Source organism: Pelophylax lessonae (assembly GCF_965119305.1).
Source record: "Pelophylax lessonae genome assembly, chromosome: 9".
NCBI lineage: Eukaryota > Metazoa > Chordata > Amphibia > Anura > Ranidae > Pelophylax > Pelophylax lessonae.
Window position 1 is genome coordinate 193,626,992 of NC_138776.1, and position 144,179 is coordinate 193,771,170.

Sequence of the window (144,179 nt, forward strand, 5' to 3'; positions counted from 1 at the left end):
ATGGCTGCACCCTTCCTCCTCTGGGTGCATGGCAAGGCACGGCCCTTAAGGCCCTTCAAAATCCTCAGCACCAAGCCCATGATGCTGTTAATCCGGCCCTGGTCCTCCTCCACCGCCGCTTCCACCTACACCGCCCATAGGTGTGCGCAGCCTATTGCATTAAGGTGTGCACCCCAAAGTTGAAATACACATGCATGTGTTTGCCAGCAGGGAGAGTAATGTATCGGGGCCATGTACCTGTAGGCAAGGAGAAATAGAGCAGAGCAGGTCCCAGGGAGATCTTTCCCATCTCCTCACTGGCAATGCTATGTGCCCTAGGTGATTAGGGTGTGCCCAGGCACACCCAGCACACCCTGTGCGCACGCCTATGTCACCGCTAGGCTTGTGACGGTATCAGATTTTCATGCTGCGATTAATTGATTAAGGTTTTGCCACGGTATACGGTATTATCACGGTATTCTATTATTAAATTTAAATTATTAAATTTCCACCTCACTTCAATTTCATTGCTGAATTTAGGGGCTTTGGTTCACTTATGCACATTATTATATAGTCAGTCAGTACAGACTCTGTGAACCAGGCCTAAAATAGGTCATCAAGCAGTGTCTGGCCTAACTGGTGATAACTGGTTCTGGCGCTCGGCTCCGATCCGATGGCCTGGTCATTAAGAGGGCAAATCCTTGTGGTCAAGAAGTGGTTAAACCTGAAGGAGGTGTTGTTTATAAATTACTTTACTATTGCTTTAGGCCTGGTTCACATGTATGCGGGTTGGTGGTTCACATTTGCACAGGCATAGCAGCCCATTGATTTGAATGGGCTGCTATGCCCTCATTTTCCGCAGAAAAAAGGTGCATGCAGCATTTTTTTAAAATTCAGTGGCCTTGAAATCCATCCTGCTTTTGCACCATGCGACTAACCTGCAGTTCCTGCTCTGGCAAGCTTTCTGCATTTTTTGTATACGTGGGCACGGCATTTAAAAATAAACAGTTTGCGTGTGCAGCAACGGCAGGTAAGTCGCATGGTGCAAAAGAAGGATGGATTTCATGGCCACTGCATTTTTTTAAATTCTGCATGCACCTTTTTTCAGCTGAAAACGCAGGCATAGCAGCTCAAGCCCATTCACATCAATGGGCTGCTATGCCTGTGCAAATGTGGGCCCCCAACCCGCATACATGTGAACCAGGCCTAAAGCAATAGTAAAGTCATTAATTGGTTAAACCTGCAGGAGGACCGGTGTTTTTATCTATTAATGACTTTACTATTGCTTTAGGCCTGGTTCACATGTATGCGGGTTGGGGGCCCACATTTGCACAGGCATAGCAGCCCATTGATGTGAATGGGCTTGAGCTGCTATGCCTGCGTTTTCAGCTGAAAAAAGGTGCATGCAGAATTTAAAAAAATGCAGTGGCCATGAAATCCATCCTTCTTTTGCACCATGCGACTTACCTGCCGTTGCTGCACACGCAAACTGTTTATTTTTAAATGCCGTGCCCACGTATACAAAAAATGCAGAAAGCTTGCCAGAGCAGGAACTGCAGGTTAGTCGCATGGTGCAAAAGCAGGATGGATTTCAAGGCCACTGAATTTAAAAAAAATGCTGCATGCACCTTTTTTCTGCGGAAAATGAGGGCATAGCAGCCCGTTCAAATCAATGGGCTGCTATGCCTGTGCAAATGTGGGCCGCCAACCCGCATACATGTGAACCGCCAACCCGCATACATGTGAACCACCAACCCGCATACATGTGAACCAGGCCTAAAGCAATAGTAAAGTCATTAATAGATAAAAACACCGGTCCTCCTGCAGGTTTAACCACTTCTGGATCGCAAGGATTTGCCCCTTTAAAGACCAGGCCATCGGATCAGAGCGCCAGGACCAGTCATCACCAGGTAGGCCAGACACTGCTTGATGGCTATATAATAATGTAATGTGGGCTGCTAGGCGTGTGTGTGTGTATATATATATTTATTAGAGCTGCACGATTCTGGCCAAAATGAGAATCACGATTTTTTAGCTTGGAATAAAGATCACGATTCTCTCACGATTCTCTGTGTAACAAAAAAAAAAAAAATTGGGATAACTTTACTGTTACGTTTTTTTTTTTTTTTTTTATTCATTAAAGTCTAATCATTGCGTTTGAAAGACTGCTGCGCAAATACAGTGTGACATAAAATATTACAACAATCGCCATTTTATTCTGTAGGGTCTCTGCTAAAAAAATATATAAAATGTTTGGGGGTTCTAAGTACTTTTCTAGCAAAAAAAAAACTGATTTTAACTTGCAAACAGCAAGTGTCAGAAAAAGATCCAGTCTTTAAGAGGTTAAACTTCCTTTCTCCCTGGCAGAGGGAAGGAAAAGATACAAATGTAATCATTTTTGTTTATAGTTAGGAGACTTAATGCTGAAAGGTGTTAGCTGAGTGAGTGAATGAGTCATCCAGCTCACTGAAATGTATCAATTCACAAGTCAGGCAGACTTGACAGAGAAACTCGGTATTTTAAAAATGCCACAATAACAATACCGTGGCTATGCAATACCGCGATATATCGAATTACCGAAAACCGGCATATGTCTAGTCACCGCCACATCCACCACCACCTCAACCTCCCTCCTACTCCATATGGGCCTCGTCCTTCAGAGATGAAGAAGAACATTGTTTTATTTTTCTGTTTTTTTTTGTTGTTTTAAGTTATTTCCCTATCCACATTTGTTTGCAGAGCACTTGCCATGCTCTTAATTACGTTTTGCTGCCATTTGCAGCACTCTAGCCCTTTCCTTTGGTGTTTTAGAGCCATTTTAGTGCCTTAAAGTTCGGGTCCCCATTGACTTCAATGGGGTTCGGTGTCCGGGAAAAGTTCGGTAAAAGTCCGGGACACGGACCCGGACTTTTTTTTAAAGTTCGGCCGAACCCGTCGAACACGGACATCTAGGTGTTCGCTCAACCCTATTAGTGACCAAATGCAGTTATTTATACTAAAAAAAGGCTTTTTAGACACTTGGAGACAAAAATAGAGTCATTTTGACCAAAAAATGTTTTTCAGGCCATTGGAGCCAAATGTCTAAACTCTTGTCTAAAACCGGCTTTTTAAGGCTCTAAAAGACAAAAATATAGTCATTTTGGACTAAAAAAAATTCAGACCTTTGGTGACCAAATGCAGTTATTTTGACTAAAAAAGGCTTTTTAGACACTTGGAGACCAAAATAGAGTCATTTTGACCAAAAAAATGTTTTCAGGCCATTGGAGCCAAATGTCTAAAAATCTTGTCTAAAACCGGCTTTTTAACCACTTGCCGACCGCCGCACGACTATCTACGTTGGCGGTCAGCCCCTCACAGGCAAACTAACGTAGGTCTACGTCGCTTGCTTGTGAGGGTCTAGGGAGCGAGCGAACACGCACCCCCGGAGGCGCGCTCCCGCTCCCCGCGTGGTCACGGACCCCCCGGGCATGTGACCGGCGGACCCGTTGTCCGCCGGTCACTCTGCGATTGGCGGGGGAGAGGGAGAAAGTCAGGCGGCTTGTGTAAACAAGCTGCCTGTCATTCTCCCCTGTGTATGAATGATGATCATACGGTTCTACTATGTAGAACCGTTGATCACCGTTCATACATCTGAAGCCACAGCCAATCACAGTAGAAAGCACGCCCCTAGGGACACACATAGCCCCTTCCTTTCAAAAATAGTTAACCCCTTCACTGCCAGTGTATTTTTACAGTAACAGTGCATATGTATAGCACTGATTACTGTAGAAATGTCACTGGTAACCCCAAAAGTGTCAAAAATGTCAGTCAAGGATCCGATCTGTCCGCCGCAATGTTGCAGTACCGCAAAAAAATCGCAGATCGCCGCCATTACGCGTTAAAAAAACAACAACAAAAATGACAAAAATCTTTCCCTTTGTTAGTAAACGCGATAACTTTTGCGCAAACCAATCAAAATACGCTTTTTGCGATTTTTTTTACCAAACATAGGTAGCATAAAACAAATTGGCCCGAAAATGTTAAAAAATTTTGATTTTTACATTTTTTGGGGGGAATTTCATATAAAAAATGTGAAAAATATTGCCATTTTTGCAAAATTTATGCTCTTTTTTTGTTTATAGCGCATGATCAAAAAATCGCACAGGTGATCAAATACCACCAAAAGAAAGCTCTGTTTGTGGGAAAAAAAGGACGCCAAATCCGTTTAGATACAGCGTTGCACGACCGTGCAATTGTCCGTTAAAGTCACGCAGCGCCGAATCGCAAAATACCCCCTGGTCAGGAAGGGGGTAAAATCTTACGGGGCTTGAGTGGCTAAGGCTCTAAAAGACAAAAATATAGTAATTTGGACTAAAAAAATATTTCAGACCTTTGGTGACCAAATGCAGTTATTTTGACTATAAAATGTTTTCACGCCATTGGAGCCCAAATGGCCGGTTTTAGGCAAATCTTGTCTAAAACCGGCTTTTTAATACTCTAAAAGACAAAAATACATTCATTTTGACTTTGATTTGGAGACCAAAATAGAGTATTTTTGACCAATAAAAAATTTTCAGGCCATTGAAGCCAAATGTCTAAAATTTTGTCTAAAACCGGCTTTTTAAGGCTCCAAAAGACAACAATTTAGTCATTTGGATGACATTTTTTTTATCAGACCTTTGGTGGCCAAAATCAGTTATTTTGACTAAAAAAGGCTTTTTAGACACTTGGAGACCAAAATAGAGTCATTTTGACCAATATTGTTTTTAAGGCCAAAATTTAACCAAAAAAAATTTCCGGCCATTGGAGCCCAAATGGCCGGTTTTAGACAAATCTTGTCAAAAACCGGCTTTTTAAGGCTCTAAAAGACAAAAATTTAGTCATATGGACTACATTTTTTTTCAGACCTTTGGTTACCAAATGCAGTTATTTTGACTTAAAAAGGCTTTTTAGACACTTGGAGACCAAAATAGAGTCATTTTGACCAAAATTGTTTTTCAGGCCATTGGAGTCCAAATGGCCGATTTTAGACAAATCTTGTCTAAAACCAGCTTTTTAAGGCTTAACCACTTTACCACCGGAGGATTTTCCTGCTAAAAGACCAGGGGTTATTTTGCGATTTTTTACTGCGTGACTTTAACGGACAATCGCGCGGTCGTGCGACGCTGTACCTAAACGAATTTCACGTCCTTTTTTTCCCACAAACAGAGCTTTCTTTTGGTGGTATTTGATCACCTGTGCGATTTTTTGATCACGCGCTATAAACAAAAAAAGAGCGTAATTTTTGCAAAAACAACAATATTTTTCACTTTTTTTTATATGAAATTCCCCCAAAAAAAAATGTAAAAATCAAAATTTTTTAAAATTTTCGGCCAATTTGTTTTACGCTACCTATGTTTGGTAAAAAAAATCGCAAAAAGCGTATTTTGATTGGTTTGCGCAAAAGTTATCGCGTTTACTAACAAAGGGAAAGATTTTTGTCATTTTTGGTGTTTTTTTTTTTAACGAGTAATGGCGGCGATCTGCGATTTTTTTTGCGGTACTGCGACATTGCGGCGGACAGATCGGACCCTTGACTGACATTTTTGACACTTTTGGGGGTACCAGTGACATTACTGCAGTAATCAGTGCTATACATATGCACTGTTACTGCAAAAATGACACTGGCAGGGAAGGGGTTAACAGTATTGGACAGGGAGGGGTTAAGTGTGTCCTAGGGGCGTGATTCTAACTGTGTAGGGACAGGTCTACTAGTGTAAAAACAAAGATCAACAGTTCTACATAGTAGAACTGTTTGATCTTCACTTTTACACAGGGAGAACTGACAGGTGGCTTGTTTACACAAGCCGCTCTGTCTTTCTCCCGCTGTAGCGGCGATCGTAGTGTGACCGGCGGACATCGGGTCCACCAGTCACACTCCCGCACTCCTCCGTGAACGAGCCGAGGCGGGCGCGCGCCTCGGCGGGCGCGCGCCCGCCCGCTATTGGCTCTGGAAGGAGTGACAGGCGAGCGACGTAGACCTACGTCACTCTGCCTGGCCGGGGCCGACTGCCGCAGTAAATATACTGTGCGCAGTCGGCAAGCGGTTAAAAGACAAAAATATAGTCATTTTGACTAAATTTTTTTCAGACCTTTGGGGACCAAATGCAGTTATTTTGACTAAAAAAGGCTTTTTAAACACTTGGAGACCAAAATAGAGTCATTTTGACCAATAAAAAATTTTCAGGCCATTGGAGCCAAATGTCTAAAATGTTGTCTAAAACCGGCTTTTTAAGGCTCCAAAAATGTAGTCACTTGGACGAAATGTTTTTTATCAGACCTTTGGTGACCAAAATCAGTTATTTTGACTAAAAAAGGCTTTTTAGACACTTGGAGACCAAAATAGAGTCATTTTGACCAATATTGTTCTTCAGGCCAAAATTTAACCAAAAAAAATTTCAGGCCATTGGAGCCAAAATGGCCGGTTTTAGACAAATCTTGTCAAAAACCGGCTTTTTAAGGCTCTAAAAGACAAAAATACAGTCATTTTAACTAATTTTTTTTTCAGACCTTTGGTGACCAAATGCAGTTATTTTGACTAAAAAAGGCTTTTTAAACACTTGGAGTCCAAAATAGAGTAATTTTGACTAAAAAATCTTTTTCACACCATTGGAGCCCAAATGGCCGGTTTTAGACAAATCTTGTTTAAAAACGGCTTTTTAAGGCTCTAAAAGACAAAAATACAGTCATTTTGACTAATTATTTTTATCAGACCTTTGGTGACCAAATGCCGTTATTTTGACTAAAAAAGGCTTTTAAGACACTTGGAGACCAAAATAGAGAAATTTTGACCAAAAAAATGTTTTCAGGCAATTGGAGCCAAATGTCTAAAATCTTGTCTAAAACCGGCTATTTAAAGCTCTAAAAGACAAAAATATAGTCATTTGGACTAAAAAAAATTTCAGACCTTTGGTGACCAAATGCATTATTTTCACTAAAATAATTTTTCACACCATTGGAGCCCAAATGGCCGGTTTTAGACAAACCTTTTTCTAAAACCGGCTTTTTAAGGCTCTAAAAGACAAAAATACTTTCATTTTGACTTAATTTTTTTTCCAGACCTTTGGTGACCAAATGCAGTTATTCTGACTAAAAAAAGGCGTTTTAGACACTTGGAGACCAAAATAGAGTCATTTGACTAGAGTTGAGCGGACACCTGGATGTCCGTGTTCGGCAGGTGCGGCCGAACTTGAAAAAAAAGTCCGGGTCCGTATCCCGGACTTTTTCCGAACTTTACCCGGACACCGAACCCCATTGAAGTCAATGGGGACCCGAACTTTCAGGCACTAAAATGGCTCTAAAACACCAATGGAAAGGGCTAGAGTGCTGCAAATGGCAGCAAAACGTAGTTAAGAGCATGGCAAGTGCTCTGCAAACAAATGTGGATAGGGAAATAACTTAAAACAACAAAAAAAACTGAAAAATAAAACAATGTTCTTCATCTGTGAAGGACGAGGTCCATATGGAGTAGGAGGGAGGTTGAGGTGGTGGTGGATGTGGCGGTGTCATAGGCGTGCGCACAGGGTGTGCCGGGTGTGCCTGGGCACACCCTAATCATCTAGGGCACATTAGCATTGTCGCTCTGGTTGCCAGTGAGGAGATGGGAAAGATCTCCCTCGGACCTGCTCTGCCAAAAGAGAAGTGCCACACACTTCTATTTCACTTTGCCAGCAGGGAGAGTAATGTACCGGGGCCATGTACATGTAGGCAAACACATGCATGTGTATTTAAACTTTGGGGTGCACACCCTAATGCAATAGGCTGCGCACACCTATGGGCGGTGTAGGTGGAAGTGGCGGTGGAGGAGGACGAGGTAGCCAACACTGCTTTTTTTCAGTCATTTTAAATGAGGGTACACCCCAAAAGAGTGAGAAAAATCAAAAATAGAACAATAGCTGGGTAAGGTCAGTATCCATCTCTATTCTGCACAAGGTACGGAAACGTCCTGTGGGATCCATGCCTGGTTCATTTTAATGAACGTGAGCTTGTCCACATTGTCTCTGGACAGGCGGCTGCGCTTGTCTGTGATAACGCCCCCAGCCATGCTAAATACACGTTCAGATAATACACTGGCTGCAGGGCACGCCAGCACCTCCAAGGCGTAAAGGGCAAGCTCAGGCCATGTGCCCAATTTGGAGACCCAGGAGTTGAAGGGGGCAGACCCGTCATTCACTACATGTAGGCGTGTGCACACATACTGCTCCACCATGTTGGTGAAATGCTGCCTCCTGCTAAGACGTTCTATATGAGCTGCTGGTGCTGCTGTTTGTTGTGGCGTGCTGACAAAGCTTTTCCACATTTCGGCCATGCTAACCCTGCCTTCTGAGGTGCTGGCGGTGCCCTGGTTGCGTCGGCGACCTCTTCCTCCTCCTCCTCTGCCTTGGCCTTGTGCTTCCACTGTGGCCCAGCTGTCAGGTGGGAATGCCAGCAGCATTGCATCTACCAGTGCGCGCTTGTACTCGCGCATCTTGCGATCACGCTCCAGTGAGTGAATTAAGGATGGTACGTTGTCCTTGTAACGGGGATCCAGCAGCGTGGCCACCCAGTAATCAGCACAAGTTAGAATGTGGGCAACTCGGCGGTCATTGTGGAGACACTGCAGCATGTAATCGCTCATGTGTGCCAGGCTGTGGGAGGTGTATCGTCTATGTCCTCTGTATCCCCCCAGCCACGCACCAGTGATAACCATGAGCTGGCCTGGGTGCCACCCTGCTGTGAACATGCTTCCATCTCCTCCTCCATCTCCTCCTCCTCATCCTCCTCATCCACCAGAACTGTGCCCATGCTGGACAATTGTGTCCCTGGCGTTTGTGGGTGCAAGAACCCACCCTCGGAGCGACTTGCGAATGACTGCCCTGAAAGCCTTGGAAATGTTACCTCTTCATCCTCCTCCTCCTCCTCCTCCTCCTCCTCCTCATCCTGTGCCACATCCTCTTCCATCATCGCCCGAATCGTTTTTTGAAAGAGGCATTGAAGTGGGATAGTTAAGCTGACAACGGCGTCATCGGCACTGGCCATGTTGGTGGAGAACTCAAAACAGCGCAACAAGGCACACAGGTGTCGCATGGAGGCCCAGTTATTGGTGGTGAAGTGATGCTGTTCCGCAGAGTGACTCACGCGTGCGTGCTGCAGCTGAAACTCCACTATGGCCTACTGCTGCTCGCACAGTCTTTCCAGCATGTGCAAGGTGGAGTTCCACCTTGTGGGCACGTCACATATGAGGCGGGGAGCGGGAAGGCCGAAGTTACGCTGCAGCGCTGACAGGCAAGCAGTAGCAGGGTGGGAAGGCCCAAAGTGCGCACAGATGGCCCGCACTTTCTGCAGCAGCTCTGACACATCGGGGTAATTTTTAAGGAACCTCTGCACCACCAAATTCAGCACATGCGGCAGGCAAGGGATGTGCGTTTTTCTTGATGAGATTTCGCCCGTTATTGCACACCACCAGGCCGGCTTGAGGCTCGCTGGCAGCAACCACTCATTTGTCTGCTGTTCCATGCTCCTTCACAACTCCTGCGCGGTGTGTGGTTTTTCCCCCCAAACAGGCAAATTTTAAAACTGTCTGCTGTCGTTTACCCCTGGCGGTGCTGAAGTTGGTGGTGAAGGTGTTACGCTAAGGAGGTGGTAGAGGATGAGGAAGCGGAGTAGGAGGAGTTAGGAACAAGAGGCAAACTGATGCGCCCTGCAATCCTCGGTGGTGGAAGGACATGCGCCAAATTGCTATCCGCCTCAGGCCCATCCGCCACTGCATTTACCCAGTGTGCCGTTAGGGAGATATAACGCCCCTGACCGTGCTTACTGGTCCACGTATCGGTAGTGAGGTGGACCTTGGCACAGATGGCGTTGCGCAGTGCACACCTGATTTTTTCCCCCACTTGGTTGTGCAGGGAAGGGATGGCTTGCCTGGAAAAGTAGTGTCGGCTGGGCACGACGTACTGTGGGACAGCCACCGACATAAGGCTTTTAAAACTGTGCGTCTCCACCAGACGGAATGACAGCATTTCAAAGGCCAAGAATTTTTAAATGCTGGCATTCAGGGCCAGGGATCGCGGGTGGGTAGGGGGGTACTTCCTCTTCCTCTGAAGTGTTTGGGAGATGTAAAGCTGAACACTTCCACGGGACATTGTGGAGATGGTTGGTGACCCAGGTGGGGGTGCTGCTGACAGATCATCTGTTTGCGGGGTGGCAGGTGCCGGTATCACTACAGAGGTGGATGGAGAGGCCGAGACTGCAGCAGAAGAGGAAGCAGGAGGAGCCAGAGACCTTTCTTGGTTTTGAAGGTGTCTACTCCACTGCAGCTCGTGCTTTGCACTTAGATGTCTGATCATGCAGGTTGTGCTCAGGTTGAGAAGGTTTATGCCTCGCTTCAGGCTCTGATTGCACAGGGTGTAAACCACTCGTGTCCTGTCATCAGCACATTTTCTGAAGAACTTCCACGCTAGAGAACACCTTTGAGCTGGCTTTGGTGCGCTCGGTCCCTTGCTGCGTTGGGCAGTAGCAGGCGTAGTGTCTAGGGCACGGCCGCTCCGCTTCTGCACCCTGCTCCCTCTTCTGCTGTGCTGGTGGCTCTGTGCGACCACCGCCTCTTCTTCCAAACTACTCAGGTCACCTGCATGACCTTCATTCCATGTGGGGTCGAGGACCTCATCATCCTCCACATCATCTTCCACCCAGTCTTCACCCCTGCCCTCCTTGTCGGTCTCCACAATTCTGAGTGCCGCAGCAGTTGGCACCTGCGTTTCATCATCATCGGAGACGTGCTGCGATGGTACTTCCATGTACTCATCTTGAGAAATAAGTGGTTGGGCAATGCTGCACTCAATCTCTTACACTTCTGGGGCAGGGCTAGGTGGATGGGCCTGGGAAACCCTGCTGACAGAGTCATCAAACAGAAGAAGAGACTGCTGCATGACTTAGGGCTCAGACTGCTTGCCTGATTTGCAAGGGGCTGAGGTGAAAGACGGTTGGACATCGGCTGCAGGTGCCAACTCTGACCTTTCTGCAGTAGACTGGGTGGGAGACAATGTGAAGGAACTGGAGGCACTGTCAGCAACCCAATCTACTATCGCCTGTACTGCTTCTGGCCTCATCACTTCTAGAGGCGCACGATGCCCTACCAAATACTGCTGCAGGTTCTGTCGCCTACTCACACTTGAGGAAGGTGTTTCACTTGTGCGTGTAGCTGGCACAGATCGACCACGTCCTCTCCTTGCAACAGGAGCTCTACCAGCAGCACCACGACCCAGGCCACGGCCCCTATTTGATGGTCTCCTCATATTTCTGTAATTTATGATCTTGCCCTAGAAAGGTGTTTATTGAATAGCGGAACAAAACAACAACATTATCGCAAGGGTGTATCTCACAGTCAAATATGCAAACTATGCCGCAATTTAATTTTTTTTACCCCAAAAGGGTGTTTATTAAATAGCGGAATAGAAAAACAGTATACAAATACAACGGGTGTATCTCACAGGCAAATTTGCAAAGTATGACGCAAATTTAATTTTTTTCACCCCAAAAGGGTGTATATTGAATAGCGGAATAGATAAAAGGATATAAAATGGTGTATCTCACATGTACAAACACAGACTAGGCCCCGATTACAATTTTTTGTACCCTAAAGGCAGGATGAGGATGAAGAAGGAGTAGGAGGAGTTCGGAACAGGAGGCAAACTGAAGCGCCCTGCAATCCTCGACGGTGGAAGGAGATGCGCCAAACAAATTTAAAAAGGTGTATCTCACATGTACCGATACAGATTATACCATAATTTAATTTTTTACACTCCAAAAAGGTGTATATTGAATAGCGGAATAGGAAAAATTTTATAAAACGGTGTATCTCACACGTACAAACAGACTAGGCCCCGATTACAATTTTTTGTACCCTAAAGGCAGGATGAGGATGATGAGCAGGAGGAGTTCGGAACAGGAGGCAAACTGAAGCACCCTGCAATCCTCGGCGGTGGAAGATGCGCCCCAAAAGATTGGAAGGTGTATCTCACACGTACCGATACAGACTATGCCACAATTTAATTCTTTTCACCCCAAAGGGTGTAGATTGAATAGCAGAATAGAAAAATTTTTATAAAACGGTGTATCTCACACGTACAAACACAGACTAATCCCTGATTACAAGTTTTTTGTACCCTAAAGGCAGGATGAGGATGAGGAGTAGGAGGAGTTCGGAACAGGCAGGAGGCAAACTGAAACACCCTGCAATCCTCGGCGGTGTAAGATGAGCCCCAAAAATTGGAAAGGCGTATCTCACACGTACCGATACAGACTATCCCGCAATTTAATTCTTTTTACCCCAAGGGTGTAGATTGAATAGCGGAATAGAAAATATGATATCAAAAGGTGTATCTATCTCACACGTACAGACCCAGACTAGGCCCCGATTACTATTTTTTGTACCCTAAAGGCAGGATGAGGAGTAGGAGGAGTTCGGAAAAGGCAGGAGGCAAACTGAAGCACCCTGCAATCCTCGGCGGTGTAAGATGAGCCCCAAAAATTGGAAAGGTGTATCTCACACGTACCGATACAGACTATCCCGCAATTTAATTCTTTTTACCCCAAGGGTGTAGATTGAATAGCGGAATAGAAAATATGATATCAAAAGGTGTATCTATCTCACACGTACAGACCCAGACTAGGCCCTGATTACTATTTTTTGTACCCCAAAGGCAGGATGAGGAGTAGGAGGAGTTCGGAAAACAGACAGGAGGCAAACTGAAGCACCCTGCAATCCTCGGCAGTATAAGATGCGCCCCAAAAATTGGAAAGGTGTATCTCACACGTACCGATACAGACTATCCCGCAATTTAATTCTTTTTACCCCAATTGTGTAGATTGAATAGCGGAATAGAAAATATGATATCAAAAGGTGTATCTATCGCACACGTACAGACCCAGACTAGGCCCTGATTACTATTTTTTGTACCCCAAAGGCAGGATGAGGAATATGAGGAGTTCGGAACAGGCAGGAGGCAAACTGAAGCACCCTGCAATCCTCGGCGGTGTAAGATGCGCCCCAAAAATTGGAAAGGTGTATCTCACACGTACCGATACAGACTATCCCGCAATTTAATTCTTTTTACCCCAAAGGGTGTAGATTGAATAGCGGAATAGAAAATAGGATATAAAATTGGTGATTTTCAATAGCACATGTGAACACAGCAGCGTCTTATGTCAGTCAGCTCTGCTGCAGGCTATGAAGGGAAAAAAAAAAGAAAATTCCCCTTTAAGTATTGTAATTTTTAAATAGCTTAGTACAGACTATGCCACAATTTAATTTTTTTAACCCAAACCAAAAGGGTGTATATTGAATAGTGGAATAGAAAAAAGTGTATAAAATTGAAAATCACTAGCACATGTGAACACAGCGGTGTCTTATGTCAGTCAGCTCTGCTGCAGGCTATGAAGGGGGAAAAAAAAGAAAATTCCCCTTTAAGTTTGTAATTTTTAAATAGATTAGTACAGACTATGCCACAATTTAATTTTTTTAACCCAAAAGGGTGTATATTGATTAGTGGAATAGAAAAAAGTGTTTAAAATTTTAAATCACTCAATAATAGCACATGTGAACACAGCAGTGTTTTATCACAGTCAGCACTGAAGCAAAAACGCTGCACACAACTGATTGATAAATATAGATTTTTTTCTCCCTCCTCCTCAGCGGGCAAAAAGATTGTGTTCACTGCACCACCCCACACACAGCAAAATCGATGTAGAACACTGACCCTGCCTATTCTCCAGCCTCGCCCTAAAATGATCGATAAGATCGTTCACTGGCACTGCACAACCAACCCCCCACACAGCAAAATCGATGTAGAACACTGACCCTGCCTATTCTCCAGCCTCACCCTAAAATGCCCTAATAACTCGCCCTGCCTGCAGCACTCCGACCTGTCCCTGCATTCTTTTCGGACACAATACAATTTTTCACTGTCTGTACCTAATCAGCAGCCAGCACGTATGATGTGTGCTCTCTCCCTAAACTACAGCAGAATGAAGCAGCGCGCTGGGGCTCTCGAACTTATAAAGACATAGTCACATGCTTCAGATGGCCAATCACAGCTACTAATACATTAGTAGGCATGGCTGGGATGGCTTAAGGCACACCAGTTAAACGCTTGTTGATTGGCTGTTGAAAACCCGCCATTAAAAGCGCGCCATTACATACAAACCCGGAAATAAAATGACCAAACATGGATTTTAAACCCAAACATACAGTAAAGTTTTCAGGTCCGTGTTCGGGTAACAAAAATCCAATTATTCGGTACGAACCCGAATAATACAGTCCGTGTTCGCTCAACACTAGTCTGGGCCTCTCCACGAAAGCAACTCTGAATGTTCTGCGAATGTTCCGAATATTCTGCCTCAAAATAACTTTCTAGGGGCCACAAGTTCTAAAACCTTTTTTAATCTTCTTAAGGAGGGGTATGAGAATGACCCACTTCTTAATCATCCTCCTAGCAACATTAATCTCAAATACAAGAACAGCTTTTGGACTCAAGCACATCGCCTCTATGTACCTGAATCTGTTTGGGTAGAAGCCCTCAAATTGGTTCATGACTCTAAACTTGCTGGTCATTTTGGGGTTTCTAAAACAGAAGAACTCTTATCACGTACCTTTTGGTGGCCTGGGTACAAGAAGGATGTCAAGAGATATGTGGCCTCGTGTCTGACATGTGCTCGCAATAAGACACCCCGATCTTCTCCTCTGGGGTTACTTCAACCACTGCCTGTTCCATCAAGACCATGGGGGTCAATTTCTATGGATTTTGTGGTTGATCTTCCCCTTTCAAAAGGGATGACCACTATCCTGGTAGTTGTTGACCGTCTCACTAAAATGGCTCATTTCATACCAGTTAAAGGTGTACCCTCAGCGGAGCATACTGCAGAAGTAATGGTTCGAGAAGTTTTTAAACTACATGGAATTCCTGATGATGTAGTGTTCCGACAGGGGAGTACAGTTTACCTCAAAATTTTGGAGAAATTTTTGCTCAGTTTTGGGTGTAACAATTAATCTTTCCTCAGCTTTTCATCCTCAGTCTAATGGTCAGACCGAGAGGACCAACCAAACTTTGGAGCAATACCTTTTGTGACTTATCTGCAGGATGATTGGGTTGACTACCTTCCTACAGCAGAGTTTGCTTATAATTAGAGTTGAGCGGACACCTGGATGTCCGTGTTCGGCGGGTTCGGCTGTACTTGAAAGAAAAGTCCGGGTTCGTGACCCGGACTTTTTCCGAACTTTACCCAGACACCGAACACCATTGAAGTCAATGGGGACCGGAACTTTCAGGCACTAAAATGGCTCTAAAAAACCAATGGAAAGGGCTAGAGTGCTGAAAATGGCAGCAAAATGTAGAGCATGGCAAGTGCTCTGCAAACAAATGTGGATAGAGAAATAACTTAAAACAACAAAAAAAACAGAAAAATAAAACAATTTTCTTCATCTGTGAAGGACGAGGCCCATATGGAGTAGTAGGGAGGATGAGGTGGCGGTGGATGTAGTGGTGTAGGTGGAAGCGGCGGTGGAGGGGGACGAGGTAGCCAACACTGCTTTTTTTAGTCATTTTAAATTAGGGTACACCCCAAAAGAGTGAGAAAGATCAAAAATATAACAATGGCTGGGTAAGGTCAGTATCCATCTCTATTCTGCACAAGGTACAGAAAAGTCCTGTGGGATCAATGCCTGGTTCATTTTAATGAATGTGAGCTTGTCCACATTGTCTATGGACAGGCGGCTGCGCTTGTCTGTTATAACGCCCACAGCCATGCTAAATACACGTTCAGATAATACACTGGCTGCAGGGCACGCCAGCCCCTCCAAGGCATAAAGGGCAAGCTCAGGCCATGTGCCCAATTTGGAGACCCAGAAGTTGAAGGGGGCAGACCCATCATTCACTACATTTAGGCGTGTGCACACATACTGCTCCACCATGTTGGTGAAATGCTGCCTCCTGCTAAGACGTTCCATATGAGCTGCTGGTGCTGCTGTTTGTTGTGGCATGCTGACAAAGCTTTTCCACATTTTGGCCATGCTAACCCTGCCTTCTGAGGTGCTGGCGATGCCCTGGTTGCGTTGGCGACCTCTTCTTCCTCTGCCTTGGGCTTTGTGCTTCCACTGTGGCCCCGCTGTCAGGTGGGAATGCCAGCAGCATCGCGTCTACCAGCTTGCGCTTGTACTCGTGCATCTTGCGATCACGCTCCAGTGAGTGAATTAAGGACGGTACGTTGTCCTTGTAACGGGGATCCAGCAACGTGGCCACCCAGTAATCAGCACAAGTTAGAATGTGGGCAACTCGGCGGTCATTGTGGAGACACTGCAGCATGTAATCGCTCATGTGTGCCAGGCTGCCCAGAGGCAACGAAAGGCTGTCCTCTGTGGGAGGTGTATCGTCTGTGTCCTCTGTATCCCCCCAGCCACGCACCAGTGATGGCCATGAGCTGGCCTGGGTGCCACCCTGCTGTGAACATGGTTCCATCTCCTCCTCCATCTCCTCCTCCTCATCCTCCAGAACTGTGCCCCTGCTGGACAATTGTGTACCTGGCGTTTGTGGGTGCAGGAACCCACCCTCAGAGCCACTTGTGAATGACTGCCCTGAAAGCCTTTGAAATGATCCCTCTTCCTCCTCCTGTGCCACATCCTCTTCCATCATCGCCCGAATCGTTTTTTGAAGGAGGCATAGAAGTGGGATAGTTAAGCTGACAACGACATCATCGGCACTGGCCATGTTGGTAGAGTACTCAAAACAGCGCAACAAGGCACACAGGTCTCGCATGGAGGCCCAGTTTTTGATGGTGAAGTGGTGCTGTTCCGCAGAGCGAGGGAAGCGGTGAGCGGGAAGGCCGAAGTTACGCTGCAGCGCTGACGGGCGAGCAGCAGCAGGGTGAGAATGCTGAAAGTGCGCACAGATGGCCCGCACTTTCTGCAGCAGCTCTGACATATCGGGGTAAATTTTAAGGAACCTCTGCACCACCAAATTCAGCACATGCGCCAGGCAAGGGATGTTCGTCAAACCGGCTAGGCCCAGAGCTACTATTAGATTTCACCCGTTATCGCACACCACCAGGCCGGGCTTGATGCTCGCTGGCAGCAACCACTCATCGGTCTGCTGTTCCATGCTCCTCCACAACTCCTGCACGGTGTGTGTTTTTTCCCCCAAACAGGCAAGTTTTAAAACTGCCTGCTGTCGTTTACCCCTGGCTGTGCTAAAGTTGGTGGTGAAGGTGTGACGCTGACCAGATGAGGAGGCGGTAGAGGATGAGGAAGCGGAGTAGGAGGAGTTAGGAACAGGAGGCAAACTGAAGCGCCCTGCAATCCTCGGTGGTGGAAGGACATGCGCCAAATTGCTATCCGCCTCAGGCCCAGCCACCACTGCATTTACCCAGTGTGCGGTTAGGGAGATATAACGCCCCTGACCGTGCTTACTGGTCCACGTATCGGTAGTTAGGTGGACCTTGCCACAGATGGCGTTGCGCAGTGCACACCTGATTTTTTCCCCCACTTGGTTGTGCAGGGAAGGGATGGCTTGCCTGGAAAAGTAGTGGCGGCTGGGCACGACATACTGTGGGACAGCCACCGACATAAGGCTTTTAAAACTGTGCGTCTCCACCAGACGGAATGACAGCATTTCAAAGGCCAAGAATTTTGAAATGCTGGCATTCAGGGCCAGGGATCGCGGGTGGGTAGGGGGGTACTTCCTCTTCCTCTGAAGTGTTTGGGAGATGAAAAGGTGAACGCTTCCACGGGACATTGTGGAGATGGTTGGTGACCCAGGTGGTGGTGTTGCTGGCAGATCGTCTGTTTGCGGAGTGGCAGGTGCCGGTATCACTACAGAGGTGGATGAAGAGGACGAATATAAAATGGTGTATTTCACACGTACCGATACAGACTATGCCGCAATTTAATTTTTTTCACCCCAAAAGTCTTAAAACGCCGGTTTTAGCCTAGATAACTGCATTTGCTAAACTAATGGCCTGAAATATTTTTTTGGTCAAAATGTTTCTATTTTGGTCTCCAAGTGTCTAAAAAGCCTTTTTTAGTCAAAATAACTGCATTTGGTCACCAAAGGTCTGAAAATGTTTTTTAGTCAAAATGACTGTATTTTCGTCTTTTAGAGTCTTAACCACTTAAGCCCCGGAAGATTTAACCCCCTTCCTGACCAGGGGGTATTTTGCGATTCAGCACTGCGTGACTTTAACGGACAATTGCGCAGTCGTGCGATGCTGTACCTAAACGAATTTGATGTCCTTTTTTCCCCACAAACAGAGCTTTCTTTTAGTGGTATTTGATCACCTGTGCCAATTTTTGATCTTGCGCTATAAACAAAAAAAGAGCGTCAATTTTGCAAAAATAATATTTTTCACATTTTTTTAAATGAAATTCCCCCCAAACAAATGTAAAAATCAAAATGTATTAACATTTTCGGACAATTGGTTTTATGCTACATATGTTTGGTAAAAAAATCGCAAAAAGCGTATTTTGATTGGTTTGCGCAAAAGTTATCACGTTTACTAACAAAGGGAAAGATTTTTGTCATTTTTGTTTTTTTTTAACACGTAATGGCGGCGATCTGCGATTTTTTTTGCGGTACTGCGACATTGCGGTGGACAGATCGGACCCTGGACTGACATTTTTGACACTTTTGGGGTTACCAGCGACATTTCTACAGTAATCAGTGCTATACATATGCACTGTTACTGTAAAATTACACTGGCAGTGAAGGGGTTAACTTTATTTGAGAGGGCGGGGCTGTGTGTGTCCCTAGGGGGATGATTCTAACTGTGATTGGCTGTGGCTAGAGCTGTAGGAACAATGATCAACGGTCCTACATAGTAGAACCGTATGATCATTGTTTCTACACAGGGGAGAATGACAGCTGGTCACACGCACGGGGGGGTTCCGTGACCGCGCGGGGGCGCGAAGTCAGCAGCGCGCGCTCGCTCCCCAGAGCCTCACAGGCTAGTGACATATATATGACTTTATTTTCATCTTTTACAGTCTTAAAAAGCCGGTTATCTTGACTAAAAAATGGCTTTTTAGACACTTGGAGACCAACATAGAGTAATTTTGACCACAAAAAGAATTTTCAGGCCATTGGTTACGAAATGCAATTATCTTGTCTAAAACTGGCTTTTTAAGACTCTAAAAGATGAAAATACAGTCATTTTAGACCTTTGGTGACCAAATGCAGTTATTTTGACTAAAAAAGGCTATTTTGACACTTGAAAACCAAAATAGAGTCATTTTAACCAAAAAAAATTTTCAGGCCGTTGGAGACCAAATGCAGTTATCTTGTCTAAAACAAGCGCTTTAAGACTCTAAAAGACAAATATACAGTAATTTTGACAACATTTTTTTTTAGATCTTTGGTTATCAAATGCAGTTATTTTGACTAAAGAAGGCTTGTTAGACACTTAGAGACCAAAATAGAGCCATTTTGACCCAAAAAAATGTTTCAGGCAATTGGTTACCAAATGCAATTATCTTGTCCAAAAGCGGCTTTTTAAGACTCTAAAAGACGAAAATACAATCGTTTTGACTAAAAACTATTTTCAGACTTTTGGTGACCACATGCAGTTATTTTGACTAAAAAAGGATTTTTAGACACTTGGAGACCAAAATAGAGTAATTTTGACCAAAAAAAATTATTCGGGCCATTGGAGCCAAATGGCCGGTTTTAGACAAATCTTGTCTAAAACCGGCTTTTTAAGGCTCTAAAAGATAAAAAATACAGTTATTTTGACTAAAAAAAAAAACAATTTCAGACCTTTGGTGACCAAATGCCGTTATTTTGACTAAAAAGGGATTTTTAGACACTTGGAGACCAAAATAGTCATTTTGACCAAAAAAGAATTCAGGCCATTGGAGAGCAAAATGCAGTTATCTAGTCGGAAACCGGCTTTTTAAGACTCTAAAAGACAAAAATAGTCATTTTGACTAAAAAAATATTTTCAGACCTTTGGTGACCAAATGCCGTTATTTTGACTAAAAAGGATTTTTAGACACTTGGAGACCAAAATAGTCATTTTGACCAAAAAAATTTCAGGCCATTGGAGAGCAAAATGCAGTTTTCTTGTTTGAAACTGGCTTTTTAAGACTCTAAAAGACAAAAATACAGTAATTTTGACAAAAAAAATATCAGACCTTTGGTGACCAAATGCAGTTATTTTGACTAAAAAAGGCTTTTTAGACACTTGGAGACCAAAATAGAGTCATTTTGACCAAAAAAATGTTCAGGCCATTGGAGCCCAAATAAAGTTATCTTGTCTAAAACCGGCTTTTTAAGACATTAAAAGACAAAATACAGTCATTTTGGCAAAACAAATTTCAGACCTTTGGTGGAAAAATGCAGTTATCTCTAAAAAGGCTTTTTAGACACTGGGAGACCAATATAGAGTCATTTTTACCCAAAAAAAATTTTCAGGCCATTGGTTACGAAATGCCATTATCTTGTCTAAACCCGGCTTTTTAAGACATGAAAAGACAAAATACAGTCAAATTTGACTAAAAAAAATTTCAGACCTTTGGTGACCAAATGCAGATATCATGACTAAAAAAGGCTTTTTAGACACTTGGAGACCAATATAGAGTCATTTTGACCAACAAAATTTTTTCCGGACCTTTGGTTACGAAATGCAGTTATCTTGTCTAAAACCGGCTTTTTAAGACTCTAAAAGACGAAAATACAGTCATTTTGAATAAAAAAACTTTCAGACCTTTGGTGATCAAATACAGTTATCTTGACTAAAAAAGGCTTTTTAGACACTTGGAGACCAAAATAGAGTCATTTTGACCAAAAAAATGTTCAGGCCATTGGAGCCCAAATAAAGTTATCTTGTCTAAAACCGGCTTTTTAAGACATTAAAAGACAAAATACAGTCATTTTGGCTAAAAAAAATTTCAGACCTTTGGTGACCAAATGCAGTTATCTCTAAAAAGGCTTTTTAGACACTGGGAGACCAATATAGAGTCATTTTTACCCAAAACATTTTTTCAGGCCATTGGTTACGAAATGCAATTATCTTGTCTAAACCCGGCTTTTTAAGACATGAAAAGACAAAATACAGTCAAATTTGACTAAAAAAAATTTCAGACCTTTGGTGACCAAATGCAGATATCATGACTAAAAAAGGCTTTTTAGACACTTGGAGACCAATATAGAGTCATTTTGACCAACAAAATTTTTTCCGGACCTTCGGTTACGAAATGCAGTTATCTTGTCTAAAACCGGCTTTTTAAGACTCTAAAAGACGAAAATACAGTCATTTTGAATAAAAAAACTTTCAGACCTTTGGTGACCAAATACAGTTATCTTGACTAAAAAAGGATTTGTAGACACTTGGAGACCAACATAGAGTCATTTTGACCAAAAACAATTTTTCAGGCCATTGGTTACTAAATGCAATTATCTTGTCTAAAATCGGCTTTTTAAGACTCTAAAAGACGAAAATAGTCATTTTGACTAAAAAAACTTTCAGACCTTTGGTGGCCAAATGCAGTTATCATGACTAAAAAAGGCTTTTAAGACACTTGGAGACCAACATAGAGTCGTTTTGAACCAAGATTTGTCTAAAGCCGGCCATTTGGCTCCAATGGCCCGAATAATTTTTTTGGTCAAAATGACTCTATTTTGGTCTCCAAGTGTCTAAAAATCCTTTTTTAGTCAAAATAACTGCATGTGGTCACCAAAAGTCTGAAAATTGTTTTTAGTCAAAATTATTGTATTTTCGTCTTTTAGAGTCTTAAAAAGCCGGTTTTGGACAAGATAATTGCATTTGGTAACCAATTGCCTGAAACATTTTTTTGGGTCAAAAAGACTCTATTTTGGTCTCTAAGTGTCTAACAAGCCTTCTTTAGTCAAAATAACTGCACTTGATAACCAAAGATCTGAAAAAAAATGTAGTCAAAATTACTGTATATTTGTCTTTTAGAGTCTTAAAACGCTTGTTTTAGACAAGATAACTGCATTTGGTCTCCAATGGCCTGAAAAAATTTTTGGGTTAAAATGACTAATTTTGGTTTTCAAGTGTCAAAATAGCCTTTTTTAGTCAAAATAACTGCATTTGGTCACCAAAGGTCTGAAATTTTTTTTAGTCAAAATGACTGTATTTTCGTCTTTTAGAGTCTTAAAAAGCTGGGTTTAGACAAACATAATTGCATTTTGTAACCAATGAATGAAACATTTTTTTTAGGTCAAAATGACTCTATTTTGGTCTCCAAGTGTCTAACAAGCCTTTTTTTAGTCACAATAACTGTATTTGATCATCAAAGGTCTGAAATTTTTTAGGCAAAATTACTGTATTTTTATCTTTTAGAGTCTTAAAAAGCCGGATTTAGACAAACATAATTGCATTTTGTAACCAATGAATGAAACATTTTTTTTGGTCAAAATTACACTATTTTGGTCTAAAAGTGTCTGAACAGCCTTTTTTAGTCAAAATAACTGCATTTAGTCACCAAAGGTCTGAACATTTTTTTTAGTTCAAATGACTGTATGTTTCTCTTTTAGAGTCTTAAAAAGCCGTTTTTAGACAAGATAACTGCATTTGGTAAACCAATGGCCTGAAAAAATTTTTTTGATCAAAATGACTCTGTTTTGGTCTCTAAGTGTCTAAAAAGCCTTTTTTAGTCAAACTAACTGCATTTGGTCACCAACGGTCTGAAATTTGTTTTGTCAAAATGACTTAGATAACACACTCAATGTGGTGAATCTGTCCTCGCATGTGGTAACCAATATGACTCTATTTTGGTTTTCAGGTATCTAAAAGGCAATTTTTTTGTCAAAATAACTGCATTTGGTCACCAAAGGTCTGAAATTTTTTTTAGGCAAAATTACTGTATTTTTGTCTTTTTGAGTCTTAAAACGCCTCTTTTAGACAAGGTAGTCTTAAAAAGCCGGTTTTAGACAAGATAACATAATTTGGTAAACCAATGGCCTGAAAAATTTTTTGGGTCAAAATGACTCTATTTTGGTCTCCAAGTGTCTAAAAAGCCTTTTTATAGTCAAAACAACTGCATTTGGTCACCAAAGGTCTGAATTTTTTTAGGCAAAATGACCGTATTTTTGTCTTTTAGAGTCTTAAAACGTCGGTTTTAGACAAGATAACTGCATTTGGTAAACCAATGGCCTGAAAAAAAATTTTGGTCAAAATTACACTATTTTGGTCTCCAAATGTCTAAAAAGCCCTTTTTTAGTCATGACAACTGCATTTGGTCACCAAAGGTCTGAATTTTTTTAGTCAAAATGACTGTATTTTGTCTTTTCATGTTTTAAAAAGCCGGTTTTAGACAAGATAATTGCATTTCGTAACCAATGGCCTGAAAAAACTTTTTTTGGTTCAAAATGACTCTATGTTGGTCTCCAAGTGTCTTAAAAGCCTTTTTTAGTCATGATAACTGCATTTGGCCACCAAAGGTCTGAAAGTTTTTCTAGTCAAAATGACTATTTTCGTCTTTTAGAGTCTTAAAAAGCCGGTCTTAGACAAGATAATTGCATTTAGTAACCAATGGCCTGAAAAATTGTTTTTGGTCAAAATGACTCTATGTTGGTCTCCAAGTGTCTACAAATCCTTTTTTAGTCAAGATAACTGTATTTGATCACCAAAGGTCTGAAAGTTTTTTTATTCAAAATGACTGTATTTTCGTCTTTTAGAGTCTTAAAAAGCCGGTTTTAGACAAGATAACTACATTTCGTAACCAAAGGTCCGGAAAAAATTTTGTTGGTCAAAATGACTCTATATTGGTCTCCAAGTGTCTAAAAAGCCCTTTTTAGTCATGATAACTGCATTTGGTCACCAAAGGTCTGAAATTTTTTTTAGTCAAATTGACTGTATTTTGTCTTTTCATGTCTTAAAAAGCCGGGTTTCGACAAGATAATTGCATTTCGTAACCAATGGCCTAAAAATTTTTTTGGGTAAAAATGACTCTATATTGGTCTCCCAGTGTCTAAAAAGCCTTTTTAGAGATAACTGCATTTGGTCACCAAAGGTCTGAATTTTTTTTTAGCCAAAATGACTGTATTTTGTCTTTTAATGTCTTAAAAAGCCGGTTTTAGACAAGATAACTTTATTTTGGCTCCAATGGCCTGAACATTTTTTTGGTCAAAATGACTCTATTTTGGTCTCCAAGTGTCTAAAAAGCCTTTTTTAGTCAAAATAACTGCATTTGGTAACCAAAGGTCTGATATTTTTTTGTCAAAATTACTGTATTTTTGTCTTTTAGAGTCTTAAAAAGCCGGTTTCAAACAAGACAACTGCATTTTGCTCTCCAATGGCCTGAAATTTTTTTGGTCAAAATGACTATTTTGGTCTCTAAGTGTCTAAAAATCCTTTTTAGTCAAAATAACGGCATTTGGTCACCAAAGGTCTGAAAATATTTTTTTAGGCAAAATGACTATTTTTGTCTTTTAGAGTCTTAAAAAGCCGGTTTCCGACTAGATAACTGCATTTTGCTCTCCAATGGCCTGAATTCTTTTTTGGTCAAAATGACTATTTTGGTCTCCAAGTGTCTAAAAATCCCTTTTTAGTCAAAATAACGGCATTTGGTCACCAAAGGTCTGAAATTGTTTTTTTAGTCAAAATGACTGTATTTTTTATCTTTTAGAGCCTTAAAAAGCCGGTTTTAGACGAGATTTGTCTAAAACCGGCCATTTGGCTCCAATGGCCCGAATAATTTTTTTTGGTCAAAATTACTCTATTTTGGTCTCCAAGTGTCTAAAAATCCTTTTTTAGTCAAAATAACTGCATGTGGTCACCAAAAGTCTGAAAATAGTTTTTAGTCAAAACGATTGTATTTTCGTCTTTTAGAGTCTTAAAAAGCCGCTTTTGGACAAGATAATTGCATTTGGTAACCAATTGCCTGAAACATTTTTTTGGGTCAAAATGGCTCTATTTTGGTCTCTAAGTGTCTAACAAGCCTTCTTTAGTCAAAATAACTGCATTTGATAACCAAAGATCTGAAAAAAATTTTTGTCAAAATTACTGTATATTTGTCTTTTAGAGTCTTAAAGCGCTTGTTTTAGACAAGATAACTGCATTTGGTCTTCAACGGCCTGAAAATTTTTTTGGTTAAAATGACTCTATTTTGGTTTTCAAGTGTCAAAATAGCCTTTTTTAGTCAAAATAACTGCATTTGGTCACCAAAGGTCTAAAATGACTGTATTTTCGTCTTTTAGAGTCTTAAAAAACCGGTTTTAGACAACATAATTGCATTTCGTAACCAATGGCCTGAAAATTCTTTTTGTGGTCAAAATGACTCTATGTTGGTCTCCAAGTGTCTAAAAAGCCATTTTTTAGTCAAGATAACCGGCTTTTTAAGACTGTAAAAGATGAAAATAAAGTCATTTATTGTGAGGCTCTGGGGAGCGAGCGCGCGCTGCTGGCTGCGCACCCCCGCGCGGTCACAGAACCCCCCCGTGCGTGTGACCAGCTGTCATTCTCCCCTGTGTAGAAACAATGATCATACAGTTCTACTATGTAGGACCGTTGATCATTGTTCCTACAGCTCTAGCCACAGCCAATCACAGTTAGAATCATCCCCCTAGGGACACACACAGCCCCGCCCTCTCAAATAAAGTTAACCCCTTCACTTCCAGTGTAATTTTACAGTAACAGTGCATATGTATAGCACTGATTACTGTAGAAATGTCACTGGTAACCTCAAAAGTGTCAAAAATGTCAGTCCAGGGTCCGATCTGTCCACCACAATGTCGCAGTACCGCAAAAAAAATCGCAGATCGCCGCCATTACGCGTTAAAAAAAACAAAAATGACAAAAATCTTTCCCTTTGTTAGTAAACGTGATAACTTTTGCGCAAACCAATCAAAATACGCTTTTTGCGATTTTTTTACCAAACATATGTAGCATAAAACAAATTGTCCGAAAATGTTAATACATTTTGATTTTTACATTTGTTTGGGGGGGAATTTCATTTAAAAAAATGTGAAAAATATTATTTTTGCAAACTTGACGCTCTTTTTTGGTTTATAGCGCAAGATCAAAAAATCGCACAGGTGATCAAATACCACTAAAAGAAAGCTCTGTTTGTGAGGAAAAAAGGACATCAAATTCGTTTAGGTACAGCATCGCACGACTGCGCAATTGTCCGTTAAAGTCACGCAGTGCTGAATCGCAAAATACCCCCTGGTCAGGAAGGGGGTAAAATCTTCCGGGGCTTAAGTGGTTAAGACTCTAAAAGACGAAAATACAGTCATTTTGACTAAAAAACATTTTCAGACCTTTGGTGACCAAATGCAGTTATTTTGACTAAAAAAGGCTTTTTAGACACTTGGAGACCAAAATAGAAACATTTTGACCAAAAAAATATTTCAGGCCATTAGTTTAGCAAATGCAGTTATCTTGGCTAAAACCGGCGTTTTAAGACTTTTGGGGTGAAAAAGATCGCCGCCATTACGCGTTAAAAAAAACAAAAATGACAAAAATCTTTCCCTTTGTTAGTAAACGTGATAACTTTTGCGCAAACCAATCAAAATACACTTTTTGCGATTTTTTTACCAAACATATGTAGCATAAAACAAATTGTCCAAAAATGTTAATACATTTTGATTTTTACATTTGTTTGTGGGGAAAAAAGGACATCAAATTCGTTTAGGTACAGCATCGCACGACTGCGCAATTGTCCGTTAAAGTCACGCAGTGCTGAATCGCAAAATACCCCCTGGTCAGGAAGGGGGTGAAATCTTCCGGGGCTTAAGTGGTTAAGACTCTAAAAGACGAAAATACAGTCATTTTGACTAAAAAACATTTTCAGACCTTTGGTGACCAAATGCAGTTATTTTGACTAAAAAAGGCTTTTTAGACACTTGGAGACCAAAATAGAAACATTTTGACCAAAAAAATATTTCAGGCCATTAGTTTAGCAAATGCAGTTATCTAGGCTAAAACCGGCGTTTTAAGACTTTTGGGGTGAAAAAAATTAAATTGCGGCATAGTCTGTATCGGTACGTGTGAAATACACCATTTTATATTCGTCCTCTTCATCCACCTCTGTAGTGATACCGGCACCTGCCACACCGCAAACAGATGATCTGTCAGCAACACCACCACCTGGGTGTTATATCTCCCTAACCGCACACTGGGTAAATGCAGTGGCGGCTGGGCCTGAGGCGGATAGCAATTTGGCGCATGTCCTTCCACCACCGAGGATTGCAGGGCGCTTCAGTTTGCCTCCTGTTCCTAACTCCTCCTACTCCGCTTCCTCATCCTCTACCGCCTCCTCATCTGGTCAGCGTCACACCTTCACCACCAACTTTAGCACAGCCAGGGGTAAACGACAGCAGGCAGTTTTAAAACTTGCCTGTTTGGGGGAAAAACCACACACCATGCAGGAGTTGTGGAGGAGCATGGAAAAGCAGACCGATGAGTGGTTGCTGCCAGCGAGCATCAAGCCTGGCCTGGTGGTGTGCGATAACGGGTGAAATCTAATAGTAGCTCTGGGCCTAGCCGGTTTGACGAACATCCCTTGCCTGGCGCATGTGCTGAATTTGGTGGTGCAGAGGTTCCTTAAAAATTACCCCGATATGTCAGAGCTGCTGCAGAAAGTGCGGGCCGTCTGTGCGCACTTTCAGTATTCTCACCCTGCTGCTGCTCGCCCGTCAGCGCTGCAGCGTAACTTCGGCCTTCCCGCTCACCGCTTCCCTCGCTCTGCGGAACAGCACCACTTCACCATCAATAACTGGGCCTCCATGCGAGACCTGTGTGCCTTGTTGCGCTGTTTTGAGTACTCCACCAACATGGCCAGTGCCGATGATGTCGTTGTCAGCTTAACTATCCCACTTCTATGCCTCCTTCAAAAAATGATTCGGGCGATGATGGAAGAGGATGTGGCACAGGAGGAGGAAGAGGGATCATTTCCAAGGCTTTCAGGGCAGTCATTCACAAGTGGCTCTGAGGGTGGGTTCCTGCACCCACAAACGCCAGGTACACAATTGTCCAGCAGGGGCACAGTTCTGGAGGATGAGGAGGATGAGGAGGAGGAGATGGAGGAGGAGATGGAACCATGTTCACAGCAGGGTGGCACCCAGGCCAGCTCATGGCCATCACTGGTGCGTGGCTGGGGGGATACAGAGGACACAGACGATACACCTCCCACAGAGGACAGCCTTTCATTGCCTCTGGGCAGCCTGGCACACATGAGCGATTACATGCTGCAGTGTCTCCACAATGACCGCCGAGTTGCCCACATTCTAACTTGTGCTGATTACTGGGTGGCCACGTTGCTGGATCCCCGTTACAAGGACAACGTACCGTCCTTAATTCACTCACTGGAGCGTGATCGCAAGATGCACGAGTACAAGCGCACGCTGGTAGACGCGATGCTGCTGGCATTCCCACCTGACAGCGGGGCCACAGTGGAAGCACAAAGGCCAAGACAGAGGAGGAAGAGGTCGCCAACGCAACCAGGGCACCGCCAGCACCTCAGAAGGCAGGGTTAGCATGGCCGAAATGTGGAAAAGCTTTGTCAGCATGCCACAACAAACAGCAGCACCAGCAGCTCATATGGAATGTCTTAGCAGGAGGCAGCATTTCACCAACATGGCGGAGCAGTATGTGTGCACACGTCTAAATGTAGTGAATGATGGGTCTGCCCCCTTCAACTTCTGGGTCTCCAAATTGGGCACATGGCCTGAGCTTGCCCTTTACGCCTTGGAGGTGCTGGCGTGCCCTGCAGCCAGTGTATTATCTGAACGTGTATTTAGCATGGCTGTGGGCGTTATAACAGGCAAGCGCAGCCGCCTGTCCATAGACAATGTGGACAAGCTCACATTCATTAAAATGAACCAGGCATTGATCCCACAGGACTTTTCTGTACCTTGTGCAGAATAGAGATGGATACCGACCTTACCCAGCCATTGTTATATTTTTGATCTTTCTCACTCTTTTGGGGTGTACCCTAATTTAAAATGACTAAAAAAAAGCAGTGTTGGCTACCTCGTCCCCCTCCACCGCCGCTTCCACCTACACCACTACATCCACCGCCACCTCAACCTCCCTACTACTCCATATGGGCCTCGTCCTTCACAGATGAAGAAAATTGTTTTATTTTTCTGTTTTTTTGTTGTTTTAAGTTATTTCTCTATCCACATTTGTTTGCAGAGCACTTGCCATGCTCTACATTTTGCTGCCATTTGCAGCGCTCTAGCCCTTTCCATTGGTTTTTTAGAGCCATTTTAGTGCCTGAAAGTTCGGGTCCCCATTGACTTCAATGGTGTTCGGTGTCTGGGTAAAGTTCGGAAAAAGTCCGGGTCACGAACCCGGACTTTTCTTTCAAGTTCAGCCGAACCCGCCGAACACGGACATCCAGGTGTCCGCTCAACTCTAATTATAAGCAAACTCTGCTGTAGGAAGGTAGTCAACCCAATCATCCTGCAGATAAGTCACAACAGGTATTGCTCCAAAGTTTGGTTGGTCCTCTCGGTCTGACCATTAGACTGAGGATGAAAAGCTGAGGAAAGATTAATTATTACACCCAAAACTGAGCAAAAATTTCTCCAAAATTTTGAGGTAAACTGTACTCCCCTGTCGGAACACTACATCATCAGGAATTCCATGTAGTTTAAAAACTTCTCGAACCATTACTTCTGCAGTATGCTCCGCTGAGGGTACACCTTTAACTGGTATGAAATGAGCCATCTTAGTGAGACGGTCAACAACTACCAGGATAGTGGTCATCCCTTTTGAAAGGGGAAGATCAACCACAAAATCCATAGAAATTGACCCCCATGGTCTTGATGGAACAGGCAGTGGTTGAAGTAACCCCAGAGGAGAAGATCGGGGTGTCTTATTGCGAGCACATGTCAGACACGAGGCCACATATCTCTTGACATCCTTCTTGTACCCAGGCCACCAAAAGGTACGTGATAAGAGTTCTTCTGTTTTAGAAACCCCAAAATGACCAGCAAGTTTAGAGTCATGAACCAATTTGAGGGCTTCTACCCGAACAGATTCAGGTACATAGAGGCGATGCGCTTGAGTCCAAAAGCTGTTCTTGTATTTGAGATTAATGTTGCTAGGAGGATGATTAAGAAGTGGGTAATTCTCATACCCCTCCTTAAGAAGATTAAAAAAGGTTTTAGAACTTGTGGCCCCTAGAAAGTTATTTTGAGGCAGAATATTCGGAACATTCGCAGAACATTCAGAGTTGCTTTCGTGGAGAGGCCCAGACTAGTGTTGAGTGAACACGGACTGTATTATTCGGGTTCGTACCGAATAATTGGATTTTTGTTACCCAAACACGGACCTGAAAACTTTACTGTATGTTTGGGTTTAAAATCTGTGTTTGGTCATTTTATTTCCGGGTTTGTATGTAATGGCGTGCTTTTAATGGCGGGCTTTCAACAGCCAATCAACAAGCGTTTAACTGGTGTGCCTTAAGCCATCCCAGCCATGCCTACTAATGTATTAGTAGCTGTGATTGGCCATCTGAAGCATGTGACTATGTCTTTATAAGTTCGAGAGCCCCAGCGCGCTGCTTCATTCTGCTGTAGTTTAGGGAGAGAGCACACATCATACGTGCTGGCTGCTGATTAGGTACAGACAGTGAAAAATTGTATTGTGTCCAAAAAGAATGCAGGGACAGGTCGGAGTGCTGCAGGCAGGGCGAGTTATTAAGGCATTTTAGGGTGAGGCTGGAGAATAGGCAGGGTCAGTGTTCGACATCGATTTTGCTGTGTGGGGGGTTGGTTGTGCAGTGGTAGTGAACGATCTTATCGATCATTTTAGGGCGAGGCTGTAGAATAGGCAGGGTCAGTGTTCTACATCGATTTTGCTGTGTGTGGGGTGGTGCAGTGAACACAATCTTTTTGCCCGCTGAGGAGGAGGGAGAAAAAAATCTATATTTATCAATCAGTTGTGTGCAGCGTTTTTGCTTCAGTGCTGACTGTGATAAGACACTGCAGTGTTCACATGTGCTATTATTGAGTGATTTAAAATTTTAAACACTTTTTTCTATTCCACTAATCAATATACACCCTTTTGGGTTAAAAAAATTAAATTGTGGCATAGTCTGTACTAATCTATTTAAAAATTACAAACTTAAAGGGGAATTTTCTTTTTTTACCCCCTTCATAGCCTGCAGCAGAGCTGACTGACATAAGACACCGCTGTGTTCACATGTGCTAGTGATTTTCAATTTTATACACTTTTTTCTATTCCACTATTCAATATACACCCTTTTGGTTTGGGTTAAAAAAATTAAATTGTGGCATAGTCTGTACTAAGCTATTTAAAAATTACAATACTTAAAGGGGAATTTTCTTTTTTTTTCCCTTCATAGCCTGCAGCAGAGCTGACTGACATAAGACGCTGCTGTGTTCACATGTGCTATTGAAAAATCACCAATTTTATATCCTATTTTCTATTCCGCTATTCAATCTACACCCTTTGGGGTAAAAAGAATTAAATTGCGGGATAGTCTGTATCGGTACGTGTGAGATACACCTTTCCAATTTTTGGGGCGCATCTTACACCGCCGAGGATTGCAGGGTGCTTCAGTTTGCCTCCTGCCTGTTCCGAACTCCTCCTATTCCTCATCCTGCCTTTGGGGTACAAAAAATAGTAATCAGGGCCTAGTCTGGGTCTGTACGTGTGCGATAGATACACCTTTTGATATCATATTTTCTATTCCGCTATTCAATCTACACAATTGGGGTAAAAAGAATTAAATTGCGGGATAGTCTGTATCGGTACGTGTGAGATACACCTTTCCAATTTTTGGGGCGCATCTTATACCGCCGAGGATTGCAGGGTGCTTCAGTTTGCCTCCTGTCTGTTTTCCGAACTCCTCCTACTCCTCATCCTGCCTTTGGGGTACAAAAAATAGTAATCAGGGCCTAGTCTGGGTCTGTACGTGTGAGATAGATACACCTTTTGATATCATATTTTCTATTCCGCTATTCAATCTACACCCTTGGGGTAAAAAGAATTAAATTGCGGGATAGTCTGTATCGGTACGTGTGAGATACACTTTTCCAATTTTTGGGGCGCATCTTATACCGCCGAGGATTGCAGGGTGCTTCAGTTTGCCTCCTGCCTGTTCCGAACTCCTCCTACTCCTCATCCTGCCTTTGGGGTACAAAAAATGGTAATCGGGGCCTAGTCTGGGTCTGTACGTGTGAGATAGATACACCTTTTGATATCATATTTTCTATTCCGCTATTCAATCTACATCCTTGGGGTAAAAATAATTAAATTGCGGGATAGTCTGTATCGGTACCTGTGAGATACACCTTTCCAATTTTTGGGGCGCATCTTATACTGCTGAGGATTGCAGGGTGCTTCAGTTTGCCTCCTGCCGGTTCCGAACTCCTCCTACTCCTCATCCTGCCTTTAGGGTACAAAAAATAGTAATCGGGGCCTAGTCTGGGTCTGTACGTGTGAGATAGATACACCTTTTGATATCATATTTTCTATTCCGCTATTCAATCTACACCCTTGGGGTAAAAATAATTAAATTGCGGGATAGTCTGTATCGGTACGTGTGAGATACACCTTTCCAATTTTTAGGGCTCATCTTACACCGCCGAGGATTGCAGGGTGTTTCAGTTTGCCTCCTGCCTGTTCCGAACTCCTCCTACTCCTCATCCTCATCCTGCCTTTAGGGTACAAAAAACTTGTAATCGGGGCCTAGTCTGTGTTTGTACGTGTGAGATACACCGTTTTATAAAAATTTTTCTATTCTGCTATTCAATCTACACCCTTTGGGGTGAAAAGAATTAAATTGTGGCATAGTCTGTATCGGTACGTGTGAGATACACCTTCCAATCTTTTGGGGCGCATCTTCCACCGCCGAGGATTGCAGGGTGCTTCAGTTTGCCTCCTGTTCCAAACTCCTCCTGCTCATCATCCTCATCCTGCCTTTAGGGTACAAAAAATTGTAATCGGGGCCTAGTCTGTTTGTACGTGTGAGATACACCGTTTTATAAAATTTTTCCTATTCCGCTATTCAATATACCTACTTTTGGAGTGTAAAAAATTTAATTATGGCATAATCTGTATCGGTACATGTGAGATACACCTTTTTAAATTTGTTTGGCGCATCTCCTTCCACCGCCGAGGATTGCAGGGCGCTTCAGTTTGCCTCCTGTTCCGAACTCCTCCTACTCCTTCTTCATCCTCATCCTGCCTTTAGGGTACAAAAAATTGTAATCGGGGCCTAGTCTGTGTTTGTACATGTGAGATACACCATTTTATATCCTTTTATCTATTCCGCTATTCAATATACACCCTTTTGGGGTGAAAAAAATTAAATTTGCGTCATACTTTGCAAATTTGCCTGTGAGATACACCCGTTGTATTTGTATACTGTTTTTCTATTCCGCTATTTAATAAACACCCTTTTGGGGTAAAAAAAATTAAATTGCGGCATAGTTTGCATATTTGACTGTGAGATACACCCGTGCGATATTGTTGTTGTTTTGTTCCGCTATTCAATAAACACCTTTCTAGGGCAAAATCATAAATTACAGAAATATGAGGAGACCGTCAAATAGGGGCCGTGGCCTGGGTCGTGGTGCTGCTGGTAGAGCTCCTGTTGCAAGGAGAGGACGTGGTCGATCTGTGCCAGCTACACGCACAAGTGAAACACCTTCCTCAAGTGTGAGTAGGCGACAGAACCTGCAGCATTATTTGGTAGGGCATCGTGCGCCTCTAGAAGTGATGAGGCCAGAAGAAGTACAGGCGATAGTAGATTGGGTTGCTGACAGTGCCTCCAGTTCCTTCACATTGTCTCCCACCCAGTCTACTGCAGAAAGGTCAGAGTTGGCACCTGCAGCCGATGTCCAACCGTCTTTCACCTCAGCCCCTTGCAAATCAGGCAAGCAGTCTGAGCCCCAAGTCATGCAGCAGTCTCTTCTTCTGTTTGATGACTCTGTCAGCAGGGTTTCCCAGGCCCATCCACCTAGCCCTGCCCCAGAAGTGTAAGAGATTGAGTGCAGCGTTGCCCAACCACTTATTTCTCAAGATGAGTACATGGAAGTACCATCGCAGCACGTCTCCGATGATGATGAAACGCAGGTGCCAACTGCTGCGGCACTCAGAATTGTGGAGACCGACAAGGAGGGCAGGGGTGAAGACTGGGTGGAAGATGATGTGGAGGATGATGAGGTCCTCGACCCCACATGGAATGAAGGTCATGCAGGTGACCTGAGTAGTTTGGAAGAAGAGGCGGTGGTCGCACAGAGCCACCAGCACAGCAGAAGAGGGAGCAGGGTGCAGAAGCGGAGCGGAGCGGCCGTGCCCTAGACACTACGCCTGCTACTGCCCAACGCAGCAAGGGACCGAGCGCACCAAAGCCAGCTCAAAGGTGTTCTCTAGCGTGGAAGTTCTTCAGAAAATGTGCTGATGACATGACACGAGTGGTTTGCACCCTGTGCAATCAGAGAATGAAGCGAGGCATAAACCTTCTCAACCTGAGCACAACCTGCATGATCAGGCATCTAAGTGCAAAGCACGAGCTGCAGTGGAGTAGACACCTTCAAAACCAAGAAAGGTCTCTGGCTCCTCCTGCTTCCTCTTCTGCTGCAGTCTCGGCCTCTCCATCCACCTCTGTAGTGATACCGGCACCTGCCACTCCGCAAACAGATGATCTGTCAGCAGCACCCCCACCTGAGTCACCAACCATCTCCACAATGTCCCGTGGAAGTGTTCAGCTTTACATCTCCCAAACACTTCAGAGGAAGAGGAAGTACCCCCCTACCCACCCGCGATCCCTGGCCCTGAATGCCAGCATTTCAAAATTCTTGGCCTTTGAAATGCTGTCATTCCGTCTGGTGGAGACGCACAGTTTTAAAAGCCTTATGTCGGTGGCTGTCCCACAGTACGTCGTGCCCAGCCGCCACTACTTTTCCAGGCAAGCCATCCCTTCCCTGCACAACCAAGTGGGGGAAAAAATCAGGTGTGCACTGCGCAACGCCATCTGTGCCAAGGTCCACCTAACTACCGATACGTGGACCAGTAAGCACGGTCAGGGGCGTTATATCTCCCTAACGGCACACTGGGTAAATGCAGTGGCGGATGGGCCTGAGGCGGATAGCAATTTGGCGCATGTCCTTCCACCACCGAGGATTGCAGGGCGCATCAGTTTGCCTCTTGTTCCTAACTCCTCCTACTCTGCTTCCTCATCCTCTACCACCTCCTTAGCGTAACACCTTCACCACCAACTTCAGCACAGCCAGGGGTAAACGACAGCAGGCAGTTTTAAAACTTGCCTGTTTGGGGGGAAAAACCACACACCGCGCAGGAGTTGTGAAGGAGCATGGAACAGCAGACAAATGAGTGGTTGCTGCCAGCGAGCCTCAAGCCCGGCCTGGTGGTGTGCGATAACGGGCGAAATCTCATCCCGAAAAATGGACATCCCTTGCCTGCCGCATGTGCTGAATTTGGTGGTGCAGAGGTTCCTTAAAAATTACCCCGATGTGTCAGAGCTGCTGCAGAAAGTGCGGGCCATCTGTGCGCACTTTGGGCGTTCCCACCCTGCTGCTGGTTGCCTGTCAGCGCTGCATCGTAACTTCGGCCTTCCCGCTCACCGCCTCATATGTGACGTGCCCACAAGGTGGAACTCCACCTTGCACATGCTGGAAAGACTGTGCGAGCAGCAGCAGGCCATAGTGGAGTTTCAGCTGCAGCACGCACGCGTGAGTCGCACTGCGGAACAGCATCACTTCACCACCAATAACTGGGCCTCCATGCGACACCTGTGTGCCTTGTTGCGCTGTTTTGAGTACTCCACCAACATGGCCAGTGCCGATGACGCCGTTGTCAGCTTAACTATCCCACTTCTATGCCTCTTTCAAAAAACGATTCGGGTGATGATGGAAGAGGATGTGGCACAGGATGAGGAGGAGGAGGAGGAGGAGGAGGAGGAGGAGGAGGATGAAGAGGTAACATTTCCAAGGCTTTCAGGGCAGTCATTCGCAAGTGGCTCCGAGGGTGGGTTCCTGCACCCACAAACGCCAGGGACACAATTGTCCAGCATGGGCACAGTTCTGTAGGATGAGGAGGATGAGGAGGAGGAGATGGAGGAGGAGATGGAAGCATGTTCACAGCAGGGTGGCACCCAGGCCAGCTCATGGTTATCACTGGTGCGTGGCTGGGGGGATACAGAGGACATAGACGATACACCTCCCACAGCCTGGCACACATGAGCGATTACATGCTGCAGTGTCTCCACAATGACCACTGAGTTGCCCACATTCTAACTTGTGCTGATTACTGGGTGGCCACGCTGCTGGATCCCCGTTACAAGGACAACGTACCATCCTTAATTCACTCACTGGAGCGTGTTCGCAAGATGCGCGAGTACAAGCGCGCGCTGGTAGATGCAATGCTGCTGGCATTCCCACCTGACAGCTGGGCCACAGTGGAAGCACAAGGCCAAGGCAGAGGAGGAGGAGGAAGAGGTCGCCGACGCAACCAGGGCACCGCCAGCACCTCAGAAGGCAGGGTTAGCATGGCCGAAATGTGGAAAAGCTTTGTCAGCACGCCACAACAAACAGCAGCACCAGCAGCTCATATAGAACATCTTAGCAGGAGGCAGCATTTCACCAACATGGTGGAGCAGTATGTGTGCACACGCCTACATGAAGTGAATGACGGGTCTGCCCCCTTCAACTCCTGGGTCTCCAAATTGGGCACATGGCCTGAGCTTGCCCTTTACGCCTTGGAGGTGCTGGCGTGCCCTGCAGCCAGTGTATTATCTGAACGTGTATTTAGCATGGCTGGGGGCGTTATCACAGACAAGCGCAGCCGCCTGTCCAGAGACAATGTGGACAAGCTCACGTTCATTAAAATGAACCAGGCATGGATCCCACAGGACGTTTCCGTACCTTGTGCAGAATAGAGATGGATACTGACCTTACCCAGCTATTGTTCTATTTTTGATTTTTCTCACTCTTTTGGGGTGTACCCTCATTTAAAATGACTGAAAAAAAGCAGTGTTGGCTACCTCGTCCTCCTCCACCGCCACTTCCACCTACACCGCCCATAGGTGTGCGCAGCCTATTGCATTAGGGTGTGCACCCCAAAGTTTAAATACACATGCATGTGTTTGCCTACATGTACATGGCCCCGGTACATTACTCTCCCTGCTGGCAAAGTGAAATAGAAGTGTGTGGCACTTCTCTTTTGGCAGAGCAGGTCCGAGGGAGATCTTTCCCATCTCCTCACTGGCAACCAGAGCGACAATGCTAATGTGCCCTAGATGATTAGGGTGTGCCCAGGCACACCCGGCACACCCTGTGCGCACGCCTATGACACCGCCACATCCACCACCACCTCAACCTCCCTCCTACGCCATATGGACCTCGTCCTTCACAGATGAAGAACATTGTTTTATTTTTCAGTTTTTTTTGTTGTTTTAAGTTATTTCCCTATCCACATTTGTTTGCAGAGCACTTGCCATGCTCTTAACTACGTTTTGCTGCCATTTGCAGCACTCTAGCCCTTTCCATTGGTGTTTTAGAGCCATTTTAGTGCCTGAAAGTTCGGGTCCCCATTGACTTCAATGGGGTTCGGTGTCCGGGTAAAGTTCGGAAAAAGTCCGGGATACGGACCCGGACTTTTTTTTCAAGTTCGGCCGCACCTGCCGAACACGGACATCCAGGTGTCCGCTCAACTCTAGTCAAATGACTCTATTTTGGTCTCCAAGTGTCTAAAACGCCTTTTTTTAGTCAGAATAACTGCATTTGGTCACCAAAGGTCTGGAAAAAAAATTAAGTCAAAATGAAAGTATTTTTGTCTTTTAGAGCCTTAAAAAGCCGGTTTTAGAAAAAGGTTTGTCTAAAACCGGCCATTTGGGCTCCAATGGTGTGAAAAATTATTTTAGTGAAAATAACTGCATTTGGTCACCAAAGGTCTGAAATTTTTTTTAGTCCAAATGACTATATTTTTGTCTTTTAGAGCTTTAAATAGCCGGTTTTAGACAAGATTTTAGACATTTGGCTCCAATTGCCTGAAAACATTTTTTTGGTCAAAATTTCTCTATTTTGGTCTCCAAGTGTCTTAACCACTTTCCCACCGGAGGATTTTGCAGCTTAAAGACCAGACCCCTTTTTTCAACTTGGCACTTCGTGACTTTAACTGATAATTGCTCGGTCATGCAATGCTGTACCTAAACGAAATTTACGTCCTTTTTTTCTCACAAACAGAGCTTTCTTTTGGTGGTATTTGATCGCCTCTGCGCTTTTTATTTTTTGCGATATTAATAAAAAAAGAGCGAAAATTTTGCAAAAAAATGACATTTTCAACTTTGTCTTTTAAAAAATATCCAATATACTCAATTTATGTCATTTTTTTTTGCCAAAATATATTTAGCTACATGTCTTTGACAAAAAAAAAATCAATGAGCGTATTTTTATTGGTTTGCGCAAAAGTTATAGCGTCTACAAACTATGGTGTAAATAGTGAAATTTACGCAGCTTTAATTTCTGACTGCCAATCTCATTTCATGAAGTGCTAAAATGGCGGGGCAGTACAAAACCCCCCCAAACTACCACTTTTTGGAAAGTAGACATCCTAAGGAATGTCCTGACAGGCATGTTGAGCTCATTGAATATTTCATTTTTTTGTCACAGGTGTTTGAAAAATGACTAAAAAAAATTTTTTTTTTTTTTTTACACAAAGTTGTCATTGAAATGATATATTGCTCACACATGCCATGGGTATATGTGTAATTACACCCCAAAATATATTCTGCTGCTTCTCCTGAGTACAGGGATACCACATATGTGGGACTTTTTGGGAGCCTAGCTGTGTAGGGGTCCCCAAAAACAAATCACCACCATCAGAATTTCAAAGGGCGTACATTTTTCATTGCATTTTCTCACTACCTCTAACGGTTTAGGAGGCCCTGAAATGTCAAGATACCACAAAACCCCCCCAAATGACCCCATTTTGGAAAGTAGACACCCCAAGCTGTTTGCTGAGAGGCATGGTGAGTCCATGGAATATTTTATATTTTGCCACAAGTTTTGTGAAAATTACAATTTTTTTTTTTAATTTTTTTTTTTTACACAACGTTGTCACTAAAAGATAAATTTCTCACACATGACATGTGTATATGTGGAATGACACCCCAAAATACATTCTGCTGCTTCTCCTGAGTATGGGGATACCCCATGTGTGAGACTTTTTGGGAGCCTAGCTGTGTACAGGACCGCAAAAGCCAATCAACACTCTCAGGTTTTCTAATGGCGTAAATTGTTCATGTCATCTCTGCACTACCTGTCACAGTTTCGCAGGCCCTAAAATTCCAAGATAGCACAAAACCCCCCCAAATGACCCCATTTTGGAAAGTAGACACCCCAAGCTATTTGCTGAGAGGCATGGTGAGTCCATGGAATATTTTATATTTTGCCACAAGTTCCGGGAAATATATATATATATATATATATTTTTTTTTTTTACACAAAGTTGTCAGTAAATGATATATTGCTCACACATGCCATGGGTATATGTGAACTGACACCCCAAAATACATTCTGCTGCTTCTCCTGAGTACAGGGATACCCCATGTGTGAGACTTTTTTGCAGTCTAGCCGAGTACAGGACCCCGAAAACCAACCTCCACTTTCAGGCTTTCCAAGGGCGTAAATTGTTGATTTCACTCCTGACTACCTATCACAGTTTCGGAGGCCCTAAAATTCCAAGATAGCACAAAACCCCCCCAAATGACCCCATTTTGGAAAGTAGACACCCCAAGCTATTTGCTGAGAGGCATGGTGAGTCCATGGAATATTTTATATTTTGCAACAAGTTCCGGGAAATATATTATTATTATTTTTTTTTTGTTTTTTTTACACAAAGTTGTCAGTAAATGATATATTGCTCACACATGCCATGGGTATATGTGAAATGACACCCCAAAATACATTCTGCTGCTTCTCCTGAGTACAGGGATACCCCATGTGTGAGACTTTTTTGCCGTCTAGCCGAGTACAGGACCCCGAAAACCAACCTCCACTTTCAGGCTTTCCAAGGGCGTAAATTGTTGATTTCACTCCTGACTACCTATCACAGTTTCGGAGGCCCTAAAATTCCAAGATAGCACAAAACCCCCCCAAATGACCCCATTTTGGAAAGTAGACACCCCAAGCTATTTGCTGAGAGGCATGGTGAGTCCATGGAATATTTTATATTTTGCCACAAGTTCCGGGAAATATATTATTATTATTTTTTTTTTGTTTTTTTTACACAAAGTTGTCAGTAAATGATATATTGCTCACACATGCCATGGGTATATGTGAAATGACACCCCAAAATACATTCTGCTGCTTCTCCTGAGTACAGGGATACCCCATGTGTGAGACTTTTTTGCCGTCTAGCCGAGTACAGGACCCCGAAAACCAACCTCCACTTTCAGGCTTTCCAAGGGCGTAAATTGTTGATTTCACTCCTGACTACCTATCACAGTTTTGGAGGCCATGAAATGCCAAGACAGCACAACCCCCCCCCAAATGACCCCTTTTCGGAAAGTAGACAACCTGAGCTATTTGCAGAGAGGCATGTTGAGTATTTTGCAGATCTCACTTTTTGTCACAAAGCTTTGGAAATTGAAAAAAGAGGAAAAAAAATGCATTTTTCTGTTTTTTCTTCATTTTCCAAAAAAAATTAGAGCTGCAAAATACTCACCATGCCTCTCAGCAAATAGATTGGAGTGTCTACTTTGCAAAATGGGGTAATTTGGGGGGGTTTTGTGCCATCTTGGCTTTTTATGGACTTCAAAAGTGTGATAGGTAGTAAGGAGTGAGATCAACAATTTACGCCCTTGGAAAGCCAAAAGGTGCGCATTGGTTTTCCGGGTCCTGTACGCGGCTAGACTGGCAAAAAGTCTCACACATGGGGTATCATTGTACTCAGGAGAAGCAGCAGAATGTATTTTGGGGTGTCATTTCACATAAACCCATGGCATGTGTGAGCAATATATCATTTACTGACAACTTTGTGTAAAAAAAAATAAAAAAATAAAAAAAAATTTTTTTCCCGAAACTTGTGGCAAAATATAAACTATTCCATGGACTCACCATGCTTCTCAGCCAGTAGCTTGGAGTGTCTACTTTGCAAAATGGGGTCATTTGGGGGGGTTTTGTGCTATCTTGAAATTTCAGGGCCTCTGAAACTCTGACAGGTAGTCAGGGGTAAAATCAGCAATTTACGCCATTAGAAAACCTGAAGATGTGGACTGGTTGTCGGGGTCGCGTACACAGCTAGGCTCCCAAAAAGTCTCACACATGGGGTATCCCTGTACTCAGGAGAAGCAAAAGAATGTATTTTGGGGTGTCATTTCACATATTCCCATGGCATGCATGAGCAATATATCATTTAGTGACAACTTTCTGTAAAAAAACAACAACAAAAAAAATAATAATAATTTTCCCGAAACTTGTGGCAAAATATAAAATACTCCATGGACTCACCATGCCTCTCAGAAAAAAGCTTTGGGTGTCTACTTTTCAAAAAGGGGTCATTTGGGGGGTGTTTGAACTGTCCCGGCATTTTATGCTCAATCTTAGCCACACATCACCCACTCTTCTAACCACTTGAAAATCAAGCCTTTTCTGTGCCTTTTTGTTTACATGAAAAAATATTTTTTTTTTACTAGAAAATTACTTTGAACCCCCAAACATTATATATTTTTTTAAAGCAGAGGCCCTATAGAATAAAATGGTGGATGTTGCAAATTTTTTTGTCACACGGTATTTGCGCACAGATTTTCCAAACGCAATTTTTGTGAAAAAAATACATTTTTTTTTAATTTATTGCACAAATACACTATATAATTCCAATTTTTTTGGTAAAATTTAAAAGATGATCTTATGCCGAGTTCATAGACACCTAACATGACATGCTTTAAAAATTGCGCATGCCTGCGCAGCGGCAAAAACATACGTACATTTTTAAAAATCTTTAAAAGTCTCTACAGGTTACCACGTTAGACTTACAGAGGAGGTCTACTGCAAGAATTACTGCACTCGATCTGGCGATCGCGGCGATACCTCACATGCATGCTGCAATTGCGGTTTACATATGACACTAGACCACCGCTTGTGTGCGCCATTGCGCGCAAGCACCGGGGGAAAGGGGGGGGGCTCAATTTTTTTTTTTTTTTTTTCTTTTTTCTTTTGCTTTTTTATGTTATTTTGACACCTTTCCTTTCATTTTTTTTTTTTTAAATCATTTTTATTGTTATCACAGTGAATTTAAATATCCCCCATGATAGCAATCTGTGGTGACAGGTACTCTTTTTTAAAAAAATTGGGGTCTTTTAGACTCTAGATCTCTCCTCTGACCTTAACGCATCTGACCACACCAAAATTGGTGTGATAAAATACTTTCCCAATTTCCCAATGGCCCTGCTTATTTCTGGCGAAACAGAAGTCATGAAATGCTCGTAGCCTCCGGCATCTTAGGCCATAGAGATGATTGGAGCCATTCTCATCTCCAATTAGCTCTATGGTTAGACAATTGAACCACCGGCTGCACTCTCGGGTTAACCGGTGGGACAGGAGAGCCCGAGAAAAACCACGGAAGGCTGCGGAAGGCGGCGGTGGGGGGGGGAGGCCCCTCCCACTGCATGTAAAAGCAGTCTAGCGGCCAATTACCTGCTAGGATTGCTTTTACATGTAAGCCGACCGCTGGCTGTAAAAAACGATACCAAGATGATGCCTAAATCTGCAGGCATCATCCTGGTATAACCACTCAAAGTCCAGCAACGTACCAGTACATTGCTGGTCCTTGTTTGGCATATAGGTTTTTTTTTTTTTCATGCAGCCTGTGGGCTGAACGGAAAAAAAGAGAACCTATCAGAAATCAGCACAGGAATAATGCGTAGTATTACTCATCATTAACCGCCCAAACAACCACCCACTGAATTTAATGATGGGTATACACGACACTATCCACGTATACCAAAATAGGATTTTAACTGCAGTGCTGAAATCAGAAAATCACCACAGCTGCTATCAGCAAAGGTATCCATATATGCTGAGCGCAAACACTGTTTGTGTCAGAATATATAAAATCAATGCGTGGTAGCCGACGAGTACCTGCTAGAGAAACAGGTCACAAAAGAATGAAAAAACAAAGGACATTAAAAAAAAGTACAGTAGGAAGAGTAGGACATATAAAATGACTGACACAACAAAAGTTTTTGGATTCTCATCATTAACCGCCCAAACAACCACCCACTGAATTTAATGATGGGTATACACGGCGCTATCCACGTATACCAAAATAGGATTTTAACTGCAGTGCTGAAATCAGAAAATCACCACAGCTGCTATCAGCAAAGGTATCCATATATGCTGAGCGCAAACACTGTTTGTGTCAGAATATATAAAATCAATGCGTGGTAGCCGACGAGGGACCTGCAAGAGAAACAGGTCACAAAAGAATGAAAAAACAAAGGACATTAAAAAAAAGTACAGTAGGAAGAGTAGGACATATAAAATGACTGACACAACAAAAGTTTTTGGATTCTCATCATTAACCGCCCAAACAACCACCCACTGAATTTAATGATGGGTATACACGGCGCTATCCACGTATACCAAAATAGGATTTTAACTGCAGTGCTGAAATCAGAAAATCACCACAGCTGCTATCAGCAAAGGTATCCATATATGCTGAGCGCAAACGCTGTTTGTGTCAGAATATATAAAATCAATGCGTGGTAGCCGACGAGGGACCTGCAAGAGAAACAGGTCACAAAAGAATGAAAAAACAAACTAAGGACATTGAAAAAAGTACAGTAGGAAGGAGAAGGACATATAAAATTACTGACACAACAGTTTTTGGATCCTTTTATTTTTCTAACTGTTTCTTGATTTGGGACTGCGATCTTCTGCGATCTTCTCTTCCAGCTTGGGTCTCTCAAAATGTCGATGGACATCCAACATCTTTCGAGACCCTGTGTTTATGTGCCCTACACTGTGTCGTGCTGTACCCTACGCTAATACTCCACTAGTGTATGGTAGCGCTCGAAACATTCCCCGATGCAGAGACCAGGTTGGTCAGGACATTTGGGACAATAATAACGGGTGTCACGCCTAAATCCGCGCCTGCTACAGACACGACATCTTTTTTGGGGGTATCTTTGGGTAGGGGTACTCGGGAGGACATAAGGAAAATGCCTCTCATGCAGCCGGCTCACTGCATCTGGAAGGGGAAGTTGGGCAGGCATGCCTCCTGGGTACAGGTAGGCAAGGATGATCTCTTCCTGGAATTCCCGGAAAGATCCAGTTCGTCCTGACGCCCTGTATAGGACAAAGGCGTTCAGCATAGCCAATTGGTAAAGGTAAACAGACACTTTTTTGTACCAGCGTCTGGCTTTACGGGCAACTAAATACGGCGCCAAAAGCTGGTCGTTAAGGTCCACCCCTCCCATGTTAAGGTTATATTCGTGGACACAGAGGGGTTTCTCCACAACGCCAGTTGCCGTAGTGATTTGGATCGTCGTGTCTGCGTGAAGGGAGGACAGAACATAAACATCCCGTGTATCCTTCCACTTCACCGCAAGCAATTTGTCCGTTTTCAAGCAGGCTCTCGCCCCCCGACTAAGACGGGAATTTACAAGCCGTTGGGGGAAGCCCCGGCGATTAGGTCGCACGGTGCCACATGCGCCAATTTGTAAATCGAGAAGGTGACTAAATAGTGGCACGCTTGTATAAAAGTTGTCCACGTACAAATGGTACCCCTTTCCGGATAAGGGTGACACCAAGTCCCAAACGATCTTACCGCTGCTCCCTATGTAGTCTGGGCAGTTGGGGGGCTCCACACAGCTATCTTTTCCCTCATAGACCCGGAAACTAACTGTATAGCCTGTGGCCCTGTCACACAGTTTATACAGTTTGACCCCGTACTTGGCACGCTTGCTGGGGAGGTACTGTTTCATAGCAAGGCGGCCAGTAAATTTAATCAGGGACTCGTCAACGCAGACAACTTGTTCGGGGGTAAACAAGGCTGCAAACCGCTGATTGAAGTGGTCTATGAGGGGCCGAATTTTGTGGAGCCGATCGTATTCAGGGTCTCCCCGAGGACGACAGATTTCATTGTCGCTGAAATGCATGAATCGCAGAATTTGCTCGTATCTCCCCCTGGACATGGAGGCAGAGTACATGCGCATATGGTGAACTGGGCTAGTGGACCAATATAGCCGCAATTCACTCTGTTTAGTTATGCCCATGTGGAGGGAAAGGCCCAGAAAGATCTTAAATTCGGAAACCGTTATAGGTTTCCAGCCGAATTGTCTGGCAAGGTGTGAATTTGGGTTGGCGGCGATGAACTGTTGTGCATACAAATTTGATTGATCCACAATCGATCTGTAAAGATCTTCCGTGAAGAACAGCTCATAAAAGTTTAGGGGCGTAAAACCAGCTGTCTCCACGTGGATTCCAGGTTGGGCGGTGAATGGGGGAAGTACTGGCGCTGTAGTATCGGTGGGTTGCCAATTAGGATATGCCAGCGCATCAGGGAGGGCACTATGGGCTCTACGGGCCTGTCTACGAATACGCGGTGGCTGCGGGCCACTACTTGTGCTAGCCACCGCACCAGCTTCAACTGCACTTAGGGGACTCGCCACGTCACCAGGTCTTACTGCAGTGCTGGTTGTACTAGGTCCAGGTTGTACTAGGCCGCTGGCGCTTGCCAGGTCGCCAGAAAAATGAGCGGCACTAGTACCCACACTCTGCTCCATACGAGCACCCTGCGATTCCTGCATCTCAACAACTTCAGAATGGGGTCGGGTACGCCTGGGTCTAACAGGGACCCATCTGTCGTCGGAGCTATCTGTCAGGGAGCCGCTGCCGTCATCAGGTTCATATACTGACACTAATTCGGTCATTGTAGCTTCCCCTTCGCTATCAGATGACTCGGTCAGCATATAACTGAGAAGCTCTTCATCCCTGTACGAACGTTTGGTCATTTTGGCAACTAAATTTACTCGTACAGTGATGCGACTCACAGGTAATAAAAGCACCTGGTTGTCGAAGATTATTTCAAGCGCTACAAAAAAAACTGCTAATGCTAGCAGGGATCAGGCCTGACTCTGCTAACACAGCGGTTTTGTGTCTTGTGTTTTTTTGCAAGTGACAGTAATCTATTGATTACTACACTTGCCTGGGTGAAAGGGTTAAACGCAGGTGCTGGCCGGAATCAGTACTGATCGTGCAAACACCGCGTTTTGGGAACCCTAAACTATGGGGGCGCTAGTATAGTTCTGATCAGATCAGATATTGATCTGTTCAAACACTATACTAGAAAGGGAAGTGTAGGTGCGTGCGTGCGTGCGTGCGTGCGTGTGTGGCAATCAAGGGGTTACTTCTAAACTATGCGCTGGGGATCTGGGGGGGGTGGCGGGGACCCTAAACCTCCTTTGGGAAAGAAACTAGCTAGCTAGCGCAACCTCAAGTCACAATGACACCAATACAAAATACAGTAAAAACAGTATATTATGTGTGTATTAGTGCTAATGTGACAGAGGGTGTAGGGGTTAACGGGATGTGATCAGGGGGGGATCAGGGGTTTAAATCTTTATTGGAAGGGGCTGGCGGGTATCCTAAGGATAAAAGGAACGGTGGCAAGCGCTAAACCTGGTCACAAGTCACACTTATACAGGTATATAGAAAATGCTATATACTGTATACAGTGTGTGTTATGGCAGGGGGTGTAGGGGTGATCAGGGGGGGATCAGGGGATTAAATCTTTATTGGGCGGGTGGCGGGGACCCTAAACCTCCTTGGGACACAAACTTAGTCGCCTGCGCTAATTCTGATCACAATCACACTAATACAAAAATACAAAAACACTGTATATTACGTTTGTATTAGTGCTGATGTGACAGAGGGTGTAGGGGTTAACTAGCGGTGATCAGGAGGGGATCAGGGGGGATCAGGGGCTTAAATCTTTATTAGGGGGGGGTGGTGGGTAATTCAAGTGGAAAAAGGGGGGTCGCAAGCGCTAGACCTGACCACAAATCACACTTATACGGGTATATAGCAAAATGCTATATACTGTATACGGTGTGTGTTATGGCAGGGGGTGTAGGGGTGATCAGGGGGGGGTCAGGGGCTTAAATCTTTATTGGGCGGGTGGCGGGGACCCTAAACCTTCTTGGGACAGAAACTTAGTCGCCTGCGCTAATTCTGATCACAATCACACTAATACAAAAATACAATAACACCGTATATTGCGTTTGTATTAGTGCTGATGTGACAGAGGGTGTAGGGGTTAACTAGCGGTGATCAGGGGGGGGTCAGGGGAGATCAGGGGCTCAAATCTTTATTAGGGGGGGGTGGGGGGTAATTCAAGTGGAAAAGGGGGGGTCGCAAGTGTTACACCTGTTCACAAATCACACTTATACAGGTATATAGGTATATGCTATATGCTGTATATAGTGTGTGTTGTGTCAGGTGCTGTAGGGGTTAATCGGGGGGGCGATCGGGGGTGAAATGTGCCTATCTAACTGTGTGTGGGTGTGCTTGGTGCAGTACTCACAGTAAGATGTGCTCTCCTCTCACGCTGGATCCAAAAAGACCGTTGTGGGGGGAGGGCACATCTCCTCTAAGCCTGTGTTTACATTTCACAGGCTTAGAGGGAGATCTGATTGGGCAGGACCGATCAACAGGTCCAGACCAAAAATGATTGGCCTGGACCTGATGACTGATCGGTTCTGAACCCAATCGAGCCATCGGTGTCGGCGGGCACGCGCGGGAGCGCGCACAGGACCGGCAGGAAGTAGCGACGTAGACCTACGTCACTCTGCCTGGCCGGGGCCGACTGCCGCAGTAAATATACTGTGCGCAGTCGGCAAGTGGTTAAAAGCCTTTTTTAGTCAAAATAACGGCATTTGGTCACCAAAGGTCTGATAAAAATAATTAGTCAAAATGACTGTATTTTTGTCTTTTAGAGCCTTAAAAAGCCGTTTTTAAACAAGATTTGTCTAAAACCGGCCATTTGGGCTCCAATGGTGTGAAAAAGATTTTTTAGTCAAAATTACTCTATTTTGGACTCCAAGTGTTTAAAAAGCCTTTTTTAGTCAAAATAACTGCATTTGGTCACCAAAGGTCTGAAAAAAAATTAGTTAAAATGACTGTATTTTTGTCTTTTAGAGCCTTAAAAAGCCGGTTTTTGACAAGATTTGTCTAAAACCGGCCATTTTGGCTCCAATGGCCTGAAATTTTTTTTGGTTAAATTTTGGCCTGAAGAACAATATTGGTCAAAATGACTCTATTTTGGTCTCCAAGTGTCTAAAAAGCCTTTTTTAGTCAAAATAACTGATTTTGGTCACCAAAGGTCTGATAAAAAACATTTCGTCCAAGTGACTACATTTTTGGAGCCTTAAAAAGCCGGTTTTAGACAACATTTTAGACATTTGGCTCCAATGGCCTGAAAATTTTTTATTGGTCAAAATGACTCTATTTTGGTCTCCAAGTGTTTAAAAAGCCTTTTTTAGTCAAAATAACTGCATTTGGTCCCCAAAGGTCTGAAAAAAATTTAGTCAAAATGACTATATTTTTGTCTTTTAACCGCTTGCCGACTGCGCACAGTATATTTACTGCGGCAGTCGGCCCCGGCCAGGCAGAGTGACGTAGGTCTACGTCGCTCGCCTGTCACTCCTTCCAGAGCCAATAGCGGGCGGGCGCGCGCCCGCCGAGGCGCGCGCCCGCCTCGGCTCGTTCACGGAGGAGTGCGGGAGTGTGACTGGCGGACCCGATGTCCGCCGGTCACACTACGATCGCCGCTACAGCGGGAGAAAGACAGAGCGGCTTGTGTAAACAAGCCACCTGTCAGTTCTCCCTGTGTAAAAGTGAAGATCAAACAGTTCTACTATGTAGAACTGTTGATCTTTGTTTTTACACTAGTAGACCTGTCCCTACACAGTTAGAATCACGCCCCTAGGACACACTTAACCCCTCCCTGTCCAATACTGTTAACCCCTTCCCTGCCAGTGTCATTTTTGCAGTAACAGTGCATATGTATAGCACTGATTACTGCAGTAATGTCACTGGTACCCCCAAAAGTGTCAAAAATGTCAGTCAAGGGTCCGATCTGTCCGCCGCAATGTCGCAGTACCGCAAAAAAAATCGCAGATCGCCGCCATTACTCGTTAAAAAAAAAAACACCAAAAATGACAAAAATCTTTCCCTTTGTTAGTAAACGCGATAACTTTTGCGCAAACCAATCAAAATACGCTTTTTGCGATTTTTTTTACCAAACATAGGTAGCGTAAAACAAATTGGCCGAAAATTTTAAAAAATTTTGATTTTTACATTTTTTTTTGGGGGAATTTCATATAAAAAAAAGTGAAAAATATTGTTGTTTTTGCAAAAATTACGCTCTTTTTTTGTTTATAGCGCGTGATCAAAAAATCGCACAGGTGATCAAATACCACCAAAAGAAAGCTCTGTTTGTGGGAAAAAAAGGACGTGAAATTCGTTTAGGTACAGCGTCGCACGACCGCGCGATTGTCCGTTAAAGTCACGCAGTAAAAAATCGCAAAATAACCCCTGGTCTTTTAGCAGGAAAATCCTCCGGTGGTAAAGTGGTTAAGCCTTAAAAAGCTGGTTTTAGACAAGATTTGTCTAAAATCGGCCATTTGGACTCCAATGGCCTGAAAAACAATTTTGGTCAAAATGACTCTATTTTGGTCTCCAAGTGTCTAAAAAGCCTTTTTAAGTCAAAATAACTGCATTTGGTAACCAAAGGTCTGAAAAAAAATGTAGTCCATATGACTAAATTTTTGTCTTTTAGAGCCTTAAAAAGCCGGTTTTTGACAAGATTTGTCTAAAACCGGCCATTTGGGCTCCAATGGCCGGAAATTTTTTTTGGTTAAATTTTGGCCTTAAAAACAATATTGGTCAAAATGACTCTATTTTGGTCTCCAAGTGTCTAAAAAGCCTTTTTTAGTCAAAATAACTGATTTTGGCCACCAAAGGTCTGATAAAAAAAATGTCATCCAAATGACTAAATTGTTGTCTTTTGGAGCCTTAAAAAGCCGGTTTTAGACAAAATTTTAGACATTTGGCTTCAATGGCCTGAAAATTTTTTATTGGTCAAAAATACTCTATTTTGGTCTCCAAATCAAAGTCAAAATGAATGTATTTTTGTCTTTTAGAGTATTAAAAAGCCGGTTTTAGACAAGATTTGCCTAAAACCGGCCATTTGGGCTCCAATGGCGTGAAAACATTTTATAGTCAAAATAACTGCATTTGGTCACCAAAGGTCTGAAATATTTTTTTAGTCCAAATTACTATATTTTTGTCTTTTAGAGCCTTAGCCACTCAAGCCCCGTAAGATTTTACCCCCTTCCTGACCAGGGGGTATTTTGCGATTCGGCGCTGCGTGACTTTAACGGACAATTGCACGGTCGTGCAACGCTGTATCTAAACGGATTTGGCGTCCTTTTTTTCCCACAAACAGAGCTTTCTTTTGGTGGTATTTGATCACCTGTGCGATTTTTTGATCATGCGCTATAAACAAAAAAAGAGCATAAATTTTGCAAAAATGGCAATATTTTTCACATTTTTTATATGAAATTCCCCCCAAAAAATGTAAAAATCAAAATTTTTTAACATTTTCGGGCCAATTTGTTTTATGCTACCTATGTTTGGTAAAAAAAATCGCAAAAAGCGTATTTTGATTGGTTTGCGCAAAAGTTATCGCGTTTACTAACAAAGGGAAAGATTTTTGTCATTTTTGTTGTTGTTTTTTTAACGCGTAATGGCGGCGATCTGCGATTTTTTTGCGGTACTGCAACATTGCGGCGGACAGATCGGATCCTTGACTGACATTTTTGACACTTTTGGGGTTACCAGTGACATTTCTACAGTAATCAGTGCTATACATATGCACTGTTACTGTAAAAATACACTGGCAGTGAAGGGGTTAACTATTTTTGAAAGGAAGGGGCTATGTGTGTCCCTAGGGGCGTGCTTTCTACTGTGATTGGCTGTGGCTTCAGATGTATGAACGGTGATCAACGGTTCTACATAGTAGAACCGTATGATCATCATTCATACACAGGGGAGAATGACAGGCAGCTTGTTTACACAAGCCGCCTGACTTTCTCCCTCTCCCCCGCCAATCGCAGAGTGACCGGCGGACAACGGGTCCGCCGGTCACATGCCCGGGGGGTCCGTGACCACGCGGGGAGCGGGAGCGCGCCTCCGGGGGTGCGTGTTCGCTCGCTCCCTAGACCCTCACAAGCAAGCGACGTAGACCTACGTTAGTTTGCCTGTGAGGGGCTGACCGCCAACGTAGATAGTCGTGCGGCGGTCGGCAAGTGGTTAAAAAGCCGGTTTTAGACAAGATTTTTAGACATTTGGCTCCAATGGCCTGAAAACATTTTTTTGGTCAAAATGACTCTATTTTGGTCTCCAAGTGTCTAAAAAGCCTTTTTTAGTCAAAATAACTGCATTTGGTCACCAAAGGTCTGAATTTTTTTTAGTCCAAAATGACTATATTTTTGTCTTTTAGAGCCTTAAAAAGCCGGTTTTAGACAAGAGTTTAGACATTTGGCTCCAATGGCCTGAAAAACATTTTTTGGTCAAAATGACTCTATTTTTGTCTCCAAGTGTCTAAAAAGCCTTTTTTTAGTATAAATAACTGCATTTGGTCACTAATAGGGTTGAGCGAACACCTAGATGTCCGTGTTCGACGGGTTCGGCCGAACTTTAAAAAAAAGTCCGGGTCCGTGTCCCGGACTTTTACCGAACTTTTCCCGGACACCGAACCCCATTGAAGTCAATGGGGACCCGAACTTTAAGGCACTAAAATGGCTCTAAAACACCAAAGGAAAGGGCTAGAGTGCTGCAAATGGCAGCAAAACGTAATTAAGAGCATGGCAAGTGCTCTGCAAACAAATGTGGATAGGGAAATAACTTAAAACAACAAAAAAAAACAGAAAAATAAAACAATGTTCTTCTTCATCTCTGAAGGACGAGGCCCATATGGAGTAGGAGGGAGGTTGAGGTGGTGGTGGATGTGGCGGTGACTAGACATATGCCGGTTTTCGGTAATTCGATATATCGCGGTATTGCATAGCCACGGTATTGTTATTGTGGCATTTTTAAAATACCGAGTTTCTCTGTCAAGTCTGCCTGACTTGTGAATTGATACATTTCAGTGAGCTGGATGACTCATTCACTCACTCAGCTAACACCTTTCAGCATTAAGTCTCCTAACTATAAACAAAAATGATTACATTTGTATCTTTTCCTTCCCTCTGCCAGGGAGAAAGGAAGTTTAACCTCTTAAAGACTGGATCTTTTTCTGACACTTGCTGTTTGCAAGTTAAAATCAGTTTTTTTTTTTGCTAGAAAAGTACTTAGAACCCCCAAACATTTTATATATTTTTTTAGCAGAGACCCTACAGAATAAAATGGCGATTGTTGTAATATTTTATGTCACACTGTATTTGCGCAGCAGTCTTTCAAACGCAATGATTAGACTTTAATGAATAAAAAAAAAAAAAAAAACGTAACAGTAAAGTTATCCCAATTTTTTTTTTTTTTGTTACACAGAGAATCGTGAGAGAATCGTGATCTTTATTCCAAGCTAAAAAATCGTGATTCTCATTTTGGCCAGAATCGTGCAGCTCTAATAAATATATATATACACACACACACGCCTAGCAGCCCACATTACATTATTATATAGCCATCAAGCAGTGTCTGGCCTACCTGGTGATGACTGGTCCTGGCGCTCTGATCCGATGGCCTGGTCTTTAAAGGGGCAAATCCTTGCGATCCAGAAGTGGTTAAACCTGCAGGAGGACCGGTGTTTTTATCTATTAATGACTTTACTATTGCTTTAGGCCTGGTTCACATGTATGCGGGTTGGTGGTTCACATGTATGCGGGTTGGCGGTTCACATGTATGCGGGTTGGCGGCCCACATTTGCACAGGCATAGCAGCCCATTGATTTGAACGGGCTGCTATGCCCTCATTTTCCGCAGAAAAAAGGTGCATGCAGCATTTTTTTTAAATTCAGTGGCCTTGAAATCCATCCTGCTTTTGCACCATGCGACTAACCTGCAGTTCCTGCTCTGGCAAGCTTTCTGCATTTTTTGTATACGTGGGCACGGCATTTAAAAATAAACAGTTTGCGTGTGCAGCAACGGCAGGTAAGTCGCATGGTGCAAAAGAAGGATGGATTTCATGGCCACTGCATTTTTTTAAATTCTGCATGCACCTTTTTTCAGCTGAAAACGCAGGCATAGCAGCTCAAGCCCATTCACATCAATGGGCTGCTATGCCTGTGCAAATGTGGGCCCCCAACCCGCATACATGTGAACCAGGCCTAAAGCAATAGTAAAGTCATTAATAGATAAAAACACCGGTCCTCCTGCAGGTTTAACCAATTAATGACTTTACTATTGCTTTAGGCCTGGTTCACATGTATGCGGGTTGGGGGCCCACATTTGCACAGGCATAGCAGCCCATTGATGTGAATGGGCTTGAGCTGCTATGCCTGCGTTTTCAGCTGAAAAAAGGTGCATGCAGAATTTAAAAAAATGCAGTGGCCATGAAATCCATCCTTCTTTTGCACCATGCGACTTACCTGCCGTTGCTGCACACGCAAACTGTTTATTTTTAAATGCCGTGCCCACGTATACAAAAAATGCAGAAAGCTTGCCAGAGCAGGAACTGCAGGTTAGTCGCATGGTGCAAAAGCAGGATGGATTTCAAGGCCACTGAATTTTAAAAAAATGCTGCATGCACCTTTTTTCTGCGGAAAATGAGGGCATAGCAGCCCATTCAAATCAATGGGCTGCTATGCCTGTGCAAATGTGAACCACCAACCCGCATACATGTGAACCAGGCCTAAAGCAATAGTAAAGTAATTTATAAACAACACCTCCTTCAGGTTTAACCACTTCTTGACCACAAGGATTTGCCCTCTTAATGACCAGGCCATCGGATCGGAGCCGAGCGCCAGAACCAGTTATCACCAGTTAGGCCAGACACTGCTTGATGACCTATTTTAGGCCTGGTTCACAGAGTCTGTACTGACTGACTATATAATAATGTGCATAAGTGAACCAAAGCCCCTAAATTCAGCAATGAAATTGAAGTGAGGTGGAAATTTAATAATTTAAATTTAATAATAGAATACCGTGATAATACCGTATACCGTGGCAAAACCTTAATCAATTAATCGCAGCATGAAAATCTGATACCGTCACAAGCCTAGCGGTGACATAGGCGTGCGCACAGGGTGTGCTGGGTGTGCCTGGGCACACCCTAATCACCTAGGGCACATAGCATTGCCAGTGAGGAGATGGGAAAGATCTCCCTGGGACCTGCTCTGCTCTATTTCTCCTTGCCTACAGGTACATGGCCCCGATACATTACTCTCCCTGCTGGCAAACACATGCATGTGTATTTCAACTTTGGGGTGCACACCTTAATGCAATAGGCTGCGCACACCTATGGGCGGTGTAGGTGGAAGCGGCGGTGGAGGAGGACCAGGGCCGGATTAACAGCATCATGGGCTTGGTGCTGAGGATTTTGAAGGGCCTTAAGGGCCGTGCCTTGCCATGCACCCAGAGGAGGAAGGGTGCAGCCATGCATGCCTAATTCAACATGGGATGCTGTCTCTGAAGCCCATAAACACATCCATGCATCGCCAACTGTCCCTCCTTGTCCGGCCTTCACGCTGTGTGGGGAGGTTCTGAGGGTGCTGCCTGGGGAAGCGAGCATAGAAGCCAGACTTCTGTGTTTACAAGTGACAGAAGAGCGGTAACAGTGAATATGGCCAACCCGGGGCCTATATAAAAGGTAGGGGCCTGGAGCTGCAGCTCCAATAGCCCCTACATTAATCTGGCCCTGAGGAGGAGGACGAGGTAGCCAACACTGCTTCTTTTCAAAAATTTTAAATGAGGGTACACCCCAAAAGAGTGAGAAAGAGCAAAAATGGAACAATGGGTGGGTAAGGTCGGTATCCATTGCTATTCTGCATAAGGTACGGAAAAGTCCCGTGGGATCCATGCCTGGTTCATTTTAATGAACGTGAGCTTGTCCACATTGTCTCTGGACAGGCGGCTGCGCTTGTCTGTTATAACGCCCCCAGCCGTGCTAAATACCCGTTCAGATAATACACTGGCTGCAGGGCACGCCAGCACCTCCAAGGCGTAAAGGGCAAGCTCAAGCCATGTGCCCAATTTGGAGACCCAGAAGTTGAAGGGGGCAGACCCGTCATTCACTACATGTAGGCGTGTGCACACATACTGCTCCACCATGTTGGTAAAATGCTGCCTCCTGCTAAGACGTTCCATCTGAGCTGCTGGTGCTGCTGTTTGTTGTGGCGTGCTGACAAAGCTTTTCCACATTTCGGCCATGCTAACCCTGCCTTCTGAGGTGCTGGCGGTGCCCTGGTTGCGTTGGCGACCTCCTCCTCCTCCTCCTCTGCCTTGTGCTTCCACTGTGGCCCCGCTGTCAGATGGGAATGCCAGCAGCATGGCGTCTACCAGCGTGCGCTTGTACTCGCGCATCTTGCGATCGCGCTCCAGTGAGTGAATTAAGGACGGTACGTTGTCCTTGTAACGGGGATCCAGCAGCGTGGCCACCCAGTAATCAGCACAAGTTAGAATGTGGGCAACTCGGCGGTCGTTGTGGAGACACTGCAGCATGTAATCGCTCATGTGTGCCAGGCTGCCCAGAGGCAACGAAAGGCTGTCCTCTGTGGGAGGTGTATCGTCCGTGTCCTCTGTATCCCCCCAGCCACGCACCAGTGATGGCCATGAGCTGGCCTGGGTGCCACCCTGCTGTGAACATGGTTCCATCTCCTCCTCCAGCTCCTCCTCCTCCTCATCCTCCTCATCCTCCAGAACTGTGCCCCTGCTGGACAATTGCGTCCCTGGCGTTTGCGTGTGCAGGAACCCACCCTCGGAGCCCCTTGCGAATGACTGCCCTGAAAGCCTTGGAAATGTTACCTCTTCATCCTCCTCCTCCTCCTCATCCTGTGCCACATCCTCTTCCATCATCGCCCGAATTGTTTTTTCAAGGAGGCATGGAAGTGGGATAGTTAAGCTGAGAACGGCGTCATTGCCACTGGCCATGTTGGTGGAGTACTCAAAACAGCGCAACAAGGCACACAGGTCTCGCATGGAGGCCCAGTTAAATTAAATAGCGGAATAGAAAATATGATCCAAAAAAAGTGTATGTATATCACACGTACACAACCACACTGGGCCCCAATTACTATTGTTTGTACCCCTAAAAGGCTAGATGAGGAGTAGGGGGAGTATGGAACAGGCAGCTCCCTCAAACCTTCAGAAGTATGAGATGAACCCCAACAACTTGGAAAGGTGGATCTCTCTCACACGTACCGACACAGACTATCCCGCAATTCAATTGATCCTCAAAGGTTTTTATTGAATAGCGGAGTAGGAAATATGATCAAAAAAAGTGTATGTATCTCGCACGTACACAACCACACTAGGCCCCAATTACTATTGTTTGTACCCCTAAAAGGCTAGATGAGGAGTAGGGGGGGTATGGAACAGGCAGCACCCTCAAACCTTCAGAAGTATGAGATGAACCCCAACAACTTGGAAAGGTGGATCTCTCACACGTACCGACACAGACTATCCCCCAATTTAACTGATCCCCAAAGGTTTTTGATTAAATAGCGGAATAGAAAATATGATCCCAAAAAAGTGTATGTATATCACACGTACACAACCACACTGGGCCCCAATTACTATTGTTTGTACCCCTAAAAGGCTAGATGAGGAGTAGGGGGAGTATGGAACAGGCAGCACCCTCAAACCTTCAGAAGTATGAGATGAACCCCAACAACTTGGAAAGGTGGATCTCTCTCACACGTACCAACACAGACTATCCCCCAATTTAACTGATCCCCAAAGGTTTTTGATTAAATAGCGGAATAGAAAATATGATCCAAAAAAAGTGTATGTATATCACACGTACACAACCACACTAGGCCCCAATTACTATTGTTTGTACCCCTAAAAGGCTAGATGAGGAGTAGGGGGAGTATGGAACAGGCAGCACCCTCAAACCTTCAGAAGTATGAGATGAACCCCAACAACTTGGAAAGGTGGATCTCTCTCACACGTACCAACACAGACTATCCCCCAATTTAACTGATCCCCAAAGGTTTTTGATTAAATAGCGGAATAGAAAATATGATCCCAAAAAAGTGTATGTATATCACACGTACACAACCACACTAGGCCCCAATTACTATTGTTTGTACCCCTAAAAGGCTAGGAGTAGGGGGAGTATGGAACAGGCAGCACCCTCAAACCTTCAGAAGTATGAGATGAACCCCAACAACTTGGAAAGGTGGATCTCTCTCACACGTACCAACACAGACTATCCCCCAATTTAACTGATCCCCAGAGGTTTTTGATTAAATAGCGGAATAGAAAATATGATCCCAAAAAAGTGTATGTATATCACACGTACACAACCACACTAGGCCCCAATTACTATTGTTTGTACCCCTAAAAGGCTAGGAGTAGGGGGAGTATGGAACAGGCAGCACCCTCAAACCTTCAGAAGTATGAGATGAACCTCAACAACTTGGAAAGGTGGATCTCTCTCACACGTACCAACACAGACTATCCCCCAATTTAACTGATCCCCAAAGGTTTTTGATTAAATAGCGGAATAGAAAATATGATCCCAAAAAAGTGTATGTATATCACACGTACACAACCACACTAGGCCCCAATTACTATTGTTTGTACCCCTAAAAGGCTAGGAGTAGGGGGAGTATGGAACAGGCAGCACCCTCAAACCTTCAGAAGTATGAGATGAACCCCAACAACTTGGAAAGGTGGATCTCTCTCACACGTACCAACACAGACTATCCCCCAATTTAACTGATCCCCAAAGGTTTTTGATTAAATAGCGGAATAGAAAATATGATCCCAAAAAAGTGTATGTATATCACACGTACACAACCACACTAGGCCCCAATTACTATTGTTTGTACCCCTAAAAGGCTAGGAGTAGGGGGAGTATGGAACAGGCAGCACCCTCAAACCTTCAGAAGTATGAGATGAACCCCAACAACTTGGAAAGGTGGATCTCTCTCACACGTACCAACACAGACTATCCCCCAATTTAACTGATCCCCAGAGGTTTTTGATTAAATAGCGGAATAGAAAATATGATCCCAAAAAAGTGTATGTATATCACACGTACACAACCACACTAGGCCCCAATTACTATTGTTTGTACCCCTAAAAGGCTAGGAGTAGGGGGAGTATGGAACAGGCAGCACCCTCAAACCTTCAGAAGTATGAGATGAACCTCAACAACTTGGAAAGGTGGATCTCTCTCACACATACCAACACAGACTATCCCCCAATTTAACTGATCCCCAAAGGTTTTTGATTAAATAGCGGAATAGAAAATATGATCCCAAAAAAGTGTATGTATATCACACGTACACAACCACACTAGGCCCCAATTACTATTGTTTGTACCCCTAAAAGGCTAGATGAGGAGTAGGGGGAGTATGGAACAGGCAGCACCCTCAAACCTTCAGTATGAGATTGTGTTCACTGTACCCCACAAAGATTGAGTTCACTGCACCCCACAATGATTGTGTTCACTGCACCCCACAAAGATTGTGTTCACTGCACCTCACAAAGATTGTGTTCACTGTACCCCCCAAAGATTGTGTTCACTGCACCCCACAAAGATTCTGTTCACTGTACCCCACAAAGATTGTGTTCACTGCACCCCAAAAAGATTGTGTTCACTGCACCCCAAAAAGGATGTTGTTCACTGCACCCCAAAAAGGATGTTGTTCACTCCACCCCAAAAAGATTGTGTTCACTGCACCCCACAAAGATTGTGTTCACTGCACCCCAAAAAGATTGTGTTCACTGCACCCCAAAAATGATTTTGTTCACTGCACCCCAAAAAGGATTTTGTTCACTGCACCCCAAAAAGGATGTTGTTCACTCCACCCCAAAAAGATTGTGTTCACTGCACCCCAAAAAGATTGTGTTCACTGCACCCCACAAAGGATTTTGTTCACTGCACCCCAAAAAGATTGTGTTCACTGCACCCCAAAAAGGATGTTGTTCACTGCACCCCAAAAAGGATTTTGTTCACTGCACCCCAAAAAGATTGTGTTCACTGCACCCCACAAAGGATTTTGTTCACTGCACCCCACAAAGATTGTGTTCACTGCACACCAAAAAGGATTGTGTTCACTGCACCCCAAAAAGATTTTGTTCACTGCACCCCAAAAAGATTGTGTTCACTGCAGCCCAAAAAGATTGTGTTCACTGCAGCCCAAAAAGATTGTGTTCACTGCAGCCCAAAAAGATTGTGTTCACTGCAGCCCAAAAAGATTGTGTTCACTGCAGCTCACACACAGAAAAATGGATGTGGATCACTGACACCTGCCTATCTCCAATCCCACACCACACAGCAATATCGATTGTAGTTTGTAGAACACAGTTTCCCTAAAATTCAGCAGACTCTGTCCCTAACAGGATTGAGAAGAGATCGTAGATCAGGATTGAGTGCAGACCCCACCCCCCACACAGCAATATCGATTGTAGTTTGTAGAAGACACTGACCCTATATAATTCAGCAGACTCTATCCCTAAAATGCCTACAACTCGCCCTGCCTAAACACTCCGACCTGTCCCTCAATTCTATCCGGACACAAATGGTTTTTTCCTGCCTATCTTTCCCTAATCAGCAGCCAGCACGTTGATGTGTGCTCTGTCCCTGAATCTAAGCAGCATAATGACGCCGCTGCGGCTGCCTCGAACTTATAAAGACTTGGTCACATGCTTCAGACGGCCAATCACAGCTACTGAGACATTTGCAGGCATGGCTGGGATGGCTTAAGGCACACCAGTTAAACGATTGTTGATTGGCTGTTGAAAGCCCGCCATGAAAAGAGCGCCAAAGCATGCAAAACCCGGAAATAAAACGACCGAACACGGATTTTTACCCGAACATACAGTAAAGTGTCCGTGTCCGTGTTCGGGTACAAAAAATCCAATTATTCGGTACGAACACGAATAATACAGTCCGTGTTCGCTCAACACTAGTCACTAAAGGTCTGAAAAAAAAATTAGTCAAAATGAATATATTTTTGTCTTTTAGAGCCTTAAAAAGCCGGTTTTAGACAAGATAACTGCATTTGGTCTCCAATGGTCTGAATTTTTTTGTCAAAATGAATGTATTTAGTATTCTGTGGCTGAAGGTACATTAGGCATTCACAGGGTACAGAAAAAAGTGTCGGCCATAAAAGTCCCCATAAATTAGCCTGACAGCTAAGAACGTAGTATTTGGTGGCTGAAGGTACATTAGGCATTCACAGGGTGCAGAAGTAAGTGTCGGCCTGTATAGGCCCCAGAAATTAGCCCACATGGGTTTAACTGACAGCTAAGAACGAAGTATGTTGGGGCTGAAGGTAAGTGTCAGGTATACCCATGTGGGCTAATTTCCGGGGCCTTTTATGGCCGACACTTACTTCTGTATCCTGTGAATGCCTAATGTACCTTTAGCCACAGAATACTACGTTCTTAGCACTCAGGTAAACCCATGTGAGCTAATTTTTGGGGCCTATAGAGGCCGACACTTACTTCTGTATACTGTGTGAATGCCTAATGTACCTTCAGCCATCAAATACTACGTACTTTGCTGTCAGGTAAACCCATGTGAGCTAATTTTTGGGGCCTATACATGCCGACACTTACTTCTGTATACTGTGTGAATGCCTAATGTACCTCTAGCCATCAAATACTACATTCTTTGCTGTCAGTTAAACCCATGTGAGCTAATTTTTGGGGACTATACAGGCTGACACTTACTTCTGTATATTGTGAATGCCTAATGTACCTCCAGCTTCCGAGATCAGACATGTTCAGGGTGATGTGGCCATAGGCAATCACCACTGCCATCCTCGACCCCTTTGAACTTGGCCATAGCAAGATTGCACCTGAGGAGAAACAAAAAGAAAGCCAATGAATAAAGGCAAAGCAAAAGCCCACAGCACCTGGTATTCAAAGGTGGTCTCACATCCAGGTACTAACCAGGCCCGACCCTGCTTAGCTTCCGAGATTGGGAGCGTTCAGGGTGATGTGGCCGTAGGCAATCACCACTGCCACCCTCAACCCCTTTGAACTTGGCCATGGCAAGATGGCACCTAAGGAAAAACAAAAAGAAAGCCAACGAATAAAGGAAAAGCCAAAAGCCTACAGCACCTGGTATTCCCAGGCGGAATCCCAACCAGGTACTAACCAGGCGCCACCCTGCTTAGCTTCCGAGATCAGACGAGATCGGGCGCGTTCAGGGTGATGTGGCCATAGGTGATCACCACTGCCACCCTCGACCCCTTTGAACTTGGCCATGGCAAGATGGCACCTCAGGAGAAACAAAAAGAAAGCCAACGAATAAAGGAAAAGCCAAAAGCCTACAATACCTGGTATTCCCAGGCGGTCTCGCATCCAGGTACTAACCAGGCCCGACCCTGCTTAGCTTCCGAGATCAGACGAGATCGGGCGCGTTCAGGATGATGTGGCCATAGGCAATCACCACTGCCACCCTCGACCCCTTTGAACTTGGCAATGGCAAGATGGCACCTCAGGAGAAACAAAAAGAAAGCCAACGAATAAAGGAAAAGCCAAAATCCTACAGCACCTGGTATTCCCAGGCGCTCTCCCATCCAGGTACTAACCAGGCCCGACCCTGCTTAGCTTCCAAAATCAGATGAGATCGGGCACGTTCAGGGTGATGTGGCCATTGGCGATCATCACTAACACCCTCGACCCCTTTGAACTTGGCCATGGCAAGATGGCACCTCAGGAGAAACAAAAAGAAAGCCAAAGAATAAAGGAAAAGTCAAAAGCCTACGGCACCTGGTATTCCCAGGCGGTCTCCCATCCATGTACTAACCAGGCCCGACCCGGCTTACCTTCCAAGATCAGATGAGATCGGGCGCGTTCAGGGTGATGTGGCCGTAGGTGATCACAACTGCCACCCTCGACCCCTTTGATCTCGGCCGTGGCAAGATGGCACTTCAGGAGAAACAAAAAGAAAGCCAACGAATAAAGGAAAAGCCAAAAGCCTTCCACACCTGGCATTCCCAGGCGGTCTCCCATCCAGGTACTAACCAGGCTCAACCCTGCTTAGCTTCCGAGATCAGATGCGTTCAGGGTGATGTGGCCGTAGGCGATCACCACTGCCACCCTCGACCCCTTTGAACTTGGCCATGGCAAGATGGCACCTCAGGAGAAACAAAAAGAAAGAAAACAAATAAAAGAAAAGCCAAAAGCCTACAGCACCTGGTATTCCCAGGTGGTCTCCCATCCCGGTACTAACCAGGCCCGACCCTTTATATCTTCCGAGATCAGATGAGATCGGGCGTGTTCTGGGTGATGTGGCCATAGGCGATCACTACTGCCACCCTCGACCCCTTTGAACTTGGCCATGGCAAGATGGCACCTCAGGAGAAACAAAAAGAAAGCCAACGAATAAAGGAAAAGTCAAAAGCCTACGGCACCTGGTATTCCCAGGCGGTCTCCCATCCATGTACTAACCAGGCCCGACCCTGCTTACCTTCCAAGATCAGAAGAGATCGGGCGCGTTCAGGGTGATGTGGCCGTAAGTGATCACAACTGCCACCCTCGACCCCTTTGAACTCGGCCGTGGCAAGATGGCACTTCAGGAGAAACAAAAAGAAAGCCAATGAATAAAGGAAAAGCCAAAAGCCTTCCACACCTGGCATTCCCAGGCGGTCTCCCATCCAGGTACTAACCAGGCCCGACCCTGCTTAGCTTCCAAGATCAGACACGTTCAGGGTGATGTGGCCGTAGGCGATCACCACTGCCACCCTCGACCCCTTTGAACTTGGCCATGGCAAGATGGCACCTCAGGAGAAACAAAAAGAAAGAAAACAAATAAAGGAAAAGCCAAAAGCCTACAGCACCTGGTATTCCCAGGTGGTCTCCCATCCAGGTACTAACCAGGCCCGACCCTGTATATCTTCCGAGATCAGATGAGATCGGGCGTGTTCTGGGTGATGTGGCCATAGGCGATCACTACTTCCACCCTCGACCCCTTTGAACTTGGCCATGGCAAGATGGCACCTAAGGAGAAACAAAAAGAAAGCCAAAGAATAAAGGAAAAGTAAAAAGCCTACAGCGGGGGCGTGGCCGACCGGGCATGTGAGAAGACATAGCTCACGGAGCTCCCGACATTAATCCTTTAATATTATCCTTTGCCCGGCCGGATTCCCTTAATTTGTGGTCTGATCTTTCTCAGGGGATCCCTCTGAGCCTTCAGCTGCCTCTTGCTCCTGCTTACCTGCAGTCCTGGACCTAGGCGAGAGCTCCGCTCCGCCGGACCACCATCCCTTGCCATCCTGCCTCTGCCTCACGCCATCGGGCACCAGCTCGCCTCCCGGGGGCTCTCTTCCCTGCCTGCCGCACGATCCTGCCTGTAGTTTTTGCGGGGGACCGCGAAAAACGGAGATTCGGATCGGGGCCTAGTTACAGGCCGAAGCCGCGGCCTTTCCTGCGGCGGGCGGCCGATCGCAGCTTCGCTCCGCTCCGCCGGACCGCCATCCTGCCTCTGCCTCACAACATCGGGCCCCAGCTCGCCTCCCTGAGGCTCTCCTACCTGCCTGCCACGCAATCCTGACGATAGTTTTTGCGGGGGACCGCGAAGAACGGAGATCCGGATCGGGGCCTAGTTACAGGCCAAAGCCTCGGCCTTTCCTGCAGCGGGCGGCCGATCGCGGCGGAGCCTCAGCGGACGTGGACCTGGTAAGCGGCTGTACCCCATCCTTTGCCCGCTATTCACCCTAGACTTATCCTTATTTTGGGCCCTCCCTGTTTATACCATACATGTCCCGATTGGGTGCTGCTATGACCCGTGGGAGCAAACTGAAGGATGGCCCTGTCCCTGGCTCGGCCAGTCAGGATGGTGCCGGCGTGGGAACTCCGCAGCACTCATCCCAGGGCCCTGACAGGCAGAAAGACGTAGGTACAAAGCCCAAAACAGCGCGCACGGGGGGAAAGGACAGTGATGGTGACATCCTGCAGTATGCAAAAAAGCTGTGTGACATCCCGGGCCCCAGTGATGTGGAGTCTGCGTCCCCGACAGAAGCACAGGCCCTCGGGGACTTTCAGCAGGGCCTGGGGGCTTTGGAACCACCTGAACATCCCGAGTGTGGCGCTGAGCTGGAGGGGGGCATGCTGGAGGGGACTCAGCCCACCTTAGGACACATTCTCCTGGCTGTACAGAGATGCACCGCTTCCGTGAACACTGTCAAGGACAGACTGGGGGGTCTCACGGAGGAAGTGGCCCTTTTGCGCCAGGATTTACAAAAAATGCGGGAACGCACCACAGCTGTTGAAAGTCGCATCTGCGACTTGGAAGACCAGATACCCACATTAATTACGGAATCCAGGGAAACGGCCAGGCAAGCCCAGGCCAACAAGAACAAGACGGACGATATTGAGAACCGCCTGCGCAGAAATAATGTTCGTATAGTGGGGCTCCCGGAGAAGGTGGAGGGCAGGGACCCCATGGACTTTGTAGAAAAATGGCTCTGCGAGATCTTCGGGCGTGAGTCATTCTCTGTACGCGGTGGAACGTGCACACCGTGTTCCCACTAGGGCGCTACCTGGTAATGCTCCCAGGCCTATGCTCGCCAAGATCTTACACTACAGGGACAGGGAGAAGGTGCTCCGCCTTGCTCGTGAAAAAGCTGATATCAGATATAATGGAGCCAGAGTGTCCTTCTACCCAGACTTTTCGGCGGATGTACAAAAAAAAAACAAAAAGCCTACAGCACCTGGTATTCCCAGGCGGTCTCCCATCCAGGTACTAACCAGGCCTGACGCTGCTCATCTTCCGAGATCAGGAGAGATTGGGCAGTTTCAGGGTGATGTGGCCATAGGCGATCAGAACTGCCACCCTCAACCCCTTTGAACTTGGCCATGGCAAGATAGCACCTCAGGAGAAACAAAAAGAAAGCCAACAAATAAAGGAAAAGCCTAGAGCACCTGGTATTCCCAGGCGGTCTCCCATCCAGGTACTAACCAGGCCCAACCCTACTTAGCTTCCGAGATCAGACAAGATCGGTCGCGTTCAGGGTGATGTGGCCATAGGTGATCACCACTGTCACCACTGTCACCACTGTCACCACTGTCACCACTGTCACCACTGCCACCACTGCCACCACTGCCACCCTCGACCCCTTTGAACTTGGCTATGGCAAGATGGTACCTCAAGAGAAACAAAAAGAAAGCCAACGAATAAAGGAAAAGCCAAAAGCCTCAAGCACCTGGTATTCTCAGGCAGTCTCCCATCCAGGTACTAACCAGGCACGACAATGCTTAGCTTCCGAGATCAGACGAGATCGGGCATGTTCAGGGTGATGTAGCTGTAGGTGATCACCACTACCACCCTCGACCCCGTTGAACTTGGCCATTGCAAGATGGCACCTCAGGAGAAACAAAAAGAGAGCCAACGAATAAAGGAAATGCCAAAAGCCAACAGCACCTGGTATTCCCAGGCGGTCTCCCACCCAGGTACTAACCAGGCATGACCCTGCTTAGCTTCTGAGATCAGACGAGATCGGGTGTGTTCAGGGTGATGTGGCCATAGGCAATCACCTCTGCCACCCTTGATGCCTTTGAACTTGGCCATGGCAAGATGGCACCTCAGGATAAACAAAAAGTAAGCCAACGAATAAAGGAAAAGCAAAAGGCCTACAGCACCTAGTATTCTCAGGCGGTCTCCCATGCAGGTACTAACAAGGCCCGAAACTGCTTAGCTTCTAAGATCAGACGAGATCAGGCGTGTTCAGGGTGATGTGGCCATAGCCGATCACCACTGCCACTGCCACCGCCACCGCCACCGCCACCCTTAGCCTCTTTGAACTTGGCCATGGTAAGATGGCACCTCAGGAGAAACAAAAAGAAAGCCAATGAATAAAGGAAAAGCCAAAAGCCTACAGCACTTGGTATTCCCAGGCGGTCTCCCATTCAGGTACTAACCAGGCCCGACCCTACTTAGCTTCTGAGATCAGACGAGATCGGGCGTGTTCAGGGTGATGTGGCCGTAGGCGATCACCACGGCCACCCTCGACCCCTTTGAACTTGGCCATGGCAAGATGGCACCTCAGGAGAAACAAAAAGAAAGCCAAGGAATAAAGGAAAAGCCAACAGCATCTGGTATTCCCAGGCGGTCTCCCATCCAGGTACTAACCAGGCCGAACCCTGCTTAGCTTATGAGATCGGTGGCGTTCAGGGTGATGTGGCCGTAGGCAACCACATCTGCCTCCCTCGACCCCTTTGAACTTGGCCATGGCAAGATGGCACCTCAGGAGAAACAAAAAGAAAGCCAACGAATAAAGGAAAAGCCAAAAGCCTACAGCACCTGTTATTCCCAGGCTGAAGCAGAATGGACACTGAAAGTGTAGCTTGTGTTGAAAGAATGACCATAATATTACTGAACAGTGTCCCTGAGGAAATATATATAGATATATTGCAGATTGCTAGAATATGGCAGCAGTGCTAGTGGGGTGGGGTTTGTTATTGTGAATATCTGCATTCCATTGCCCTATTGTTCCTGTCTGCCTTGTAAGCATATTATGGGATGTGTGTTTGTGTGGTATGACTTGAAGAGGGAGGGGCTTTTGGCAGAGTGTAGATCTCTTGTGTTTTCAATAAATAAGGCATTCTCAGTTGACTCCCAGCCTATGTGTCGTCTAGTTCTTGGGAGGGAAGGATTGTATAACACTACCTGGATTGTTGCATGCTGTACCTGCCTAGTTGGATTATTACTTGTTTTTCTGTCTACCAGGGGAGCCAATGTAGATTAAACTACTCCTCCGCTACACAGGCGGTCTCCCATCCAGGTACTAACCAGGCCCGACCCTGCTTAGCTTCCAGAGATCGGGTGTGTTCAGGGTGATGTGGCAGTAGGTGATCACCACTGCCACCCTCGACCCCTTTGAATTTGGACATGGCAAGATGGCACCTCAGGAGAAACAAAAAGAAAGCCAACGAATAAAGGAAAAGCCAAAAGCCTACAGCACTTAGTATTTCCAGGTGATAACCAGGACCGACCCTGCTTAGCTTCTGAGATCAGACGAGATCGGGCACGTTCAGGGTGATGTGGCCGTAGGCCACATCACCCTGAACGACCCTTTTTAACTTGGCCATGGCAAGATGGCACCTCAGGAGAAACAAAAAGAAAGGCATTTACAGGATAAAGAAGTAAGTGTCGGCCATAAAAGGCCCCAAAAATTAGCCCAAATGGGTTTACCTGACAGCTAAGAACGTAGTATTCTGTGGCTGAAGGTACATTAGGCATTCACAGGATAAAGAAGTAAGTGTCGGCCAAAAAAGGCCCCAAAAATTAGCCCACATCAGTTTACCTGACAACTAAGAACGTAGTATTTGGTGGCTGGAGGTACATTAGGCATTCACACAGTATACAGAAGTAAGTATCGGCCGGTATAGGCCCCAAAAATTAGCCCACATCAGTTTACCTGACAACTAAGAACGTAGTATTTGGTGGCTGGAGGTACATTAGGCATTCACACAGTATACAGAAGTATCGGCCTGTATAGGCCCCAAAAATTAGCTCACATGGGTTTAACTGACAGCAAAGAACGTAGTGTATTTGATGGCTGGAGGTACATTAGGCATTCACACAGTATACAGAAGTAAGTTTCGGCCTGTATAGGCCCCAAAAATAGCTCACATGGGTTTAACTGACAGCAAAGAACATAGTATTTGATGGCTAGAGGTACATTAGGCATTCACACAGTATAAAGAAGTAAGTGTCGGCATGTATAGGCCCCAAAAATTAGCTCACATGGGTTTACCTGACAGTTAATAATGTAGTATTTGGTGGCTGAAGGTACATTAGGCATTCACAGGATACAGAAGTAAGTGTCGGTCTGTATAGTCCCCAAAAATTAGCCCACATGAGTTTTACTGACAGCTAAGAACGTAGTATTCTGTGACTGAAGGTACATTAGGCATTCACACAGTATACAGAAGTAAGTGTTGGCCTGTATAGGCCCCAAAAATTAGCTCACATGGGTTTAACTGACAGCAAAGAACGTAGTATTTGATGGCTGGAGGTACATTAGGCATTCACAGGATACAGAAGTAAGTGTCGGCCTGTATAGGCCCCAAAAATTAGCTCACATGGGTTTAACTGACAGCAAAGAACGTAGTGTTTGATGGCTAGAGGTACACTAGGCATTCACACAGTATACAGTAGTAAGTGTCGGCATGTATAGGCCCCAAAAATTAGCTCACATGGGTTTACCTGACAGTTAAGTATGTAGTATTTGGAGGCTGAAGGTACATTAGGCATTCACAGGATACTGAAGTAAGTGTTGGCCTGTATAGTCCCCAAAAATTAGCCCACATGGGTTCAACTGACAGCTAAGAACGTAGTATTCTGTGGCTGAAGGTACATTAGGCATGGGTTTAACTGACAGCTAAGAACGTAGTATTCTGTGGCTGAAGGTACATTAGGCATTCACAGGATACAGAAGTAAGTGTCAGCCTGTATAGGCCCCAAAAATTAGCTGACAGCAAAGAACATAGTGTATTTGATGGCTGGAGATAAATTAGGCATTCACAGTAGACATGTGGGTAAAAATATACAAAGTATATTACACGCGCCACGCGAGGAGACCAGTGGATGTATAGGGCCTAAATAAATATATAAATATAAAGTGTAAAAATATAAATTGATTCGCAGCTGCTATAGTAAAGTGCTAGTGCTCATTGGTGAATAAAGTAATCAGTGAGTAGGTGATTACCTATAGCGCTTGCTACAAATTAATAAACCATCTAATAAAAATTCATGATTATAACAATATAATTAAACCTGATAAAGAATATATATGTATGTTGTGACAATAAAAAGTGCTTAATAAATAGAATATGTATAAAAATTAAAAAATAAATATATTACTCTCAGAAAAAACCTTAAAGTTCATGTGCACAAACAATTATAGGTGAACAGTCCATTAGATAATGCAAAGAAATAATAGTGACTTCTTGATGAAAAATGTCCAAAAAAATATATATGTATTTAAAGTGCAGGTGCTTTCACTCTTGCCCTGGTATCCCTTCACCGTGAAAGGTAGATAAATTTCACACTCACCAGAACTCGTGGGTCCTATATGCCTTATGACACTAGGACCAATCGTGCTTAAATAACCCTCTGATAGCCTCCAAATCGGGTGCCTTTCCTCCAAACAGACCTGCTCCTTCTTGCAGTAGCAATCCTCCTGTTAATCACCTCCAATCAAAGGGGGTGTATAGAAGAAAAATTCCAGATAGTGCAGTATCGTTTAAGTGGTTTATTTAATGCACACAGCCCTGGTCAATCCAAAAAATACATTCCCAATGGGGTGATAAGAACAGGTGTAAAAACAGGAAAGTTCAATAAAATCCAGTAAAATCCAATAAATACGGTGAGAAAACAGTGAGAAACAATGTAAAAAACCGAAAGAACGCCGTCATACATGTGAGCTGCGAGTGGAGAGCGGTAGTTCCAACTTGCGTTTCACTAAGCTCGTATGACGTCACGACGTGCGTTCCACTAACGCGTTTCGTCATTGGCTAGACGTCTTCAGAGGTGGAGTCACACGTCTTACACAGGCCTTTTCTATTGGAGCTGCTGCTCTACACTCCGCCCCCCACATTTCACCTGGAAATAGGCGCACACCCATGTCCCCATCCATGTATTGGACACGAATGCGCATACTACTTCCTATCAACACTTAGTTTCACTTTGTATATAGTCATTTTGAGATCTAAAGAATATAGTTTCATTTAATATTTAGCCTATTATACTTGGTAGTTTCTATATGAGTGTTAAAAACCGTAACTGTAGACAATATAGATATAAAAAAACACACAATTACTGTTAATAATATAATGCTGGAATATGTATAAAGTGCATTTGATCATTATATATATTAAAATATCTTTATTAATAATTTAATTAAAATTGCAATTAAATAAATATATGTGGATTTATGGGTTGTGTGTGTGTGGACATACAAGTATAAATAAAAGTATATTTGTATAGGAATGCCATATATAATTTATAGAAAATGAGTTAATTTGTTACTATACTAAAAACATAATTTATTATAATAAAGGATAAAAAATAGTTATATATCTATTAAATTGTTTTTATCTGATATTCTATTCAATGATAAGACGTGAATAATTTTTGTGACGTGTGGGCATAAAAATATCTTATATTATATGAACGGGGGTTTGATTATATATATATTTCTCCTATACAATAAATAAATAATTTAATTAAAATTGCAGTTATTACGGACAAGGATGATTATTAAGGATTGGAGATGAAACAGTTGATATCCATGTCAATGTTCATACCCCTTGGCTGTAGGGTAGACAATTCAAAGATCCATCTGGAATCTTTTTGAGATACTGTGATTCGCATGTTTTTTCCCCTCCAGTTGGGTTCAATTCTATCGATACCCTGAAAAGATAGGAGGGTAGGATCTCTATTGTGTACTAACCTGAAATGAAGGGATACACTGTGCTTCCTAAATCCCTTTCTAATGTTAGCGATATGCTCCCCTATCCGTACCCTGAGTTCTCTAGTGGTACGGCCTACGTACTGTAGCCCACATGGGCAGGTAAGTAGGTAAGTCACATGCATGCTTCTGCACGTAATCAGTTTTTTTATGTTATATTTCTTTTTGGTCACATTAGATTGGAATTCTAGTATCTGATGTTTCCTTGTCTTTACGGTTCTACACGGTTTACATCTTCCGCAGGCGTAAAAACCTGCGTTTCGCGGGTCTGGTAGTCGTTTCGGGGGTCTGGTACATTTTTCATGAGTTTATCCCTAAGGTTCGGCCCTCTTCGATATATAAACTTGGGGTGATTTGGAATAATCTCTTTAATTTCTCGTCCCTCAATAATAAGTGCCAGTGCTTTTTTTATGATATCCTCCACTTCCTTGTATCTTACATTGTATTGAGTGATGAAATTTAATGAGTAATCCTTCATATCCTTAGGTTTGTCTTTTAAGAGGATGTTTCTATCCATGTTTTTGACATCTTCCCTTACTTTTAGCAGTATGTCTTCTTTGTAGCCCTTTTCTTGAAATCTTTTAATGATCATGTCAGCTTGTAATTCGAAATCCTGTTGGTTGCTACAATTTCTCCTTAGACGCATGATCTGTCCCTTGGGTATTCCTCTTATCCAGTTAGGATGGTGGCCACTATGGGGGGGAATATAACCATTCCTGTCTGTGGGTTTAAAGTGCGTTTTAGTGCATAGTCCATTACCTCCCTTAAATACAGTAAGGTCAAGGTAGTGTATTTCATTCCTGTCCCATGTGCCACTAAATTTTATCTTATAGTTGTTATTATTCATTTCTTCAATGTACTCTTTTAAAGTTTTTTCCGAGCCTCTCCACACGATAAACACGTCATCTATATACCTTCGATACATCACCAATTTATCTAGTTTTTTTCCAAAAACTTCCTCATTTTCCCACTTACTTAAAAACAAATTGGACACACTCGGAGCATGGTGAGCTCCTATTGCAACTCCTTTGTGTTGACGGTAATACTCTCCCTGATGCCAAAAATAATTACTTTTCATCGCCATCTTTAGAAGTTTCAGAATGAATTCTTTTTGTTCTAATTCCATATCCGATTGGTCATCCAGAGACCACTTGATGGCTGATAAAGCATTTTTCTGTTCAATGTTCGTATACAAGGATTCTACGTCAATAGTTGCTAGAATAATATCATCTTCCCATGTATGTGAAATTATCAAGTTGATGTTTGCTATCTCTTAAATGAGCTGGATATTGTGTGACCAGAGGTTTAAAAAAAGTCCAGATATTCTCCTATGCGTGAGTAGAGGGAGTCTATCCCACTGAGTATGGGTCTACCCGGGGCTTCTCAGAATTTTTGTGGATCTTTGGGTGTTGGTAGATAATAGGTAATCTAGGGGCTTCGGGAAGTAAGTAGCGATATTCTTTATTCGTGATTATTCCTCTTTTATGTGCCCTTTTTAGGTATTTTTTGCATTTGTTTCTATATTTGGTCAAAGGATTACTTTTTAGTTTTGTGTAAGTTTCTTCATCATGTACCAGCCAATTAAGTTCTTCATAATAATCCTCTTTCTTGAGGATCACAATACCCCCCCCCTTTGTCCGCTGGGCGAATAACTACATTCTTTCTTTGTTCTAATTCACGTATCCCCATCCTAATATTCTCTTTAGGTTTATACCATTTTTTCTTTAAAGATTTTAAATCTTGTTCCACAAGCGATTTAAAAGTGTCCACAAAGTGATTGTTCCCACACTTGGGGTTAAACGTAGATTTATTTTTCAGTCCACTTTTCACGTACTTATTATCATTGTTTAAAACTCTAAAATCCGGTTTGTTTAAAAAATGTTTTTTAATATTAATTTTTTTCACAAATTTTTGTATGTCCACATATACGCTAAAAGGGTCTAAAAGCTGGTCAGGGGCGTATTTTAGTCCCATATCAAGTACTTCGAGTTCTTTCTCTGAGAATTCAATCCCACTCAAGTTAAAAATTCCCAGACTTACTGGGCCCTTTTTCTTTTTGCCCCTGCCACCTTTACATCCTCTACGCCTCTTGCCCCCTCTTGCTCTGTGCGAGTGGGGGGATGGTAACTGGGTTGGCTCTGATAGTAAGGTTGGTAGCCCTGTTGGGGAGGTGGGGGTTGGGATTGCCAATGTCCTCCCCTGCCCCCCATCCCCTCCCATAATAAGGGCGATTCCAACCCCGATTTCCACGGGTCGGGTGATGGTAATATGGTTCTCGGTTCCTGTAGTTGTTCCACATCGGGGGTTCTCTGTTTTCTTTATCAGGTTTACTTATATTGTTATAATCATGAATTTTTATTAGATGGTTTATTAATTTGTAGCAAGCGCTATAGGTAATCACCTACTCATCATTAACAGTAGACAGAAGTGTCGGCCTGTATAGGCTCCAAAAATTAGCTCACATGGGTTTAACTGATACCAAAGAACGTAGTGTATTTGATGGCTGGAGGTACATCAGGCATTCACAGTATACAGAAGTAAGTGTCGGCCTGTATAGGCCCCAAAAGATAGCTCACATGTGTTTAACTCACAACAAAGTACGTAGTATTTGATGGCTGAAGGTACATTAGGCATTCACACAGTATACAGAAGTAAGTGTCGGCCTCTATAGGCCCCAAAAAATAGCTCACATGGGTTTACCTGACTGCTAAGAACGTAGTATTCTGTGGCTAAAGGTACATTAGGCATTCACAGGATACAGAAGTAAGTGTCGGCCATAAAAGGCCCCAGAAATTAGCCCACATGGGTATACCTGACACTTACCTTCAGCCACAGAATACTTTGTTCTTTTTTTAAACTCATGTGGGCTAATTTTTGGGGCCTATACAGGCCGACACTTACTTCTGTACCCTGTGAATGCCTAATGTACCTTCAGCCACCAAATTCTACGTTCTTAGCTGTCAGGCTAATTTTTGGGGACTTTTATGGCCGACACTTTTTTCTGTATCCTGTGAATGCCTAATGTACCTTCAGCCACAGAATACTAAATACATTCATTTTGACAAAAAAACATTTCAAACCATTGGAGACCAAATGCAGTTACCTTGTCTAAAACCGGCTTTTTAAGACTCTAAAAGACAAAAATAAAGTCATTTTGACTAAAAAAGTTTGTCAGACCTTTGGTGACCAAATGCAGTTATTTTGACCTGGAGACCAAAATAGAGTCATTTTGGCCAAAAAAAATTTTCAGGCCATTGGGGCCCAAATGGCCGGTTTTAGACAAATCTTGTCTAAAACCGGCTTTTTAAGGCTCTAAAAGACAAAAATACAGTCAATTTGAATTAAAAAATTTTTCAGACCTTTGGTGACCAAATGCAGTTATTTTGACTTAAAAAGGCTTTTTAGACACTTGGGGACCAAAATAGAGTCATTTTGACCAAAATAATGTTTTTCAGGCCATTGGAGCCAAATGTCTAAAATCTTGTCTAAAACCAGCTTTTTAAGGCTCTAAAAGACAAAAATATAGTCATTTGGACCATATAGTCAAATGGCCGGTAAAATCTTGTACGGGATACAGAAGTAAGTGTCGGCCGTAAAAGGCCCCAAAAATTAGCCCACATGGGTTTACCTGACAACTAAGAACGTAGTATTTGGTGGCTGGAGGTACATTAGGCATTCACACAGTATACAGAAGTATCGGCCTGTATAGGCCCCAAAAATTAGCTCACATGGGTTTAACTGACAGCAGAGAACGTAGTGTATTTGATGGCTAGAGGTACATTAGGCATTCACACAGTATACAGAAGTAAGGGTCAGCCTGCATAGCCCCAAAAAATAGCTCACATTTAACTGACAGCAAAGAACGTAGTATTTGATGGCTAGAGGTACATTAGGCATTCACACAGTATACAGAAGTAAGTGTCGGCATGTATAGGCCCCAAAAAAATAGCTCACATGGGTTTAACTGACAGCAAAGAACGTAGTGTATTTGATGGCTGGAGGTACATTAGGCATTCACACAGTATACAAAAGTAAGTGTCGGCCTGTATAGGCCCCAAAAATTAGCTCACATGGGTTTAACTGACAGCAAAGAACGTAGTGTATTTGATGGCTAGAGGTACATTAGGCATTCACACAGTATACAGAAGTAAGGGTCAGCCTGCATAGCCCCAAAAAATAGCTCACATTTAACTGACAGCAAAGAACGTAGTATTTGATGGCTAGAGGTACATTAGGCATTCACACAGTATACAGAAGTAAGTGTCGGCATGTATAGGCCCCAAAAAATAGCTCACATGGGTTTGACTGACAGCAAAGAACGTAGTATTTGATGGCTAGAGGTACATTAGGCATTCACAGGATACAGAATTAAGTGTCGGCCTGTATGGGCCCCAAAAATTAGCTCACATGGGTTTAACTGACAGCAAAGAACGTAGTATTTGATGGCTAGAGGTACATTAGGCATTCACACAGTATACAGAAGTTAGTGTCGGCCTTTATAGGCCCCAAAAATTAGCTCACATGGGTTTAACTGACAGGAAAGAACGTAGTATTTGATGGCTAAAGGTACATTAGGCATTCACAGGATACAGAAGTAAGTGTCGGCCATAAAAGGCCCCAGAAATGAGCCCACATGGGTTTACCTGACACTCACCTTCAGCCACAGAATACTACATTCTTAGCTGTCAGTTAAACCCATGTGGGTTAATTTTTGGGGCCTATACAGGCCGACACTTTCTTCTGTACCCTGTGAATGCCTAATGTACCTTCAGCCACCAAATACTACGTTCTTAGCTGTCAGGCTAATTTTTGGGGACTTTTATGGCCGACACTTACTTCTGTATCCTGTGAAGGCCTTCAGCCACAGAATACTAAATACATTCATTTTGACAAAAGACTCTAAAAGACAAAAATACAGTCATTTTGACTAAAACATTTTGTCAGTCCTTTGGTGACCAAATGCAGTTATTTTGACTAAAAAAAGGCTTTTTAGACACTTGGAGACCAAAATAGAGTCATTTTGACCAAACAATTGTTTTCAGGCCTTTGGAGCCCACGTCTAAAATCTTGTCTAAAACCAGCTTTTTAAGGCTCTAAAAGACAAAAATACAGTCATTTTGACTAAATTTTTTTCAGACCTTTGGTGACCAAATGCAGTTATTTTGACAAAAAAAGGCTTTTTATACACTTGGAGACCAAAATAGAGCCATTTTGACTAAAAAATAGGCTTTTTAGACACTTGAAAACCAAAATAGAGTCATTTTGACCAAAATTTTTTTTCAGGCCATTGGTTTACCAAATTAGCTCACATGGGTTTAACTGACAGCAAAGAACGTAGTAGAACCGGCGTTTTAAGACTCTAAAAAACAAAAATACAGTAATTTTGGCTAAAAAAAATGTTCAGACCTTTGGTGACCAAAAGCAGTTATTTTGACTAAAAAAGGCTTTTTTTGACAATTGGAGACCAAAACAGAGTCATTTTGACCAAAAAAAATTTCAGGCCATTGGAGAACAAATGCAGTTATCTTGTCTAAAACAGGCGTTTTAAGACTCTAAAAGACAAAAATACAATCATTTTGACTACATTTTTTCAGACCTTTGGTGACCAAATGCAGTTATTTTGACAAAAAAGGCTTTTTATACACTTGGAGACCAAAGTAGAGTCATTTTGACTAAAAAAATAGGCTTTTTAGACACTTGAAAACCAAAATAGAGTCATTTTGACCAAAAAATTTTTTCAGGCCATTGGTTTACCAAATTAGCTCACATGGGTTTAACTGACAGCAAAGAACGTAGTAGAACCGGAGTTTTAAGACTCTAAAAAACAAAAATACAGTAATTTTGGCTAAAAAAATGTTCAGACCTTTGGTGACCAAAAGCAGTTATTTTGACTAAAAAAGGCTTTTTTTGACAATTGGAGACCAAAACAAAGTCATTTTGACCAAAAAAAATTTCAGGCCATTGGAGAACAAATGCAGTTATCTTGTCTAAAACAGGCGTTTTAAGACTCTAAAAGACAAAAATACAGTCATTTTGACTACATTTTTTTAGACCTTTGGTGATCAAATACAGTTATTTTGACTAAAAAAAGGCTTTTTAGACACTTGAAAACTAAAATGCGCTATAAACAAAAAAGAGCGTCAATTTTGCAATAATAACAATATTTTTCACATTTTTTTATATGAAATTCCCCAAAAAATGTAAAAATTAAATTTTTTTTACATTTTCGGCCAATTTGTTTTATGCTACCTATGTTTGGTAAAAAGAAATCGCAAAAAGCGTATTTTGATTGGTTTGCGCAAAAGTTATCGCGTTTACTAACAAAGGGAAAGATTTTTGTCATTTTTGTTGTTTTTTTTTAAACGCGTAATGGCGGCGATCTGCAATTTGTTTTGCGGTACTGCGACATTGCGGCGGACAGATCGGACCCTTGACTGACAGTTTTTTACACTTTTGGGGTTACCAGTGACATTACTGCAGTAATCAGTGCTATACATATGCACTGTTACTGCAAAATGACACTGGTAGTGAAGGGGTTAACTTTATTTGAGAGGGAGGGGCTGTGTGTGTCCCTAGGGGCATGATTCTAACTGTGATTGGCTGTGGGTTGAGCTGTAGAAACAGTGATCAACGGTCCTACATAGTAGAACCTTGTGATCACAGTTTCTACACAGGGGAGAATGACAGGCGGCTTGTTTACACTAGCCACCTGACTTTCTCCCTCTCCCCCGACGATCGCAGAGTGACCGCCGGACGTCGGGTTTGCCGGTCACACGCGCGGGGGGGGGGTCCGTGACCACGCAAGAGCACGCCTCTGGCGGCGCGCGCTCGCTCCCTAGACCCTCACAGGCTAGCGATGTAGATCTACATCACTTTGCCTGTGAGGGGCTGACTGCCGACGTAAATCGTCGTTAGGCAGTCGGCAAGTGGTTAAAAAGCCGGTTTTAGACAAGATAACTGCATTTGGTCACTAAAGGTCTGAATTTTTTTTTAGTCAAAATGACTGTATTTTTGTCTTTTAGAGCCTTAAAAAGCCGGTTTTAGACAAGATTTGTCTAAAACCGGCCATTTGGGCTCCAATTTCCTGAAAAAATGTTTTGGTCAAAATGACTCTATTTTGGTCTCCAAGTGTCTAAAAAGCCTTTTTAAGTCAAAATAACTGCATTTGGTCACCAAAGGTCTGAAAAGACAATTTAGTCCAAATGACTATATTTTTGTCTTTTAGAGCCTTAACCACTTGCCGACCGCCGCATCTATCTATCTACGTCGGCGGTCAGCCCCTCACAGGCAAACTGACATAGGTCTACGCCGCTTGCATGTGAGGGTCTGGGGAGCGAGCGCGCGCCCCCGGAGGCGCGCTCCCGCTCCCGCGTGGTCACGGACCCCCCGATGTGTCCGCCGGCCACTCTGCGATCGGCGTGGGAGAGGGAGAAAGTCAGGCAGCTTGTGTAAACAAGCTGCCTGTCATTCTCCTCGGTGTAAAGACACTGACCACACGGATCTACTATGTAGATCCGTTGATCAGTGTCCTTACAGCTCAAGCCACAGCCAATCACAGTAGAAAGCACGCCCCTAGGGACACACACAGCTCCTCCCTCCCAAATAAAGTTAACCCCTTCACTACCAGTGTATTTTTACAGTAACAGTGCATATGTATAGCACTGATTACTGTAGACATGTCACTGGTAACCCCAAAAGTGTAAAAAATGTCAGTCAAGGGTTCCGATCTGTCCGCCCCAATGTCGCAGTACCGCAAAAAAATCGCAGATCGCCGCCATTACGCGTTAAAAAAAAAACAACAAAAATGACAAAAATCTTTCCCTTTGTTAGTAAACGCGATAACTTTTGCGCAAACCAATCAAAATACGCTTTTTGCGATTTTTTTTACCAAACATAGGTAACATAAAACAAATGTCTGAAAATTGTTTTAGTCAAAATCACTGTATTTTTGTCTTTTAGAGTCTTAAAAAGCCAGTTTTAGACAAGATTTTGCTCTCCAATGGCCTGAACATTTTTTTAGTCAAAATGGCTCTATTTTGGTCTCCAAGTGTCTAAAAAGCCTTTTTTAGTCAAAATAACTGCATTTGGTCACAAAAGGTCTGAAAATTGTTTTAGTCAAAATCACTGTATTTTTGTCTTTTAGAGTCTTAAAAAGCCAGTTTTAGACAAGATTACTGCATTTTGTCTCCAGTGGTCTGAACATTTTTTTGGGGTCAAAATGACTCTTTTTTGGTCTCCAAGTGTCTAAAAAGCCTATTTTAGTCAAAATAACTACATTTGGTCACCAAAGGTCTGAATTTTTTTTTGTCAAAATTACTGTATTTTTGTCTTTTAAAGTCTTAACCACTTAAGCCCCGGAAGATTTTAGAGCCTTAAAAAGCTGGGTTTAGAGAAGATTTGTCTAAAACCGGCCATTTGTGCTCCAAAGGCCTGAAATTTTTTTTCGTCAAAATGACTATTTGAGGTATTTGATCACCTGTGCGATTTTTTGATCATGCGCTATAAACAAAAAAAGAGCGTCAATTTTGCAATAATAACAATATTTTTCACATTTTTTTATATGAAATTCCCCAAAAAATGTAAAAATTAAATTTTTATTACATTTTCGGCCAATTTGTTTTATGCTACCTATGTTTGGTAAAATGAAATCGCAAAAAGCGTATTTTGATTGGTTTGCGCAAAAGTTATCGCGTTTACTAACAAAGGGAAAGATTTTTGTCATTTTTGTTGTTTTTTTTTAACGCGTAATGGCGGCGATCTGCAATTTTTTTTGCGGTACTGCGACATTGCGGCGGACAGATCGGACCCTTGACTGACAGTTTTTTACACTTTTGGGGTTACCAGTGACATTACTGCAGTAATCAGTGCTATACATATGCACTGTTACTGCAAAATGACACTGGTAGTGAAGGGGTTAACTTTATTTGAGAGGGAGGGGCTGTGTGTGTCCCTAGGGGCATGATTCTAACTGTGATTGGCTGTGGGTTGAGCTGTAGAAACAGTGATCAACGGTCCTACATAGTAGAACCTTGTGATCACAGTTTCTACACAGGGGAGAATGAAAGGGGGCTTGTTTACACTAGCCGCCTGACTTTCTCCCTCTCCCCCGACGATCGCAGAGTGACCGCCGGACGTCGGGTTTGCCGGTCACACGCGCGGGGGGGGTCCGTGACCACGCAAGAGCACGCCTCTGGCGGCGCGCGCTCGCTCCCTAGACCCTCACAGGCTAGCGATGTAGATCTACATCACTTTGCCTGTGAGGGGCTGACTGCCGACGTAAATCGTCGTTAGGCAGTCGGCAAGTGGTTAAAAAGCCGGTTTTAGACAAGATAACTGCATTTGGTCACTAAAGGTCTGAATTTTTTTTTAGTCAAAATGACTGTATTTTTGTCTTTTAGAGCCTTAAAAAGCCGGTTTTAGACAAGATTTGTCTAAAACCGGCCATTTGGGCTCCAATTTCCTGAAAAAAAGTTTTGGTCAAAATGACTCTATTTTGGTCTCCAAGTGTCTAAAAAGCCTTTTTAAGTCAAAATAACTGCATTTGGTCACCAAAGGTCTGAAAAGACAATTTAGTCCAAATGACTATATTTTTGTCTTTTAGAGCCTTAACCACTTGCCGACCGCCGCATCTATCTATCTACGTCGGCGGTCAGCCCCTCACAGGCAAACTGACGTAGGTCTACGCCGCTTGCTTGTAAGGGTCTGGGGAGCGAGCGCGCGCCCCCGGAGGCGCGCTCCCGCGTGGTCACGGACCCCCCCCAATGTGTCCGCAGGCCACTCTGCGATCGGCGTGGGAGAGGGAGAAAGTCAGGCAGCTTGTGTAAACAAGCTGCCTGTCATTCTCCTCGGTGTAAAGACACTGATCAACGGATCTACATCCTTACAGCTCAAGCCACAGCCAATCACAGTAGAAAGCACGCCCCTAGGGACACACACAGCTCCTCCCTCCCAAATAAAGTTAACCCCTTCACTACCAGTGTATTTTTACAGTAACAGTGCATATGTATAGCACTGATTACTGTAGACATGTCACTGGTAACCCCAAAAGTGTAAAAAATGACAGTCAAGGGTCCGATCTGTCCGCCCCAATGTCGCAGTACCGCAAAAAAAATCGCAGATCGCCGCCATTACGCGTTAAAAAAAAAAACAACAAAAATGACAAAAATCTTTCCCTTTGTTAGTAAACGCGATAACTTTTGCGCAAACCAATCAAAATACGCTTTTTGCGATTTTTTTACCAAACATAGGTAACATAAAACAAATTGGCCGAAAATGTTAAAAAAATTTGATTTTTACATTTTTTTGGGGGGGAATTTCGTATAAAAAAATGTGAAAAATATTGCCATTTTTGCAAAATTGACGCTCTTTTTTTGTTTATAGCGCATGATCAAAAAATCGCACAGGTGATCAAATACCACCAAAAGAAAGCTCTGTTTGTGGGAAAAAAAGGATGCCAAATTCGTTTAGGTACAGTGTCGCACGACCGTGCAATTGTCCGTTAAAGTCACGCAGTGCCGAATCGCAAAATACCCCCTGGTCGTTTAGCAGCCAAATCCTCCGGGGCTTAAGTGGTTAAAAAGCCGGTTTTAGACAAGATTTTAGACATTTGGCTCCAATGGCCTGAAAATTTTTTTTGGTCAAAATGACTCTATTTTGGTCTCCAAGTGTCTAAAAAAGCCTTTTTTGTCAAAATAATTGCATTTGGTCACCAAAGGTCTGAAAAAAAATTAGTCAAAATGAATGTATTTTTGTCTTTTAGAGCCTTAAAAAGCCGATTTTAGACAAAACCGGCCATTTGGGCTCCGATGGCCTGAAAAATGTTTTTGGTCAAAATGACTCTATTTTGGTCTCCAAGTGTCTAAAAAACCTTTTTTAGTCTAAATTAGTGTTGAGCGAACACGGACTGTATTATTCGGGTTCGTACCGAATAATTGGATTTTTGTTACCCGAACACGGACCCGAAAACTTTACTGTATGTTTGGGCTTAAAATCCGTTTTCGGTTGACTGTATTTTCGTCTTTTAGAGTCTTAAAAAGCCGCTTTTAGACATGTGGTAACCAATAGCCTGAAAAAATTTTTTTGGGTCAAAGTGACTCTATTTTAGTTTTCAAGTATCTAAAAAGCCTTTTTTTAGTCAAAATAACTGTATTTGATCACCAAAGGTCTAAAAAAATGTAGTAAAAATGACTGTATTTTTGTCTTTTAGAGTCTTAAAACGCCTGTAACTGCATTTGTTCTCCAATGGCCTGAAAATTTTTTTGGTCAAAATGACTCTGTTTTGGTCTCCAATTGTCAAAAAAAGCCTTTTTTAGTCAAAATAACTGCTTTTGGTCACCAAAGGTCTGAACATTTTTTTAGCCAAAATTACTGTATTTTTGTTTTTTAGAGTCTTTAAACGCTGGTTCTACTACGTTCTTTGCTGTCAGTTAAACCCATGTGAGCAAATTTGGTAAACCAATGGCCTGAAAAATTTTTTTGGTCAAAATGACTCTATTTTGGTTTTCAAGTGTCTAAAAAGCCTCTTTTTTAGTCAAAATGACTCTACTTTGGTCTCCAAGTGTATAAAAAGCCTTTTTTTGTCAAAATAACTGCATTTGGTCACCAAAGGTCTGAAAAAAATTTAGTCAAAATGACTGTATTTTTGTCTTTTAGAGCCTTAAAAAGCTGGATTTAGACAAGATTTTAGACATGTGGGCTCCAAAGGCCTGAAAACAATTGTTTGGTCAAAATGACTCTATTTTGGTCTCCAAGTGTCTAAAAAGCCTTTTTTTAGTCAAAATAACTGCATTTGGTCACCAAAGGACTGACAAAATGTTTTAGTCAAAATGACTGTATTTTTGTCTTTTAGAGTCTTTTGTCAAAATGAATGTATTTAGTATTCTGTGGCTGAAGGCCTTCACAGGATACAGAAGTAAGTGTCGGCCATAAAAGTCCCCAAAAATTAGCCTGACAGCTAAGAACGTAGTATTTGGTGGCTGAAGGTACATTAGGCATTCACAGGGTACAGAAGAAAGTGTCGGCCTGTATAGGCCCCAAAAATTAACCCACATGGGTTTAACTGACAGCTAAGAATGTAGTATTCTGTGGCTGAAGGTGAGTGTCAGGTAAACCCATGTGGGCTCATTTCTGGGGCCTTTTATGGCCGACACTTACTTCTGTATCCTGTGTGAATGCCTATTGTACCTCTAGCCATCAAATACTACGTTCTTTGCTGTCAGTTAAACCCATGTGAGCTAATTTTTGGGGCCCATACAGGCCGACACTTACTTCTGTATACTGTGTGAATGCCTAATGTACCTTCAGCCACAGAATACTACGTTCTTAGCTGTCAGTAAAACCCACATATGGGCTAATTTTTGGGGACTATACAGGCCGACACTTAATTCTGTATCCTGTGAATGCCTAATGTACCTCTAGCCATCAAATACTACGTTCTTTGCTGTCAGTCAAACCCATGTGAGCTATTTTTTGGGGCCTATAAAGGCCGACACTAACTTCTGTATACTGTGTGAATGCCTATTGTACCTCTAGCCATCAAATACTACGTTCTTTGCTGTCAGTTAAACCCATGTGAGCTAATTTTTGGGGCCCATACAGGCCGACACTTACTTCTGTACCCTGTGAATGCCTAATGTACCTTCAGCCACCAAATACTACGTTCTTAGCTGTCAGGCTAATTTTTGGGGACTTTTATGGCCGACACTTACAGAAGTAAGTGTCGGCCTGTATGGGCCCCAAAAATTAGCTCACATGGGTTTAACTGACAGCAATACAAATGTAAGGGGTTTGCGCTTAGGATCAACAGGTGTTAATAATAAAATAAACCAAAATAAACTGCTGCAGGTAAAAAAGGTAATACCTTTCAAACAATGAAACAACTATGTACCTGCGCTGCTTGTGCCACAACACCTAAAAATTATGTATCAATGAGTAACCGGAAGCCGGAAGCCGGAAGTGGTTGCAGCCGGAAGTGACGTATTACGTATTCGGAAGGCTTTTTGATAACGCTCTGATTGGCGGAGCGAAACGCGTCAAGCCGTCCGAATACGTAATACGTCACTTCCGGCTGCAACCACTTCCGGCTTCCGGTTACGCGGGTGGAACGCACGGCCATTAGCTTGGCGTCCCGCGGGTTTGCACAAGGCTGTACTTTTCCCTGCACAGTGTAAGTGTAATTTTGTTTTGAGTGACAATAAATTGTTAAATATACTGCACAATGATGGCCCCTTTCTTTTTATGAACCGTGAGAGTATATACCTGGATAGAGAGTGAGCGACTTTGGTTCGGTACCCTGCTCCTGCTGACGATCCATTGAGGGGTCAAGTTCATAACAACATTGTTAAGGCGGTTTTATATCCAGCTTCTGGTGAGTGGGAAACCGAGAGGGGAGCACTATCTCACCTGGATTGAGCACTGGCACTTTCATATTCATTTATTTATGGAGCACAAAGCACTTGAATGAGCACAGAGACTTTTCACTTTAACAATATTTATGGACTTTTTTTACATAATTTTGACATATGCAGTTATAAAATATTTTTTGATGCACATGATAAATTTTCACATGGAATATTTATATATATACTATTTAAAATAGATATTTATTATTGATATTTATTTGATTTATATGCATAATATTTAAGGTTGCACGCGGCACAGTTTATTCATTGATACATAATTTTTAGGTGTTGTGGCACAAGCAGCGCAGGTACATAGTTGTTTCATTAACTGAGAGCAAAGAATGTAGTATTTGATGGCTGGAGGTACATTAGGCATTCACACAGTATACAGAAGTAAGTGTTGGCCTCTATAGGCCCCAAAAATTAGCTCACATGGGTTTACCTGACTGCTAAGAACGTAGTATTCTGTGGCTAAAGGTACATTAGGGTCTGCGACTCTGCAGAGTCGGCGAAACATGTTGGACCTGGGTGACCCCACTACTCTAGGATATGGTTCATAATTTTATGTATCACATATTTTCTATATTGATTGTCTTTTGATGCCTTTGCATCTGTGTCTTTTTTAACAATTTTGTACACATGTATTAATAAAATCATTATATTTTAAATTGGTCTTCTATTTATCTATTTATGCCAAGTAACTCCTGCCTACAAAATCCCAGGTTGGGTGTTTCCTCAGAATACACAGTTCCCTGTGGGGCTCATTTAGGGTCTGGTGTATTGGAACACCAATACCACTTGATACAATTTTTAGGATACAGAAGTAAGTGTCGGCCATAAAAGGCCCCAGAAATTAGCCCACATGGGTATACCTGACACTTACCTTCAGCCACAGAATACTTCGTTCTTAGCTGTCAGTTAAACCCATGTGGGCTAATTTTTGGGGCCTATACAGGCCAACACTCTGTACCCTGTGAATGCCTAATGTACCTTCAGCCACCAAATACTACGTTCTTAGCTGTCAGGCTAATTTCTGGGGACTTTTATGGCCGACACTTACTTCTGTATCCTGTGAATTCCCAATGTACCTTCAGCCACAGAATACTAAATACATTCATTTTGACAAAAAAATTTCAGACCAGTGGAGACCAAATTCAGTTATCTTGTCTAAAACCGGCTTTTTAAGGCTCTAAAAGACAAAAATACAGTCATTTTGACTAAAAAAGTTTGTCAGACCTTTGGTGACCAAATGCAGTTATTTTGACTAAAAAGGGCTTTTTAGATACCTGGAGACCAAAATAGAGTCATTTTGACCAAAAATTTTTTTCAGGCCATTGGAGCCCAAATGGCCGGTTTTAGACAAATCTTGTCTAAAAACGGCTTTTTAAGGCTCTAAAAGACAAAAATACATTCATTTTGACTAAATTTTTTTACAGACCTTTGGGGACCAAATGCAGTTATTTTGACTATAAAAGGCTTTTTAGACACTTGGAGACCAAAATAGAGTCATTTTGACCGAAAATTTATTTTCAGGCCATTGGAGTCCAAATGGCCGGTTTTAGACAAATCTTGTCTTAAACTGGCTTTTTTTTTTTTTTTATAAATTTTATTTATTTATACCAGAAAAACAATAGGGAACATTCCTTGTTTACATTTTACAAATAATTCAATATATTCCTTATACAATCCAAATGTCATTCATTATTAATCACACTTAACCATATCTCTCTTGATCTTGAATTGTGACTTTCTACATTTAAGATAAATTACCTTAATTCCCCCTGTTTCTCTCCTTTTTACCTATTTAATATATTCTATATTAAGAAAGAAGGACAAATAAATGAGAACGAAAAGGAAGGAAGAGAAAAAAAAAAAAAATGTATCTCCTCTTAACTAGTTTCCAAGCTGCACGCAATCCCTCATCTGAGGGCACATCACAACTCCTACTAAAGGAGTATATATAATCATTTCTGTTCCATATTCCCTGATAGAGTTCCTCTGTTAAGCCACTTAATATTTTCTCCACATGAGGAAGGTTCCGCCCAAAAAAAAAAGGGGAGTTCGTTAGGAGGTGGAGCTCGTAATAACAAGGAGATGGGAGAGAGAGCGAGAAGGGGAAAAAAAAAAAAAAAGAAAAAATTTCCCCTGATTCTTTGATTTATCTCCTATTGTGTGTATTTGTGCCTTGACCCGTTTGTATTGTTTCATTTATGTCCATGACTATTTCGTGCTTTCTTTTCCCCTCTCCCTCTTTCAAATTTCAATATTAATTTTATCCCTTCACCTCGTGGCCCCTTCTGGGGCACACCCACTAGTGGTAGAAAAAAAAAAAAGGGGTGTCTAAACCTAGTGCTCCCTACTATGTATCCTATCTTTCTTGTTTATCTCTATATTTCTATCCTCAATTTTGTGTTGTGTGTAAATTTAAGACTCTCTCTCCCTCCCCCCCCCCGCCCAGCTCCTCCCCAACCCTTCCATCCCTTCACTGCATTTAAATTATTCTCTAATCTTCCATATTCAGAGCTTTCCCTTCCTCTGAGGCTATAAATTGATTCCATATGGCCCACTTTTTGGTGTATAACTCTCTTTTACCTTGCCCGGTTAGAATCATATCCTCGAATTTGTTTATTTCTTCCACTTTATATAACCACATAATAATAGTTGGCGGATTTGGATCTCGCCATCTTAGGGGAATGCACGCTTTAGCTGAATCTAGTAGATGTCTTAAAATCAATTTTTTATATTGTCGATCTGGCATTTCAGGTGCATGGAAGAGGAAAAATATCGGGTCTTCTGGAATATCATATTCAATAAGTTTCTGAGCTATTTCCTTTATCTGAGTCCAAAATCTCTTTATCTTTGGACATTGCCAAAATATATGAAGAAGATTCCCTCTTTCCTCTAGACACCGCCAGCATCTGTCCGTAATTTGTACTGAGAATTTATGTAACCTAGCTGGTGTATAATACCACCTTGATAGTAATTTGTAGTTTGTTTCCTGTATTCTTGTGCATATTGAGGATTTAAACGTAAATTTTATTATGTCTTGTATCTGTTTCTGTGTGAATATGATCCCTAGTTCTCGCTCCCATCCTTTAAGGTAGTGCGGTCTGTAGTCTGGGGATGGATCTGTTATCAGAGAATATGTCTTTGAGAGTATGTGAGAGACTGCGCCCTTCTATGTGCACATTCTCTCAAAGGCAGTCATGGGTCTGTCAAACTCCTTAGGTGGCGGGAGTGATTGTAGGAAATGATTCAATTGTAGCGCCCTCCAATGGTCTAGACCGAAGTCCTCCCCTGAATCCTTCAATACATTTACAGTTACCCATGTCCCTGCCCTTATAAAGTGGGATGCCTGATATTTCCCTCTTTCTCTTGTTTTATTAAATAGGGCGTCCTGGATGCCTGGAGTAAATGCTGGGTTCCCTAATATTGGATATAAAGGTGTGTTTTTTTGTAGTTATAGCTGTGTTTCGAAATAGCTTTTTACATATCCTAATTGTCGTTCCTATTGTTGGGTGTTGCATCGTTTCCTTAGTTAATGGGCCTGGGCACCATGGGACCCTATTTAACGGTATTGTGCTTTGCGTCTGCTCTATATTAGGCCATATTTTAGTTTCAGTATGGCAACACAAATCTATTAGTCTGCCTAGGTGTATTGCCTGGTAGTATTTTGATATGTCCGGAACTGCGAGTCCCCCATCTTTTTTTGATATGTATATTAATGTTCTTTGGAGCCTAGGTCTTTTTTGACCCCATATAAATTTTGAAAATTCTGATTGTATCTGTTTAAAATAATTGGGCGGTATTAAGATTGGTATTGCTTGGAACATGTAGAGAAACCTCGGAAGTATGACCATTTTGAGGATGTTACATCTTCCAAACCATGAACTTAATCCAGTTTGCCACCCTCGTAATTGTTCCTTTACTTTGTTCAGGAGTGGGGGAAAATTTAGCGCATACACCCGGGATATCTCAAACGGCAAGAGTGTTCCTAAATATTTCAACGCCTCTCCTGTCCACCTCAGGGCGAAGTTTACACATAGTTGTGATCTTAAATTGTTCGTTAATCCAATTCCCATCGCTTCAGATTTGCCTAGATTAATTTTTAAATTTGATAAAGCTCCATACTGACGGAATTCCTGTAAAAGGTTCGGTAATGAAATAAGAGCGTTTGTGAGCGTGAATAACATATCGTCTGCGTACGCGGAAACTTTCTGTTGACTACCTGCTGAGTTTATTCCCCGTATGTCAGGGTTGTTCCGTATGGTGCATAGGAAGGGTTCTAACGTCAGGGTAAATAATAAAGGGGAAAGGGGGCATCCCTGTCTTGTACCGTTAGAGATCTTAAATTCCTTTGACAGAACTCCGTTTGCTTTGAACCGGGCAGTTGGATTCATGTATAGTTGTTTTATCCAGTCTATCATCCTTTCCCCAATCCTTACATGTTGTAATACTTTAAACATAAATTTCCAACTGACCCGGTCAAATGCTTTTTCAGCATCGGTCCCGATAAATGTACAAGCTTGTTTAGAGTCGTGAGCTAAGTAAAGAAGATTAAGAGCCTTTACTGTATTATCTCGTGCTTCTCTATTGGGCACAAAGCCCACTTGGTCTAGGTGTATCAAGGAGGGGAGGTGTATCTGAAGTCTGCTTTCAATGATTTTGGAAAATAATTTTAAATCTGTATTAAGTAATGATATCGGCCTATAACTAGGGCATGCTGTCGGGTCCTTTCCTTCTTTTGGTAATACAGTTATGTGTGCCCTTAACATATCTTTATGTACTGGTGTTTGTACAGAGGATCTATTAAATAAGTCCATCATCCTTTGGCCTAACTTAGGGAAGAATGTCTAATAGTATTGTATTGGTAGACCATCTGGCCCTGGTGCTTTCCCTATTTTGGTGTTTTTAATTGCCTTCTGAAGTTCTTCTAATGATATGTTTGCAGACATCAACTCCCTCACCTCCTCTGATAGACCCGGCATACCTGATTTTACTAGATATTGAGACATCTCTTCTAGCTCCTTCTTTTGTGGATCTAAATTATAAAGTGACTCATAATACTTCCGAAATTCTTCGACTATTTCTTCTGGTTTTTCAATTCTTTCACCTTTTGGTGATATTAATTTGGGTATGTATGTTCTTGTTCTTGTGTCTCGCAAGGATCTGGCTAGCATTTTCCCGCATTTATCCCCTGACTCATATATTGTTTTTCTGGTTCTCTGTAAGGCTACTTTAGCCTTATATTGTAGGATATCAACTATCTGTTTGCGAGTATTGGTTATTTCTTTCATTAATTCTACATTAGTGGCGTGTTTATGTCGAGATTCCAATTCATGTAATTTCTGTGTAAGTTGGTTCATTTGTTTTATACGCAGTTTTTTAAGTCGTGCTCCATGTTTTATGAATATTCCCCTAATCACAGCCTTATGGGCCTCCCATACCACACCTGGGCTTGTCTCCTCTCCTTCATTATTTTGAAAATAAAGATCTAGTTCTTTCTCTACCTCCGATATAACTGTTGTTTCTTGTAGCAAGCTTAAATTTAAAGTCCATGTTTGTGATCTGACTAAAGGTGTTTCTTGTAAGGCATATATTAATGTGAGTGGGGCGTGATCTGACCATGTTATAGGGCCGATTGTTACCGATTTAATCGAGTGTAATTGCGAGTGCGGTAACAGAAAATAGTCAATCCTAGAGTATGATGCATGTGGTGTGGAAAAAAAAGTGTAGTCTTTCTCTCCTGTGTGAAATAATCGCCATGCATCAATCAAGTGTGACCTATGGAGTTGTTTTGCAACCCTTTTCTGAACACTAGGTGGGATGGAAGATGTACCTGTAGATGTGTCTTCTGATGGTATTAAAGGCATGTTCATATCTCCACCCAAAATCAACAACCCTTCCTGAAATTCTCGCAGTTTCTCCAGGCATTTTTTCAGGAAAACGTCCTGTTGAATATTTGGGGCATATATTGAGGCTAGTGTTACCTTGGTATTTCCTATATTCCCTTTTACAAAGAGGAACCTGCCTTCTATATCAGACATTATCTGTGAGCAAAACCATGGAATTTTCGCTGAGATCATTATTGATACCCCTTTAGTTCTACTGTTCATGCTAGTTGAATAATATACTTGGGGAAAAAATCTATTTTTTAGTATTGGTATTTTAATTTCTTTGAAATGTGTTTCCTGAACGTAGGCTATATCTATTTCTGATTTTTTTAGTTCAGCGAGTAAAATTTGTCTTTTCTCTGGTGTATTTAACCCTTTGACGTTTAACATATATATTTTAAGTGTGTCCATTGTACAATAGCGTAAAGCTTGGAACTAGTCAAGTGGAGAAGAAAGGGAAAAAAAAAAAAAAACAAGAAAACAAGAAAACAAATAAATAAATTAGGATTAATAAGTAAGAAATTTGGGGACTATGGGCTGTTTTTGACGTCCAGTGGTCAAAGACCAACAATTGGGTGTGTGCCCTGTAGGGGTTTAGGTATGGAAGCTGCCACCTGGGCATCTCCAAGCTTCCACTAATCAGCCTTTCTTTTACTCTTGTTTACATCAATCTAACTCTTTCCTTATTACTTACTTCTATTTATCAGCATTATTTCTTAAATCTTCCCATCTGTCCTATCTGATTGTTACCACCCATAGTTTATATGTGTCAAGTTTTTTAAGTCTCCCGTCACCATATTTTCTCATGTTTTAAATTTTCCTTACTCTGTATCCCCATCTCCTGTGTTTGTCAAGTATGGTTGAGGGTAGGGGAGCCAGGGGGGGGGGCCGAGGGGAGGGCAGGGGACGGACAGGGGGAGGGGGCAAGTGGGGGGGGGACACAGCCACGACCCCCATCATCCCCAAGGCAAGTTTCACTTAAAGTTATTTTCAAGAGGGATACATTTACTTCTATGAATCTCTATTACGGCTCTATTTCTTTTTTTTTTTTTGCCGCTTAATTTATCAACATTAACCTGTAATTACTCTTTTTGCCTCTCATACCTGTCAATGTATATCCCTCTGTGTCTCTATTGATCCAGGTTGTATAGGCCTGTATAGGCCCCAAAAATTAGCTCACGTGTTTAACTGACAGCAAAGTACATAGTATTTGATGGCTGAAGGTACATTAGGCATTCACACAGTATACAGAAGTTAGTGTCGGCCTCTATAGGCCCCAAAAATTAGCTCACATGGGTTTACCTGCCAGCAAAGAACGCAGTATTTAAAGGATGGAAGTACATTAGGCATTCACAGGATACAGAAGTAAGTGTCGGCCTGTATAGGCTCCAAAAATTAGCTCACGTGTTTAACTGACAGCAAAGTACATAGTATTTGATGGCTGAAGGTACATTAGGCATTCACACAGTATACAGAAGTTAGTGTCGGCCTCTATAGGCCCCAAAAATTAGCTCACATGGGTTTACCTGACTGCTAAGAACGTAGTATTCTGTGGCTAAAGGTACATTAGGCATTTACAGGATAAAGAAGTAAGTGTCGGCCATAAAAGGCCCCAGAAATTAGCCCACATGAGTATACCTGACACTTACCTTCAGCCACAGAATACTTCGTTCTTAGTTAAACCCATGTGGGCTAATTTTTTGGGCCTATACAGGCCGACACTTAATTCTGTACCCTGTGAATGCCTAATGTACCTTCAGCCACCAAATACTACGTTCTTAGCTGTCAGGCTCATTTTTGGGGACTTTTATGGCCGACACTTTTTTCTGTATCCTGTGAATGCCTAATGTACCTTCAGCCACAGCATACTAAATACATTCATTTTGACAAAAAAAAATTCAGACCATTGGAGACCAAATGCAGTTATCTTTTCTAAAACCGGCTTTTTAAGACTCTAAAAGACAAAAATACAGTCATTTTGACTAAAAAAGTTTGTCAGACCTTTGGTGACAAAATGCAGTTATTTTGACCAAAAAAGGCTTTTTAGATACCTGGAGACCAAAATAGAGTCATTTTGACCAAAATTTTTTTTCAGGCCATTGGGGCCCAAATGGCCGGTTTTAGACAAATCTTGTCTAAAACCGGCTTTTTAAGGCTCTAAAAGACAAATATACAGTCATTTTGACAAAAAATTTTTATCAGACCTTTGGTGACCAAATGCAGTTATTTTGACTTACAAAGGCTTTTTAGACACTTGGAGACCAAAATAGAGTCATTTTGACCAAAAAATGTTTTCAGACCATTGGAGCCAAATGTCTAAAATCTTGTCTAAAACCAGCTTTTTAAGGCTCTAGAAGACAAAAAATATAGTCATTTGAAATAAAAAAAAATTTCAGACCTTTGGTGACCGAATGCAGTTATTTTGACAAAAAAACTGAATTTTTGTAAAATCTTACCGTAAAATTCCTTTCTCTGAGTCCTCCGACAGTCGCCGCCCCTTCCCAAGTCTTCACCAATGGGTATTGACCTTTGCTCCGCAGGAGTAGCTAGGCAACAAGAATTGTTAATACAAAAGCTTTTAGCATAGACACACCCCTAGGGGCTGTCCCCTCTGTCAATACCTCCCTGCACCAGCATTCCCAACTCAGTTTGGTAGCATAGCAGTAAGAGTACACAAAAACCCCAAAAGAGGGACGGGGGGCGGCGACTGTCGGAGGACTCAGAGAAAGGAATTTTGCGGTAAGATTTTACAAAAATTCCGTTTTCTCTTACGTCCTCCGACAATCGCCGCCCCTTCCCAAGTCTTCACCAATGGGATGTCCCAAAGCAGTGTAGACATGAGGGGTGGGAGACGCAACCGTAGAAAAGGCAACGCAGTACCCACATCAGAGAAAGGAACCTTACCACAGTAAGAGAACCAACTGGGCAACAGGAAAACGTGCTCAACAGGAGCAACAACCCAGGAAAACAACCTCCTTCGGATGCTTAGGCCTCGCGCACAGCGAAGGCAAGACAATGTCTTCATTCAGGTGAAATTCCGAGATCCTTTTCGGAAGAAAAGATGGGTTAGGCCGCAGGACCACCTTATCCTTGTGGACCACCAGGTAGGGAGAATTGCAGGACAAAGCCGCCAGCTCCGACACCCTGCGAGCCGAAGTGATCCCCAACCAAAAAAGCAACCTTTTTGGACAACAGAGACAACGAGATCTCCCTGATCTTTTCAAAGGGAGCCTGCTGTAACACGGACAGAACCAAGTTCAAGTCCCATGGAGGTAAAGGTTCCCTCCTAGGAGGGGCCAAATGTCGCATCCCCTGAACAAAGGTGCTAACCAATGAATTAGACGCCACAGGGCCTTGAAAGAGAACGGCCAGTGCAGAAATCTGACCCTTAATCGTGGCCAACGCCAAACGCTGGTCCACGCCCGTTCGAAGGAAAGCCAACACTCTCGACACCGAGTATGAGCGAGGGGAATACCCCCTGGACTCACACCAGGCAAAATACGCTTTCCAAGTACGGTAGTAAATCTTCCCTGAAGAGGCTTTTCTAGCCTTGATCAAAGTGGGATTGACCTCAGGGGAGAGACCCCTATCCTTCAGGACCTGGCTTTCAACAGCCAGGCCGTTAAAGCCAGCGACTGTAAAGCAGGATGGAATATCGGCCCTTGAGACAGGAGATCTTCCCGAAGTGGCAGACGCCACGGAGCGTCGACCGCCAGATTGGTCCGGTCTGCATACCAAGACCGGCGAGGCCAGTCTGGCGCCACCAGAATCACTGTGTGCGGTTCCGAGGCTAACCTGCGAAGAAGCCTGGACAGCAGTTGAATCGGTGGAAAGGCATACATCAGACAATACTGATGCCAGGGCACCACTAACGCGTCTGAGGCGTCTGCCCGAGGATCGCGCGTCCGTGCCACGAACCTTTCCACCTTGTTGTTTAGATGAGACGCGAACAGGTCCACATCCGGGGACCCCCACTTCGCGCACAACATCTGGAAGACATCCGGGTGGAGGGACCATTCTCCCTGGTCCAGGGTCTGGCGACTCAGATAGTCCGCCTGCCAGTTCTCCACCCCCGGAATGTGAACAGCCGTTATCGCCGGGACGTGCGTCTCGGCCCAAGACAGAATGTCGGCTACTTCCCGAGCCGCTCGGGCACTCCTGGTGCCCCCTTGGTGGTTGATGTAGGCCACCGTGGTGGCATTGTCCATCTGAACCCGAACTGGACGGCCCCGAAGTCGGTCCGTCCATCTCAGAAGGCAAAGCTTTATCGCCCTCAATTCCAGACACCGCCGGGGACTGGAGCCACCACAGAAGCTCCCTTCTGGTGCCGTGGCTCAACGAGATCCGCAGATCCAGGGATTGCGGCCGCCCGTCCCACTCGGCCAGAATCTCCGCTTGGAGACCCCGTGTGTGAAACTGGGCAAAAGGGATCGCCTTTAACGACGAGACCATTAACCCCAGACATCTCATGCATGTCCGGAGAGACGAGTGTCGGTTGTCCCTGAGGGACCTGACCTCGTCCCGAAGTGTCCGGAGCTTGTCTTCCAGTAGGAAGACCTTCGCTTGAACAGAGTCCAGAATCATTCCCAGGTAGGGAAGATGAACCGAAGGACATAGAGTCGACTTCGGAATGTTGATAGTCCAACCAAACTCCTGCAGTGTCCGCATCGTGGTGGACAGGTCGGTCACCAGGCCGGTCACTGGCGTTTGACCGTATCAGGATATCGTCCAGATACCCCAAGACAGCAATGCCCTGTGCTCGCAACAGGGCCAGAACCGGCGCCAGCACTTTGATAAAAACCCGCGGAGCCGAAGCGAGACTGAAAGGTAATGCCACGAATTGGTAATGATCCTCCGCAATGGCGAATCGAAGGTACCTCTGGTGACCCTCGAAAATGGGGATGTGTAGGTACGCATCCTTCAGATCGATGGAGGCCATGAATTCCCCCGGACTCAGGGCAGCCACCACTGAGCGCAGGGATTCCATACAGAACTTGCGAACCCGCACAAAGCGGTTCAGAGCTTTCAAGTCCAGAATCGGACGCAACTTGCCCTCCTTTCTGGGCACAGTGAACAGATTGGAGTAAAATCCCTGAAATCTGTCCCGATGAGGCACCGGGACCACAACCCCCTGGGCCCGCAGGTCCCGCACCGCTAGGTGCAAATCCTGCAAGTGCTCCAGAGACAGCTGAAGATTTGAGGGAAAAAATCTGCCCGCCTGCCGAGAGAGAAATTCGATCTTATAACCAGATCGAACGATTTCCTGAACCCATCTGTCCCGAATGCGGGCCAGCCAAGGTTATAGGAAACCGCGCAGACATCCCCCCACCCCAGAAACGGGTGAGGGCGCCCCTTCAGGCGGAAGTGGTATGGGAAGTTGAACCAGACTGGCCGGACTTCTGCTTCCCCGCCCACGGCTTCTTCTGGGAGCCTTGGCCTTTGAAGGGCTTGCCTTTGGACTGTGACCGAAAGGCACGAAAGGACCCCTGAGAGGGCCTAGACGAGGAATTCCTCTTTCCCCGGAAAGACTTATGCTTGAAAGACTGGGGCAGGAGAGTACTCTTGCCCCCGTAACCCCTTTTATCAGGGTATCCAAAGCCTCGCCAAAAAGGCGAGACGCTGCGTATGGAAAATCCGCCAGCGTCTTGCGAGAAGATTGGTCGACCGACCAATTCTTCAGCCAAATCAGACGACGGTTTAGTACCGCCACGCTGGACAGGCGTGCAGCCAAGGGAGCTAAATTCAAGTCCGCATCGCACAAGTACATGACACCCTGATGGATCTGGTCCACCATAGCCAACGTGGTCGGCGGGGCGGAATCAGCCACCAAGGTGCGCCTGAGCATCTTGGGCCAATCAGCAACAGCCTGAGCCGCCATAATGGAAGCAAAAATAGGCTTCAGCATAGAACCAGCCACCATATAGGCATAACGGGCAAGAGACTCTATTCTCCTGTCCGTAGGGTCCCGGAAAACCGGGGTATCCTCAGAAGGCACCACAGTAGCTTTGTTCAAAATGGCTACCGCATGATCCACCGGAGGCGCCACACACCAACGCTCGTCGGTGGCAGGTGCAAACGGATAAAGCAGTTTAAACTTATTTGGCACAGTAAAAGGCTTCTTCAAATTGCGCCACTGTTCATTAACAGTATGGTGAAATTCAGCAGGGCAGGGAAAAACCTGCGCTGATTTGCGAGCCCTCTGTGTACCAAAGGCAGACATCCTAGCAGGAGGAGTAGGCTCATCCTCCAGGTGCAAGGTGTCCTTTATGGAAGCAATCAGCTCATTCATGAGTGCAAGCTCTTCAGGCGAGCCAGGGGGAAAAACATCAACCCCCTCCACCTCAGGCTCCCCCTCAGACCCCACAAGGTCCAAAGATGAGCGAATCCCCGAGAAGGGTACGCCAGCCACAGCAGCCCCATCGCCCTCTGAATCAGAGGAAATGGATAACCTGGCCCTTTTTGCGGATCGTTCAGCCAGCAGCATCTGCACCTGAGACACTAAGGAAGCCACTACAGAGGTCAGATCGGCCCCCTCGGGGGGTGCGGCAGCCCCCTGGTCCCCCACCAAGGCGGGGGGAAACTTGCTATCCTGAGAATCCATGCCCCAGTACAGACGGGTATAAAGGTACTGGCCCTTTAATACCACGGCGAGCGCAGCCCACCGCACACTACTGTATGCACTGACCCCGCAGGGATAGACAATACTGAGCAAGGAATGACAGGACAAAAAGGTAAAAACCTGGAGAGAGCACACCAGACTGCTGCCACCGATCGCTGTTCCCAGAGAAAGAGGAAGTGATGCAATGCTGACTGATTGATATAGCCTATGGAAGGCTCCAGCAAAATGGCCGCTCGGCCGAGGGAAAAGGCTACTAGAAAATGGCGCTGCCATGTGCATGATGAGTACCGCCCGCCAAAATGGCGGCGAATGGCGCCAAAACACGGCGCTGCATAAGGACAGGGCCGGTCACAGTATACAGGCAAATAAAAAATGGCGGATCGCCGCAGCGACCGCCGCATACACACATGTCTGCACACAAACTGCACCCAGAGCATGTTTAACAGCAGAGCAGGATGGCCCCCCCTCGCAGCCCACAGGCAGTGCAGACACACAGGGATCTAACAGGGAGCCCGCAGTTACACAGACATGGGGGGTACTACACAGCCACAGACTGACACCCACACAGAAGGTCCCCACACAGAAGGTGCTTACCGTACCAGATGGCGTGGGGAGCCGTCTCCAGCGACAAACCGCTATCAGGGCAGACAGGGAGTGCCGAAGCCAGGACGCTTTGCGGACCGCAGTCACGGCGTCCAGTGAGGTAGCCACCCCACAGGCAGCATCCCTGCAGCAAACAGGGATGGGTCGTTCAATTTGCCAGTGTAAAACCTAAGCTGAACGCTCGATGGCAGGCTGGGGATCCATCCGGCTCTCAGCCCTGGGATCCAGGGCGGCCAGTCCAAGACCCAGCCTCGCATGATGATTCTTCATCAGAAGATCCCTAAACTAAGACTGCCAAAATAACAGCTAGCAAGGAAAAGAGAAAAATACTTGAAATAAAATCAAAGAAAGGGTAGAAGGCTGAGACAGAGCCCCAGCACAGGACAGCCAGCTACTCCTAAGCTAGGCAAAGTCAAACTGAGTTGGGAATGCTGGTGCAGGGAGGTATTGACTGAGGGGACAGCCCCATGGGGTGTGTCTATGCTAAAAGCTTTTGTATTAACAATTCTTGTTGCCTAGCTCCTCCTGCGGAGCAAAGGTCAATACCCATTGGTGAAGACTTGGGAAGGGGCGGTGACTGTCGGAGGACGTAAGAGAAAGGCTTTTTAAACACTTGGAGACCAAAATAGAGTCATTTTGACCAAAGAAAATTTCACGCCATTGGAGCCCAAATGGCCGGTTTTAGACAAATCTTGTCTAAAACCGGCTTTTTAAGGCTCTAAAAGACAAAAACATTCACGGACTGTAAGGCAACCCTGACCACCAAAATAGAAGAGATAAAGGTAGACATATCCTTGCTCAGACAGGACTTTCAGAAATTGCGGGGCAGGATGTCTGAAGCGGAGGGACGGCTATCCAGAGTGGAGGATGATTTACCCCCCATACAGAACGCTGCAGAGCAGGCTGCCAGGGACATACAGTATCTGCTACATAAACAGGACGACCTGGAGAACAGAGCCAGGCATAATAACGTTTGTTTTGTTGGCTTGAAGGAGGCTGCGGAGGGGTCATCCCCTGCTACGTTCCTGGAAGACCTCCTGGTCAAATCGTACGGCAGGGAGGCGTTCTCGCAGGCCTTTGTTGTGGAAAGGGCACATCGCATGCCAGCGAAGAAGCCGCCCCCAGGTGCACCACCCTGGGTCACTATTGCCCGCTTTATGAACTTTTGGGATAGGGATGCGGTGCTCCGGCTTTTCAGGGAGCGTGGGAATATCCCGCTGGACAACCATAACATCATGGCATTCCCGGACTTCTCAGCGGAAGTCCAGAAGCAGCGCAGCCAGTTTGGGGAAGTCAAGAGGCGCCTTAGGACCCGCAACCTCAAGTATGCAATGCTATACCCAGCCAGGCTACGAGTGGTTGGAGAGGATAGAGTGCATTTTTTCGAGGACCCTGACGCTGCGATAGCCTGGCTGGATTGTCTGCCGTGAGTGGTGAGTCTGCCGCCCCTTCCCTGCCCCTGTGTGCATTGGATGACTGTACGGACTTCAGCCTGAACTGCCCTGGTGGTTTCCCCACTGTTCCCCCCCTCACCTGTCCTCCATGCCTTGGAAGTACGTGCTGGTGCTCCTATTATTCCCCTGTCAATCCAGTATCTATGGACTGTACTCCTCCTAGGGATGTCCAGATACCTTTGCTTGCCTCTTGGCTCCCCCTGGTCGAACGAACCCCTTTTTCTTTTTTTTTTCTCTCTCCCCCTGGACTTTTTCTTTTTTATATCTGCGTTGCCGATACGGACTCTTTCCTATCTTTGCCTTCCGGCCGGGAGGCCTCTATGCCCACCATGGGTACTATGAACCTTCGATACCATGACTTGTGCTCACTGGGACCCCTCTTCGGAAATTGTTCGCCCTCGAGAATGTGCGGTGCTCTGGCTGGTTCTGGGGGGCTTCGCCTTTTGGTGGAACTACCCGGGGCGGCTGGTCACTGCTGCCTGTGGACTGTTTGGTTCTGGGATTGATGCTCACACAAGTTGGGGTGTGTGTTGGGCTGGGTGGGGGGTGGGGGTTTATGTTTATTGAGTTTTGCTATGTATATTGTGTACTGTCATGTATTTGCACTGCCCTATATTTTCACACTGTTTGGCTAGGCTCCTGGGTTTCAGGCCATGGGCGGCGGGTGCGGTCTAAGCTTGTCCCGGGGTTATGTCGCCATCTTGTGCCGCGACGTGTTCTCTCCTCCCTGATGATATGGCGGGGCTGACCTTTCTTACGTGGAACGTGCGAGGCATCCGTGACAGGGTCAAGCGCACCGTTATCCTGTCTTATCTCAAGGAACAGAGGGCGGATGTAATTGCGCTGGTCAAGACGCATGCTGAGGGCAACCTGCTCGGGGCCCTCCACAGACCGTGGGTCGGCTGGTCTTTCCATGCGTCGCACTCCTCTCATTCGAGGGGTGTGTCGTTGCTGGTCTCTCGGTCTGTGGCTTTGGCGGTGCGGGAGGTGGTGACAGACCCCTTGGGTAGATATGTCTTTGTTGCTGGAGCCATAGGGGGTTATACTTTTCTTAGCTTGGTACTTTCCTCCCCCTTTTAGTGCTACCCTCCTGACTGAGGGTATGGCGTTCCTGGCGAGATATCCCTCAGTTCCAGTAGTTTGGATGGGGGACTTTAATACGGTCTCCAATCCGTTTCTGGATAGGGTGGGTGCACCAGGCTCCCCACCTTACCCAGATAGACCCACGCGCTTCCATAGAATGCTAACCAGTTGTCATCTCCTTGACTCATGGAGATGTCTACATCCTGATGCATGGGCCTACTTGTGCTTCTCCACATCCCACTCCACCATGTCTAGGATTGATGGTATATGGATCTCCCAGGCCCTCCTGCCCAGGCTTCTAGGTGCCTGTTTTGGCCCGAGACTGCTCTTTGATCACGCCCCATACATGGTTACTTTGTCCCCGCTTACTGCCCCTCCTCAAAGACATTGGCGCCCAAATCCTTTTTGGCTCAAGACTATTCCGGACATTGACTCTTTGACGAAAGAATGGGACTTTTTCTTCAGCTCCAACTCTGACACTGCTTCCGTGCTGACTGTGTGGGAGGCCTTCAAGGGCCATGCACGTTTACTTTTGGTGTCGCGCATAGCTCGACATCGGAGGGCGTCGCGGACCTACCTATTTACGGCTGAACAACAATTGGCTGACTTAGAGGCTGAGTATGCCAGCTCTCCGACGCCGGATGCGCTTTCCCAACTTAAACTAAGGTCTAGGGCCCTGGACCATATGTTCCAGGAACGTGCTAATCACAAACTATTTTTCAGTCGGCAGCGTATTTTTGAGCATGGGGAGCGACCGGGCAAATTGTTGGCCTATTTGGCACATATGGACGATAGACCGCCTGTGGTGATTACACTTCACCCTTCGGTGCTGGGAGACTCCTCGGATCCCGCGGCTGTGGCGGAGCTGTTTGCTTCGTACTTTAGCGAGGTTTATTCCTCTAAGGTGGATTATGATCCGTTGGATCTGGCCGGTTTGCTGGATGCCCTGGAGTTTCCTACACTGACCCCTGAACAGGTCGCAGCGCTCGAGGCCCCGATTTCTCGGGATGAAATAGCTTCTGCCTTTTCCTGCTTTGCTAGGGCTAAAGCGCCTGGATCTGATGGCCTACTCGCAGTATTCGGAGTCATTGACCTCCTGTCTGCTCACGGTGTTTGAGGCGGCATTTGAGTCGGGCTCTCTTCCTGCCTCGATGTGTGAGGCACTGATCATTTTGCTTCCCAAGCCTGGTAAGGATCCCCAGTATCCAGAATCCTACAGGCCCATCTCACTATTACAGTGTGATGTTAAAATCCTGGCTAAGGTGCTTGCCCTCAGACTCAATGCGGTGATCCTCTCTTTGGTACACCCCGATCAGATGGTATTCATGCCGGCTAAGAAAACGGCCTTCAACACCAGGTGCTTGTTTATGAACGTGCAGGCCCACCATGACTATGTCGGTACCAGGGTGGTTGTGACCTTAGATGCTGCTAAGGCCTTCGACTCTGTCGAGTGGTCGTACCTGTGGCAGTGTCTACGCAGATTTGGGTTTGGCCCAAAGTTCATTAAATGGCTCACAGTATTATACAGTCAACCTTGGGCCCGGGTGGTAGCCAATTTCCTCTCTCTCGAGGCACGCGTCAGGGCTGCCCCATCTCCCCACTGTTGTATGCCCTGGCGGTCGAGCCTCCGGGCGGACCCAGACATTAATGGTCTCCGTCATGGTGACCTTGAGGAGCGTGTCAGACTGTACGCAGATGACATGATCCTATACCTGGCGGACTCAGGGCCCTCGTTTACCCCAAAGGGTGTAGATTGAATAGCGGAATAGAAAATATGATATCAAAAGGTGTATCTGACACGTACAAACCCAGACTAGGCCCCGATTACAATTTTTTGTACCCTAAAGGCAGGATGAGGAGTAGGAGGAGTAGGAGGAGTTCGGAACAGGAGGCAAACTGAAGCACCCTGCAATCCTCCGCGGTGGAAGATGCGCCCCAAAAATTTGCAAGGTGTATCTCACACGTACCGATACAGACTATGCCGCAATTTAATTATTTTTACCCCAAAGGGTGTAGATTGAATAGCGGAATAGAAAATAAGATATCAAAAGGTGTATCTCACACGTACAGACCTAGACTAGGCCCCGATTACAATTTTTTGTACCCTAAAGGCAGGATGAGGAGTAGGAGGAGTTCAGAACAGGAGGCAAACTGAAGCACCCTGAAATCCTCTGCAGTGGAAGATGCGCCCCAAAAATTTGGAAGGTGTATCTCACACGTACCGATACAGACTATGCCGCAATTTAATTCTTTTTACCCCAAAGGGTGTAGATTGAATAGCAGAATAGAAAATATGATATCATAAGGTGTATCTGACACGTACAAACCCAGACTAGGCCCCGATTACAATTTTTTGTACCCTAAAGGCAGAATGAGGAGTAGGAAGAGTTCGGAACAGGAGGCAAACTGAAGCACCCTGCAATCCTCGGCGTTGGAAGATGCGCCCCAAAAATTTGCAAGGTGTATCTCACACGTACCGATACAGACTATGCCGCAATTTAATTCTTTTTACCCCAAAGGGTGTAGATTGAATAGCGGAATAGAAAATATGATATCAAAAGGTGTATCTCACACGTACAGACCTAGACTAGGCCCCGATTACTATTTTTTGTACCCTAAAGGCAGGATGAGGAGTAGGAGGAGTTCAGAACAGGAGGCAAACTGAAGCACCCTGAAATCCTCAGCAGTGGAAGATGCGCCCCAAAAATTTGGAAGGTGTATCTCACACGTACCGATACAGACTATGTCACAATTTAATTATTTTTACCCCAAAGGGTGTAGATTGAATAGCGGAATAGAAAATATGATATCAAAAGGTGTATCTCACATGTACAGACCCAGACTAGGCCCCGATTACTATTTTTTGTACCCTAAGGGCAGGATGAGGAGTAGGTGGAGTTTGGAACAGGAGGCAAACTGAAGCACCCTGCAATCCTCGGCGGTGGAAGATGCACCCCAAAAATTTGGAAGGTGTATCTAAAACGTACCGATACAGACTATGCCGCAATTTAATTCTTTTTACCCCAAAGGGTGTAGATTGAATAGCGGAATAGAAAATATGATATCAAAAGGTGTATCTGACACGTACAAACTCAGACTAGGCCCCGATTACAATTTTTTTGTACCCTAAAGGCAGGATGAGGAGTAGGAGGAGTTCGGAACAGGAGGCAAACTGAAGCACCCTGCAATCCTCAGCGGTGAAAGATGCGCCCCAAAAATTTGGAAGGTGTATCTCACACTTACCGATACAGACTATGCTGCAATTTAATTATTTTTACCCCAAAGGGTGTAGATTGAATAGCGGAATAGAAAATATGATATAAAATTGGTGATTTTTCAATAGCACATGTGGACACAGCAGTGTCTTATGTTTTATGTCACGGTCAGCTCTGCAGCAGGCTATGAAGCGAAAAAAAAAGAAAATTCCCCTTTAAGTTTGTAATTTTTAAATAGATTAGTACAGACTATGCCACAATTTAATTTTTTTTAACCCAAAAGGGTGTATATTGAATAGTCTTATGTCATGGTCAGCTCAGAGTCAGCAGCAAGCAGGCTATGAAGGGGGAACATTTTTTTCCTTTAACTTGTAGTAAAATATAGCTGATGAACGCTGCACACAACTGACTGATAAAAATAGATTTTTTTCTCCCTCCTCCTCCTCAGTGGGCTCAAGTGAGGGCAAAAAGATCGTTCACTGCACCACCCCCCACACAGCAAAATCGATGTAGACTGTCCCTGCCTAATCTCTTCAGCCTGTCCCTAAAATGCTCAAAAAGATCGTTCACTGCACCACCCCCACACAGCAAAATCGATGTAGACTGTCCCAGCCTAATCTCTGCAGCCTGTCCCTAAAATGCTTAAATAACTTTCCCTGCCTACACTCCGACCTGTCCCTGCATTCTTTTCGGACACAATTTTTCACTGTCTGTCCCTAATCAGCAGCCAGCACGTATGATGTGTGCTCTCTCCCTAATACTACAGCAGAATGACGCAGCGCGCTGGGTCTCGAACTTATAAAGACATGGTCACATGCTTCAGATGGCCAATCACATTAGTAGGCATGGCAGGGATGGCTTAAGGCACACCAGTTAAACGCTTGTTGATTGGCTGTTGAAAGCCCGCCATTAAAAGCGCGCCATTACATACAAAACAGGAAATAAAATGACCGAAAACGGATTTTAAGCCCGAACATACAGTAAAGTTTTCGGGTCCGTGTTCGGGTAACAAAAATCCAATTATTCGGTACGAACCCGAATAATACAGTCCGTGTTCGCTCAACACTAATTTAGACTAAAAATGGCTTTTTAGACACTTGGAGACCAAAATAGAGTCATTTTGACCAAAAACATTTATTAGGCCATCGGAGCCCAAATAGAAAATCTTGTCTAAAACTGGCTTTTTAAGGCTCTGAAAGACAAAAATACATTAATTTTGACTAATTTTTTTTCAGACCTTTGGTGACCAAATGCAGTTATTTTTACAAAAAAGGCTTTTTAGACACCTGGAGACCAAAATAGAGTCATTTTGACCAAATATAATTTTTCAGGCCATTGGAGCCAAATGTCTAAAATCTTGTCTAAAACCGGCTTTTTAAGGCTCTAAAAGACAAAAATATAGTCATTTGGACTAAATTGTCTTTTCAGACCTTTGGTGACTAAATGCAGTTATTTTGACTTAAAAAGGCTTTTTAGACACTTGGAGACCAAAATAGAGTCATTTTGACAAAAATTTTTTTTCAGGAAATTGGAGCCCAAATGGCCGGTTTTAGACAAATCTTGTCTAAAACCGGCTTTTTAAGGCTCTAAAAGACAAAAATACAGTCATTTTGACTAAAATTTCCGACCTTTGGTGACCAAATGCAGTTATCTTGTCTAAAACCGGCTTTTTAACCACTTGCCGACTGCCTAACAACGATTTACGTCGGCAGTCAGCCCCTCACAGGCAAAGTGACGTAGATCTACATCGCTAGCCTGTGAAGGTCTAGGGAGCGAGCGCGCGCCACCGGAGGCGCGCTCCTGTGTGGTCACGGACCCCACCACGCGTGTGACTGGCAAACCCGACGTCCGGCAGTCACTCTGCAATCGTCGGGGGATGAGGGAGAAAGTCAGGCGGCTAGTGTAAACAAGCCGCCTGTCATTCTCCCCTGTGTAGAAACTGTGATCACAAGGTTCTACTATGTAGGACCGTTGACCACTGTTTCTACAGCTCAACCCACAGCCAATCACAGTTAGAATCATGCCCCTAGGGGGACACACAGCCCCTCCCTCTCAAATAAAGTTAACCCCTTCACTACCAGTGTCATTTTGCAGTAACAGTGCATATGTATAGCACTGATTACTGCAGTAATGTCACTGGTAACCCCAAAAGTGTAAAAAACTGTCAGTCAAGGGTCCGATCTGTCCGCCGCAATGTTGCAGTACCGCAAAAAAATCGCAGATCGCCACCATTACGCGTTAAAAAAAAACAACAAAAATGACAAAAATCTTTCCCTTTGTTAGTAAACGCTATAACTTTTGCGCAAACCAATCAAAATACGCTTTTTGCAATTTCTTTTTACCAAACATAGGTAGCATAAAACAAATTGGCCGAAAATGTAAAAAAATTTAGATTTTTACATTTTTTTGGGGAATTTCATATAAAAAATGTGAAAAATATTGTTATTTTTACAAAATTGACGCTCTTTTTTTGTTTATAGCACATGATCAAAAAATCGCACAGGTGATCAAAAACCTCAAATAGTCATTTTGAAAAAAAAAATTTTTCAAGTAAGTGTCGGCCTGTATAGGCCCAAAAAAATAGCTCACATGGGTTTAACTGACAGCAAAGAACGTAGTATTTGATGGCTAGAGGTACATTAGGCATTCACACAGTATAAAGAAGTAAGTGTCGGCATGTATAGGCCCCAAAAATTAGCTCATATGGGTTTACCTGACAGTTAAGAATGTAGTATTTGTTGGCTGAAGGTACATTAGGCATTCACAGGATACAGAAGTAAGTGTCGGCCTGTATAGTCCCCAAAAATTAGCCCACATGGGTTTTACTGACAGATAAGAACGTAGTATTTTGTGGCTGAAGGTACATTAGGCATTCACACAGTATACAGAAGTAAGTGTCGGCCTGTATAGGCGCCAAAAATTAGCTCACATGGGTTTAACTGACAGTAAAGAATTGAACTTTTGCATCTCAAGAGAAACAAAAAAAAAGCAAACGAATAAAGGAAAAGCCAAAAGCCTACAGCACCTGGTACTCCCAGGCGGTCCCCCATCCACGTACTAACCAGGCCTGACCCTGCTTAGCTTCCGAGATCAGAAGAGATCAGGCGCGTTCAGGGTGATGTGGCCATAGGCGATCATCACTGACACCCTCGACACCTTTGAACTTGGCCATGGCAAGATGGCACCTCAGGAGAAGCAAAAAGAAAGCCAACGAATAAAGGAAAAGCCAAAAGCCTACAGCACCTGGTATTCCCAGGCGGTCTCCTATCCATGTACTCACCAGGCCTGACCCTGCTTAGCTTCCGAGATCAGAAAAGATCAGGCGCGTTCAGGGTGATGTGGCCGTAGGCGATCACACCTGCCACCCTCGACCCCTTTGAACTTGGTCATGGCATGATGGCACCTCAGGAGAAACAAAAAGAAAGCCAACGAAAAAAGAAAAAGCCAAAAGCCTACAGCACCTGGTATTCCCAGGCGGTCTCCCATCCAGGTAGTAACCAGGCCCGACCCTTCTTAGCTTCCAAAATCACACGAGATCGGGCGCGTACAGGGTGATGTGGCCATAGGCGATCATCAATGACACCCTCGACACCTTTGAACTTGGCCATGGCAAGATGGCACCTCAGGAGAAGAAAAAAAGAAAGCCAACGAATAAAGGAAAAGCCAAAAGCCTACAGCACCTGGTATTCCCAGGCGGTCTCCTATCCATGTACTCACCAGGCACGACCCTGCTTAGCTTCTGAGATCAGAAGAGATCAGGCGCGTTCAGGGTGATGTGGCCGTAGGCGATCACACTTGCCACCCTCAACCCCTTTGAACTTGGCAATGGCAAGATGGCACCTCAGGAGAAACAAAAAGAAAGCCAACGAATAAAGGAAAAGCCAAAAGCCTACAGCACCTGGTATTGCCAGGCGGTGTCCCATCCAGGTACTAACCAGGCCCGATCCTGCTTATCTTCCGAGATCAGACGAGATTGGGCGCGTTCAGGGTGATGTGGCCGTAGGCGATCACCCCTGCCACCCTCGACCCCTTTGAACTTGGCAATGGCAAGATGGCACCTCAGGGGAAACAAAAAGAAAGCAAACGAATAAAGGAAAAGCCAAAATCCTACAGCACCTGGTATTCCCAGGCGGTCTCCCATTCAGGTACTAACCAGGCCGACGCTGCTTAGCTTCTGAGATCAGGCATGTGCAGGGTGATGTGGCCATAGGTGATCACTACTGCCACCCTCGACACCTTTGAACTTGGCCATGGCAAGATGGCACCTAAGTAGAAACACAAAGAAAGCCAACGAATAAAGGAAAAGCCAAAAGCCTTTCACACCTGGCATTCCCAGGCGGTCTCCTATCCAGGTACTAACCAGGCCAGACCCTGCTTAGCTTCCAAGATGAGACGAGATCAGGCGCGTTCAGCGTGATTTGACCATAGGCGATTATCAATGCCACCCTCGACCCCTTTGAACTTGGCAATGGAAAGATGGCACCTCAGGAGAAATAAAAAGAAAGCCAACGAATAAAGGAAAAGCCAAAAGCCTACAGCACCTGGTACTCCCAGGCGGTCCCCCATCCACGTACTAACCAGGCCTGACCCTGCTTAGCTTCCGAGATCAGAAGAGATCAGGCGCGTTCAGGGTGATGTGGCCATAGGCGATCATCACTGACACCCTCGACACCTTTGAACTTGGCCATGGCAAGATGGCACCTCAGGAGAAGCAAAAAGAAAGCCAACGAATAAAGGAAAAGCCAAAAGCCTACAGCACCTGGTATTCCCAGGCGGTCTCCTATCCATGTACTCACCAGGCCTGACCCTGCTTAGCTTCCGAGATCAGAAAAGATCAGGCGCGTTCAGGGTGATGTGGCCGTAAGCGATCACACCTGCCACCCTCGACCCCTTTGAACTTGGTCATGGCATGATGGCACCTCAGGAGAAACAAAAAGAAAGCCAACGAAAAAAGAAAAAGCCAAAAGCCTACAGCACCTGGTATTCCCAGGCGGTCTCCCATCCAGGTAGTAACCAGGCCCGACCCTTCTTAGCTTCCAAAATCACACGAGATCGGGCGCGTACAGGGTGATGTGGCCATAGGCGATCATCAATGACACCCTCGACACCTTTGAACTTGGCCATGGCAAGATGGCACCTCAGGAGAAGAAAAAAAGAAAGCCAACGAATAAAGGAAAAGCCAAAAGCCTACAGCACCTGGTATTCCCAGGCGGTCTCCTATCCATGTACTCACCAGGCACGACCCTGCTTAGCTTCTGAGATCAGAAGAGATCAGGCGCGTTCAGGGTGATGTGGCCGTAGGCGATCACACTTGCCACCCTCAACCCCTTTGAACTTGGCAATGGCAAGATGGCACCTCAGGAGAAACAAAAAGAAAGCCAACGAATAAAGGAAAAGCCAAAAGCCTACAGCACCTGGTATTGCCAGGCGGTGTCCCATCCAGGTACTAACCAGGCCCGATCCTGCTTATCTTCCGAGATCAGACGAGATTGGGCGCGTTCAGGGTGATGTGGCCGTAGGCGATCACCCCTGCCACCCTCGACCCCTTTGAACTTGGCAATGGCAAGATGGCACCTCAGGGGAAACAAAAAGAAAGCAAACGAATAAAGGAAAAGCCAAAATCCTACAGCACCTGGTATTCCCAGGCGGTCTCCCATTCAGGTACTAACCAGGCCGACGCTGCTTAGCTTCTGAGATCAGGCATGTGCAGGGTGATGTGGCCATAGGTGATCACTACTGCCACCCTCGACACCTTTGAACTTGGCCATGGCAAGATGGCACCTAAGTAGAAACACAAAGAAAGCCAACGAATAAAGGAAAAGCCAAAAGCCTTTCACACCTGGCATTCCCAGGCGGTCTCCTATCCAGGTACTAACCAGGCCAGACCCTGCTTAGCTTCCAAGATGAGACGAGATCAGGCGCGTTCAGCGTGATTTGACCATAGGCGATTATCAATGCCACCCTCGACCCCTTTGAACTTGGCAATGGAAAGATGGCACCTCAGGAGAAATAAAAAGAAAGCCAACGAATAAAGGAAAAGCCAAAAGCCTACAGCACCTGGTACTCCCAGGCGGTCCCCCATCCACGTACTAACCAGGCCTGACCCTGCTTAGCTTCCGAGATCAGAAGAGATCAGGCGCGTTCAGGGTGATGTGGCCATAGGCGATCATCACTGACACCCTCGACACCTTTGAACTTGGCCATGGCAAGATGGCACCTCAGGAGAAGCAAAAAGAAAGCCAACGAATAAAGGAAAAGCCAAAAGCCTACAGCACCTGGTATTCCCAGGCGGTCTCCTATCCATGTACTCACCAGGCCTGACCCTGCTTAGCTTCCGAGATCAGAAAAGATCAGGCGCGTTCAGGGTGATGTGGCCGTAAGCGATCACACCTGCCACCCTCGACCCCTTTGAACTTGGTCATGGCATGATGGCACCTCAGGAGAAACAAAAAGAAAGCCAACGAAAAAAGAAAAAGCCAAAAGCCTACAGCACCTGGTATTCCCAGGCGGTCTCCCATCCAGGTAGTAACCAGGCCCGACCCTTCTTAGCTTCCAAAATCACACGAGATCGGGCGCGTACAGGGTGATGTGGCCATAGGCGATCATCAATGACACCCTCGACACCTTTGAACTTGGCCATGGCAAGATGGCACCTCAGGAGAAGCAAAAAGAAAGCCAACGAATAAAGGAAAAGCCAAAAGCCTACAGCACCTGGTATTCCCAGGCGGTCTCCTATCCATGTACTCACCAGGCACGACCCTGCTTAGCTTCTGAGATCAGAAGAGATCAGGCGCGTTCAGGGTGATGTGGCCGTAGGCGATCACACTTGCCACCCTCAACCCCTTTGAACTTGGCAATGGCAAGATGGCACCTCAGGAGAAACAAAAAGAAAGCCAACGAATAAAGGAAAAACCAAAAGCCTACAGCACCTGGTATTGCCAGGCGGTGTCCCATCCAGGTACTAACCAGGCCCGACCCTGCTTATCTTCCGAGATCAGACGAGATTGGGCGCGTTCAGGGTGATGTGGCCGTAGGCGATCACCCCTGCCACCCTCGACCCCTTTGAACTAGGCAATGGCAAGATGGCACCTCAGGGGAAACAAAAAGAAAGCAAACGAATAAAGGAAAAGCCAAAATCCTACAGCACCTGGTATTCCCAGGCGGTCTCCCATCCAGGTACTAACCAGGCCGACGCTGCTTAGCTTCTGAGATCAGGCATGTGCAGGGTGATGTGGCCATAGGTGATCACTACTGCCACCCTCGACACCTTTGAACTTGGCCATGGCAAGATGGCACCTAAGTAGAAACACAAAGAAAGCCAACGAATAAAGGAAAAGCCAAAAGCCTTTCACACCTGGCATTCCCAGGCGGTCTCCTATCCAGGTACTAACCAGGCCAGACCCTGCTTAGCTTCCAAGATGAGACGAGATCAGGCGCGTTCAGCGTGATTTGACCATAGGCGATTATCAATGCCACCCTCGACCCCTTTGAACTTGGCAATGAAAAGATGGCACCTCAGGAGAAATAAAAAGAAAGCCAACGAATAAAGGAAAAGCCAAAAGCCTACAGCACCTGGTACTCCCAGGCGGTCTCGCATCCAGGTACTAACCAGGCCTGACCCTGCTTAGCTTCCGAGATCAGACGAGATCAGGCGCGTTCAAGGTGATGTGGCCGTAGGCGAATACCACTGCCACCCTCGACCCCTTTGATCTTGGCCCTGGCAAGATGGAAACCTCAGGAGAAACAAAAAGAAAGCCATCAAATTAAGGAAAAGCCAAAAGCCTACAGCGCCTGTTATTCCCAGGCAGTCTCCCATCCAGGTACTAACCAGGCCCGACCCTGTTTAGCTTCCGAGATCAGACGAGATCGGGTACGTTCAGGGTAGTCTTAAAAAGCTGGTTTTTAGACAAGATAATTGCATTTCGTAACCAATGGCCTGAAAATTTTTTTCTAAAAGCCTTTTTTAGTCAAAATAACTGCATTTGGTCACCAAAGGTCTGAAAAAAATTTTTGGGCAAAATTACTGTATTTTCGTCTTTTAGAGTTTAAAAGGCAAGATATTTGGTAACCAATGGCCTGAAACATTTGGTAACCAATGGCCTGAAACGTTTTTTTGTGTCAGAATGACTCAATTTTTGTCTCCAAGTGTCTAAAAAGCCTTTTTTAGTAAAAATAACTGCATTTGGTCACCAAAGGTCTGCAAAAATGTTTAGTCAAAATGACTCTATTTTCGTCTTTTAGAGTCTTAAAACGCCGGTTTTAGACAAGATAACTGCATTTGGTAAACCAATGGCCTGAAAAAGTTTTTTTGGTCAAAATTACTCTATTTTGGTCTCCAATAGAGTTGAGCGGACACCTGGATGTCCGTGTTCGGCGGGTTCGGCCGAACTTGAAAAAAAAGTCCGGGTCCGTGTCCCGGACTTTTTCCGAACTTTACCCGGACACCGAACCCCATTGAAGTCAATGGGGACCCGAACTTTCAGGCACTAAAATGGCTCTAAAACACCAATGGAAACGGCTAGAGTGCTGCAAATGGCAGCAAAACGTAGTTAAGAGCATGGCAAGTGCTCTGCAAACAAATTTGGATAGGGAAATAACTTAAAACAACAAAAAAAAACATAAAAATAAAACAATTCTCTTCATCTGTGAAGGACGAGGCCCATATGGAGTAGGAGGGAGGTTGAGGTGGTGGTGTAGGTGGAAGCGGCGGTGGAGGGGGACGAGGTAGCCAACACTGCTTTTTTTCAGTCATTTTAAATTAGGGTACACCCCAAAAGAGTGAGAAAGATCAAAAATATAACAATGGCTGGGTAAGGTCGGTATCCATCTCTATTCTGCACAAGGTACGGAAACGTCCTGTGGGATCCATGCCTGGTTCATTTTAATGAACGTGAGCTTGTCCACATTGTCTCTGGACAGGCGGCTGCGCTTGTCTGTGATAACGCCCCCAGCCGTGCTAAATACATGTTCAGATAATACAATGGCTGCAGGGCACGCCAGCACCTCCAAGGCGTAAAGGCTCAGGCCAAGTGCCCAATTTGGAGACCTAGAAGTGTTCTTCTGAGGTGCTGGCGGTGCCCTAGCTGCGTTGGCGACCTCTTCCTCCTCCTCCTCCCCCTCTGCCTTGGCCTTGTGCTTCCACTGTGGCCCCGCTGTCAGGTGGGAATGCCAGCAGCACGCGTCTACCAGCGTGCACTTGTACTTGCGCATCTTGCGATCACGCTCCAGTGAGTGAATTAAGGATGGTATGTTGTCCTTGTAACGGGGATCCAGCAGCGTGGCCACCCAGTAATCAGCACAAGTTAGAATGTGGGCAACTCGGCGGTCATTGTGGAGACACTGCAGCATGTAATCGCTCATGTGTGCCAGGCTGCCCATAGGCAACGAAAGGCTGTCCTCTGTGGGAGGTGTATCGTCTGTGTCTTCTGTATCCCCCCCAGCCACGCACCAGCGATGGCCATGAGCTGGCCTGGGTGCCACACTGCTGTGAACATGGTTCCATCTCCTCCTCCATCTCCTCCTCCATATCCTCCTCCTCATCCTCCAGAACTGTGCCCCTGCTGGACAATTGTGTACCTGGCGTTTGTGGGTGCAGGAACCCACCCTCAGAGCCACTTGTGAATGACTGCCCTAAAAGCCATGGAAATGATCCCTCTTCCTCCTCCTCCTCCTGTGCCACATCCTCTTCCATCATCGCCCGATGCGTTTTTTCAAGGAGGCATAGAAGTGGGATAGTTAAGCTGACAATGACATCATCGGCACTGGCCATGTTTATGGAGTACTCAAAACAGCACAACAAATCACACAGGTCTCGCATGGAGGCCTAGTTATTGGTGGTGAAGTGGTGCTCTTCCGCAGAGCGACTCACGCGTGCGTGCTGCAGCTGAAACTCCACTATGGCCAGCTGCTGCTCGCACAGTCTTTCCAGCATGTGCAGGTGGAGTTCCACCTTGTGGACACATCACATATGAGGCGGTGAGTGGGAAGGCCGAAGTTACGCTGCAGCGCTGACAGGCGAGCAGCAGCAGGGTGAGAACGCCGAAAGTGCGCACAGACGGCCTGCACTTTCTGCAGCAGCTCTGACATATCGGGGTAATTTTTAAGGAACCTCTGCACCACCAAATTCAGCACATGCGCCGGGCAAGGGATGTGCATCAAACCGGCTAGGCCCTGAGCTGCTATGAGATTTCGCCCGTTATCGGACACCACTAGTGTTGAACGAACACGGACTGTATTATTCGGGTTCGTACCAAATAATTGGATTTTTGTTACCCGAGCACGGACCCGAAAACTTTACTGTATGTTCGGGTTTAAAATCCGTGTTCGGTCATTTTATTTCCTGTTTTGTATGTAATGGCGCGCTTTTAATGGCGGGCTTTCAACAGCCAATCAACAAGCGTTTAACTGGTGTGCCTTAAGCCATCCCAGCCATGCCTACTAATGTATTAGTAGCTGTGATTGGCCATCTGAAGCATGTGACCACGTCTTTATAAGTTCCAGAGACCCAGCGCGCTGCGTCATTCTGCTGTAGTATAGGGAGAGAGCACACATCATACGTGCTGGCTGCTGATTAGGGACAGACAGTGAAAAATTGTATTGTGTCCGAAAAGAATGCAGGGACAGGTATTTGAGCATTTTAGGGACAGGCTGGAGAGATTAGGCAGGGACAGTCTACATCGATTTTGCTGTGTGGGGGGTGGTGCAGTGAACAATCTTTTTGAGCATTTTAGGGATAGGCTGGAGAGATTAGGCAAGGACAGTCTACATTGATTTTGCTGTGTGGCGGGTGGTGCAGTGAACTATCTTTTTGAGCATTTTAGGGACAGGCTGAAGAGATTAGGCAGGGACAGTCTACATCGATTTTGCTGTGTGGGGGGTGGCGCAGTGAACGATCTTTTTGCCCTCACTTGAGTCCACTGAGGAGGAGGAGGAGGGAGAAAAGAATCTATTTTTATCAGTCTGTTGTGTGCAGCGTTGAGCTATATTTCACTACAGATTGCTGTTCTAATCTGCTATTAAAAATGTATTTAAAGGGGAATTTTATTTCCCTTCATAGCCTGCTTGCTGCTGAGCTGACCGTGACATAAGACACTGCTGTGTTCACATGTGCTATTGAGTGATTTTCAATTTTATACACGTTTTTATATTCCACTATTCAATATACACCCTTTTGGGTTAAAAAAAATTAAATTGTGCATAGTCTGTACTAATCTGCTATTTAAAAATTACAAACTTAAAGGGGAATTTTTTTTTCCCTTCTTAGCCTGCTGCAGAGCTGACTGTGACATAAAACATAAGACACTGCTGTGCTCACATGTGCTATTGAAAAATCACCAATTTTATATCATATTTTCTATTCCGCTATTCAATCTACACCCTTTGGGGTAAAAATAATTAAAGAATTAAATTGCGACATAGTCTGTATCGGTACGTGTGAGATACACATTCCGAATTTTTGGGGCGCATCTTCCACCGCCGAGGATTGCAGGGTGCTTCAGTTTGCCTCCTGTTCTGAACTCCTCCTACTCCTCATCCTGCCTTTAGGGTACAAAAAATTGTAATCAGGGCCTAGTCTGGGTTTGTACGTGTCAGATACACCTTTTGATATCATATTTTCTATTCTGCTGTTCAATCTACACCCTTTGTGGTAAAAAGAATTAAATTGCAGCATAGTCTGTATCGGTACGTGTGAGATACACCTTCCAAATTTTTGGGGCGCATCTTCCACCGCCGAGGATTGCAGGGTGCTTCAGTTTGCCTCCTTTTCCGAACTCCTCCTACTCCTCATCCTGCCTTTAGGGTACAAAAAATTGTAATCGGGGCCTAGTCTGGGTTTGTACGTGTGAGATACCTTTTTTTATATCATATTTTCTATTCCGCTATTCAATCTACACCCTTTGGGGTAAAAATAATTAAATTGCGGCATAGTCTGTATCGGTACGTGTGAGATACACCTTTCCAATTTTTTGGGCGCATCTTACACCGCCGAGGATTGCAGGGTGCTTCAGTTTGCCTCCTGCCTGTTCCGAACTCCTCCTACTCCTCATCCTCATCCTGACTTTAGGGTACAAAAATTGTAATCGGGGCCTAGTCTGGGTTTGTACGTGTGAGATACACTTTTTTATATCATATTTTCTATTCCGCTATTCAATCTACACCCTTTGGGCTAAAAATAATTAAATTGTGGCATAGTCTGTATCGGTACGTGTGAGATACACCTGTCCAGATGTTTAGAAATAATAGACTGCTGTACAACCCCCTTCCTTAGGATATATTAAAGGCTGTCAATCATTATCCAAAGAAAGGAGGGGGGTTCAATTTTAACTCTGTCTGAAGCACATATAAGGCCTGCAGACACTATGCAAACCAGCCAGGTTATAGAAGCTCACAGAAAGTATGTCAATATAAGCCGACTCCTCGTATACGAGAAATTAATGAATTCTTCTTTGAATCAGCTTGTGGTCTAAAGGTAATTTTCCCTTACAGTATTACCAGGTGGTCCCCCATCCAGGTACTAACCAAGCCCAACCCTGCTCAGCTTCCGAGATCAGACGAGATCAGGTGCGTTCAGGGTGAAGTTGCCGTAGGCGATCACAACTGCCACCCTCGACCCCTTTGAACATGGCCATGGCAGGATGGCACCACAGGAGAAACAAAAAGAAAGCCAATGAATAAAGGAAAAGCCAAAAGCCTACAGCACCTGGTATTCCCAGGCTGTAGCGGAATGGACACTGAGAGTGTGGCTTGTGTTGAAAGAATGACCATAATATTACTGAACAGTGTCCCTGAGGAAATATATAAAGATATATTGCAGATTGCTAGAATATGGCAGCAGTGTTTCATAGACCCTGCTAGTGGGGGAGGGGGGGTTTGTTATTGTGAATACCTGCATTCCATTGTCCTATTGTTCCTGTCTGCCTTGCAAACATATTATGGGATGTGTGTTTGTGTGGAATGACTCGAAGAGGGAGGGGGTTTTGGCAGAGTGTAGATCTCTTGTGTTTTCAATAAACAAGGCATTCTGTGTTGTCTCCCAGCTTATGTGTCGTCTAGTTCTTAGCAGGGTAGGATTGTACAACGCTACCTGGATTGTTGCAAGCTGTACCTGCCTAGTTGGATTATTACTTGTTTCCCTGTCTACCAGCTGAGCCAATGGAGATTAAACTACTCCTCTGCTACACAGGTGGTCTCCCATCCAGGTACTAACCAGGCCTGACCCTGCTTAGCTTCCAAGATCAGATAAGATCGGGCACGTTCAGGGTGATGTGGCCATAGACGATCACCAAAAAAGGGGCTGTAGGCTTTTGGCTTTTCCTTTATTCGTTGGCTTTCTTTTTGTTTCTCCTGAGGTGCCATCTTGCCATGGCCAAGTTCAAAGGGGTCGAGGGTGGCAGTGGTGATCGCCAACAGTCACATCACCCTGTACTCGCCCGATCTTGTCTGATCTCAGAAGCTAAGCAGGGTCGTACCTGGATGGTAGACCCTGGGAATACCAGGTGCTGTAGGCTTTGGCTTTTCCTTTATTCGTTGGCTTTTTTGGTCAAAATGACTCTATATTTTGGTCTCCAAGTGTCTAAAAAGCCTTTGTTAGTAAAAATAACTGCATTTGGTCACTAAAGGTCTGAATATTATTTTTAGTCAAAATGACTGTATTTTAGTCTTTAAGAGTCTTAAAACGCCACTTTTAGACAAAATAACTGCATTTGGTAGCTGTATTTTGACTAAAAAAAGTCTTATTAGACACTTGGAGACCAAAATAGAGTCATTTTGACTGAAAAAAAATATTTTCACGCCCTAGGAGCCCAAATTAAGTTATCTTGTCTAAAACCGGCTTTTTAAGGCTCTAAAAGACAAAAATACAGTCATTTTGACAAAAAACATTTTTCGGACCTTTGGTGACCAAATGCAGTTATTTTGACTAAAAAAGCCTTTTTAAACACTTGGAGACCAAAATAGTGTCATTTTGACCAAAAAATGTTTTCAGGCCATTGGAGCCCAAAAGCAGTTATCTTGTCTAAAACCGGCTTTTTAGGGCTCTAAAAGACAAAAATACAGTAATTTCGACTACATTTTGACTCTATTTTGGTCTCCAAGTGTCAAAAAAGCCTTTTTTAGTCAAAATAACTGCATTTGGTCACCAAAGGTCTGAAAAAAAATTTAGTCAAAATGACTGTATTTTTGTATTTTAGAGCCTTAAAAAGCCAGTTTCAGACAAGATAACTGCATTTTGCTCTCCAATGGCCTGAAAATTTTTTTGGTCAAAATGACTTTTTTGGTCTCCAAGTGTCTTAAAATAATTTTTTAGTCAAAATAACGGCATTTGGTCACCAAAGGTCTAAAATGTTTTTTAGTCAAAATGACTGTATTTTTGTCTTTTAGTGCCTTAAAAAGCCGGGTTTAGACAAGATTTGTCTAAAACTGGCCATTTGGGCTCCAATGGCCCAAAAAGAATGTTTTGGTCAAAATAACTCTATTTTGGTCTCCAAGTGTCTAAAAAGCCTTTTTAGTCAAAATAACTGCATTTGGTCGACAAAGGTCTGAAAAAAAAATTTAGTCAAAATTACTGTATTTTTGTCTTTTAGAGCCTTAAAAAGCTGGTTTAAGACAAGATAACTTTATTTGGGCTTTTTTAGTCAAAATGACTGTATTTTTGTCTTTTAGGGTCTTAAAAAGCTGGTTTTAGACAAGATTACTGCATTTGGGCTCCAATGGGCTGAAACATTTTTTTGGTCAAAATGACTCAATTTTGGTCTCCAAGTGTCTAAAAAGCCTTTTTTAGTCAAAATATCTGCATTTAGTCACCAAAGGTCTGAAAACATTTTTTAGTCAAAATGACTAATGTATTTTTGTTTGTTTATTTTTAATGTATTTTTGTCTTTTAGATCCTTAAAAAGCCGGTTTTAGACAAGATGTGTGTAAAACCGGCCATTTGGGCTCCAATGGCCTGAAAATCTTTTTTTGGTCAAAATGACTCTAATTTGGTCTCCAAGCCTATTTTAGTAAAAATAACTGCATTTGGTCACCAAAGGTCTGGAAAAAAATGTAGTCAAAATAACTGTATTTTTGTCTTTTAGAGCCTTAAAAAGCCGGGTTTTGAAAAGATTTGTCTACACCGGCCATTTGGGCTCCAATGGCCTGAAATTTGTTTTGGGTCAAAATGACTCTATTTTGGTCTCCAAGTGTCTAAAAAGCCCCTTTTAGTGAAAATAACTGCATTTGGTCACCAAAACATAGTCATTTGGACTAAATTGTCTTTTCAGACCTTTGGTGACCAAATGCAGTTATTTTGACTTAAAAAGGCTTTTTAGACACTTGGAGACCAAAATATAGTAATTTTGACCAAAATATTTTTTCAGGCCATTGGAGCCCAAATGGCCCGTTTTAGACAAATCTTGTCTAAAACCAGCTTTTTAAGGCTCTAAAAGACAAAAATACAGTCATTTTGACTACATTTTTTTAGACCTTTGGTGACCAAATGCAGTTATTTTGACAAAAAAAGGCCTTTTAGACACTTGGAGACCAAAAATTTAGTCATTTTGACCAAAATTTTTTTTCAGGCCACTGGAGCCCAAATGGCCGGTTTTAGACAACTCTTGTCTAAAACCGGCTTTTTAAGGCTCTAAAAGACAAAAATACAGTAATTTTGACTAAAAATAATTTCAGACCTTTGGTGATCAACTGCAGTTATTTTGACTAAAAAAAGGCTTTTAGACACTTGGAGACCAAAATAGAGTAATTTTGACCGAAAAACTTTTTTCAGGCCATTGGAGCCCAAATGGCCAGTTTTAGACAAATCTTGTCTTTTTTTCAGTCATTTTAAATTAGGATATACCCCAAAAGAGTGAGAAAGATCAAAAATATAACAATGGCTGGATAAGGTCGTTATCCATCTCTATTCTGCACAAGGTACGGAAAAGTCCTGTGGGATCCATGCCTGGTTCATTTTAATGAACGTGAGCTTGTCCACATAGTCTCTGGACAGGCGCCTGCGCTTGTCTGTGATAACGCCTCCAGCCATGCTAAATACACGTTCAGATAATACATTGGCTGCAGGGCATGCCAGCACCTCCGAGGCGTAAAGGGCAAGCTCAGGCCATGTGCCCAATTTGGAGACCCAGAAGTTGAAGGGGTCATTCACTACATGTAGGCGTGTGCACACATACTGCTCCACCATGTTGGTGAAATGCTGCCTCCTGCTAAGACGTTCCATATGAGCTGCTGGTGCTGCTGCTTGTTGTGGCGTGCTGACAAAGCTTTTCCACATTTCGGCCATGCTAACCCTGCCTTCTGAGGTGCTGGCGGTGCCCTGGTTGCGTTGGCGACCTCTTCCTCCTCCTCCTCTGCCTTGGCCTTGTGCTTCCACTGTGGCCCCGCTGTCAGGTGGGAATGCCAGCAGCATCACGTCTACCAGCGCGTGCGTGTACTCGCGCATCTTGCGATCGCGCTCCAGTGAGTGAATTAAGGACGGTACGTTGTCCTTGTAATGGGGATCCAGCAGCGTGGCCACCCAGTAATCAGCACAAGTTAGAATGTGGTCAACTCGGCGGTCATTGTGGAGACACTGCAGCATGTAATCGCTCATGTGTGCCAGGCTTCCCAGAGGCAACGAAAGGCTGTCCTCTGTGTGAGGTGTATCGTCTGTGTCCTCTGTATCCCCCCAGCAACGCACCAGTGATGGCCATGAGCTGGCCTGGGTGCCACCCTGTTGTGAACATGGTTCCATCTCCTCCTCCATCTCCTCCTCCTCATCCTCCAGAACTGTGTCCCTGCTGGACAATTGTGTACCTGGCGTTTGTGTGTGCAGGAACCCACCCTCGGAGCCACTTGCAAATGACTGCCCTGAAAGCCTTGGAAATGTTACCTCTTCATCCTCCTCCTCCTCATCCTGTGCCACATCCTCTTCCATCATCGCCCGAATCGTTTTTTGAAGGAGGCATAGAAGTGGGATAGTTAAGCTGACAACGGCGTCATCGGCACTGGCCATGTTGGTGGAGTACTCAAAACAGCGCAACAAGGCACACAGGTCTCGCATGGAGGCCCAGTTATTGGTGGTGAAGTGGTGCTGTTCCGCAGAGCGACTCACACGTGCGTGCTGCAGCTGAAACTCCACTATGGCCAGCTGCTGCTCGCACAGTCTTTCCAGCATGTGCAAGGTGGAGTTCCACCTTGTGGGCACGTCACATATGAGGTGGTGAGCGGGAAGGCCGAAGTTACGCTGCAGCGCTGACAGGCGAGCAGCAGCAGGGTGAGAACGCCGAAAGTGCGCACAGACGGCCCGCACTTTCTGCAGCAGCTCTGACATATCGGGGTAATTTTTAAGGAACCTCTGCACCACCAAATTTAGCACATGTGCCAGGCAAGGGATGTGCGTCAAACCGGCTAGGCCCAGAGCTGCTATGAGATTTCGCCCGTTATCGCACACCACCAGGCCGGGCTTGAGGCTCGCTGGCAGCAACCACTCATTTGTCTCCTGTTCCATGCTCCTCCACAACTCCTGCGCGGTGTGTGGTTTTTCCCCCAAACAGGCAGGTTTTAAAACTGCCTGCTGTCGTTTACCCCTGGCTGTGCTGAAGTTGGTGGTGAAGGTGTTACACTGACCGGATGAGGAGGCGGTAGAGGATGAGGAAGCGGAGTAGGAGGAGTTAGGAACAGGAGGCAAACTGAAGCGCCCTGCAATCCTCGGTGGTGGAAGGACATGCGCCAAATTGCTATCCGCCTCAGGCCCATCCTCCACTGCATTTACCCAGTGTGCCGTTAGGGAGATATAACGCCCCTGAGCGTGCTTACTGGTCCACGTATCGGTAGTTAGGTGGAACTTGCCACAGATGGCGTTGCGCAGTTCACACCTGATTTTTTCCCCCACTTGGTTGTGCAAGGAAGGGATGGCTTGCCTGGAAAAGTAGTGGCGGCTGGGCGCGACGTACTGTGGGACAGCCACCGACATAAGGCTTTTAAAATTGTGCGTCTCCACCAGACGGAATGACAGCATTTCAAGGCCAAGAATTTTGAAATGCTGGCATTCAGGGCCAGGGATCGCGGGTGGGTAGGGGGGTACTTCCTCTTCCTCCTGAAGTGTTTGGGAGATGGAAAGCTGAACGCTTCCACTGGACATTGTGGAGATGGTTGGTGACCCAGGTGGTGGTGTTGCTGACAGATCCTCTGTTTGCGGGGTGGCAGGTGCCGGTATCACTACAGAGGTGGATGAAGAGGCCGAGACTGCAGCAGAAGAGGAAGCAGAAGGAGCCAGAGACCTTTCTTGGTTTTGAAGGTATCTACTCCACTGCAGCTTGTGCTTTGCACTTAGATGCCTTATATGACTTAGATGCAGGTTGTGCTCAGGTTGAGAAGGTTTATGCCTCGCTTCAGGCTCTGATTGCACAGGGTGCAAACCACTCGTGTCCTGTCATTAGCACATTTTCTGAAGAACTTCCACGCTAGAGAACTCCTTTGAGCTGGCTTTGGTGCGCTCGGTCCCTTGCTGCGTTGAGCAGTAGCAGGCGTAGTGTCTAGGGCACGGCTGCTCCGCTTCTGCACCCTGCTCCCTCTTCTGCTGTGCTGGTGGCTCTGTGCGAAGCTTCCCGGCGTCTCTCTACACTGATCCGAGGCAGCTTCACCGTGAGTTTTTACTGCTTTCTGCATCGGTTTAACCTTGCATACTACTTGATGGGGCTCCCCTTTCTTTTCTTTCCGTGAGATTACCAGCCGGTGCCTTGCGGGATAAGGAGAGGACCCCACTAGCCACCCCTCTTGGGACCACTTCATGTGAACAGGTCGTATATACCTCACTTAGTGGTCACCTGGGGTACTACAACACCTACACTTCTAAGGAATACAGCACTTCAGTATTCACTTTGGTCACCTTTATCCATCACTTCACCACCAGGGATTTATGTATTATATATTGTTTGATTTACACTGTATCACTATTTGAATAAACCCACTATAAGAATTGCTCACTTGTTGGCACTATTATTATTACTTTACAGATAAAATTCACCACACATGAACAGACCATATCGGTTGTGGTTATTGATAAGGATATGTGTGGTTCTCTACTTTTTTGAAATATCATTATTTTTCACGTTATTTATTATTTGCCGGTGTCACTTCCCTTTAATAAGGCATTTGCACATTATTGCACTATATTATCAATCACTTTTCAGGTAGCGCCGTTTTCAACCCCTGTTGCACATTTCACTGTGCGACCACCGCCTCTTCCTCCAAACTACTCAGGTCACCTGCATGACCTTCATTCCATGTGGGGTCGAGGACCTCATCGTACTCCACATCATCTTCCACCCAGTCTTCACCCCTGCCCTCCTTGTCGGTCTCCACAATTCTGAGTGCCGCAGCAGTTGGCACCTGCGTTTCGTCATCATCGGAGACGTGCTGCGATGGCCCTTCCATGTACCCATCTTGAGAAATAAGTGGTTGGGCATCGCTGCACTCAATCTCTTCCACTTCTGGGGCAGGGCTAGGTGGATGGCCCTGGGAAACCTTGCTGACATAGTCATCAAAAAGAAGAAGAGACTGCTGCATGACTTGGGGCTCAGACTGCTTGCCTGATTTGCAAGGGGGTGAGGTGAAAGACGGTTGGACATCGGCTGCAGGTGCCAACTCTGACCTTTCTGCAGTAGACTGGGTGGGAGACAATGTGAAGGAACTGGAGGCACTGTCAGCAGCAAACCAATCTACTATCGCCTCTACTTGTTCTGGCCTCAACACTTGTAGAGGCGCATGATGCCCTACCAAATACTGCTGCAGTTTCTGTCACCTACTCACACTTGTGCGTGTAGCTGGCACAGATCGACCACGTCCTCTCCTTGCAACAATAGCTCTACCAGCAGCACCACGACCCAGGCCACGGCCCCTATTTGATGGTCTCCTCATATTTCTGTAATTTATGATCTTGCCCTAGAAAGGTGTTTATTGAATAGCGGAACAAAACAACAACAGTATCGCACGGGTGTATCTCACAGTCAAATATGCAAACTATGCCGCAATTTAATGTTTTTTACCCCAAAAGGGTTTTTATTAAATAGCAGAATAGAAAAACAGTATACAAATACAACGGGTGTATCTCACAGTCAAAAATGCAAAGTATGCCGCAATTTAATTCTTTTCACCCCAAAAGAGTGTATATTGAATAGCGGAATAGAAAAAAGGATATAAAACGGTGTATCTCAAACGTACAAACACAGACTAAGCCCCGATTACAATTTTTTGTACCCTAAAGGGAGGATGAGGAGTAGGAGAAGTTCAGAACAGGAGGCAAACTGAAGCACCCTGCAATCCTTGGCGGTGTAATGAGATGCGCCAAACTAATTTAAAAGGTGTATCTCACACGTACCGATACAGACTATGCCGTAATTAAATTTTTTACACTCCAAAAGGGTGTATATTGAATAGCGGAACAGGAAAAATTTTATAAAACGGTGTATCTCACACGTACAAACACAGACTAGGCCCCGATTACAATTTTTTGTACCCTAAAGGCAGGAGGAGGATGAGGAAGAGGAGTAGGATCAGTTCGGAACAGGAGGCAAACTGAAGCACCCTGCAATCCTCGGCGGTGTAAGATGTGCCCAAAAAATTGGAAAGGTGTATCTCACACTTACCGATACAGACTATGCCGCAATTTAATTATTTTTACCCCAAAGGGTGTTGATTGAATAGTGGAATAGAAAATATGATATCAAAAGGTGTATCTGACACGTACAAAACCAGACTAGGCCTGATTATAATTTTTTGTACCCTAAAGGAAGGATGAGGACTAGGAGGAGTTCGGAACAGGCAGGAGGCAAACTGAAGCACCCTGCAATCCTCGGCGGTGTAAGATGCGCCCAAAAAATTGGAAAGGTGTATCTCACACGTACCAATACAGACTATGCCGCAATTTAATTCTTTTTATCCCAAAGGGTGTAGATTGAATAGCGGAATAGAAAATATGATATCAAAAGGTGTATCTGACACGTACAAACCCAGACTAGGCCCGATTACAATTTTTTGTACCCTAAAGGCAGGATTAGGAGTAGGAGGAGTTCGGAACAGGCAGGAGGCAAACTGAAGCACCATGCAATCCTCGGCGGTGGAAGATTCGCCCCAAAAATTTGGAAGGTGTATCTCAAACGTACCGATACAGACTAGGCCCCGATTACTATTTTTTGTATCCTAAAGGCAGGATGAGGAGTAGGAGGAGTTCAAAACAGGAGGCAAACTGAAAGCACCCTCAAATCCTCGGCAGTGGAAGATGCGCCCCAAAAATTTGGAAGGTGTATCTCACACGTACCGATACAGACTGTCGCAATTTAATTATTTTTACCCCAAAGGGTGTAGATTGAATAGCGGAATAGAAAATATGATATCAAAAGGTGTATCTGACACGTACAAAACCAGACTAGGCCCGATTATAATTTTTTGTACCCTAAAGGAACAATGAGGACTAGGAGGAGTTCGGAACAGGCAGGAGGCAAACTGAAGCACCCTGCAATCCTCGGCGGTGTAAGATGCGCCCAAAAAATTGGAAAGGTGTATCTCAAACGTACTGATACAGACTATGCCGCAAATTAATTCTTTTTATCCCAAAGGGTGTAGATTGAATAGCGGAATAGAAAATATGATATCAAAAGGTGTATCTGACACGTACAAACCCAGACTAGGCCCCGATTACAATTTTTTGTACCCTAAAGGCAGGATTAGGAGTAGGAGGAGTTCAGAACAGGCAGGAGGCAAACTGAAGCACCCTGCAATCCTCAGCGGTGGAAGATGCGCCCCAAAAATTTGCAAGGTGTATCTCAAACGTACCGATACAGACTATGCCGCAATTTAATTCTTTTTACCCCAAAGGGTGTCGATTGAATAGCGGAATAGGAAATATGATATCAAAAGGTGTATCTGACACGTAGAAAACCAGACTAGGCCCGATTATAATTTTTTGTACCCTAAAGGAAGGATGAGGACTAGGAGGAGTTCGGAACAGGCAGGAGGCAAACTGAAGCACCCTGCAATCCTCGGCGATGTAAAATGCGCCCAAAAAATTGGAAAGGTGTATCTCACACGTACCGATACAGATTATGCCGCAATTTAAATATTTTTATCCCAAAGGGTGTAGATTGAATAGCGGAATAGAAAATATGATATCAAAAGGTGTATCTGACACGTACAAACCCAGACTAGGCTCCGATTACAATTTTTTGTACCCTAAAGGCAGGATGAGGAGTAGGAGGAGTTCGGAACAGGAGGCAAACTGAAGCACCCTGCAATCCTCGGCGGTGGAAGATGCGCCCCAAAAATTTGGAAGGTGTATCTCAAACGTACCGATACAGACTATGCCGCAATTTAATTCTTTTTACCCCAAAGGGTTTAGATTGAATAGTGAAATAGAAAATATGATATCAAAAGGTGTATCTCACACGTACAGGTCACATCACCCTGAACACGCCCGATCCTGTCTGATCTCGGAAGCTAAGCAGGGTCGGGCCTGGTTAGTACCTGAATGGGAGACCGCCTGGGAATACCAGGTGCTGTAGGCCTTTTGCTTTTCCTTTATTCGTTGGCTTTCTTTTTGTTTATCCTGAGGTGCCATCTTGCCATGGCCAAGTTCAAAGGCGTCAAGGGTGGCAGAGGTGATTGGCTATGGCCACATCACCCCGAACACACCCGATCTCGTCTGATCTCAGGAGCTAAGCGGGGTCATGCATGCTTAGTACCTGGGTGGGAGACCGCCTAGGAATACCAGGTGCTGTAGGCTTTTGTCTTTTCCTTTATTCATTGACTTTCTTTTTGTTTCTCCTTAGGTGCAATCTTGCCATGGCCAAGTTCAAAGGGGTCGAGGGTGGAAGACGTGATCGCCTACGGCCACAACACCCTGAACATGCCCGTTCTTGTCTGATCTCGGAAGCTAAGCAGGGTCGTGCCTGGTTAGTACCTGGATGGGAGACCGCCTGAGAATACCAGGTGCTTGAGGCTTTTGGCTTTTCCTTTATTCGTTGGCTTTCTTTTTGTTTCTCCTGAGGTGCCATCTTGCCATGGCCAAGTTCAAAGGGGTTGAGGGTGGCAGTTCAGATCGCCTATGGCCACATCACCCTGAAACTGCCCAATCTCTCCTGATCTTGGAAGATGAGCAGCGTCGGGCCTGGTTAGTACCTGGATGGGAGACCGCTGGGAATACCAGGTGCTGTAGGCTTTTTACTTTTCCTTTATTCTTTGGCTTTCTTTTTGTTTCTCCTGAGGTGCCATCTTGCCATGGCCAAGTTCAAAGGGGTCGAGGGTGGAAGTAGTGATCGCCTACGGCCACATCACCCAGAACACGCCCGATCTCATCTGATCTCGGAAGATATACAGGGTCGGGCCTGGTTAGTACCTGGATGGTAGACCACCTGGGAATACCAGGTGCTGTAGGCTTTTGCTTTTTCCTTTATTTGTTTTCTTTCTTTTTGTTTCTCCTGAGGTGCCATCTTGCCATGGCCAAGTTCAAAGGGGTCGAGTGAGGCAGTGGTGATCACCTACGGCCACATCATCCTGAACGTGTCTGATCTCAGAAGCTAAGCAGGGTCAGGCCTGGTTAGTACCTGGATGGGAGACCGCCTGGGAATGCCAGTTGTGGAAGGCTTTTGGCTTTTCCTTTATTCATTGGCTTTCTTTTTGTTTCTCCTGAAGTGCCATCTTGCCACGGCCGATTTCAAAGGGGTCGAGGGTGGCAGTTGTGATCACCTATGGCCAAATCCCCCTGAATGCGCCTGATCTCTTCTGATCTTAGAAGGTAAGCAGGGTCGGGCCTGGTTAGTACATGGATGGGAGACTGCCTGGGAATACCAGGTGCCGTAGGCTTTTGACTTTTCCTTTATTCGTTGGCTTTCTTTTTGTTTCTCCTGAGGTGCCATCTTGCCATGGCCAAGTTCAAAGGGGTCGAGGGTGGCAGTAGTGATCACCTATGGCCACATCACCCTGAATGCGCCCGATCTCGTCTGATCTCGGAAGCTAAGCAGGGTGGCGCCTTGTTAGTACCTGGTTGGGATTCCGCCTGGGAATACCAGTAGGCTTTTGGCTTTTCCTTTATTCGTTGGCTTTCTTTTTGTTTTTCCTGAGGTGCCATCTTGCCATGGCCAAGTTCAAAGGGGTCGAGGGTGGCAGTGGTAATTGCCTACGGCCCCATCACCCTGAACGCTCCCAATCTCGGAAACTAAGCAGGGTCGAGCCTGGTTAGTACCTGGATGTGAGACCACCTTTGAATACCAGGTGCTGTGGGCTTTTGCTTTGCCTTTATTCATTGGCTTTCTTTTTGTTTATCCTCAGGTGCAATCTTGCCATGGCCAAGTTCAAAGGGGTCGAGGATGGCAGTGGTGATTGCCTATGGCCACATCACCCTGAAAGCACCCGATCTTGTCTGAACTTGGAAGCTAAGCAGGGTCAGGCCTGGTTAGTACCTGGATGGGAGACCGCCTGGGAATACCAGGTGCTGTAGGCTTTTGGCTTTTCCTTCATTCGTTGTTTTTCTTTTTTTTCTCCTGAGGTGCCATCTTGCCATGGCCAAGTTCAAAGGGGTCGAGGGTGGCAGTGGTTATCGCCTATGGCCACATCACCCTGAACGTGTCTGATCTTGGAAGCTGGAGGTACATTAGGCATTCACAATATACAGAAGTAAGTGTCAGCCTGTATAGGCCCCAAAAATTAGCTCACATGGGTTTAACTGACAGCAAAGAACGTAGTATTTGATGGCTAGAGGTACATTAGGCATTCACACAGTATACAGAAGTAAGTGTCGGCCTCTATAGGCCCCAAAAATTAGCTCACATGGGTTTACCTGACTGCTAAGAATGTAGTATTCTGTGGCTAAAGGTACATTAGGCATTCACAGGATACAGAAGTAAGTGTCGGCCATAAAAGGCCCCGGAAATTAGCCCACATGGGTATACCTGACACTTACCTTCAGCCACAGAATACTTCGTTCTTAGCTGTCAGTTAAACCCATGTGGGCTAATTTCTGGGGCCTATACAGGCCGACACTTACTTCTGCACCCTGTGAATGCCTATTGTACCTTCAGCCACCAAATACTACGTTCTTAGCTGTCAGGCTAATTTATGGGGACTTTTATGGCCGACACTTTTTTCTGTACCCTGTGAATGCCTAATGTACCTTCAGCCACAGAATACTAAATACATTCATTTTGACAAAAAACTTCAGACCATTGGAGACCAAATGCAGGTATCTTGTCTAAAACTGGCTTTTTAAGGCTCTAAAAGACAAAAATATATTCATTTTGACTAATTTTTTTTTCAGACCTTTGGTGACCAAATGCAGTTATTTATACTAAAAATGGCTTTTTAGACACTTGGAGACCAAAATAGAGTCATTTTGACCAAAAAATGTTTTTCAGGCCATTGGAGCCAAATGTCTAAAATCTTGTCTAAAACCGTCTTTTTAAGGCTCTAAAAGACAAAAATATAGTAATTTTGGACTAAAAAAAATTCAGACCTTTGGTGACCAAATGCAGTTATTTTGACTAAAAAAGGCTTTTTAGACACTTGGAGACCAAAATAGAGTCATTTTGACCAAAAAAATGTTTTCAGGCCATTGGAGCCAAATGTCTAAAATCTTGTCTAAAACCGGCTTTTTAACCACTTGCCGACCGCCGCACGACTATCTACGTCGGCGGTCAGCCCCTCACAGGCAAACTAACGTAGGTCTACGTCGCTTGCTTGTGAGGGTCTAGGGAGCGAGCGCGCACCCCCGGAGGCGCGCTCCCGCTCCCCGTGTGGTCACGGACCCCCCCGGGCATGTGACCGTCGGACCCGATGTCCGCCGGTCACTCTGCGATCGGCGGGGGAGAGGGAGAAAGTCAGGCGGCTTGTGTAAACAAGCTGCCTGTCATTCTCCCCTGTGTATGAATGATGATCATACTGTTCTACTATGTAGAACCGTTGATCACCGTGCATACATCTGAAGCCACAGCCAATCACAGTAGAAAGCACGCCCCTAGGGACACACATAGCCCCTCCCTTTCAAAAAAAGTTAACCCCTTCACTGCCAGTGTATTTTTGCAGTAACAGTGCATATGTATAGCACTGATTACTGTAGAAATGTCACTGGTAACCCCAAAAGTGTCAAAAATGTCAGTCAAGGGTCCGATCTGTCTGCCGCAATGTCGCAGTACCGCAAAAAAAATCACAGATCGCCGCCATTACGCGTTAAAAAAAACAACAAAAATGACAAAAATCTTTCCCTTTGTTAGTAAACGCGATAACTTTTGCGCAAACCAATCAAAATACGATTTTTGCGATTTTTTTTACCAAACATAGGTAGCATAAAACAAATTGGCCGAAAATGTTAAAAAATTTTGATTTTTACATTTTTTTGGGGGGAATTTCATATAAAAAAAATGTGAAAAATATTGCTATTTTTGCAAAATTTACTCTCTTTTTTTGTTTATTGCGCATGATCAAAAAATCGCACAGGTGATCAAATACCACCAAAAGAAAGCTCTGTTTGTGGGAAAAAAGGGCGCCAAATTCGTTTAGATACAGCGTTGCACGACCGTGCAATTGTCCGTTAAAGTCACGCAGTGCCGAATCGCAAAATACCCCCTGGTCAGGAACTATATTTTTTAATAGACAAAAATATAGTAATTTGGACTAAAAAAATATTTCAGACCTTTGGTGACCAAATGCAGTTATTTTGACTAAAAAATGTTTTCACGCCATTGGAGCCCAAATGGCCGGTTTTAGGCAAATCTTGTCTAAAACCGGCTTTTTAATACTCTAAAAGACAAAAATACATTCATTTTGACTTAATTTTTTTCAGCCCTTTGGAGACCAAATGCAGTAATTTTGACTAAAAAAAGGCTTTTTTAGACATTTGGAGACCAAAATGGAGTATTTTTGACCAATAAAAATTTTTCAGGCCATTGGAGCCAAATGTCTAAAATTTTGTCTAAAACCGGCTTTTTAAGGCTCCAAAAGACAAAAATTTAGTCATTTGGACGAAATTTTTTTTATCAGACCTTTGGTGACCAAAATCAGTTATTTTGACTAAAAAAGGCTTTTTAGACACTTGGAGACCAAAATAGAGTCATTTTGACCAATATTGTTTTTAAGGCCAAAATTTAACCAAAAAAAATTTCAGGCCATTGGAGCCCAAATGGCCGGTTTTAGACAAATCTTGTCAAAAACCGGCTTTTTAAGGCTCTAAAAGACAAAAATTTAGTCATTTGGACTACACTTTTTTTCAGACCTTTGATTACCAAATGCAGTTATTTTGACTTAAAAAGGCTTTTTAGACACTTGGAGCCCAAAATAGAGTCATTTTGACCAAAATTGTTTTTCAGGCCATTGGAGTCCAAATGGCCGATTTTAGACAAATCTTGTCTAAAACCAGCTTTTTAAGGCTCTAAAAGACAAAATATAGTCATTTTGACTAATTTTTTTTATCAGACCTTTGGTGACCAAATGCCGTTATTTTGACTAAAAAAGGCTTTTAAGACACTTGGAGACCAAAATAGAGTAATTTTGACCAAAACAATTTTTTCAGGCCATTGGAGCCCAAATGGCCGGTTTTAGACAAATCTTGTCTAAAACCGGCAGTTTAAGGCTCTAAAAGACAAAAATACAGTCATTTTGACTAAATTTTTTTCAGACCTTTGGGCACCAAATGCAGTTATTTTGACTAAAAAAGGCTTTTTAAACACTTGGAGTCCAAAATAGAGTAATTTTGACTAAAACATTTTTTTCACACCATTGGAGCCCAAATGGCCGGTTTTAGACAAATCTTGTTTAAAAACGGCTTTTTAAGGCTCTAAAAGACAAAAATACAGTCATTTTGACTAATTATTTTTATCAGACCTTTGGTGACCAAATGCCGTTATTTTGACTAAAAAAGGCTTTTAAGACACTTGGAGACCAAAATAGAGAAATTTTGACCAAAAAAATGTTTTCAGGCAATTGGAGCCAAATGTCTAAAATCTTGTCTAAAACCGGCTTTTTAACCACTTGCCGACCGCCGCACGACTATCTACGTGGGCGGTCAGCCCCTCACAGGCAAAGTGACGTAGGTCTACGTCGCTCGCCTGTGAGGGTTTAGGGAGCGAGCGCGCGCCGCCGGAGGCGCGCTCCCGCTCCCGCGTGGTCACGGACCCCCCCGCGCGCGTGACCGGCGGACCCGATCGCCGCCGGCCACTCTGCGATCGGCGGGGGAGAGGGAGATAGTCAGGCAGCTTGTGTAAACAAGCTGCCTGTCATTCTCCTCTCTGTATGAGAGCTGATCACATGGATCTACTATGTAGATCCATTGATCACTCTGCATACAGTTGAAGCCACAGCCAATCACAGTTAGAATCACGCCCCTAGGGACACACACAGCCCCTCCCTCTCAAATAAAGTTAACCCCTTCACTACCAGTGCATTTTTACAGTAACAGTGCATATGTATAGCACTGATTACTGTAGAAATGTCACTGGTAACCCCAAAAGTGTCAAAAATGTCAGTCAAGGGTCCGATCTGTCCGCCGCAATGTCGCAGTACCGCAAAAAAAATCGCAGATCGCCGCCATTACGCGTTAAAAAAAAAAACAACAAAAATGACAAAAATCTTTCCCTTTGTTAGTAAACGCAATAACTTTTGCGCAAACCAATCAAAATACGCTTTTTGCGATTTTTTTTACCAAACATAGGTAGCATAAAACAAATTGGCCGAAAATATTAAAAAATTTTGATTTTTACATTTTTTTTTGGGGGAATTTCATATAAAAAAAAGGGAAAAATATTGCTATTTTTGCAAAATTTACGCTCTTTTTTTGTTTATAGCGCGTGATCAAAAAATGGCACAGGTGATCAAATACCACCAAAAGAAAGCTCTGTTTGTGGGAAAAAAAGGACGCCAAATTCGTTTCGGTACAGCGTCGCACGACCGCGCAATTGTCCGTTAAAGTCACGCAGTGCCGAATCGCAAAATGCCCTCTGGTCGTTTAGCAGCCAAATCCTCCGGGGCTTAAGTGGTTAAAGCTCTAAAAGACAAAAATATAGTCATTTGGACTAAAAAAAAATTTCAGACCTTTGGTGACCAAATGCCATGCTCTTATCTACGTTTTGCTGCCATTTGCAGCACTCTAGCCCTTTCCATTGGTGTTTTTTAGCCATTTTAGTGCCTGAAAGTTTGGGTCCCCATTGTTTAGTTATTTTCACTAAAATAATTATTATTTTAATTATTTTCACTAAAATAATTTTTCACGCCATTGGAGCCCAAATGGCCGGTTTTAGACAAACCTTTTTCTAAAACCGGCTTTTTAAGGCTCTAAAAGACAAAAATACTTTCATTTTGACTTAATTTTTTTTCCAGACCTTTGGTGACCAAATGCAGTTATTCTGACTAAAAAAAGGCTTTTTAGACACTTGGAGACCAAAATAGAGTAATTTTGACTAGAGTTGAGTGGACACCTGGATGTACGTGTTCGGCGGGTGCGGCCGAACTTGAAAAAAAAGTCCGGGTCCGTATCCCGGACTTTTTCCGAACTTTACCCGGACACCGAACCCCATTGAAGTCAATGGGGACCCAAACTTTCAGGCACTAAAATGGCTCTAAAACACCAATGGAAAGGGCTAGAGTGCTGCAAATGGCAGCAAAACGTAGTTAAGAGCATGGCAAGTGCTCTGCAAACAAATGTGGATAGGGAAATAACTTAAAACAACAAAAAAAACTGAAAAATAAAACAATGTTCTTCATCTGTGAAGGACGAGGCCCATATGGAGTAGGAGGGAGGTTGAGGTGGTGGTGGATGTGACGGTGTCATAGGCGTGTGCACAGGGTGTGCCGAGTGTGCCTGGGCACACCCTAATCACCTAGGGCACATTAGCATTGTCGCTCTGGTTGCCAGTGAGGAGATGGGAAAGATCTCCCTCGGACCTGCTCTGCCATAAGAGAAGTGCCACACACTTCTATTTCACTTTGCCAGCAGGGAGAGTAATGTACCGGGGCCATGTACATGTACGCAAACACATGCATGTGTATTTAAACTTTGGGGTGCACACCCTAATGCAATAGGCTGCGAACACCTATGGGCGGTGTAGGTGGAAGCGGCGGTGGAGGAGGACGAGGTAGCCAACACTGCTTTTTTTCAGTCATTTTAAATGAGGGTACACCCCAAAAGAGTGAGAAAAATCAAAAATAGAACAATAGCTGGGTAAGGTCGGTATCCATCTCTATTCTGCACAAGGTACGGAAACGTCCTGTGGGATCCATGCCTGGTTCATTTTAATGAACGTGAGCTTGTCCACATTGTCTCTGGACAGGCGGCTGTGCTTGTCTGTGATAACGCCCCCAGCCATGCTAAATACACGTTCAGATAATACACTGGCTGCAGGGCACGCCAGCACCTCCAAGGCGTAAAGGGCAAGCTCAGGCCATGTGCCCAATTTGGAGACCCAGAAGTTTAAGGGGGCAGACCCGTCATTCACTACATGTAGGCGTGTGCACACATACTGTTCCACCATGTTGGTGAAATGCTGCCTCCTGCTAAGACGTTCCATATGAGCTGCTGGTGCTGCTGTTTGTTGTGGCGTGCTGACAAAGCTTTTCCACATTTCGGCCATGCTAACCCTGCCTTCTGTGGTGCTGGCGGTGCCCTGGTTGCGTCAGCGACCTCTTCCTCCTCCTCCTCTGCCTTGGCCTTGTGCTTCCACTGTGGCCCAGCTGTCAGGTGGGAATGCCAGCAGCATTGCGTCTACCAGCGCGCGCTTGTACTCGCGCATCTTGCGATCACGCTCCAGTGAGTGAATTAAGGATGGTACATTGTCCTTGTAACGGGGATCCAGCAGCGTGGCCACCCAGTAATCAGCACAAGTTAGAATGTGGGTAACTCGGCGGTCATTGTGGAGACACTGCAGCATGTAATCGCTCATGTGTGCCAGGCTGTGGGAGGTGTATCGTCTGTGTCCTCTGTATCCCTGGGTGCCACCCTGCTGTGAACATGCTTCCATCTCCTCCTCCATCTCCTCCTCCTCATCCTCCAGAACTGTGCCCATGCTGGACAATTGTGTCCCTGGCGTTTGTGGGTGCAGGAACCCACCCTCGGAGCCACTTGCAAATGACTGCCCTGAAAGCCTTGGAAATGTTACCTCTTCATCCTCCTCCTCCTCCTCCTCCTCATCCTGTGCCACATCCTCTTCCATCATCGCCCGAATCATTTTTTGAAAGAGGCATAGAAGTGGGATAGTTAAGCTGACAACGGCGTCATCGGCACTGGCCATGTTGGTGGAGTACTCAAAACAGCGCAACAAGGCACACAGGTGTCGCATTGAGGCCCACTTATTGGTGGTGAAGTGATACTGTTCCGCAGAGCGACTCATGCGTGCGTGCTGTAGCTGAAACTCCACTATGGCCTGCTGCTGCTCGCACAGTCTTTCCAGCATGTGGAAGGTGGAGTTCCACCTTGTGGGCACGTCACATATGAGGCGGTGAGCGAGAAGGCCGAAGTTACGCTGCAGCGCTGACAGGCAAGCAGCAGCAGGGTGAGAACGCCGAAAGTGCGCACAGATGGCCCGCAATTTCTGCAGCAGCTCTGACACATCGGGGTAATTTTTAAGGAACCTCTGCACCACCAAATTCAGCACATGCGGCAGGCAAGGGATGTGCGTCAAACCGGCTAGGCCCAGAGCTGCTATGAGATTTCGCCCGTTATCGCACACCACCAGGCCGGGCTTGAGGCTCGCTGGCAGCAACCACTCATTTGTCTGCTGTTCCATGCTCCTTCACAACTCCTGCGCGGTGTGTAGTTTTTTCCCCCAAACAGGCAAGTTTTAAAACTGCCTGCTGTCGTTTACCCCTGGCTGTGCTGAAGTTGGTGGTGAAGGTGTTACGCTAAGGAGGTGGTAGAGGATGAGGAAGCGGAGTAGGAGGAGTTAGGAACAAGAGGCAAACTGATGCGCCCTGCAATCCTCGGTGGTGGAAGGACATGCGCCAAATTGCTATCCGCCTCAGGCCCATCCGCCACTGCATTTACCCAGTGTGCCGTTAGGGAGATATAACGCCCCTGACCGTGCTTACTGGTCCACGTATCGGTAGTTAGGTGGACCTTGGCACAGATGGCGTTGCGCAGTGCACACCTGATTTTTTTCCCCCACTTGGTTGTGCAGGGAAGGGATGGCTTGCCTGAAAAAGTAGTGGCGGCTGGGCGCGACGTACTGTGGGACAGCCACCGACATAAGGCTTTTAAAACTGTCCGTCTCCACCAGACGGAATGACAGCATTTCAAAGGCCAAGAATTTTGAAATGCTGGCATTCAGGGCCAGGGATCGCGGGTGGGTAAGGGGGTACTTCCTCTTCCTCTGAAGTGTTTGGGAGAGGGAAAGCTGAACACTTCCAAGGGAAATTGTGGAGATGGTTGGTGACCCAGGTGGGGGTGTTGCTGACAGATCGTCTGTTTGCGGGGTGGCAGGTGCCGGTATCACTACAGAGGTGGATGGAGAGGCCGAGACTGCAGCAGAAGAGGAAGCAGGAGGAGCCAGAGACCTTTATTGGTTTTGAAGGTGTCTACTCCACTGCAGCTCGTGCTTTGCACTTAGATGCCTGATCATGCAGGTTGTGCTCAGGTTGAGGTTTATGCCTCGCTTCAGGCTCTGATTGCACAGGGTGCAAACCACTCGTGTCCTGTCATCAGCACATTTTCTGAAGAACTTCCACGCTAGAGAACACCTTTGAGCTGGCTTTGGTGCGCTCGGTCCCTTGCTGCGTTGGCCAGTAGCAGGTGTAGTGTCTAGGGCACGGCCGCTCCGCTTCTGCACCCTGCTCCCTCTTCTGCTGTGCTGGTGGCTCTGTGCGACCACCGTCTCTTCTTCCAAACTACTCAGGTCACCTGCATGACCTTCATTCCATGTGGGGTCGAGGACCTCATCATCCTCCACATCATCTTCCACCCAGTCTTCACCCCTGCCCTCCTTGTCGGTCTTCACAATTCTGAGTGCCGCAGCAGTTGGCACCTGCATTTCATCATCATCGGAGACGTGCTGCGATGGTACTTCCATGTACTCATCTTGAGAAATAAGTGGTTGGGCAACGCTGCACTCAATCTCTTACACTTCTGGGGCAGGGCTAGGTGGATGGGCCTGGGAAACCCTGCTGACAGAGTCATCAAACAGAAGAAGAGACTGCTGCATGACTTGGGGCTCAGACTGCTTGCCTGATTTGCAAGGGGCTGAGGTGAAAGACGGTTGGACATCGGCTGCAGGTGCCAACTCTGACCTTTCTGCAGTAGACTGGGTGGGAGACAATGTGAAGGAACTGGAGGCACTGTCAGCAACCCAATCTACTATCGCCTGTACTTCTTCTGGCCTCATCACTTCTAGAGGCGCATGATGCCCTACCAAATACTGCTGCAGGTTCTGTCGCCTACTCACACTTGAGGAAGTTGTTTCACTTGTGCGTGTAGCTGGCACAGATCGACCACGTCCTCTCCTTGCAACAGGAGCTCTACTAGCAGCACCGCGACCCAGGCCATGGCCCCTATTTGACGGTCTCCTCATATTTCTGTAATTTATGATCTTGCCCTAGAAAGGTGTTTATTGAAAAGCGGAACAAAACAACAACAATATCGCACGGGTGTATCTCACAGTCAAATATGCAACCTATGCCGCAATTTAATTTTTTTTACCCCAAAAGGGTGTTTATTAAATAGCGGAATAGAAAAACAGTATACAAATACAACGGGTGTATCTCACAGGCGAATTTGCAAAGTATGACGCAAATTTAATTTTTTTCACCCCAAAAGGGTGTATATTGAATAGCGGAATAGATAAAAGGATATAAAATGGTGTATCTCACATGTACAAACACAGACTAGGCCCCGATTACAATTTTTTGTACCCTAAAGGCAGGATGAGGATGAAGAAGGAGTAGGAGGAGTTCGGAACAGGAGGCAAACTGAAGCGCCCTGCAATCCTCGGCGGTGGAAGGAGATGCGCCAAACAAATTTAAAAAGGTGTATCTCACATGTACTGATACAGATTATGCCATAATTAAATTTTTTACACTCCAAAAGGGTGTATTTTGAATAGCGGAATAGGAAAAATTTTATAAAACGGTGTATCTCACACGTACAAACAGACTAGGCCCCGATTACAATTTTTTGTACCCTAAAGGCAGGATGAGGATGATGAGCAGGAGGAGTTCGGAACAGGAGGCAAACTGAAGCACCCTGCAATCCTCGGCGGTGGAAGATGCGCCCCAAAAGATTGGAAGGTGTATCTCACACGTACCGATACAGACTATGCCGCAATTTAATTATTTTCCCCCCAAAGGGTGTAGATTGAATCGCAGAATAGAAAAAAATTTACAAAACGGTGTATCTCACACGTACAAACACAGACTAGGCCCCGATTACAAGTTTTTTGTACCCTAAAGGCAGGATGAGGATGAGAAGTAGGAGGAGTTCGGAACAGGCAGGAGGCAAACTGAAACACCCTGCAATCCTCGGCGGTGTAAGATGGGCCCCAAAAATTGGAAAGGTGTATCTCACACGTACCGATACAGACTGTCCCGCAATTTAATTCTTTTTACCCCAAAGGTGTAGATTGAATAGCGGAATAGAAAATATGATATCAAAAGGTGTATCTATCTCACACGTACAGACCCAGACTAGGCCCTGATTACTATTTTTTGTACCCTAAAGGCAGGATGAGGAGTAGGAGGAGTTCGGAACAGGCAGGAGGCAAACTGAAGCACCCTGCAATCCTCAGCAGTATAAGATGCGCCCCAAAAATTGGAAAGGTGTATCTCACAGGTACCGATACAGACTATCCCGCAATTTAATTCTTTTTACCCCAAGGGTGTAGATTGAATAGCGGAATAGAAAATATGATATCAAAAGGTGTATCTATCTCACACGTACAGACCCAGACTAGGCCCGATTACCATTTTTTGTACCCCAAAGGCAGGATGAGGAGTAGGAGGAGTTCGGAACAGGCAGGAGGCAAACTGAAGCACCCTGCAATACTCGGCGGTATAAGATGCGCCCCAAAAATTGGAAAAGTGTATCTCACACGTACCGATACAGACTATCCCTCAATTTAATTCTTTTTACCCCAAGGGTGTAGATTGAATAGCGGAATAGAAAATATGATATCAAAAGGTGTATCTATCTCACACGTACAGACCCAGACAAGGCCCTGATTACTATTTTTTGTACCCCAAAGGCAGGATGAGGAGTAGGAGGAGTTCGGAAAACAGACAGGAGGCAAACTGAAGCACCCTGCAATCCTCAGCGGTATAAGATGCGCCCCAAAAATTGGAAAGGTGTATCTCACACGTACCGATACAGACTATCCTGCAATTTAATTCTTTTTACTCCAAGGGTGTAGATTGAATAGCGGAATAGAAAATATGATATCAAAAGGTGTATCTATCTCACACGTACAGACCCAGACTAGGCCCTGATTACTATTTTTTGTACCCCAAAGGCAGGATGAGGAGTAGGAGGAGTTCGGAAAACCGTCAGGAGGCAAACTGAAGCACCCTGCAATCCTCAGCGGTATAAGATGCGCCCCAAAAATTGGAAAGGTGTATCTCACACGTACCGATACAGACTATCCCGCAATTTAATTCTTTTTACCCCAATTGTGTAGATTGAATAGCGGAATAGAAAATATGATATCAAAAGGTGTATCTATCTCACACGTACAGACCCAGACTAGGCCCTGATTACTATTTTTTGTACCCCAAAGGCAGGATGAGGAATAGGAGGAGTTTGGAACAGGCAGGAGGCAAACTGAAGCACCCTGCAATCCTCGGCGGTGTAAGATGCGCCCCAAAAATGGGAAAGGTGTATCTCACACGTACCGATACAGACTATCCCGCAATTTAATTCTTTTTACCCCAAAGGGTGTAGATTGAATAGCGGAATAGAAAATAGGATATAAAATTGGTGATTTTTCAATAGCACATGTGAACACAGCAGCGTCTTATGTCAGTCAGATCTGCTGCAGGCTATGAAGGGGAAAAAAAAGAAAATTCCCCTTTAAGTATTGTAATTTTTAAATAGCTTAGTACAGACTATGCCACAATTTAATTTTTTTAACCCAAACCAAAAGGGTGTATATTGAATAGTGGAATAGAAAAAAGTGTATAAAATTGAAAATCACTAGCACATGTGAACAAAGCGGTGTCTTATGTCAGTCAGCTCTGCTGCAGGCTATGAAGGGGGAAAAAAAAGAAAATTCCCCTTTAAGTTTGTAATTTTTAAATAGATTAGTACAGACTATGCCACAATTTAATTTTTTTAACCCAAAAGGGTGTATATTGATTAGTGGAATAGAAAAAAGTGTTTAAAATTTTAAATCACTCAATAATAGCACATGTGAACACAGCAGTGTCTTATCACAGTGAGCACTGAAGCACAAATGCTGCACACAACTGATTGATAAATATAGATTTTTTCTCCCTCCTCCTCAGTGGGCAAAAAGATTGTGTTCCCTGCACCACCCCACACACAGCAAAATCGATGTAGAACACTGACCCTGCCTATTCTCCAGCCTCGCCCTAAAATGATCGATAAGATCGTTCACTACCACTGCACAACCAACCCCTCACACAGCAAAATCGATGTAGAACACTGACCCTGCCTATTCTCCAGCCTCGCCCTAAAATGCCCTAATAACTAGCCCTGCCTTCAGCACTCCGACCTGTCCCTGCATTCTTTTCGGACACAATACAATTTTTCACTGTCTGTACCTAATCAGCAGCCAGCACGTATGATGTGTGCTCTCTCCCTAAACTACAGCAGAATGAAGCAGCGCTGGGGCTCTCGAACTTATAAAGACATAGTCACATGCTTCAGATGGCCAATCACAGCTACTAATACATTAGTAGGCATGGCTGGGATGCTTAAGGCACACCAGTTAAACGCTTGTTGATTGGCTGTTGAAAGCCCGCCATTAAAAGCGCGCCATTACATACAAACCCGAAAATAAAATGACCAAACACGGTTTTTAAACCCAAACATACAGTAAAGTTTTCAGGTCCGTGTTCGGGTAACAAAAATCCAATTATTCGGTACGAACCCGAATAATACAGTCCGTGTTCGCTCAACACTAGTCTGGGCCTCTCCACGAAAGCAACTCTGAATGTTCTGCGAATGTTCCGAATATTCTGCCTCAAAATAACTTTCTATGGGCCACAAGTTCTAAAACCTTTTTTAATCTTCTTAAGGAGGGGTATGAGAATGACCCACTTCTTAACCACTTAAGCCCCGGAGGATTTTCCTGCTAAACGACCAGGGGGTATTTTGCGATTCGGCACTGCGTGATTTTAACAGACAATTGCACGGTCGTGCGACGCTGTATCTAAACGAATTTGGTGTCCTTTTTTTCCCACAAACAGAGCTTTCTTTTGGTGGTATTTGATCACCCGTGCGATTTTTACTTTTTGCGCTATAAACAAAAAAAGAGCGTACATTTTGCAAAAATAACAATATTTTTCACATTTTTTTATATGAAATTCCCCCCCCAAAAAATGTAAAAATCAAAATTTTTTACAATTTTCGGCCAATTTGTTTTATGCTACCTATGTTTGGTAAAAAAAATCGCAAAAAGCGTATTTTGATTGGTTTGTGCAAAAGTTATCGCGTTTACTAACAAAGAGAAAGATTTCTGTCATTTTTGGTGTTTTTTTTTTTTAAACGTGTAATGGCGGCGATCTGAGATTTTTTTTGCGGTACTGCGACATTGGGGCGGACAGATCGGACCCTTGACTGACATTTTTGACACTTTTGGGGTTACCAGTGACATTTCTACAGTAATCAGTGCTATATATATGCACTGTTACTGTAAAAATACACTGGTAGTGAAGGGGTTAACTTTATTTGGGAGGGAGGGGCTGTGTGTGTCCCTAGGGGCATGCTTTCTACTGTGATTGGCTGTGGCTTGAGCTGTAAGGACACTGATCAACGGATCTACATAGTAGATCCATGTGATCAGTGTTTTTACAGCGAGGAGAATGACAGGTGGCTTGTTTACACAAGCTGCCTGACATTCTCCCTCTCCCCCGCCGATCGCCGAGTGACCGGCGGACATCGGGTCCGCTGGTCACACGCGCGGGGGGGGGGGTCCGTGACCGCGCGGGAGCGGGAGCGCACCTCCACGGGCGCGCGCTCGCTCCCCAGAGCCTCACAGGCGAGCGACATAGACCTACGTCACTCTGCCTGTGAGGGGCTGACTGCCGCAGTAAATATACTGTGAGCAGTTGGCAAGCGGTTAATCATCCTCCTAGCAACATTAATCTCAAATACAAGAACAGCTTTTGGACTCAAGCGCATCACCTCTATGTACCTGAATCTGTTCGGGTAGAAGCCCTCAAATTGGTTCATGACTCTAAACTTGCTGGTCATTTTGGGGTTTCTAAAACAGAACTCTTATCACGTACCTTTTGGTGGCCTGGGTACAAGAAGGATGTCAAGAGATATGTGGCCTCGTGTCTGACATGTGCTCGCAATAAGACACCCCGATCTTCTCCTCTGGGGTTACTTCAACCACTGCCTGTTCCATCAAGACCATGGGGGTCAATTTCTATGGATTTTGTGGTTGATCTTCCCCTTTCAAAAGGGATGACCACTATCCTGGTAGTTGTTGACCGTCTCACTAAGATGGCTCATTTCATACCAGTTAAAGGTGTACCCTCAGCGGAGCATACTGCAGAAGTAATGGTTCGAGAATCTTTTAAACTACATGGAATTCCTGATGATGTAGTGTTCCGACAGGGGAGTACAGTTTACCTCAAAATTTTGGAGAAATTTTTGCTCAGTTTTTGGGTGTAACAATTAATCAGTCTAATGGTCAGACCGAGAGGACCAACCAAACTTTGGAGCAATACCTTAAATGTTTTGTGACTTATCTGCAGGATGATTGGGTTGACTACCTTCCTACAGCAGAGTTTTCTTATAATTAGAGTTGAGCGGACACCTGGATGTCCGTGTTCGGCGGGTTCGGCTGAACTTGAAAAAAAAGTCCGGGTCCGTGACCCGGACTTTTTCCGAACTTTACCCAGACACCGAACACCATTGAAGTCAATGGGGACCCGAACTTTCAGGCACTAAAATGGCTCTAAAAAACCAATGGAAAGGGCTAGAGTGCTGCAAATGGCAGCAAAATGTAGAGCATGGCAAGTGCTCTGCAAACAAATGTGGATAGAGAAATAACTTAAAACAACAAAAAAAAACAGAAAAATAAAACAATTTTCTTCATCTGTGAAGGACGAGGCCCATATGGAGTAGTAGGGAGGTTGAGGTGGCGGTGGATGTAGTGGTGTAGGTGGAAGCGGCGGTGGAGGGGGACGAGGTAGCCAACACTGCTTTTTTTTAGTCATTTTAAATTAGGGTACACCCCAAAAGAGTGAGAAAGATCAAAAATATAACAATGGCCTGGTAAGGTCGGTATCCATCTCTATTCTGCACAAGGTACAGAAAAGTCCTGTGGGATCAATGCCTGGTTCATTTTAATGAATGTGAGCTTGTCCACATTGCCTCTGGACAGGCGGCTGCGCTTGTCTGTTATAACGCCCACAGCCATGCTAAATACACGTTCAGATAATACACTGGCTGCAGGGCACGCCAGCACCTCCAAAGCGTAAAGGGCAAGCTCAGGCCATGTGCCCAATTTGGAGACCCAGAAGTTGAAGGGGGCAGACCCATCATTCACTTCATTTAGGCATGTGCACACATACTGCTCCACCATGTTGGTGAAATGCTGCCTCCTGCTAAGACGTTCCATATGAGCTGCTGGTGCTGCTGTTTGTTGTGGCATGCTGACAAAGCTTTTCCACATTTCGGCCATGCTAACCCTGCCTTCTGAGGTGCTGGCGGTGCCCTGGTTGCGTTGGTGACCTCTTCCTCCTCTGCCTTGGCCTTTGTGCTTCCACTGTGGCCCCGCTGTCAGGTGGGAATGCCAGCAGCATCGCGTCTACCAGCGTGCGCTTGTACTTGTGCATCTTGAGATCACGCTCCAGTGAGTGAATTAAGGACGGTAAGTTGTCCTTGTAACGGGGATCCAGCAACGTGGCCACCCAGTAATCAGCACAAGTTAGAATGTGGGCAACTTGGCGGTCATTGTGGAGACACTGCAGCATGTAATCGCTCATGTGTGCCAGGCTGCCCAGAGGCAACGAAAGGCTGTCCTCTGTGGGAGGTGTATCGTCTGTGTCCTCTGTATCCCCCCAGCCATGCACCAGTGATGGCCATGAGCTGGCCTGGGTGCCACCCTGCTGTGAACATGGTTCCATCTCCTCCTCCATCTCCTCCTCCTCATCCTCCTCATCCTCCAGAACTGTGCCCCTGCTGGACAATTGTGTACCTGGCGTTTGTGGGTGCAGGAAACCACCCTCAGAGCCACTTGTGAATGACTGCCCTGAAAGCCTTGGAAATGATCCCTCTTCCTCCTCCTGTGCCACATCCTCTTCCATCATCGCCCGAATTGTTTTTTGAAGGAGGCATAGAAGTGGGATAGTTAAGCTGACAACGACATCATCGGCACTGGCCATGTTGGTGGAGTACTCAAAACAGCCCAACAAGGCACACAGGTCTCGCATGGAGGCCCAGTTATTGATGGTGAAGTGGTGCTGTTCCGCAGAGCGAGGGAAGCGGTGAGCGGGAAGGCCGAAGTTACACTGCAGCGCTGACAGGCGAGCAGCAGCAGGGTGAGAATGCTGAAAGTGCGCACAGACGGCCCGCACTTTCTGCAGCAGCTCTGACATATTGGGGTAATTTTTAAGGAACCTCTGCACCACCAAATTCAGCACATGCGCCAGGCAAGGGCGCATGAGCTACTATTAGATTTCACCCGTTATCGCACACCACAAGGCCGGGCTTGATGCTCGCTGGCAGCAACCACTCATCGGTCTGCTGTTCCATGCTCCTCCACAACTCCTGCACGGTGTGTGGTTTTTCCCCCAAACAGGCAAGTTTTAAAACAGCCTGCTGTCGTTTACCCCTGGCTGTGCTAAAGTTGGTGGTGAAGGTGTGACGCTGACCAGATGAGGAGGCGGTAGAGGATGAGGAAGCAGAGTAGGAGGAGTTAGGAACAGGAGGCAAACTGAAGCGCCCTGCAATCCTCGGTGGTGGAAGAACATGCGCCAAATTGCTATCCGCCTCAGGCCCAGCCGCCACTGCATTTACCCAGTGTGCGGTTAGGGAGATATAACGCCCCTGACCATGCTTACTGGTCCACGTATCGGTAGTTAGGTGGACCTTGCCACAGATGGCGTTGCGCAGTGCACACCTGATTTTTTCCCCCACTTGGTTGTGCAGGGAAGGGATGGCTTGCCTGGAAAAGTAGTGGCGGCTGGGCACGACATAC